General features: G+C 52.5%; 4 protein-coding genes and 1 pseudogene across 7 annotated transcripts; 1 reads left to right on the top strand and 4 right to left on the bottom strand.

The window, feature by feature from the left end:
- Nucleotides 1-3,031: 3,031 nt before the first annotated feature.
- Nucleotides 3,032-5,606, bottom strand: MYOG (myogenin). The gene is made up of 3 exons (XM_019432070.2): nt 5,035-5,606; nt 4,185-4,266; nt 3,032-3,518 (listed from the first exon to the last, which is right to left on the bottom strand). The coding sequence occupies exons 1-3, from the start codon at nt 5,578-5,580 to the stop codon at nt 3,397-3,399; spliced, it is 750 nt and encodes a 249-aa protein (XP_019287615.1). The 5' UTR covers nt 5,581-5,606; the 3' UTR covers nt 3,032-3,396.
- Nucleotides 5,607-29,129: 23,523 nt separating this feature from the next.
- Nucleotides 29,130-29,923, bottom strand: LOC109250718 (60S ribosomal protein L9-like; annotated as a pseudogene).
- Nucleotides 29,924-45,287: 15,364 nt separating this feature from the next.
- Nucleotides 45,288-79,477, top strand: ADORA1 (adenosine A1 receptor). Of its 3 annotated transcripts, none has more exons than XM_019432165.2 (3): nt 45,288-45,517; nt 46,386-46,783; nt 77,520-79,477. In XM_019432165.2, exons 2-3 carry the CDS (start codon nt 46,443-46,445, stop codon nt 78,157-78,159), a joined length of 981 nt encoding a protein of 326 aa, XP_019287710.1. In that variant the 5' UTR covers nt 45,288-45,517; nt 46,386-46,442; the 3' UTR covers nt 78,160-79,477. The 3 variants fall into 3 exon arrangements, with proteins under 3 accessions (XP_019287710.1, XP_019287705.1, XP_053765009.1); XM_019432160.2 differs by lacking the exon at nt 45,288-45,517 and adding an exon at nt 45,727-46,038; XM_053909034.1 differs by lacking the exon at nt 45,288-45,517 and having other exon boundaries at nt 45,727-46,783.
- A 1,069-nt stretch (nt 79,478-80,546) lies between these two features.
- Nucleotides 80,547-88,546, bottom strand: MYBPH (myosin binding protein H). Its single transcript, XM_019421498.2, is given in 13 exon segments — nt 80,547-81,014; nt 81,016-81,129; nt 81,255-81,391; nt 82,631-82,790; nt 83,384-83,523; nt 83,714-83,805; nt 83,807-83,912; nt 84,276-84,368; nt 86,808-86,931; nt 86,933-86,979; nt 87,733-87,867; nt 87,985-88,018; nt 88,021-88,546. Coding segments are annotated over 13 exon segments (1,500 nt in total). The 5' UTR covers nt 88,195-88,546; the 3' UTR covers nt 80,547-80,870.
- A 2,727-nt stretch (nt 88,547-91,273) lies between these two features.
- Nucleotides 91,274-99,867, bottom strand: CHI3L1 (chitinase 3 like 1). 2 transcript variants are annotated; one of them, XM_019432118.2, is made up of 10 exons: nt 99,604-99,867; nt 99,337-99,366; nt 98,201-98,402; nt 97,651-97,707; nt 96,881-97,031; nt 95,675-95,796; nt 94,254-94,377; nt 93,344-93,526; nt 92,170-92,286; nt 91,274-91,928 (listed from the first exon to the last, which is right to left on the bottom strand). In XM_019432118.2, the coding sequence occupies exons 1-10, from the start codon at nt 99,656-99,658 to the stop codon at nt 91,788-91,790; spliced, it is 1,182 nt and encodes a 393-aa protein (XP_019287663.2). In that variant the 5' UTR covers nt 99,659-99,867; the 3' UTR covers nt 91,274-91,787. The 2 variants fall into 2 exon arrangements, with proteins under 2 accessions (XP_019287663.2, XP_019287679.2); XM_019432134.2 differs by having other exon boundaries at nt 99,634-99,863.
- Nucleotides 99,868-105,655: the final 5,788 nt, after the last annotated feature.

The raw sequence follows: 105,655 nt of genomic DNA, 5'->3' as shown, positions 1-105,655 counted from the left end.
AGGGGACTCCTCTCCTTTCACCCTCCATTGTCTGCCCCCCTCCACCTCCCTCTCCAGGTGCAGCATTAAATTTTTTTTTTAATGTTTATTATTTTTGAGAGAGGGAGAGAGAGAGAGAGACCAAGCAGGGAAGGGGCAGAGAGCGAGGGAGGCACAGAATCCGAAGCAGGCTCCAGGCTCTGAGCTGCCAGCACAGAGCCCGATGTGGGGCTGGAACTCACAGACTGCGAGATCATGACCTGAGCCATAGTCGGCCGCCCAACTGACTGAGCCACCCAGGCGCCCCTTCAGGTGCAGCATTTAAAATGTTTTCCACTTTGCGAGATAGATTACCTTGAGAAGTTAGAGATCTAAGCCACAAATAGTACTTGAAGCTCACACTAATTATCTAAACACCCTAAGAAGTTCCTATCTACACTCTCAACAACTGATATGCCAATTCTGAGTAATTCTTCTTTTCGTTCTAGCGCATTCCCTGAAGCCCGTTGTTAGGTAACATTTGATTAACCTGGCTTGATTTATTGCAGGTACTTCCCCTGGAGACCGGATTGAAGCTAATTTCCCAAAAGAACTACCACTCATTATTCATTAATTGGAGTCTTATCTGTACTTTAATTGTGAAGGCTAAGCATTTAGTTTAAGAAAGACCCAGTGCATTGATGACAATTGCTCATTCTGTGCAAATAACGAGTGAGGCTGGCTTCCATTTGGTCATGTCTGCTATTCACACCTGTGAGATTCCAGCAGCTCGTTTCTCTTTCTCCGGTGGAAGGCTTAAGGACGTAAAGACTGAAGAAGAAATAAGTAGACAATGGCCACCACCCCTGACAACGTTCAGGAACTATTAACCCTGATGGCTTTTGCTGAGGACTGTTCATTCTTACCAGGTCATGAACATGAACCTCAGTTTCCAACTGACATGATAGGTAAAGAAGAATAAACTTACCAAATACTTGCAGCCACTCCAGAGCCTATCAGCTCTGTAGAGATGAGCCCCCTTCTTCATGGCCACCCCAAGCCCCCAGTGAGAAGCAAGTCAACTGAAGGTGGTGGGATCGTATCCATTTGGGAGCTTGGGAGGTGCCAGGGGCAGAGGAAATGAACTCGAGGGGAGCAGATCCCCCTTGAATGTGTAGCTCAGCATTTTCAGTGGTTCGTAAGGGAGTGAATGTAAATTTGAGAACCAAGGTGTGGCAATCAGGCTTGTGGCTCTCCTCATCTCCAAGGGCGGTGAGTCAGGGGGAGCTAAGAGCCTTAGAAATGACATCGGTATTCCTCTCCGGCCCTTTCAAGGTGGTACGACTATAAACACAGTGACACAACTCAAGAAGAAAATCCCACAGTGGGGCAGATTAGGCCAGTTTGTGACTCTCAGTTGGCCTGGCCCTGACTGGTTGTTTGGGACAGATACACCCCGAGTGGGGGGCTGCTCCCTTCTGCACCCTCACCTCGGTCTGTGAGCCTACTCTGAGGTTTCCTTCTTCTCTTCCTTAGGCAGAGTTTCTGGAGAAACTCTGGGAGCCAAGAGTTGACCGCCCTCTTCAGGAGCAAGTCAGGAGGGGCAGATGTGGGGGAGATGGCCCAGCTGAACCCAGGGGTACACTGCAGAATGGGTCACAGAGCCTGGTAGGTAAAACAGGGTTACGTCCATTGTCAAGGGCCCTGAAGAATTGGGTGGGGGCTACAGTGTACCACGCTGTGAACCCCCAGGCTTCTGTAATGATTCTGAAATTTATAATTTGCAATACACCAGACAAGTTTAGCCTCAAGCAGTTGGAATTAATCAAAATTTTAGTAGATGTTCACGAGCCATTCACATTCTAGCTCCTGCTATCTCCCCAGCTAGTCCTTATGTAATTTCTGTCCAGAATCTTCTCTATTCTCCACCCACCTTCTCCCCTCAGCTGGCAGTTGGAAGATAGCATCCCTTATGAAGAAAACCCCAGCTTCTCTTCCTGTGATTGTTGGTGAGGCCCTCCCCTCGCCCCCAGCGGAACTGCCGTCATCCTCTGAGCTGTGGGCATGGGCCAGAATCCTCTTTGGCCTGGAGGAACGGAAGGGTTTGGTAAGGGGACATGCTAGTTGGCCTGCCTGCGAGGAAGTGGCAGTGTCTGACCCCAATCATGCTGATTTAATCCCCTCCCACTTTCCTGCAGGGCTCCTGGTAATGTCGCACCAGAGGAGAGGCAGGGAGCAGGGAGAGGGGAAAACCTGCAAATTCCCACCCTACAACCCTGCCTGCAGGCTGTGGGATGAGTGCTGGGCACAGAGCATGCTCATTAGTTGGGATGGACCCCTTGGGGTTTGAGATGGAGCACACAGACCGTTGCGGTGTCCGTGCGTAAGAAAGAGTGACACAGAATGTTTGCCAGGGTTTCCTCCTTGTCCCACAAGGTGTTTGTGGATCTGGCTCTCACCCAGCCTGTGGACCACACCCCGCTCCCTTCAGAATGGTAAAAAGAGTGGGGCTCCCAGTACCTGGTGACCAGCAGCAAGGTAGTGCCCCAGCTGCTTTTGGAGCCCCATCAGCTCCGATCCTTAGCAGGCCTGCCCCCTGAGGTGTGTCTGCACCACTGGAGGGGGAGGGGCAGGAGCGGCGGGCACCCCCTCCCTCCACATCATCACAGACATTCTTCTAGCACCCAGTCTTTATTCGTTTTTTAAAAAAGAAATCCAAATAAGTTAGCAAAAAAAAAAAAAAAAAAATACAAAACAATGGCAAAACCACACAATGCTTAGTTAAGAAAAGAAGTCACCCCCAAGAGCCCCTGCCCCCCTCCCTGCCTGTCCCTGGCCACTTGTGCACAGGAGACCTTGGTCAGATGGCGGCTTTACAAACAACACAAAACATAAAACCACTGGAAGGTTCCCAATATTCACTGCAAAAGCTTGGCCCCCCAGGGACTTGGGAACAGAGGATTGCTCCTCTCCCTTTCCTCTCCCTCGATTCAGGGCAGGCCCAGCCCAGCCCCTGGCATCAGGAAAAGACAAGAACAGAAGATGTACACAGCCTGTCCTGGTCAGGACACTGTCATCGTCTCTCAGACCGTTTCTTTTGAGGGGGTGGAATTGGAGGCTGCACTATGAACAAAGGGAAGCTCCTGAGTTTGCCCCGAGACAGGGCATACACGAGGGGCACTCTGGTCCCCTGCTCTATTTCCCGGGAAACGGCATGCTCCTTGCTGTAAGGAGTCAGCTACACGAGAGCATCCGTTCCCTCTCTGGGTGGCGAGTTAACCTTACATGGATGAGGAAGGGGATAGGCTGGCATTTGATAGCCCCAGCACTGGCCCTCTGGCATCAGGACAGCCTGGCTGAGGAAGCCCCTGCTGCGGGGGCGGTGGCATCTGTGGCCAGCGTGGGGGCTCTCATGGACGCCCGGCCTGGCAGACAATCTCAGTTGGGCATGGTTTCATCTGGGAAGGCCACAGAGACGTCTTCCACTGTGATGCTGTCCACAATGGAGGTGAGAGAGTGCAAGTTGTGGGCGTCCGTGGGGTCGGCCGTGAGCAGGTGATCTGTAAGGAGAAGGGGGGAGGATGTCACCTGTGTGATGAAGGGGGTTTCAAGACCCAGGACAGGGAACAAGGTCTTTGGGGGTGGCACAGGTTTCCCAGGACAGATGAGTGCGCAAAACTCAAGAATCCTACCCACTAGCCCATGCCTTTCCCAGTGCCAAGCATATGTGTGTGTGTGCGCGCGCGTGTGTGTGTGTGTGTGTGTGTGTGCGCGCGTGCGCATGTGTGTGTGAACACTGAACGCATGTGCCTTCTCTCTGAGCTCCCCTAGTGGGGTTAGGATTTGAAAGCAGCTACTCTGAGATGGAGCCAGGACGGTGTATCCTGGGAGACTGGAACTGTCCTTTGCTGGCCCAGTTCTGCAGCACTGACTCGGCACTTCCCAGGGACCCCTGGGGCAGGGACATTCCCCTCTCCGTGGAGAAGGTCAGGCACCAGGCTTTGGTCGGGGAGCTGCAGGAGGCCTAGACCACTCCTTAGCTGGTCAAGGTCTCAGGGAGGCACAGGGCCTCGCGGCCCACCATTTGGAACCCCGGGTTCAGCAGTTCCCTGGAGAAGCCGAAGGCAAGAGGACTGGAGCAAGAAGCAAGGTAAAAGGAGACAAGTGGGCCTAGAGACGGGCTGATGGGGTCAAGCCAAGGTTATGAGGGTCCGGGTCTCACTTACCCCCTGTGTTGGGACCAAACTCCAATGTGCTGCCCCACTCTGGACTGCAGGAGGCGCTGTGGGAGCTGCATTCACTGGGCACCTGCAAGACGGGGTGAAGAAGGCCCAAGGTCAGAGCACAGCCATTCTTGATGGTGTCTCTCTGTCCAGTTCCAATGGGCAAAAGCTCCCCTTGTGGGGCTGGAGGGTGGGCCACAGGCTGCAGCCCTCCAGCCCGGGGCACCCCTGGCCTCAGGGTCTTCCCCATCAGCAACTTTCATGCCCCCGCTCCCTGCCTGGCCACAGAGCCCCTACTTCCAGGCCTTTCTTGTCCTCCATTCTGGGTGGCGATTCTGTCCTCACAGGACACCCGGTTTAAAAGGGTTCCTGGTTTTCCTGACCTTACGATAAGGGTGAAGGATAAGGTGAAGGAAGCAGGTGCAGGCCCGCTGGGGTTCTCGAGAGACCCTGGGTAGGTGTTGCCTCTGCTCAGCCACACTCAAGATGGGGTGGTGGGGCAAAGCGACGCTTGGCCTTGCCTTTTGGACCCCATCCCTAGGCGCTGGGATTAATTCTCACTCCCACCCAGGCTGACTCTGGACTTGCTCTTGGATCCGCCCGTCCTTCTGTTCTCTGCCACCCCCCTCCACCTCTGCTTCTCCCTGTGGCCTTTAGCTTGGCCTGAAAGGACAGAGGGACACAGGAGGTCAACTTGACCGCCCAGCTGTGAGGAAGGAGGGGGTCCTGCAGCCCCCAAGACCCCACCTGCTCCAACCCTCTGACTGAACCCCACACTGGGGTCCCGAAGCCGTCCAGGGGCCTCCTGCGCCCCCTCCCCCTGGGGCGGCTGGTGGGGGGGACGCTCACTTACCCCTGGCTGGGGCCCGCCCCCGCCCCGGTACCGGAGGTCACGCTCTTCCTGGTTGAGGGAGCTGAGCAGGGCCTGTAGGCGCTCGATGTACTGGATGGCGCTGCGTAGGATCTCCACCTTGGGCAGCCGCTGGTTGGGGTTGAGCAGGGTGCTCCTCTTCAGAGCCTCAAAGGCCTCATTCACCTTCTTGAGCCTGCGCTTCTCCCTCAGTGTGGCCGCACGCCGCCGGTCCACGGACACCGACTTCCTCTTACACACCTTGCAGGCCCACGGCAGGCACTGGCCCAGGCAGTGCTCGGGGGTCCCCAGCCCCTTGTCTTCGAGGGGCCCTCGGGCCTCAGGGCTCAGGCTGAGCTCAGTCCGCTCGTAGCCTGGCGGCTCGAAGGCCTGGAGGTGGACGGGCAGGTAGTTCTCCCCGTCATAGAAGTGGGGTTCCTGGTAGAAGTAGGGGGATGTCTCATATAGCTCCATGGGGTCGGAAGAGACTTGTTCCTGCCACTGGCCCCCAAGCTCCTGCAGCCCCTCACGCCAACTGCTGGGTGCCATTTAAACCCTCCCCGCTGGCATGGAACCAGAGATAAATATAGCCAATGCCGCAGAAACCTGAGCCCCCCCTAAGCTGTCGCTGCACATCAAGACGTTTACAGTGGATTAGATGTGATTCCCCTTCCCTCTCCCCCCAGCCCCCACCCCACCCAGCCCGCTTGCCCCAGCCTGGGCCGGCTCCTGTGCACGGGGAGGGAGGCCGTCGGTGTAATTTGATTAGTTTTCATTTCTCAGCAGCCCCCGTGGGGCAGGGGAGGTGGGGGAGGACACACATTCTCCTCTCATCTGCTCCTTTCAATTACTCCTAGCCGGGCGGCCTGCCTGCTGTCTCCTTGCTAGTCCCAAAGATGTGTGTGTGTGTGTGGGGGGGGGGTGGTTGTTGAGGGGAGGGAACAAGGAAAGGCAGGGTTCAGGCTGGAAGAGGCCTTAAGAAATCAAAGTATCCATCCCCCGGCTTCCTGACAGCACCTTAACCAGGCTCCATCAGTCAGAAGCATGAGACTGCTTCAAATTTGGGGCATGTGTGTGGGCTCAGTGTCCAGGGGTAAGAAGGATTGAAACCTGGAGGGTCAAATGGCTTCAACTTCTGGGGTTTCAAAGCAGCCTTGACATCTTATGTCGCTCAGGTCTCCTGTGACGGGGGAAATTGAGGCGAGATGAATTTTTTTGGTCTTTTTGGCAGGGGTCAGTAGAGGTTTTCCTTTTAACTCAGTTGGTCAGGGGCAGAGCAAGAATTAGAACTAATAGGCTACACCTTTCCCTCCGTGACAAGGTCAAGATCTATTAAACCCTTGGTCTCTTCCCTCTCTCTCTCTCTGGATCGTTTATCTGTCCTTCTGTGTCGCCTCTTCAACTCTGTTTCCTGCCCCCTTGGGACCCCAAGCTTTTCCTGAGTGGGTGGAGTGGGAGGGAGAGAAAGCAGAACCCTCCAGACTCACTTTGACTCTCCCTTCTCCTTGACCACCTGGCTCGGTTCCGCATCTTCCTAAGCCATCAGTTTTACACGTAGCATGTAGGTCTCAAATGTCAGGGGGAGGAGGGACTACTTAACCTTCCAGCTTCTCAGTCCATGGTCACCCCTCAGCAGAGTTTGGGGCCTGAGAGGACCAATGCTCCCAATGCTGTGGGCAGGCCTGAGAGACCAGCAGAGAACAAGCTCAGTCTTCGGGCTGAGGGGTTGGTCACAGGGAAGCCCTAGGCAGGGTCTCTGCCCTTGAGGACTTTACCATTCGTAGACCCCTGTGGTCATCTGGTTCCACCCAACCCATGATGCCTCAGTCCCCTTCACAGGTGGCCATTGTCCAGCTGCTACTGACCTCACAAGGCAACCCGTCCCACTGAGGTACAGCTCTGGCCACAGGGAGGCCTTCTGGGTTTTGAACTGCCATCGGTTCCCTCTTTTATTCTTTGGTCCCCATTTTTCCTCTAGGAACCCGTGGACTAAGTCTGATCCATCCTCCACTTGACGTTTGAGATTGGTGTTATAAGTTTCAATCAGTGGCAAGGACAGTAAAAGGAGGAAGTATGGTGCTGGGACTCAGAGAGGGTTTCTCAGGGGAGGTGAGATCCAGCTGGAGCTTGACGGACCTGGATGTCCTGTCGCTCGTGGTCTACGGTGAGGAGCCGGGAAAATGCCGGTGTCTGTCTGGGGTAGGGAACAGAGATGAGGAGGGGTCGTAGCTAGACAAGAAAAAACCCCACACATGTTGAGGAAAGCAATGGGGTCTTAACTGGGTTCTTGGCCTTACCAGTGTGGCAGCCTGGGGGCTATGGGTTCTAAACCCTGCTTTTGACCCCGACCAGCTGGGTTGAGGAAGAATTGCTATTTCTAACCCACATCCTTCCAAGCAAAGAAAAACCTGGCCTCAGTTTACACTTCAGTCCTATGAGCCTTGGGAAAAGAAGGATGTGGAAGTTACCGTGGAAACCAAAAAATTGCATCATTTTGTCCTTTTGGGATCCAATCTGCCTTGCCCCTAAACAGTGTGTTCGCGTCCTCTAAAAATGGAAGCAGGAGAGCTGGGCTTGTTCTGATTTCCAGGATCTTACTATCTGGTTGGCAAACATGGACACTGAAACGTGAATGTTAAATTATAATGTGAGAGAGAGCTATTTTAATTCAGCAGTAAACACAGGGGCCGTGATCGATTGCCAGTGAGTGGGCTCATCAACTGAGTGTTTCAGGAGTTTATAGAAAGTCAGAATCACCAAGTCTGGGTCTCTGTGGAAGGCTTGAGGAGGAGGAGGGTTTGTGCTGGGTCTTGGGGAACAGGTAAGAATTAAATGAGAAGAGAGGAAGGGGGCACCGGGTGGAGGGTTTGTATGGCACGCAGGGTCCAGTAAGTGGGTGATTGGACAAGTGTGTAGAGATGAGAGGAGGCCCAGCTGAGCGTGGAGGGACTTGAAAGCTGAGGCAAAGGGACCGCATAGAAAACCATGGCAGTAACCCAGGAGTGGGGTGCTGGAGGCCTGAGCAATCCACTCAGGCAGGAGGATGGATTCCACCAGGAGAGGATGCATGTTTCGGCTGGCCAAGGTGTGTGTGTGTGTGTGTGTGTGTGTGTGTGAGATAGGAGGATGATGGTTGTATTAATGAAAGGGCACCCGGTACATGGCAACACCCAATCAATGTTAGTCCCTTTCCTTGCTTTGTCCTGTCCTCCACTCCTGGCCCCTCTCTCTCTCTCTCTCTCTCTCTCTCAGTCTATTGCCTTGGCCATTATTGCCTCCAGGGGACCAGAAGAGCAAGAACGGGAGAGGGAAAACCTGGTCTCACCCCAGGTGCCTATATATTTATTCACTCAACTCTTTTGATCAAGAAACCTGTATTGCACGTCTCGCGCTGGGCATTGGGGTCACTGATGTGAAGACGATGCGGTCTTTGTGCCTGCAAATAGACACAGCTGGGTAAGATGAGCGCACAAAGTTATCTAACCAAGGTGGGAAGCGGTAGGTGGTAAAGGAGTACTATCCTGTAATCCAGAGAAAGAATTTATTAAATTCCCCCCTTCATCGGCTGAACCCGGTTCCCTAGGAGCCCACTCTGTGTCAGTCCCTGGGGCTGGGACGGGACCTGGGTGAGGGCACTGAATAGGAGCCTATGGGAGCACCTATGGGATTGATGGGAGTTTGGCTTTGTGCATGTAACGTTTGCTTCTAACCAAATGTGAGGGTGGGGCTGCAGGGCTAGAGTGATCTTGTGCGTCCGGGTCTCAGCGCATCCCTGTCTGTAGTCGTGCTTGCGTACGTCTGCCCAAGTAAGCGCCGAGGACCACGTCAGGGCTCAGCTGTGGGGCACAGACCCTCCCAGGCCCGAGAAGATAGGGTGGCCCAGGTATCTCTGGCCTCAAAACCCTGATGGGGGGTTGGCCCTCTATCCACCCTGCTCCTCTTTCCTAGCCGAGCTGTGGAACAGCCGCATCTAGGGGCTTGGCCTTCCTCCCCTGCACACTCACCCACCCCATGCAGGCTGCCCTCTGATGGATGGGAACACATTGGTGCCAAGCACAGAACAGCCTTTGTGCTCCACCACCAGCGGTGATCCATCACCTCTAACCTGACAGCAGGGCGTCGGGCCCTAATCCCCATCCCTGCTGGCTTGGGCACTCAGGGCCCCCTGCCCCGACTGTAGCCTCCTCTAGCCGTCCCCTGCTCCCTCCGGAGGAAGCCCTTATCCCTGGTGGGGGCTCCAGGGCCAAGCTGTTTGTGTCCCCACCCTGTCTGTCTCAACTCAATTCTGTCTGTTTGCCTGCTGGGCTGATCTCATTTGCATGGTAGTGGTTGGATTTCAAAATGCCCAGAAATCCCCTTCACCTGCCTTGCGGGCCCTTCCTCCCCACTCTGCTCTACATACTCAGCCTTACTCTCTGGCTCCTAGCCTCTTCCAGTCCCTGCTGACCTCGCAGGTGGGCTGACCTGGGCTGCCATGTTGTTTGGCCAACATCAAAGCAAGTTTCCCATTCTGGAGCCTCGATTCTGGAAGTAGAGGAGCAAGAAGGAGAAGAGTCTGGAAGGGCAGGAGCCTCTGGCTTCTCCGTACAAGCCCCCCTCTTTTGTTTTCTTAGCCTGGGTCTCTGGGTGTTATGGATGGGAACTAGGTAGGGCTTGGGTGGCAGAAATGTGTGTACATTTCAAGGACCTAGATGCATGCACGTGGCATCCAAATCAGCTTGATTATTGGGGGAGCAGTAGCCTGGCAAGCAGGGTGAGAACCGATCACAGAATCCTAGAATATCAGAGCTGGGAGGTAGCCTAAGGATTAGCTAGTCCACCTTCTTCCTTCTACACACTGGGAAACTGAGGCCCAGAGGTGGGGATGTGACTTGCCAAGGGTGCACAGAGCACTAGTGTCAGAAGTGTGAAGGGGGCCTGATCTTAGGCCTTGGGGCTGAATCCCAGTGCCTCGTCTCCCTCCCTGAGCCTGACAGGTGAGGAACATGCTTCAAGTGAGTACCTGCTTTCCGGGTAGGAGGCAGTGAAGGGACCGGAGCTGCTTTAGGCTTCAAATGGAGAGTCAGGGAGATGTGGAGAGATGAACAGAAGATAGGAGAGACGGGTGAGAGACACTAGGCTGGAGAGACCGAAGGAAGCCTGAGGGTTTGAGACAAAAGGAGAGGTCTCGAGGCAGATGGGAGCCCCAGCTGAGGGGTGAGGGGTGTCGGGGGTGGGGGGGCGCTAGGCCTCCGGAGGCCACACATTGTTTCCATTGAGGACTGAGCATCAGATAACCACTGGGAAATCCGTCCCTGCCTGGAATCTGGAGCTCAGAGCCAGGCTCATTCATCAAGAATCTCTGGCCTTGGGGTGGGGGAAGGTGTGGGCCTGGAGGCGGAAGGGAATGGGTCCCCAGGGAGTGGGGGTCACGGAGAGGTGATTGGTGGACACAAAGCACAGAGCTAGGTTTAAAAATAACCAGACCAGATTTCAGCAGAGTGTGTGCCAGTGTGAACCTGGGCGCCTTTAGAAATACGGCTGAGGATTTCTTATGCGTATTCCGTGTTCCTGTGTGAGCTGGGCCTTAGCTCTGGATTAAGACAAATACTGTGAGGAAACGAAGGGCATGTGGAAGAAGGAACCCCGGATAAGGAGTCGGGGCACGTTGGTGTTGTTTCTCCTCTCTGGGTCTCATTTTCCCTGTTTGCAAATCAAGATGCTGATATGAATGACCCAAGTAGCCCTTTGAGAGGTAACATTCTTTTTCTGACTCAGCACGTGGGTCTGGAGGAAGTGCTCATAGGGTCAGAGTCGGACTGTTTGGAGACTCGTTTGAAGCGGGCCTGGCCCTAAAGAATGGACCTGTAGGATCGGAGAGGGCAGGTTTCTTTGGATGTTTTGTCCTTTTCCCATCTCCACTTCTGCTCCCATACTCAGTCTCACTGAAGTGCAACCAGATGGTTCTCGGGACTCATTTCGGCCCACCTAGAACCGCCTGGCATGTATTTGTCATACTCGCCCCCGGACTTAGCCCCCCACCCGGTCCCCTTCCTTTCTAACCCCACCCCATTCTGTCTTCCTTGTGGATTCAGAAGCTTCTGCCCTCACTGTGGGTTCAGAAGCTGCCCCACCCCCTTCCACTCCATAGACAGCTTCTATTTCTGCCTCTTTGACAAGTTGTGACATATTTGGGAGCAGCTGCTGCCTGGGTGGAGATGCCTTTGCTTTTCTTCTGGCTCTGTCTTCTCCTCCCCAATACCTCTCCCAACAGCCACCCCTTCCCAGAATGTGCTAGAAGACCCTCCCTGCATTCCCCTCTCTGGAACTCAGACATCCAGCTTTTCCTAGGTTTCCGCAGGAGTGGCCCAGGCTCTAGACTGATAGAAAGGGAGTCTTCTGGGATAGAAAAGTCAGGTGGCTGGGTGTGGGGGATAGGATCTCTTCTGCCAAGTCCCAAGCTGTGTGGTTTGAGGCAAGTCTCTTCCCTGCCCTGGGCTTCATTTTTCTATCTTTTAAGATGGGGGCCATGAATAATGTCTTCCCTGCCAACAGCAAGTTGTTTTGCCACCTGTTAACTGTGGGGACTTGGGAACTCTCCCCGTCGTATTGATCCCATTACTCTTGTCTTCTCTGAAGATTTTATTTCATTGTGACCCACAAACAGAAATCAGTCAATTGAAATAGATTCAGGAATGATAGGGAAGATAGAATTAGCAGGCAGGGCCATTAAAAGAGCTATTATAGATATGCTCAATATGTTTAAGGATTTAAAGAAAAACATGAACATAATGAAGAGAGAATTAGAAGATATAAAAAAGGATTATAGTTCCACTGGATAGGATTATATATTAGTCTGCTTTGTTGCCATGACAAAATACCATAGACAGGAGGGCTTAAACAGCAGACATTTATTTTCTCACAGTTCTGAAGGCTGCACGTCTGAGGTCAGGGTACCGACCAGCACAGTTGGGTTCTGGTGAGAGCTCTCTTCTTGGCTTGGAAATGGCTGCCTTCTTTCTGTGTGTTCACATGGTCTTTCTTCAGTGCATGTGTACACACAGAGAGAGAGATGTCAAGCTCTTTTTATAAGGGCTCCTAATCTCATCAGACCAGGCTCTCACCCTCATGACCTAATTGCCTCCCCAAAGCCCCATCTCCAAATACCACCACACTGGGGGCAAGGACTTCAATATATGAATTTTGGTGGGAATACAAACATTCAGTCCATTGCATATCAATAACAGATTAGACACTGCAGAAAAAAGTTCACTGAATCTGAATACAAAGCAATAGAAATATCCAGAATGAAAGACAGAGAAAATAACGTGAACCACATTTCACTGACCTGTGGGAAAACATCAAGTGGACTAACATATATGTAATTGAAGTCCCAGAAAGGGGCAGAAAAATGTTGGAAGAAATAATGGCTATACATCTCCAAATTTGGGGCACCTGGGTGGCTCAGTTGGTTAAGCACCCGACTCTTGATCTCAGCCCAGGTCTTGATCTCATAGCTGTGAGTTCAAGCCCTGCATTGGGCTAGGCGTGGAGCCTACTTAAAAAGAGATTTCCAGGGGCGCCTGGGTGGCTCAGTTGGCTAAGCGTCCGACTTCGGCTCAGGTCATGATCTCATGATTTGTGAGTTTGAGCCCCACATCGGGCTCTGTGCTGACAGCTCAGAGCCTGGAGCCTGCTTTGGATTCTGTCTCCTTCTCTCTCTGCCCCTCCCCCTGTGTACTCTGTTTCTCTGTCTCTCAAAAAAAAAAAAAAAAAAAAAAAAGAGATTTCCAAATTTGATGAAAACTATAAACCCATAAATATAAATCATTTAATAACCCCCCCAAGAATAAACACAAAAAACCACACCAAGGCATATCATAATCCAATTTCCAAAAACCAGTGGTAAAGAGAAAAATTTAAAAGCAGCCAGAGAAAAAGTGGCATGTTATATATAGGGGAACCAAGTTAAAAAAAAAAAAAGTACTGATTTATCATCAGATACTATGAAGACCAGAAGACAATAGAACAACCTCTTTAAAGTGCTAAAAGAAAAACTATAAACCAAGACTTCTATATCCAACAAAAATATCTTTCAAGAATGAAGGTGAAGTAAAGACTTTTTCAGGTAGGGAATAGCTAGCAGAGTTTATCACCAGGAGATAGTCACTATAATAAATGTGAAAGGAAGGTCTTTAGGCAGAAGGAAAACAATACAAGATGGAAACTTGAATCCGCATAAAGGAATGAAGAGTATCAGAAGTACTGGACATGGGGGTAATAGAAAAAGGATTCCAAATACCCCCGCCCCCCCATTTAAAATTTTATTTAAAAGATAGTTGCCTATTTAAGGCAAAAATAGTAACAATGTGTTGTAGGGTATATAATATAAAAACAGAATTATGAGAACAACAGTACAGAGAATGGGAGGTGGGAAATATACTGTTATAAGGTTTCTGCATTATATGTTAAATAGCATAATATTATTTGAGAGTAGACGGAAAAGTTAAAGATGCATATTGTTAACACTAGAGGAGCTTCTAAAAACTAAAATGAAGCTAAGAAGCGAATACTAGAGATAAATTGGAATGTGAAAAAAATACTCGGTTAATCTAAAAGAAGACAGGAAAAGAGGCAAAGAGGAACAAAGAGCAGATGGGACAAATTGAAAACAATTTATGAAATGGTAGATTTACTCCCAACTGTATCACTGCATTAAATGTAAATAGTATGACTGAATAAACAGCAATATCCAACTATAGGCTGTCTGCAAGAAATTAACTTGACACATAAAGACACAGGTTGAGAGTAAAATGATGGAAACATACCTACCATGCAAACACTAATCATAGGAAATTTGAGGGATCCTGGCTGGCTGAGTTGGTGGAGCATGTGACTCTTGATCTTGGGATTGTGAGTTTGAGCCCCATGTTGGGTGTAGAGATTACTTAAAAAATAAAAAAATCTTAAAAAAAAAAAAGAAATGTGGAGTGGCTATATTAGTATCAGAAAACAAATTTCAGAACAAGAAATATTACTAGGGATAAAGAGAGATACTACATAATGATAAAGGGGTCAATTCATCAATAAGACATATTAATTTTTGAATGTCTATGTACCTAATAATAGACCTTCAAAATAGATGAAGCAAAAATGACAAAACTTAAGGAGAAATAGATAAATCCAAGATTGTAATGTTTTTATTAATTTTGAAGGATGGAGAGAGACAGAACATGAGCAGGGGAAGAGCAGAGAGAGAGGGAGACACAGAATTCGAAGCAGGCTCCAGGCTCTGAGCTGTCAGCACAGAGCCTGATGAGCGGCTCGAACCCACAAACTGTAAGATCATGACCTGAGCCGAAGCCGGACGCTCAACTGACTGAGCCACCCAGGCGCCCCAATACATCCAAGATTTTAGTTAGAGATTTCAAAAATCCTCTCTTGGTAATTCACAGAATAAGTAGGTAAAATCAATGAAGAAACAGAAGACTACTCATTCCATCAGTTTGCCAGCTGATGTTTGTAGGGTTTTTCACCCAACAATAGGTGGCACATGGGACACTGACCAAGGTAGATCATATGCTGAGCTACTAAAAAAAGTCTCAATAGATTTAAAAATACTTATTCCAGAAAGAGCATGTGCTCTGACCACAATGGAATCAAACTGGAAACCAATAACAGAGACCTCTAGAAAATCCCCAAATAATTGGCAATTAAACTTTTAAATGACCCATGGATCATTACTTATTGAGTCCTTTCTGCCAAGATCTGTGCTAAGTGCTAGATAACTGTAACTCATTTAACCCTCACAACAATTTCTGTAAGATAATTACTATCATCAGCATTTTGCAGATGAGCATCCAGAGCCCAGAGAGGGTAGGCAGTTGGTAAACTGTAAAGCTAGGACCACAAACAGAGCTGTCTCATGCCAAAGCCCAACTCATGATTAGTATGTTAGTCAATAATCAACTAGTTAGAGTATTTGAGATGGGTGCACTAAAGAGAGCTGTGCTGGGGAGCCCTGTTGGGCCTGGGGGTGGGGTGGGGGGAGTGCATGGCTGAGCCATTGACAAGCTGCTTGCCTCCTCTCCAACTCCCCATCCCCAGTCTCACCCCCAGGCTTGGTGCTGAAGAACCTTCCCCATGGAAAGTTTCACATCGGATATTTCCTTGTGCTCTTCCCCAAGCAAATTCCTCTCTGCTTTGGGGCTCCTCTGTCCCAGCCAGCTCCCTCCATGGCAGGCTCACTGGCCTTTCGCAGGTGCTTCATCTAAACTCTTCACAAGTGCTCCTGGTCTTCCTCCTCCAGGGGTTCTACATCTACTGCCCCCAGCCTGGCTCTCCCATCCAGATCTCAGCAGGCCTGCTCTCTGCTCCAGGGCTTTCTGGAACCTTATCCCCGGGTCCTCAGTTCCAAGCAAGACCTGAGACACTATGCTCCTCAGGCAGCCTTCTCAGACCATATCCACTATCATCAGTTACCTGGAATCCACGGCAACTGGACTGCTTGCTTTTTCTTGGTCTTTTTGAGAGACCCCTGAGCCAGACTACCTGGGTTTTAATTCTGGCATTGTCACTTTTTAGCTTGGTGATCTTATGTAAGTGGCTTGACCTTTCTGTGCCTCTACTTTTTAAATCTTTTAATAAGGATAAAAATAGGACCTGTCTCATAGAGTTGTTGTATAGATTAAATGAGTTCATATTTATAAAGTGCTTGGCACTTAGTATATACTCAATAAACTTTAGCTCCGTTATCACTATTGAACCTGCCTTCTGTCCATGTCTCCCCCATCAGACTGGGAGCTTCCTGGAAGCAGCAGTAGTGTTTTTTTTTCTTTTGCTCTGTCATCCTGGGAGTTCTCTGGGGAGAGGGCTGCATCTTCCCTAATGAGTGGGGGGCTCCTTGAGGACACAAGAATATGTCTCTCCATCGGACAGGGACTGTGTCTTTGTCCTCAGGCTCTGAATTTCCTTCTTTGCTTGCCCCTCGGTACTCAGGACAGAGATGTGAATATGGCAGACCAGGAGAGCTCCCAGGTGGTGAGGATGTTGCAGGGAGGGGCCCTGTTGAGGGAGCCGTGGAGTCCTAGACAGAGATTCCTACCCAGGGGGGCCCCCAGAGAATGCTGAGCAGCTCCAGGATTGAGGTCACAGAGCAGCCTCCAAGGGCTACTTCTGTCCTCAGGAAGTGGCCAGCCAGAAGTTGTCCCAAGACCTTCTTTCTGTCCATGTCCACCACTGAGGTTATCAGGCCTTGGCACGATCTTAATTCTTTTCTCCTCATCGGAAGACCGGAGATGTGGATGGCATGGGGCAAAGGGCAGACAGATATGGCATTGAGTCCTAACTCTGCTGCTTGCTAATTGCGTGACCTTTTATTCATTTGATATCTTGGAAACTGTTTTCTCATAACAAAATGCTAATTAGAAAACCTGTTACTCTGGGCATGCCATATACTCAATAGATGAATGAATGAATGAATGAATGAGTGAATGCATATTTGTTTCTTTTCTTTTGGAGGCGGGGAGTTAAGGAGGGGTGCAACCAGCCGTGCTCTGGGTAAGTCAAATTCTAGCATCTGCGGGCTGAACAGGTCATTGAGATGACATTTAGTTCACTCCCAGCCTTTAATCCATCCCAAGCACACACTTAAATAAGCTCCCAAAATGGAACCCTTGGTAATACATTCCCATGCTTTGGCCATGAGAAAATCCCTTCTAACATCACTTCACCCCCACCCTACCCCACCCTAATAGCACATTATAGGCATATCTTGTCTTTGACTCTTTCCTTTAGCTGGGATGAGGAATGTGGTGTAACTCATCGAGTGGAGAGTCAGGACATTTGTATTCTAGTCCTAGCTCTGCTGTCGATTCCTATATGACCTTGCGAAATGGAAGCCAACATTTACTGCGTCTCTCCTCTGTGCTGGCCACAGTGCTAAATGGCCTATGTGCATTACCCCACTCATTTCTCCCAAGTATATGGAGTAGCGACAGAATCCCTGTTTTACAAAGGGGAAACTTCTCTGAGGCTCAGAGGAGTTAAGGAACCTGGATCAAACCACACCGTCTTTAAATAATTAGTTCCTGTCTCTCTCCGCAGTTTCTTTCTACTGTGCAATGCTGACTTCTCTGGGGGCCTCAGTTTCCTGATCTGTAAAACAAAGGGATGGATTCAGTGTTCTGGAAGGTCCCTTCCAGCTTTGGCATTTTGTTACCCAGCGCTCAAAGCCTCTGGAAGGGTCTTAGGAAGTTTGTGCTTAGCTTCCTGGCTTGGCTTCCCTGACCTTCCCGACCTTCTTTTTTTGTTTGCCTATCGCCAGGCCCTCCTCACCATCCTCTCCAGCGAGTCGGTGTGAGACAAGGAACCAAATGTTTCCCTGGAGTTGGGGCAGATCCATCTGTTGCATTCCCTGAATTGCGGGCTGTGGGAACACTGCGTTCTGCCCTCTGGCCCTGGTGCCTGGAGCGTTTTCCCTGGGCCATATTGCCTGTCTGCATTCCCCTCTCCGTGGGGGCTTGGGCCAGCCCAAGGCAGGACCCGGTTTGCTTTTCTGCAGCTGAAAGCAGATGGCTTCCGGGTGGTAGGGGTGGGGTTGGGTGGGCTTGGTTCCCAGGCCCAGGGACTTTTCCTCAGCAGGCTGTTTTCATTCCTCAAGTGCCGGCCTTGACCCTCTCAGACCATTGATGGAGTTCCTGTAGCCAGACATTGGCTAACTCACATGTCCTCCCTCCACAGCGGAGACATAGCCCTGACTTCAGATTGCTAGCCACGGCTCCCCTTGGTCTATAGATGATTCATAGATGGGGAAGTTGAGGCCTTGGGACGCGGGTCAGAGGGCCAGACTGGGACAGGAACTCAGGCACCTGCTCTTCCCAGACTGGACTGGACTCCCCACCCCTGTCTTTCAATAAGGCTGCTTTCCCAACTCTGTGTCTGGCTTCCTAAGTCTCCAGTTGCCTGTTCTTCATATTTCTTGACTGTAACCAGATTATCAAAAGAGACTGTTCCCTTCGTTGGCTAGTGAGGCTCTCATACTTCCTGGTCCAGGGGCGAGGGGCAGTGTTTTCTTGGATTCCTGAACCCAGAGGCAGCTGCATTCTCCATCTAGTGCCACCTGGTAGGCGTTGGCTGGTCAGGGGAAGTAATCTGGGTCCAAAGTAGGATTGACTCAAGGGGACAACGTGACTATCCTTACTAGGTCATCATCAACAACTACATCACCATTTAGGACTTTCCTGTTTGTCAGGCACTGTGATAAATGCTTTATACACATGAACTCTTTGGTCCCTACGATAATGCTATGAAGTAGGTATTCCCTCAGTTTTCAGACCAGGAGTCTGAAATTTGTTAAGAATGGTTAAGAAATTCGTTAATAGTACTAATAGAAGGTGGAGGCAGGATTAGAACCTAGCCTGGCCAACTCCAAAGTTGGTGGATGGTCTCCTCCATTAATGTCTACTACCTCAGACTCAAGCCTTGGAAAACCTTGGTGAACAACCCTTCCTTACGGTGGGTATATAGTAGGTATTCAGCAAGTGCACACGTAGCTGTTCATTACCTACTTACTGATTAGCTGAGCTAAACAATGGAGCCCATGTCATCAAAGCAAGTCCCTTCTATGGCACAGAATGAGAGTTCAGGCCATTTTTCTTTCTCTGGGCTGACCTGAACATCATAGCCTCCATGTCATGCTCTGTGACCTGGGGTAAATTCCTGATCCTTTGGATGCTGGTGGTACCCACTGGGATGAGTCAAGATGTCATTCAGGGGGGAACGGAATTGTAAACGAATTGAGACAGGAGGCCGGACACCTTGACCTTCAAAAGGGCTGTTGCAGGAATGGTGAGCTGCATCAAGCCGTCTGGTGGTTTGCTTATTCTGAGGCAGACAGCCTCGCTCTTAGAGGCGTGAATTTAGGAACATTCCATCCACTCGTTGGCGGGCACGCCTGGCACCAGTGCCTATAGCCCTGGGAGTGGGTGTTGGCATGATCATGGCCTTGTTCCCTGCCACATGGAGCCAACAGAGACAAGCCTCCTGACTTGTGTTCTTTTGCTTTGCTCTTGCTGGCTGTCCTTGCCAAGGCTTGGTTCTTGGCTGGGGAGGTTGGTAGCCAAGAGCTTGACTTCTGACCTCTGACAACCTCAACCCTCCCCCTCCCCCACACCTGCTAACTCCAGTGAAGCCATAGATGCATAGACGATCAGAGCTGGGAAGGATCTTAGACCAACTGCCTCATTTTAAAGAGGAGAAACTGAGAAGTAGAGAGAAGGAAGTGACTTGCTTAAGGTGACAGATGGCAGAGTGGAGTAAACCATATTGGACTTCAGCAGCCTGCCTGCCTTGTCTTCGAGAGCCAGGAAATATTCATTTAATATACATGTAATGTCTTCTATGTATAATCACATTGCCTTCAGCTGAGTGATCACCTGGATGCACACACACACACGTGTACACACACATATACACACGCATTGTCCAGAGCCTCCGTCTGTACCTCCCCTGGCTCTGACAGGTCACTGTCCCCTTCTAACCACATCAAATTTCCTGGTCCAGATTTCTACCCCTTGTGATCTTGCCTCTTGAGGTGGCTAAGGGCTGATGTGACAGTGGAAGATGTCTAGATCCTTGATCTTTCGTCCTTTCCATACAAGGCAGGGAGCCAGGCAGAGGGCTTCATCACTTAGAGTTATGAGGCCCTAGGTCGGTTACTTATCCTCACTAAGCCTCAGTTTTCTCATTTGGAGAATGGGCATAATAATACATTTAGCTTAATGCCTGGCACCACATCAGCTAACAATGTGTTAGTTACTATTTATTATTATTAGTGGGACTATTATTATTCTTGAAAGCAGTGGTTCTCTGGGGGATTTCCCACGTAGCCGATAGGATGGGGCTTGGGTTCCATAACCTTTCCATGATGTATCCCCATCCCCCACCACACACATACATACACACACACACACGCGCGCGCATGCACACACATGCATGTGCACAGACACACACATGCATACACACACATACGCACACACAGCTAGCATTCTAGCAGTTTCAGTCCCTACCCTGGCCCCATCCATTGTCAGCCAAGCCCCTGGCATTTCACGGATCTCAGCTCTGCCTGTTGCAAGTTATAAATAACCCCTGGCCATCTGTTCTATGAAACCCCAATACCGAGACCACAAGCAGAAGCTTCCTAGATCCTTGTCTCCATCCTTCCCCATCTTCTTCTGTTTCTGGCAGGATTTTTATTTTCTCCAATTTAGAATTTAAAGCTCTTCCCAAGCCTCTGTGTGGACTCTCCATCATTGCAGATGTCGAGGAAATCTCTGGGGAACAGTTCTTTTGGAAGGAAATGCCCGTTTAAAGAAATTGCCCAGAAGCACTGTTCTCCCTCCGTTGGGGAGGGCTAGCGGCTGTAAGGCGGATGGAATGTGCCCAGAAAACCTGAGGGGACTATGAGGCAGGCACCACCCACAGCAAAGGGGCTCAGAAGCAGTGGCTCTCTGAGTCCCCAGAGCTAAGCAAACCCTTAACCTTGTTGGGGGGGATGAGGTGAGAATCCTTGGTCCCTTCCTTTCTTCTCATTCCTACTCACTAAAAACACATATAAGTCCTGTGTGCCCCTCTCAACCTGCAATAATTAGCTAGTTAATATAATATATTAGCTAATTATAATAACTAGCTCATCTGGGTGGCTACATGCTATGGACTGAATGTTTATTTCCCCCACAAATTCAGATGTTGACGCCCCAACTCCCAGGGAGATGGCATTTGGAGATGGAATCTTTGGGAAGCAATTAGGATTGGATGAGGTCATGAGGGTGGGGACCCCACAGTGGGATCCCCACTTAAAAGGGAAGTGCCCTTTTAAGAAGAGGCACCAGAAAGCTTACTCTCTCTCCAAGTGTATTCACTGAGGAAAGGCCATGTGAGCAGAGCAGGAAGTGGAAGGAAGCCAGTTAGAGGGCCCTCACCAGAACCTGACGGTGCTGACACCCTGGTCTTAGTCTTCCAGCCTCCAGAACAGTGTTTAAGCCACCCTACCTGTGGTATTTTATTATGGCAGCCCAAGCTGACTGATACACTATATAAACATATTGGTCAGGACATTCCCTCTTCTCAGGAAGAGCATTCCAACAGGGCCTTCATGGAGACAATGAAAATGACTGTGGTCTGCTTCTTAGGTGAAACCTAGTATAGGGGCAGCCATGTTTTTTCCATCACAAGCCAATTGACCAGAAATCCATATGTATGTGAAATACATAAAGTTCTAAATGCTGTATCAAATTTAACTAAATAGGGGCCCTGCGTGGCTCAGTTGGTTAAGTGTCTGACTCTTGATTTCAGCTCTGGTCATGTTCGCACAGTTTGTGTGGTTGAGCCCAGTATCGAGCTCTGCACTGTTAGCATTGATCCTGCTTGGGATTCTCTCTACCCCTCTCTCTCTGCCCCTCCCTGCTCTCTCTCTCCCTCAAAAATAAACATTAAAAAATCACTAAATAAGAAGTAACATTTGTAAGTTATAATGTGTGTATAACAATAAAAATTCAACAAACACTCATGGTCCTGCTATCTATTTTAAGGAACGGAACATGGCAACATTGCCTTTGAATGCCTCCCTAATCTTATCCATTCCCTCCTTGATCCGAGTTAACCTTCATCATTAATTCTGTGCTCATGATTCCCTTGCTTCTCTTTACGGTTTTATCACATTTCTATTCCGAAATGACATACTGTTTGATTTCATATATTTTTGAATATTTTCTCAGTGGAAGCAAAGCACACACACATCTTCTTGTGTGACTAGCTTCTTTCATCTGTGTTGCGCGTGTTGTCATTCATTGTTTTTTAATTATAGTGCAGAATTCATTGTGGGAATTACTTCTCAATTCTATTGCTGATGAAAAGTATCCGTCATTCCAGTTTGGGAGTACTGGATGCTAGGCTGCCACGAATATTCTTCTTCTACAGGGAAGACTTGCCCTAGGGTGTATACGTAGAAGTGGAATTGTTGCCTCACAGAGTATATACATCTTCATTAGATAACATAAATCCTGCTTTCCAAGGCGACTACATCAATTTACACTTCCACTAATAGTGAGATTGTCAAACTTAAAAATTTTGTTTGTTTATCTGGAGGGAACAAAATGGCATCTCCTGTGATTAAAATTTGCATATCCCTGATGACTAATAAAGTTGAGCATTTTTTTTCATATATTTATTGGCCATTCATATTTCTTCATTTGTGAATTTCCTGTTCAAGTACTTTGCCCATTTTTCTATTAGATTCTTTATCATTTTCTCATTGATTGTAGGACTTCCTCATGTTTATATTTTTAAAGTTTATTTATTTTGAGAGGGGAGGGGCAGACAGAGAATCCCAAGGAGGCTCTGTGCTGTCAGCACAGAGCCGGACATGTGGCTTGAACTCACGAACCGTTAAGATCATGACCTGAACCGAAGTCAGAGGCTTCACTGACTGAACCACCCAGGTGCCCCCCTCATATTCTTGATAGTAGTCCTTTGTCAGAGAGAAGTATTACAGATATCTTCTCCCTCTCTGGTTTCCTTTTCACTCTCTTAAGATGTCTTTTCACTTACTTTCCTTTAGAGTTAGGGATTTTTGTTCCTGTTTAGGAAATCTTTGCCTATTGCAAGGTCATGAAGATACTTTTTTTCTGTTTTCTTCCAGACATTGTTTTGTTTGAACGTTCACATTTAGGTCTCTGTATCTGAACTGAGTTTTGTATGTGGTGTGAGGCTGTTTGTTACCCTGCTGGCAAAAGCTGCTGGTGTCCCCATGGAGCAGGCCATCAAGGACCCTGATGGCACTGCCATGGGGCCGATACTGACAGCTTCCACCCTTCTTTATTCCTAGCCATCTCCAGACAGCTCAGCTAAGTCAACATCCCTAGCAATCTTTCTTTGTGGTTTTTCTCGATTTTTGCTCTATGGCATTGCTATAGATTCTTAATTGGACGACTGAGCCCTCCCAGGGCTAGTTTTGTTTGTGGATAGAAGTCTGTTGTTTTTTGTGGGAGAACAAAGCCTGCTGTTCCCTACTCCGCCATCTTGCCAATGTCACTCCAAGGTTATTTTTGCTGTTTATAAACTCTGAATCTGAAGTTATGTGTTTTTAGCACTGTAAAGATGTTATTCCATTGTCTTCTGGCTTTCATTGTTTCTGTTGAAAAGTTTGCTAATTGTATTATAGTTGTTCCTTTGCAACACTGTATCTTTTTAGCGCACCTACTTTTAACATTTTCTCTTTGTTTTTGTTCTCTCCAGTTTTACTACGATATAATTATGGGTTTTTTTTTTCTGGGGTGGGGTATGGACATTCTTGAATCTATGGCTTCATTTCTGTTGTTGTTTTTGCCCTTTTGTTGCTTTTCTTCATTTCTTTTTTCCCTCTGTGTGTGTGTGTGTGTGTGTGTGTGTGTGTGTGTATTCAAGTATAATTAACACATAGTGTTATATTGGTTTTATGTGTACAATACAGTGATTCAGCAATTCTGTGTATTAGTGCTCATCACGATAAGTATATTCTTAATCCCCTTCACCTATTTCAACTCCCCCCTCCCCACCTCCTCTATCAGTTTGGGATATTATAGGATTTAGAATGCTTATATTTGAAGGATCTCTTCAAATACAGCATCTGTCTTATCTTTCTTTTCTCCCGTCACACCAATTACACATATGTTGGGATTTTAACTGTATGCTATGTGTCTAACATATTTTCCACCTTTTTGGGAGAGTCATTTTAATTTTAATCTGAATTTTTCTATTGATTCATCTTCCAGTTCACCAATGCTCTAATCTGCTGTTAGACCCATCAAATGAATTATTTGTTGTTAATTATGTTATTGTATTTTTCAGTCCTGGGCTCTCCATTTTGAGATTGTAGCCCTCTGCTGAAATATACCATCCTTTAATGTATTTTCTTGAATACGTTAATCATAGTTATTTTAAAGTCTGTGTCTGGTAAATAAAAAATCTGAATCACCTATGGGTCTGGATTTTCTTCTTCTTGGGGATAAGGGTCTTTCCATTTTTCCCTCTTGGCTTTCAATCTTTTGTGTTGACAATTTTTGATTGATTGTTAGATATCATTTCTGATAAATTGTAGAAGCTCTAGATTATGTTAACTTCCTCCAGATAAGGATTTAATTTTCTTCTGGCAGGCAGATAGATTATGATCAAATTAACTTGATTCAATTGAGACTTGTCTGTTTCCATGTGACCCTTACTTCTAGGATATAGTTCTTCCACTGGCTAAATTGAAAGCCTGAGGCCCTGAACTCTAATTTGTCTTTCCTGAACCATAGCATTGCCAAAATTTCTACTTGGTTTCTTGAAGCATTGCCTTACATGTGCACAATTTAGGCAAATTACTTGATGAAAAATTGTCTTTACAATGTTGGGATTAGCTGAGTACATTTCCCTTTTCTTTGGATCTTGGTCCTTCAAGTCTTGGCTGCCATGGCTTTGTGCCTTCAAACACTTTTATCTAGCTTTTAAAGTTCTCAGTGTGAGGGATAATTCGATGCCAATTATGTTTTTATAGGTAGAAGCAAAAGTCCTCCCTAGACTAAAAACTCAATGAAAGTGGGGACCGCATCTATCTTGTTTTTCACTGTATCTTAGTTTCTAGAGCAATGGCCAGCATAATAGAAGGTGCTTAATAAATGGGGCAGCCCAGGCCTTGGCTTCTACACGGGTCACATTAGTGATGTGATTTGCCTCCTGCATTGAAAATCAGTAGATTTGTGACCCTGTGATAGTTTCTAGTGTCCTTGCCTAGAAATGGGATGATTATAATAATAAAGTCTTTCTTTGATTTGATTATAGGAGTTAGTAGGTTAATAGTTATAAAACATTGGAACCACTTGACATGAAATGAATGGGTTATGCACAACTGTTTGCTACATGAAATAATAATTCCCCTTTAATGTCTTTCAATAAAGTTTTAAATATTTCTTCATAAAAATCTTGCAATCTTTTGTTAGATATATTCCTAGTTACTTTATATTTTGATCTTATTTTGTATGGCTATGGTTTTAAAAGTTATATTCTCTGTTTTTGCTGGTTCATGGAAATAAAATTAAGTGAAATTGATTTCTGTATATTGATATTTTTGGCCAGTAACCCTGCAAAATGCTTCCATTTATTCTAATTATCTGTGGATTCTTTAGGGTTTGTCACACAGATAATCTTATCATCTATGAAAAATAACAATTTTGACTCTTATCAATTCTTGTAACTTTTTTCTCCCTTCCTTTTCTCCTTTCCCACCTTCTGTGTCTTGCTTAGAAGTTCCAGGTCAATGGGAATGATAGTGTATACTCTCTTCTTGTTCCTGAATTTGTAGGGACTCTTTCAAAGATTCACCATTATGTATAGTGTTTCCTGCGAGTTTTTAAAGGCTATCTTTTATCAATTTCCTTCTGCTTCTAGTTTGCTCAAGTTTTTTATCAGGTACAGATATTTAATCAAATGGTTGGGGTTTTTTTTCTTTTTTTTCCTTTTTTTTTTGTAGCAAGGGAGATGATCTATCTCCTTTAATCTGTTAATGTGGTGAATTACATTAATTGATTTTCTTAAAAAAAAATGAGAGAGCAGCTTTCATTCCTAGAACAAACCATTGGTCAAGATGTAGTATATTTCCATATGTTGTTATATGTGATTTGCTAATATTTTGGTTTAGATTTTGCATGTATATTCATGAGAATAAATGGCCTATAAAATTATGTTCTTGTACCTTTTTTTGATCTGGTTTTGGTATCAAAGTTATGCTACTTTTGTAAAATGAGGTGGGGATTTTTCTCGTTTTTATATTTCTAGAAGAGTTTTTGTAAGACTGGAATTATTTATTTCTTGAATTTTTGTAGAACTACTGACTCGATTTCCTTATTGGGTAAAAGACTATTCAGATGTTTTTCCTTGAGTTAGTTTTGGTAAATTATATTTTCCTAGGAATTTTTCCATGTCATCTAAAGTTCCAAAATTTTGCACATAAAATTTTTCTTAATATCATCTTACTATCTTTTCAAAATCCTTGTAGCCCATGTAATTTTGTCCCACTTTTCCTTCTTAATTTTTTGTGTATATTGTATCTTCCCTTTCCTACTTGATTATTCTTGCCATAGGATGATCAGTCTTGGCAGAGAATTTATCACTTTTATTGGGCTTTTCAAAAAAACCCTAACTTTGGGCATTACTGATTCTATTTTCTATTTTATTAATTCTGGTTCTTATCTTTATTTTCTTTTTTCCTCTTTCTTTGAGCTTAATCTATTATTCTTTATTAAATTTCTGAAATTGAATGGTTAACACATTAATTTGCAATCTTTTTATTTTCTGACATAAACATTTAAGATTATGATTTCCCTCTAAAGTACCACTTTAATTATATTTAACAAATTTGACATGTAGTGCTTTGTTTTTAAGCTTTTCTAACTATTTCTAATTTCCATTATAATTTACTCTTTAAGCCATTATTATTACATCTTTTTATGTGTCTTTCTTTCATGGATGATATTTTCACTAAGAATAATAATTCTAGGATGACAGGTTGGTTTTTTTTTTTTTGTATATTAAAAATATAAGTCTGCTGTCCTCTGGCTTTCACTATTGATGAAAAAAAGCAGTCTAATTGTCCTTTACTTGAAGGTTATATATCTTTTCTCTCTGACTGCTTTTAATATATTTTCATTCTTTTGAATTAAAAAAATTAAGACATTCTGAAAATTTCACTGTGCTGTGGTGTAGGTAGGTGTGGATTATTTTTTATTTATACTGTTTGTGATTAGGTGGTCTTCCCCAGTTAGTGGAGAGTTTTCAGTCTTCGGTTCCAAGAAAATTTCAGCCACTAACTCTTCAAATATTACTCTGCACCTTCTTTCTCTCGTGTCTTCCAGAATTCCAATTTAATTTTTCTGTCATACTTTTCATCTCTTTGTGTCTCTGAACTGCTGTTCCGAGTTACTTTAACTGTTACAAAATAACAGTTATTTTAACTGTTATTTTAACTGTTATATTAACTGTTCCGAATAATTTTTTCAGATTTGTCTTCCAGTATGATAATTCTCACTTCAGCTTTGTCCTATTTGCTGTTAAACCTGCCCACTTCATTTTAGAAACTTTTTTTTTTTTACATTTATTTTACTTTTGAGAGACAGAGAGAGCACAAGTGGGGAGGGGCAGAGAGAGAAGGAGACCGAATCCAAAGCAGGCTCCAGGCTCTGAGCTGTCAGCACAGAGCCCGACACGGGGCTCAAACTCACAAACCGTGAGATCATGACCTGAGCCGAAGTCGGACACCCAACCGACTGAGCCACCCAGGTGCCCCTAGAAACATTTTTTTAATTGGGAAAAGGCAACATGGTTCGGAAAAGTGTGAAAAAAATAAATGCACATCTTAGCAATTAATTATAAAACAAATTCCAAGTAATCACCCTACAAATAGAACATTGTCAATAGTCCAGAAGCCCCTTGTGTGTCCTTTCTTGCTCTCTAACCCCTTCTTCCACCAGAGGTAACCACCACCCTGACTTCAATGTAGTTAAAGTCTTTGCTTCTCTTTATGGTTTTATCCGCTCTGTCCGTTTTTGTTTGTCTGTTTTCTTTTAACTTAATAATCTGTACATATTTGGAGGCTTCTTTCATTCAACATGCTGTTTGAAAGTTAATCCATGTTTGTACCTGTGGTTCACTTACTTTCACTGCTGTGAGGTAGTCTGTTGTATGAGTATATTATACATTTTCATTCTTTTTTTGTTGGATATTTCATTCTATCTTGTTGGGTTAGTTCTTCCCCCTTTTTGAGGAGGAACTAACTACTTTCAACAATGCTGGTCTAAATATCGTATATGCATTTGTGTATGTATATATTATTTTACATGTATATTGGAGCACATGTGCGTGAGTTTCTCCAGGTTATATACTAGGAGTGAAATTGTTGGGTCACGGACTATGTATACCTTCAATTTTGCTAGATAATTCAAAGCTGTTTTCTAAAATCGTTCTTCCACTAATTTTTAATTCCAGTTGTTTTATTTAATTCATTTTTAGAATTTTTTTCTGGTTCTTCTTCACATCTGCTTGGTAATACGCTGCCTTGCTCTTTACTCATATGTCAAATTCCTTCTTTTATATTTCTTTAAGTTTGCACCTTTACTTATCGCCTATACTATTTCTGATAATTCCCCAGCAGAAGCTTTGCAGATTTGGTTCTGCTATCTCAGGGCTTCTCGACCTTGACACTGTTGACGTTATGGGCGAGACACGAATCCATATTGTGGGAAGCTGTCCTGTGCATTGTAGGATGTTCAACAGCTTCCCTGGTCTCTACACGCTAGATTCCAGTAGCCTGCATTTTTCTCTTTCCAAGTATGGCAACCATTATGCCTGCAGGGCAAAATTGCCCTGGGCGGTGAGCCACTATGCTCTCTCTCTTTTTTTCCTTGTGGGACCTCACTTATGGTATCCTGTCTCTTTGTGTTGTGTGATTCGTTTTTACTAAGCTCATGTTTTCTTAGAGCCATGCCTGTGGAGATTCTCCGATGCCTGGGGTCGAAGGTGTTTTTCTCCAGGACTGTTTTTCATTTACTACGGGCTCTAGGCTTACAAGTTTATGCTGGGGGTGCAGGCTCCTGTTGGACTCCTCACCGTTGACCAGCCCTCCCATGCCTTGCGAGGTTTGTGAAAATGGAAGCTTTTGTAAGTGCTGACGTCAGTGGGAGGCTTCTCTCTGGGCTCCTGCCTTCACAACTTTAGGCTTCCAAATTCACCTTTCGCTCTTTTCCAGTCAGACTGATGCATTTTAAAAGAGGGTTTTTGGGGTGCCTGGATGGCTCAGTTGGTTAAGCGTCCGACTTCAGCTCAAGTTGTGGTCCTGTGGTTCTTGAGTTTGAGCCCCGCGTGGGGTTCTCTGCTGTCAGCACAGAGCCCACTTCAGATCCTCTGTCTCCCTCTATCTGCCCCTTGTGTGTGTGCTTTCTCTCTCCAAAAGGACTAAATATTAAAAAAAAATTTTTAAGAGGTATTTGTGTGTGTGTGTGTGTGTGTGTGTGTGTGTGTGTGTGTGTGTGTTCTGGCTTGAGGAAAATCCCCAAATCCATACAGCTTTTATTCCATCTTTAAAATTTCACAAATAAGTCTGAAAAATCATTTGGCATCTTGCTCTTTCTGTCGCGGGACAACTTAGATCTTATCCATCAGCCTGCTGAGCCGCTCCTTTTTCAGAAATGTAGCTACCCTCCCCAAATTTTCTGATATCCTTGTTTTTTAACTGTCGTGGCTTGCCAAATCAAAGCAGCTAGTTTGATACAAGTTCAATGTCATTTCCTGCAAGAGTTAACCCATCCTCCTGGGGTTGAGATACTGAATAAGCGACGCTTGGCCTCATCTGAACCCTGCGGATAAATTTTTCACCCACAAAACTTCGGATTTCGACAAGGGAACCATTCTCCTGAACAATGACGTTGATGGGAAAGTGAGCATTCCCAGACCCCATTTTGTAACGGAAACCCAGCGTAATGCCCTTCGTCATGCTCCGTACGTGACGACAGATAGTGTGAACGGTAGCGGTTCTTTTCCATTTCCCCACCTTTTGTCAGCTCGGAGCCTCTTCATTTTCCTTCCGAAGAGACTGAGTTTTGCAGTGATGTGATTGAAGTCCCTTTGCAGGGGTCCTCTGGGGCCTCTCACAGTAACGGCACGTCCCTTCAGAGTGATGTCGATGTTTTCTGGACCGTCAACAGTCTGATTGCTGAGAATGGCCTTCATTCTCACAGTAGATGCAGCAAAAGAGTACAGAGAAGTGTTTAAGATTGTTTTGGCCGGGAGTTTTAGTTGTCTTTAGTGACAGGATCAGTCGGCAAATTCCTCTGGTATACTTTAGAACCTGAAGCCCACCACTTTTAAAAATTAAGAATAGTGAAGCGAGCTGACCAAGTGCACGGATCTTTAACAGCAACACAAGCGCAGTCCAAATCGAATTAACACAGTTTCTACAGAAACACACTCCCAAGGGGCCGGAGCTAGATGTGGGTTTGAGAAGATCGGTGAAGTCCCAGAGGACAGGTGTTTAACAAAGGGAGCAGTGGAGCGTCCTTCGGTCAGGCACGTGTCGACACAGGCTCCAGATATACATCACCAGCGACAGTTCTCAGTGTTTGTCCCAGTTGTTCTATGAAAAGAAAGAAATGGACCCAAACACGCCCGAGTGAGACCACACAACAGGTGCGTTACCCAGTGTGATCTGAAATTCTAGGAAAAGCGCATCCACGTGGTGAGTGTAATTCACGTTCGTCGTAAAAGTTCCGTGGAGACGAAGCCCCATTGGCAGGGCTGAGGCTCCATGATTTGGATCCATCCTCAAGTTTACAAAGAGCGGTCAAGAGCACCGACATCAGACTGCCGGGGTCGGAGTCCAAGGTCTCCCACTTAAAAGTTTGCTTCTTAACCTGTCTGTGTCTCCTTTTTGTTATTGTGCAATGAGAAGAAACTACTCCACAGATTTATTGTGAGGCCAAGGATAGTGCCTGGAACGTATAACCACTCAGCGGATGTTAACCTTGACAAGGTAAAAGCTACAGAAACTTAAAGCGAAATTCCTACTTGTCAAAACCTGAGAATTTCTCCTAAAAGGTGATTTCATGCCCATGAGATAGCACTGCCTTTCTTTACCACCAGTGACTTCATTGTGCTCAGAGTAGTCAAGCGATAAGAAACAAGAGCAGATTCCAGTGGTCAGTCACTGTGTCTATGGGCCCAGCTTAAGTTCAACATGAGCATTTCCTCCGTCCAATGCATCAGCAGTGTTTTACATTCAAGACGAAGAGTGTTTACAAGTCTTGTCACATCAGTAAGACGCGAGCCGCCTGAGGTCTGATGAGTTGGGTCCTTCAAAGCCTTTTAATTCCACGTGGTGGGAAAGCAGTTCAGTAAATCTTTCCGACACGTTTCCATGATGTCATCACCCAACAGCATCAACATAAACAGTGTCTCCACACCCTGCTTCATCTTCTTCCAAACTTCGAACGAAAGCCCAGGAAGAAAGAAAATTCACAATTTTGGTGACTTACTCCATGGTGTCAGGCAATGAATGTGATTTGCAAAGTGCGTGGTCCGTAGTCGTAAAATGATGGATGCCGTTCAAACTCCTTTCAATGGGACTAAACTGCTGAGACCCTTCTGCCCCCATCTTTGCTTTTCTTTGCAGGAGCCAGACCAGCAGTGAACTCTGTTTTTGCGTGTTTCTAGCCACTCTCTCTCTTTCTCTCTTTTTAAGTTTATTTATTTTGAGAGAGAGAGAGGGAGAGAGGGAGAGAGAGAGGAGGGGCAGAGAGATAAGGAGAGAGAGAATCCCAAGCGGGCTCCGTGCTCAGTGCAGAGCCCCACGGGGAACTCGATCTCATGACCATGAGATCATGACCTGAGTCAGAATCAAGAGTCGGACGCTTAACCGACTGAGCCACCCAGGCGTCCCTAGCCACACTCTCTTTTTAACAACCTCTTCTTGGGAGGTTGAGGTCTAGTTTGGCCAAAAGTCTCTGGTGGACTGCCTTTCTGGGCCACAGGGCTACGAGTCTGTCCCCTGGTCTCATGGAGAGAGAGGCAGCCTGTTAAGTGTGAATCTTGCTTTAAGTTTCTGCACGTTTTACTTGTTTCCTTTAAGTTAGCATTTGTTGGGCACTTACTCTGTGCCAGGAACTATTCTAGGTGCTTTCCATGTGATTCATTCAACTGGGATGGCAACAGACAGCCTAAGCCACATTTGGCTCTTCTCAGTGGGGTAGGAGCAAAGTGAGAGTGAGAGGCCCAGGTCACGATCGTCATCTGCCCGCAGACACGCCTTTGTCCTGAACTCCCTGACCCAGTCAATGGGCTCCACTGTCCATATAACATCTGAGGCAGGGACCTAGAAGCACCTCCCTGCCTTCCCACATCCCATCTGCCCCTGACCCCCTCTCCGGTCCCCTCTCACCAGCTTATCCCTATTGTGGCACTTTTCACAGCTATCTAGAACCATCTGTCTCCCTGTCCATCATCCCCTCTTAGGACAGAGACTGTCTTCTGTCTCTGAATGCTCAGTGCCATAGCAGACCCTCAAAGATGTTCGCTGCATGAAAGAATAATGTTCTGTCATTTCTACATAAGAATTTCTTGAGTTAGTCCCTCTGCCCCCATCCCATTAACTGCCCCAGTTTAGGGTCCTATTCCTTCCCACCAGAACTCTTAAAATAGCCTCATAAACGATGTTCCTTTTCTCCACTTTGGCTTACTCCCACCCACCCTCCTCATTGTCTCAAGGGTCATCTCTCCAAGGCACAACTTAGAGTGCAGTACTGCTCTGATCAGACGCCTCAGTGCTTCTCTTTGCTCTCGGATAAATTCAAGACCTCATCACACACGTCTGTTCTTCCTGAGCCCTCTGTTTAGCCATGCTACATGGTGGTGTATGTGTGCTGTGTGTGTTTAGGTCCCAGTGCCTTTGCACGTGTGCCTTCTACCTAGGATAGATGCTACCCCCTTTTCTCTACCTGCCAATCTCCTGCCTCTCTTTGAGACCCAGCTCCTGAAGCCTTCTGGGACCCTATAGCCTCCAGCTTCATAGGATGAGACCTCTGGTTGAGCATTGGTTGATGATCTGTCATTGCTTACGTAGCTATGTCCTCACGTCTCCCTACCCGCTAGACCGAGTCCCTTAAAATCCTGAATGTGGTATCCCTAACTCCTTGGGAGGCTTTAAAAAATTCTGGAGGGCAACAGGAGCGGGAGTGTACATCTTCTGTGTACGGTGCAAAGTGTTTTCAGACCGAAGACCCTGGAGGAGCAGCCTGAGTCAACCCTGGGGCCAACGTGATGGCTAAAGATGGTCCAACCCCCAGAACACAGGCTTTTACTCCAACCTCCCTTCCTCAGTTCTTCATCCATGACCTCCTCCCTCCCTCTCTTCTTCTTTTCTTTTATTCATTTTCCTTCCCTGCCTTCTTCCAATTGCTACGTAGCCTCAGTCATATATTACCCAAAACAACATTATGGCAATGGTAATGGAAGTAAGTGATGACACGATAGTGCACCCCCAATTCTGCTGCCACAACAAAGCCGGCTGTGTTCGTTTGTCTAGTTCCCTTTCCGTCTTTCTATGCGCCCATCATGTTGCAGGGTTGTAATCATGAGGCCGTTTTAATTTTGTAGTCTACTTTTTAACTTAATATCAGAGGCATTTTCCGTGCTCCTACATGGTCTTCGTAATTATCATTTCAATGGCTGCATGATATTCCATAGAATGGATGTGCCAAGTTTCACTTAACTGTTTCCTTTCTGCCAGACAATTCCGGGTTTTCCCTGTTGCAGAGAGGGCTGTAATACGCAGGTTCTTTTACTTCTCTTTCTTGTTCCTCCCTGTTCACTTGCTCCTCTCTTTGCTCTCTCTTGTGTCTCCTTCTGCCTCCTTGACCACAGCTCTCTTTCCCAGAACAGTAATTTGCCCCCAAGTGGATATAGAAATCATCTTAGTGGTGTGGTTTATATATACAATTGGAATACCACTTGGCAATGAGAAAGAATGAAATCTTGCCATTTGCAACAACGTGGATGGAACTGGGGGGTATTATGCTAAGTGAAATATGTCGGTCAGAGAAAGACAGATACGTGTTTTTACTCATATGTGGAATCTGAGAAACTTAACGGAGGACCATGGGGGAAGGGAAGGGGAAAACAACAGTCAAACAGAGAAGGAGGCAAACCATAAAAGACTCTTAATTACAGAGAACAAACTGAGGGTTGATGGGGGAGGCGGGGGGGAGGGGGAAATGGGTGATGGACATCGAAGAGGGCGCCTGTTTGGATGAACACTGGGTGTTGTCTGTAAGCGATGAATCATGGGAATCTACTCCCAAAGCCAAGAGCGCACTGTATATACACTGTATGTCAGCTAAATCAACAATAAGTTATATTAAAAAAAAAAGAAAAAAAGAAAAAAGAAATCATCTCAGTGGGACCCAGGATTTTGAAAAGAATTACAACAAATTGGTATGAAAATGCTCTTAAAGTCACTTTTGCTATTTGTGTATCCTGAAAACAGTGTAAATGATAAACTCTCTTGCCCACAAGGGGTGGGAACATAGGATCAGGCAGGACTATGACAGAAAGCTCAAGCCTATGACAGGGACACAATGTTTGTCATGGAAGAAAAAGAGAGACAACCTGAATGTCTATCAATAGGGAAATAGCTAAGTATACCATTATGTGTCCATACTCAGAATATTATGTAGGGTTTAAAGAGATTGTTGTGGATCTATATGTACCGACTCAGATAAAATCTTTTTTTAAAAGTGAATTTAGTTGCAGAATATTTGTAGTTATAATTTATGTAAAAATTAACAGCAAAACCCAAACCCACAGGATAGTACGCTAGATTTTCTGAGGATATATTATGTCAATATATGGCCAGGCTGATAACAGTGGTCCCCCTTTGTTTAGGAAAAGGGGTCCGGATGTGGGGGACCGGTCAAAGGGAATTTGAGCCTGAACTGCAATGGTTTCATTTTTGTTTTTAATCAAGGAAAATGTATTCACATATTGCTTGTATAACAAAAAATTAATTAAACGAATGTTGCCACTGTTGTGTCTTTCTGTTTACGTTGTGCATTGACCAGCCCAGATTCCGGCGCTGGCCATGAAGGAATAAAACGTAATAAGAGAATGTTACTAAATATCAAATGTCCTTTTGGGAAGAGTGGATTTTTTGCAACCCCCCCTCCCCCCCACGGATATGTAGGTTGTTTCAGACAGTACCGGTGGGCCTGGGGTGGGGGGAAAAAAGGCCTGCTCTTCTAGGAGACAAGGATGCCCCTGATCCAGACCCTTGCCTCTCAGCCAGTCCTCCCCACCCCCATCCTGGCAGGTGGAAGCTGGGGGTTTTGAAGTTTAGTCTCTTGCATTGAATCCTGGATGGAGGACAACAGATGGGGCCACACAGCCCTGCTGCTCAGACCGAGGGGAACAGGTGGAGGCTCTGGGGCCAGAGTGTGAATGCTGGCGATTCATGAGTGGTGCAGGCAGGCGGAGTGCCCAGCTCAGCGCCGGTGACAGCTGGGCAGCACGTGGGTGGGAGAGGGAGTCGGGGCATGGGGGGGTGGGCTGCAGTGGGTGGGTTCGGCCATAGAGAGGAGGCATGAGAGGGCAGAGGATAAAGGAGGGAAAGAGGGAGAATGCCTCCCACCCACCCAACCCCCCGGCCCACCCCCAGGATTAAGGCAGTAGGGAGGTCAGAGGTTCCAGGCTGACCCGAAAGGCTTAGGAGGCAGGAGGGTAAGTGGACATAGAGAGGAGAGTGTTCCTTTTCTGCCCCTTCACCCTCCTCCCCCATCCCCAGCTGTCCTCTACCTAGTCCTAAACCCGAGGCATTTGGGCCAATTCCAGTGGCTGTGCCAGGCCCTTGGCTGGGTCAGGGCCCGGGCAGGGGAGGGAAGCAGCTGCCGCCCCTCCCCCTGCAGATAAGGGTAGGAGTACAAGGAGGTGACAGGACGGGACAGTCCGCACCTTTTTGCCCAGAACTACCTGGTGCCGCACCCCTCACCCTGTTTCTCTTTAGTTAAGTGCAAGAGTAAGAACTATGAAAACAGTGCTAATTATTAGTAGCGCTTACAGAACCCTCGTGATATACACAGCGCTATTGATTTTATAATTTATCACTGAATTCTTCCAACAGCCCTTCCTGAAAGTATAGCTTCCATTTTACAGGTGAGAAAACGGAGTCTTCTTGGTTAAGTAATGTGCTCAAAGCCGGACACTAAGTATCGTTTGACTGCACAGACCAAACCCGGAACCTTCCAGGTGGATGGAATCAACAAAACGCTGGGCTGAGAGCCAGCAGTCCTCCATTTCCCAAAGGAGCAAGAGGTGGATGGGCCTAAATTAGCCTTTTTCATTGGCAAAATTGAGAGCAGCTAGATGAGGTTAGGGTGGAAAGTAAAGGAAGCTAGAAAACTCTTTTCTCCGGAGATTTGTCCAAATAGGAACGATCCCATCGCTTTGGGCTGGTTTAGGAGACTTGGCCTGGAAAAAAAGGGAACCAAGCACTTTGGTTTGGGCGTCAGGAGACAGGCGCCTCTGCATGCCCTCCGAGTGGGCAGATTTGCTGGCATTCCTAGGCCCCCAGCCCTCTTAGTGCTACAGCTTTCCAGATGAAGAAGACGAAGCCTGGGGACGGTCGGGGGGGGGGGGGGGGCGGGGGCAGGGGGCGCTGTCCGTCTCCCACTGGTCTGGTGCACTCTGTTGGTGGAGCAAATAACCTGACACTTGGCGCAGTGCACCTGCGAGTCGCCCATTCCTTGAGCCCAGATATGGCTCCTCCTCCCAGCCTCAGGAACCCAGCCCTGAGTGGGCTGGGGAAGGAGAGGGAGCTCCGGGGAGTGGGGGGCCGGCCCCAGCCAACTATTCACCCCACGCCCAGACTTCCGTCCGGCCAGCAGGGGGAGCCCGAGGCCCAGGCAACGGCCGTGAGCGGGGAGGCTGCCACTGGCTCCGGATGCTACGGCTTCGCCCACCCAGGCCCCTCCCTGAGCCTCAGTTTCCTGGCCTGCGAAATGGGAAAATAATTACACTAAGTAATGCACAGCATTGCTGTGAGAGTTAAATGCGTTCTAAACAATAAGGCGTTGCTAGACTTCCTTCTTGTTCTCTTGTACGATGCTATTCTGAACATTCAGTATTCAATAAATACTTCCTGAGCTCTATTAAGCACTAGAACCCTATTTTCGGCCCTGGATGAAGCCTGTCCAACTTGTGGGCCACGGAAAGCGGTTAAAATAGAAAAGCCTGGCAACTGGATGGTTCGTCTGTGCCTCCCACGCACCTGACCAGCCAGATAGAGTGGGTGGCTCTTTCGGTACAGGTCAACACTTCAGCAAACTCCTGTTTGTTCCTCTGGCCTGGAACTTGGGCCTTTGGGCTGGGCCTGCAGAGGCGACAGGGAGCCCAGGCCACAGCCCACCTGGCCACCCTGACTTCAGGAAAACGCACTTAGTGCAAAGACCTTTCACGCCCAGGGCTCTCTGGTGACAGGGCCTTGGGTTCAGGGCAGAGGGGTGAAGCGGATTTGAATGGAATAATCCCCAATTGGCATTTAGAGTTCTGCTTAAGATCAGCATAAGACTGGAGCTGAGAGAAGGGGCTGAAGCCAGAATCCGTGGCCAAGCCTGAGATTGTCTGTTCTTTTCCCAAGAATGTGGACCAGTTTGGATTCCGCAGTGCGATGGAGTCAGTGCCTAGTCTCCTGGCTCCTGTCCCTGCTGGGTGGGGCTTCCGTCAGACAATCGCTGTGGAAGCCTGTGTGTGGTGGGGTCTGCGACAGACTCCCAGGGGTCCCAGCGGAGGAGAGGGGCCTTCCCACCCGTGAGTTTTTCGCCCCGCTCCTTCTTTCCCAGAAGCCTCGGCTTCCGTTTAAGCCCTCACCCCAGGACAGGGTCCCCAGAGCACCTAATGAGGAGTTCAGTGTGACGAGGTGACTATTCACATTGACTATGTTGCTTTTCAAATTCCAGATGTTTCGTTCCCTCGGGTGGGCGGCCGACTCTCTGAGGGGGGCTCATTGTGATGTGTTCCAAAGAACCCTGGACTGGGAATCGGAGGCCTGAGCTCATGTTTCAGTTCTAGGCTTTGGTGGCCCCAGGCCTCCCTCTGAGCCTCTGCGTTTTGACCCGTTAAAGGGGGTCATCATAGCTTCTGCACCGGGCAGGCTGCCAACACCTGGGGAAGACGTGACGAAGGCCCAGACATGTGGTTCTACCCCTTCCTCTGTCTGCGTCTACCCGAAACAAGTGAAAACGTATGTTCACGCAAAAACTCGTACACGAATTTCACAGCGGGATTATTTATAATAGTCTCAAAGTAGAAACGACCCATATGTCCGTCAACTGATGAATGGATAAACAAAATGTGGTGTAGACACGCGATGGAATATTATGCGGTCCTCAAAAAGAACGAAGCGCTGACACCTGCACAGTATAGATGGACTTTGAAAACATTATGCTAAGTGAAAGAAGCCAGTCACACAGGACCACGTAGGGTCCAGTTTCACTTACACGAGGGGGCCAGAACAGCAAGATCCACAGACACAGCAAGTATATTAGTAACTGCCTGGGTCTGTGTAGGAGTGGGTAGGGGTAGGGAAGTGACTGCTAATGGGTGCAAGGTTTTTTTGGAGGGCGATGAAAATGTTCTAAGATTAAATTACGGTGACGGTTGCACAATTCCGTAATTATACTGAAAAAAAAAAATCACTGAGTTGTACACTTCAAACGGGTGAACTTTATGGTATGTAAATTATATATCAACAGAGCTGTTAAGAAATTTTAACTGGGTGTCCTGAGTTTAATTTAGAAACTCTACTTCGGCCCTTTCTTTCCTCTTTCCCCCAATCTTCATGGCCTTGTTGTCCCTCTCAGAACATACAGAAGGTAGTGGGCATATTTCTCTTTCCTGCGGGGGCAAGGGCACTGTTTGACGCGTGGGAAGGAATAGGGAAGCATTAGGGAGTCCAGATGCCATCCTGCCCAACCTCTCACAGCAGCCACATGAACTCCCCTGCCTTGATTTCCCTTTCTGCCCGCTGTGGGGAGGGACAATAGGGGATCCCTGCCCCTGCATCCCTGGGGGTGGTGTCTGGGGAGTCCAGGAAGACTGGACTGGGAAGGATGCATTGGCCAGGATGGGGTGGCCTGTGCGGGGAGCTCTAATGAGTCTGTTATGTGGCAGGGCCCACTTGGGGTCTTTCTTCTAAGTGCTGGTGGGGTGGCAGGTAGATTGCCCAGAGATACTTCTTTGGCTGCAGTCAAGGCCAGAGAAGCCAAGAAACCCACGGCTGGCGCCCTGTGGACTGGGGTCAGGGATGGAGCTGGGCCATGGGCTGCCAGACGAGGAGCTGCTGGTGCCTGGAGAAGGCTGATTCTTTAATTGGTGTGCTACACGGCAGGGCAAACTGCGGGCCATGTGTCTGGTGGGGGCGGGAGGGGGTGTTCAGGAGAGACAGGCTGGGGCAGAAGGCCTGCGGGTCTCCCCTCAAGACTCAGTGGGGGTGGGGCGAGAGGGGCTTGGAGCCGGCGGCGGAGAGCTCGTACTTCCAGCTCTGCGTGCACCCAGAGCTCTGTGCCCAGCCAGCTGTCATCAACCCCTTAGGATTCTTGACAAGTGGGGTCTGTTCTCAGCTTCTCTTCCCTCTGATTCATCTTTCCTTGCCCCTGCTTCGCTGTCTCAGGCTGTGAGCATGCTCAGATCTCCCCACCTAAAACCAACCTCTTTTTGACCCTACTCTCCTGCAGCTAACAGTCCGTCGTTTCGTCTCTTCTCTGCCAAGTTCTTTCAAAGCCTTGTCTGCATCCACACCCCACCCCCGCTTTCCCTACCTGCTCCAGCATTCACCCCAGAGATGGTGCTCCCAACCCCACTCCTCCCCCTTCTTGTCACCAAATCCTACCACTTCCCCCTCAGATCCTTCGCCACTGCTCTCCAGCCCTGAGCCGCTCAGCTCCCTTCTTCCTGAAATACCTGCTTGTTCCCTCCCCTGCCTGTTCTCCCTCCTGGTGCTGTAGGCACAGCCTACTTCTGTCCAGCTCCTCTCCTGCATCCTCCCTCTGAGTGATCTCAGCTCTCCCAGAGCTTTGGCCGCCACCTCAATTGAGATGACCCAGCTAGAGCTCTGACGGCCCCCTTGGCCATTTCCACAAGCCCGCTGGCCCTTGCTCCTGGATGTCCCCTTAGGTACATCCCACCCAGCCTGTCATCCTTCCCCCAGTCCCCGAAACCTGCCTCGCCTGCCTCACGTTCCACCTCAACAGCTGCCAACACTCCCCGGGAACCCAGGCTGGAAAGCTGAGTCGTTTCCTCTCCATTCTCCCCGGCTGCTCTGCGTGACTGGCCAAGGAGCCTGGGAGTCCCATGTGACATCTCTCTCGTCCATTTTCTCTGTTCCCCACTGCTTCTTCTTGTGTCTGGATTTTAATCTTCTTTGGCCGAGGCAGATCTTTCTGTTTTACCTCTCCTTCCTCCCATCCACGCTGCACAGGGTCACAGAATGGTCTTTCCAAAGCATCGTTCAGATCCTTCAGCCTCCTGCTCAAAAATGCTCAGAGGCCTCCCGTCACCAAGAGTAGACCATGATATATGTCTAGTGATTCACCACCTGAAAAGCACTTTCAAACAAATAGAATGGGTAATGTAATTATTCCTCTTTTACGGATAAAAGGTCGGAGGCTCAGAGACGGTGGTGAGTGGCTGGGGTTCGCCCAGCACTGCAAGGTGGAGCTGTGACTGGGGCCGAGGCCTCCTGGATTTAACTGGGTGCACCGCCCACTCAAGTCTTCTCAGCCTCCTCTGGGAGGCTGCCAGCAGCATGGCCCCCAGCTGTCACCCTGCTGCCCAGCCCGAGGCCAGTGCCCTAGCCAAACCCCTGGTCTTGCCCAGAAACGCCTCCTCCTTGCTACCAGAACTTCTCCACAAACACAGAGCATCCTGTCCCTTCTTCAAGGCCCTTCCCAGCCCCGGGCCGGCCCAGTGAGCTCTCTGCCTTCTCTCTGGCACCTGGAACATACGCCCTGGAACTCTAGCTAATTCTAAGCAGGCATGACACTGGCCCTGCCTTCCAGGACCCACGTTCTGAGCTCTTGGAGGGCGCCTTACAAGAGTTCCCCCTTCCTAGTAGGGCCCTAATAAATACCAGCTGGGCAAGCAAATGAATGAGGCTTCTGGAGAATCTCTTCTCCAGGGACCTCTTCCAGACCAATGGGTTCAATGATTCCAATCACCTCCGATCCCCACACACCCCTCCATGAGTAAAACACGCCACATCTGGGTCAGGCTCCGCTCTGCCAGGTGGCTCTCTCTGTGTGGGTTAGCAGCCTACCTCCCACCCCTGTGACTTAGGGAGGCCGTAAAAGCCAAGACTGCTTTCACCAAGCTCTGGGTTTAAAGGGCTAGTGCTTGAGGGGGTATCCCGAGGACAGGCAGGGCCAGGGCCCAGAGGAGGGCTCACTTCTGGAAGTCTCCTCCTGGCACCAGGCTCTTCCCCATCTCAAGGGTGGGTTTGACCAAGTTTACCACCTCTCTGGGTCTCAGTTTCCTTATCTATACAATAAACAGGTTGGGCTGAAGTTCAGATTTTCAAGCTTTTTAAAGCCACAGAGCTAATAAGATCTTACAGTCAAAGAAAAGCTCATAACAAGGAACCCACACAGGGGATAAGTCAGAGCAGAGTTGCTCTAGCTGAAGCAGGGGGTGGCTCTGTGGGCCTCCCAGACCCGACCCTCCATCCCAGCCTTGGACGTCCTGAGGCTCCCCTGCTGAGTCCTGAAGGGTCCTCAGCTCACAGTACCACCCCACCCACCCCCACTGGTAGGCTCCCAGTGTGGAGCCCAATGCGGGGCTTGATCTCAAGACCCTAAGATCAAGACCTGAGCTGAGATCAAGGGTCTGATGCTTAACCCACTGAACCACCCAGGTGCCCCAGGATAAAAGAAGGAAGGAAGGAAGGAGGGAAGGAAGGAAGGAAGGAAGGAAAGAAGGGAGGGGGGAGGGAAGGAAGGAAGGAAGGAAGGAAGGAAGGAAGGAAGGAGCAATGAGGCCAAGGAAGGGAAGTGCTATCCTCCTTCAGGAACAGTTCTGTGCTGTCTGGAGGGGCTTGGACTGGCTAGCCCCGACCTATCCCAGGCCTCCCCTGCCCTCAAGCACATGCACACGCAGGGGAACACTCAGCCCACGCCGAAGCTCCTTCCCCAACATCTCCCCCACAGGATCCTCTGACCTGGGAGAGGGGAGAAGGAGGCAGAGAGACCTAGATTCCAAATCTGAAGAGGGAGGGAACTGCTAGGAAATCACTGCAGGGGCTTGGAGGTGGGCTCCCGGGACAGGGGAAAGGCCAGGGGCTTTCCAACCATCCAGAAATCCTTCCCTTCCAATCTGCCTGCCCTCGCTCAGCCCTCCTCCCTGCTCTCCTCGGACACATACTGCCCAGAACAATGCTGAGAGACCACACGGGGACCGAAATAACCTCCTGCCTGCTGCAAGGGGCAAGAGGCAAATCTTAAAACCTTGTCCGCTCCCCCAGGCCTCTCTGGCCTCTCTGGGGGCCTAGCTGGCCTTGCTGCCCCCTCCCGGCTGGCAGCTTGAGGGAGGGGTGCTCAGGGATGGCTTCCCTCCTTGGCGAGGCCCCTCCCTGCCCAGTGTGGAGAATTCCAGGAAGGAGGGCATGCAAGGTTGCCCCTCAGGCGTGCTTCCACTTAAGCGCTCCCTCTTCCCCCTACACCCCTGCCCCCAGCACGGAGGCTTCAGGTGTGAGGGGACTGGAGAAACCCGGGATGGGGTCTTGGAAGGAGAGAAGTAGGAACAAGAGGCAAAGGGGAGAGGGGTTGAGGGCTAGGCCCTGGGGTTATTTAGACTCACCGTGACAGAGCCACCTGCCAGATAAAAGTTTTTCATTGTGTACCTGTAAGGGCCCCCAAATCTGGCACCTGTAGGGTGTAGCATGACTGGCTGCACAGAGAGGATTCCAGAATTTTGCACTCCCCTACTCTTTCCCCTGCCGACACTACGGCCTGGTGCTGCCTTCTTGCCTTGCTGAGAAAATTACCTGTGTTAGCCACTCTCCGTAAGTCAGCTCGTTCAGCCCTCACGACTCTGCTGTGAGGTGATGTGTCTACACCCATTTTATGGATGAGGAGGCCAAGACTCAGCTGTTCAAGGCAGGGGGAAGCATGGAGGGTCATGCATCTGCAGAGCATGAGTGGACCCTGGTATGGGGAGGGTCATCTAGTCAGGGGGTCCTGTATATACCTCAAAAGCCAGAGCGTTTTGGGCTCACTGTACATTCTGGATACCTTGTTCTACCTGTCCTGTCTACACCTTCCCACATTGTCTTCCTCCTACTATAGACCTGTGATGCCCCCCTTCCCCCACTACAAACCTCTCCTCCTCTCAGCCCTGGAATCTGCCCTAGACGGGGTAGCCAGGACTCAGAAGGTTTCTAGGTGGACAGGCCCAGCACCCATGGCCTCCATTTTGACCGTCTTTCCCACCTTGGAATGAACTTACCAGCTGTCGGAGCAGGACAGGATGAAAAATGTCAATTGTCTAAGTTGACTGATGGGTAAACTGACGCCAAGAGAGGAGAAGTGGCCTGCCCGGACCACCCACGCAGTGTAAGTCCTGGAAACCAGCTTGCAGCTCTTCTGACTCTTAATCAAGTGCTCTCCTCACTGTACCCAATGGCTTTGCTGTCCGGGAGCACTGTGTTCACCACTGACACCCCCACTGACGCCCCACTCCTCCCTGCCCAGGAGACGCTGAGGAGATGGTTTTTCCAGAGCAGCTCCCTGGGATGGACCCTGACTGGGTCAGCTCTATTCTCAAATAGGCCCGGCTAATCCCCCAGGAGGCCTGGCCCTGGGAACAGGCAAAGGTTGAGGGAGGAAGGGAGGGAGGGAGGGAGGGAGGGAGGGAAGAAGGGAAAAGAGCTTGCGTTTATTTTACCCAGAACTGAGGAAAAAACAAATGATCTGCAGGTATTTTGCAAACGTGTCCACTACATGTCAAGCACCCACAGTAGGAGTTGGGGGTGGCTCAGGTGCCCTCCAGAGCTAAAGATGCCGGAAAGTTAGATAAGGTGACCCAATCACCCACCCCACTCCCTGCCTGGGTCTTCCCGGGTTTTTCTGTCAGCTGCATGAGTGAAAATCAGGGGCCTGAGTGAAAATCAAAAGAAAGCCTTGGTCCCCAAACAACCTGGGCCAAGGCAAGGGTTCAAGGCAGCGGGTGCACGCACAGGCTGGGGTGTTCATGGGCATGGGGAGGATGCAGAAGGTCAGGCTGCCTGTTGGGAGGGTTGAGGAAGTCTGGGGTGGGTGTGTGGAGGGAAAGAGGGGAAAGGAGAGTGGGCACTTCCTAGTTTCTCTAGCTGGGCTCCAGGGCAGGACTGCAACTTTGCTGTCTGAGGCACAGATTCCTTGCTCCGCCCCCCCCCCCCCCCCAGCAGAAATGGAAGTGATCTTGCCCCAAGCTGGGTTTCTTCCTGCTCCCCCGAGGAAGGTTCAACCCCTTCCTCCCTCCCTCCCTTTCAGGTCCCAGCCCACCCCCCACTGTGCCTCTGCACAGACCGCCCCCCCCCCCCCCCATAGAAGCTCTGTGCTCACCCTCCTCAGGGCAGAACCTTTCTCTGGATATCCTGGGATCCTACAGGGGGCAGTGCCCTCAGGGGCCAGTTTCTCTGATTCTCTTTGCTTGCCGGCCTCTCTTTGCCCTCCCAGGCCCTTTTCCAATATCCGTGAACAAGGATTTTTCTCAGGTCAGGATGTCTGCGAGGCACATGTTCTGGTTGAGGGTCTGCCCCCCAGGTGGTCCTTGGTGGGGACCAGTGAGCCACCTCAACTGTAACTGCACCAGGAGGCAGCCAAGGGAGGGATCAGGATGGGGCGAAGTGTGGAGGGCACTGTGTCAGGAGTCAGGGGCCTGGTTTCTTACTCTGGTCCTCTTAGGATTTTGCTGGGTGATCTTGTGGAAGTCCCCTCCTTCTTTATCTATCAGGGCATTTAATTTATCTATGAGGGGATTGGACAGGATACCTTATGGCTTAGGTTCTTAGGTGCTGTGAAGAGGGAGAAGGAGGAAAGAAAAGGGGCACAGAAGGGGTGACACCGGCCAAGATAATCTTAGGAAAGTAGGTCACTCCTCTGAGCCCCAGTGCCCTCATTTGTAAAATGGACATTGCTAATAGACTAACAGGCCGTTCTGAAAGAAAGAGGAGGAAGAAATATAATGACTCAGATAAGAGCCTGCAAAGTGATGTGCTCTGGAAGGATGTTAGTTCCTGAGACTGTGCAGGGGCTGGCTTCATGGGAGAGCAGGGTTTCAGGATTGAAGGGTGGGACAGTGTGTAGAGCTTCCAGCTGACTGTGGGGGGAGGTGGGGGTGGGTGGGGGACATCCCGGAGCCCTGCAGGTGAGAGGTTGTGCGGTGTCGGGTGCAGGGGTGCCGCCGGAGGCCAGACCAGGGCTCCGGGCATCCCACATGGAGAAGGGAACCGGTGAACACACGGAGGCTGCACCTCTGTCCACTCCCGAGACTGGATTCACACACCAGACCCTGCGAAAATCTCACATTTTCCCAGCTTTTCTCACCCAGAATCACTTCCTTTGTTTAGAGGAGGGGGTGGGGGAGGAGACGGAGGGCGAGGAGGGAGGGGCCCGCGGGTGCCGCCGCCGCCCCCGCCCCCTCCCGGTGTGCGGAGCCCGGTTGTCACTCAGCTCCCGCGCCGGGGGCGACGGAGGCGGCGGCGCCCGAGTCGAGTCCCAGCCAGCTACCGTCCCCCTGGACCTCCCAGCTGGCCCCGGATCGCCCAGGCATCCCCGGAGCGAGCGGCTGCCGAAGGCGTCGAGCTGGGAGGGCGCAGAGACACGACCGTGCAGGTAGCTAGGAGCTCTGCCAGCTTTGGTGACCTTGGGTAAGTCTGTGCCTCGGTTCGCCGCTGTGGCTTCCCAATGGGGATGCAGGAGAGTGTTGAGAGGGGCGGCTAGACGTCCCTTGGGACTGGGGTGGGCGAGGGTCCGTGGCCCGGGAGGGTCCCTGGAGCGGAACCAGGGCACTGCTGGGAGGCGGGCGCCAGCAGCGGCTTGGGTGGGTGGCGCCGGGCACGTGTGTGCGCCAGCTGGGCAAAGGCGGGGCCCGCGCCCCGGTCTGCGGCTGGGCTCGGTCCCCCAGACCCACGCCTGCCAGCCCAGTCCCAGGTGCGACACCGGGGCGCTACCTCTTTAAAAGCGCCTGGGGCTGAGCCTCCGCCGCACCATGTGATTGCTGGAAAGGCCGGGCTGGGAGAGCTGCGGCGGGAGCCCCAGGACGATGAGCCGCCGCGCGGGTCCCGGAGCCCAGCCCTGCCCGGCGCGGCCCCGCGGCTCGGCGCGCCCCCAGGTGCCCGCAACTTTGGGCACCGCCTCCGGGACCCCCTGGTGGCCAGCGGGCAGGATGGTGAGCTCCCTGCAGCCTGTTCTGTGGGCATGGGTGGGCAGAGCCAGGCAGAGGGACCCCTGTGGGGTGCGTGTGTGTGCGCCCCGGGAGCTGCCTCACACCTGATAAAGGAGCCAGTGGAGGAGTGAGCGCTGCTATTTTAAGTTGTCGAATGGACCCTCTGGGGAAGATAAGGGGAGGGGACAAAGATCAGGCAGAGAAAGGGCCAGGGTATCCCGCCAGCCTGGGCAGGCACTGGGTGTGCCAAGTGGGGCACAGCTCCAAAGGGCAGCGGGAGTTTCAGAGCTGCCCGGGCTCCCCCTGCACCTGCCGGCAGGCCTCCCCACCCCAGGCTTCCGTGACCACAGGTGCCTGCCTCGTGCCCCTTGGTGCCTGCCTGCTGATGTGCCTCGCCTGTGCCTGTCATGCCGCCCTCCATCTCGGCCTTCCAGGCCGCCTACATTGGCATCGAGGTGCTCATCGCCCTGGTCTCTGTGCCCGGGAACGTGCTGGTGATCTGGGCAGTGAAGGTGAACCAGGCGCTGCGGGATGCCACCTTCTGCTTCATCGTATCGCTGGCGGTGGCTGACGTGGCGGTGGGCGCTCTGGTCATCCCACTAGCCATCCTCATCAACATTGGCCCACGGACCTATTTCCACACCTGCCTCATGGTCGCCTGCCCTGTCCTCATCCTCACCCAGAGTTCCATCCTCGCCCTGCTGGCAATTGCCGTGGACCGCTACCTCCGCGTCAAGATCCCGCTCCGGTGAGTCCAGAGCAGCTGAAGGTACCCCCTGCGCCCCACGCTCGGTGGCTCGAGGGCCATCTAGAGAGGATAAAAGGTAGAGCGTAAGGCCCCACAAAAGCCCGATATTCCGCGGGCCGTTGTGCCCCAGCCCTCACTCTGCCTTCCTGTCCTCTGCTCTACTGAGGGAGGCCGAGCTGCAGTGGAAGCCGTGAGAGCCTGGGTTGCTGGAGGAATGTGAACCTGACAGTGCCCACGACCCCAGAGCTGAAGCTGCGGCTGCTCTCCTGACGTGGCCAGGAATCCCAAGGCTGCCTGTGCAGCCTGGGGTGGGGGGTTTGGAGGGGCAGCCGAGACAGTCGCAGTGAGCTCAGGGTGGGAATAAACAGCTCCGCCCGTTCCGGGGAGGTGGAAGGGGCAGAACAGATTGCTGGAGTGGGGTGAGGATGGACTGAGGGGGACGTACCAGGGGCAGAGGAGTGCTGCTTCTCGAGCCAGACCCGGACAGGCTTCCCGAAAGAACGCAATCTTCGGCTCTCCTGTTCTCTGGCATCTGTGGCCAGCTCCGCCCTCCAGGGCTGTCCTTTGAACCCAAGCAGTCTGATTACTTCTGCCCAGCTCCCACTCATGGGATCCCCGTTGCAGGCAGGAGGAGGGAGAAATTCAGGCACTTGCTTTTACTCTGCCTGTTCTGTCCCTAACCCACGTGTGTCTTTGCCAGTCACAGCGGAGGTGCTTGTGCTGTGCCCAGGCAGCGCCGGGGTGGGTGGCCTGACAGTGGCAGCCCTCGTGCGGGTGTCCAGTCCACGACGGGGCCTGCCAGGCCATAATCTCGTCGCCAGGCAGTGCCTGGGCCACCCAGTGCCAGCGAATGCCTGGGCGCACTGCCAGGGCTGGCCCGGCTGGGATGCTCTTGTGAGGCGGGCTCGCCCCCTCTTTGAGTCTTGTCACCAATAGGTTCCCTTTCTACCAGGGAGCTCTGGCCATCTCTGGCACCTGCCATCCCCAGAGTCACTTCCATATCTGGGACATGGGGCCTCTGGCCTCACTTGGCAGCTTGCCCGGGGAAGGCCTCGGCGCCCACGCTTCTCCTGTTTGCCTTGCATTTGTGCACATTTACCTTTTCAAAGCTTTTCTTCATGCACCACCTTTTCCTATTCCCTCCGTGATCCCCTAAGGGAGGTGGAGTAGGAGCTGGGAAAGGAGAAACTTCAGAAAGACCCAGAGGGTCTCCCCAAGCTGGTGGGGAGCACAGCCTAGATTCCACCGCCCACCTTCCTTCCTGATTCCCCCCCCTCCCCCCCCCCCCACCATCCCAGACTCTGCGCCTTGCTTACGGCCCTCACACTTTCCCAGGGGAGGGGGGTGAAGATGGCTGCTCAGGGGACAGGGAGAGGCACAGGAGGTGGCCCTGGAGCCCCGCAGGCACAGCCGCAGAGGGGCCTTCATGCTGCCATTAGTCCCAGGTCGTGGCCGGGCTGTGCAGAGGAAGCTGGTCGCAGCCCATTAGAGTGGGCTGGGCCTCTGAGCGGGACCATTACAACAACGTATTGCCACATTAGAAAACTCACACAGATACGCAGATGTAGGAAGGCCTGCTCAAGAAATTCTGTCTGCTGAGCGGATGCCAAGGTGAACCAAAGGCCTGATCCTGCTGTGACAGAGGTCACAGGCCTGCCGAATGTGCCCTACTTGCCCTGTGGGGAGGGGGCTGGCTGTGCCAGTAGGGACTGCAGGCTCGTTCTTCCAGGAGGCAGCTGTGGTTGTTCCTTGCTCCAGCTTCCGGGAGCCAGGGGTCTTGAGGAGCCGCTGCCTTCCGAGGGCCGAGGCAGGCGTGTGCACAGAGGCTAAGAATACAGGCTGGGTTCGAATCCTTGCTATGCATTCCAAGCCGTGTGACCTCGGGAAGGTCGCTTGTTAACCTCGTGAGGCTTCAATTTCCTCATCTATAAAAGGGGATATTAATAATAGTACCTTCTTCCAAAAATGATTGGAAGAATATAAAAAACCCCTATATATAAAACACTTAGTGCTATGTAATGCACTCAGTATTATCTGCCAGCCATTCAGTGGTATGTTTATGTTTGTAGCTTTAGTATCATTATTCACGTATGGCTCAAAGTGGGTCTGAATGAGCAAAGCCCTCGCCCCCCACCCCACCGCGCCCTGGTGCTTTCAGACAGCAACACACACGCCCCCACACGCGTGCACATGCGCACGCGCACAAACCGCGCGTTTCCAGGCAGATTTCAAAACACCGTTAAGTTATATTTGTTCATGAACTTGTACTTTTCTTCCTCGGTGGATTGTCACTGTGTCGAGGGCAGTGATCTGAGCAGCAGCAATTGCATTTTGTCCATTTCTGCAAATTCTCCAGAATGCCTCGCCCAGTGTCTGGCACATGGAAGACACTCAGGAAATGTCGACTGAATTGGATGAGTTTTCAGAGCTCACAGGGTTGAGCCTCAGGCAGGCATTCCAGATGTCTAACCTCTAACCTTCTTGCGGGAGACTAGACCGCCCGTGCATTCTTTTTATTTATTTTTTATTTTTTTAATGTTTATTTAATTTTGAGAGAGAGACAGACAGACAGACAGACAGAACACAAGTGGGGGAGGGGCAGAGAGAGAGAGGGAGACAGAATCCGAAGCGGGCTCCAGGCTCTGAGCTGTCAGCACAGAGCCCGAGGCAGGGCTCGAACTCATCATGACCTGAGCCTAAGTCAGACGCTTAACCAGCTGAGCCACCCAGGCACCCCATCTGCCCCCTGCATTCTGCTTCAGGGATCTGACCACGGCTGTCCCAGTAGCTCAGGCAGTTCCTTAAGAGCCGCAACCCCGCAGTAGCTTGGGAGGGCCCTGCCCCATGGAGAGGAGTCTCCTCCGTTAGAGAAAGGCTGCTGTGGTCTAGCTCCTAAAGCCAGGATCCTGGAGGCTGGGCTGACGTGATGGGCCACTCCAGGCCCTTGCCCGTCACTGCCAGGTCCCCCTGCAGGAGGAACAGCATGATGCTCCCTGGGCAGTTACAGTCAGCAGGCTGCTGGGCCTGGGGGACTGTCTGTCAGCCAGAGGCCCCCATGCATTTGACTTGCTGCCCTGACAAGCCAGTCGGAGGTAGATGCCTTGGACGCTGGGGAGTAATACTGAGCAAGCGTTGGTGAGACATCTGTGGGGTAGCCAGGTGACAGAGTGAGCTTGGGCCCCTCCCCAAGCAAAGCATGGTTCGGTCAGTCAACCACAAATTTTATTTCATTCCATTTGGCAGAAAGCCAAGAAAGAAAAGAAGGTTCACATCCCATAGTGTGGTCCAGTGACAAAAAAAAAAAAAAAAAAAAAAAAAAAAAAATTAAAAAGGAAGAAAGAAAAGAAAAAAAGATCTCAAATTGTTGATTCATCAATAACCTGTGGTTATTTACGTGTGTTTTGCATCCTATTTGCATAGCACCTCCACAGGCCTGGTAATCCACACCCCATTACCCCCTGAGCTCGTACTTCTAGGGAATCTGCAGTCTTTATCCACCACTCCCTCACCCTGAGTTTGCTTGGTGGCCCTCGGTGGCCTACTCCAGGGGGCTGGTTATGGGGAGGAGTGCCAACAGGGGGCTCCCCGGCCAAAGCCCTCTCTGTGGGGAGGAGACCTGAGCAAGGGTTACCTGTGGCCAGATAGGCTGGGGTGGGGTTGAAGGGGCGGTGGATGCTTGGGAGTCAGAAAAACTTGAGTCTGAACCTTGCTCTGTTACTTCCTAGCCCTGCATCCTTGGATGAATTATTCAAACTCTCTGAACTTCCCCTCCCCCCCTCCCCCCCCCCCCCCCCGGACTAGATTTGAGGTCTCTGAGCTGCCTTTTAGCTCTAACTCTGTGGTTCTTCCTTATCACGACTCCTGAGAAGGTTGTGTTTTTTAGTTCCTAATGGGTAGGAGCTAGGCACAGTGCTATGTTTTTTTTTTTTACATGCTTCATCTCATTTAATGCTCCTGGCTTCTCGCTAGGAGAGGGCATTGCTGTCCCCGCTCTGTTGACACTCCTGTAAACAGGTCTAAGGGGCAGGGAGGTTCAGTAAGTTGCCCTGACGAAAGTCTTGTCGCCAGCAGAGACAGGATTTGAATCTGGGCCTGTCTCACAGCCGTCTTTAATCAGGGAGCCCCTGTGCCTCTTGAACCGGCCCCTGGAAACTATGGGGATTATGGAGGAGTTTCCTCAAGGCTGTCAGTGCGGTGATTTTGCTCCCCCGGTCTTTGCCAATGGCCCTCGTGCTGTGCCCGTGCTGGGCGCCTCCCTCTGAGTCCTCCTCACCTTCACTCCAGTGCCGCAGCTGAGCCCCAGGCAGCCCTGCCTCTGTCCACAGCTGGAGGCCTGCCCAACTGGGCTGCTGACCCGGGGAGGCACAGCGGGGAGTGTGGGAGGCCAGCATGCTGGGGCCGGGGAGGAATCTGGTAGATGAGGACATGTTTGCTGTTAGGCATAAAGTTAGCGGGCCTGGGTCTTTCCGGACACCCAGCGTGCCTCCTGTGCGCGTACCCCAGCAGGCGACCGTCTGTGTCCCCGGAGGCCCCGAACAGTTGTTCTCTATGGTGACACTGCTTTCACGGGGGGGTAGGCCATCTCCAGCTCCCCTGCGGGGTGGGGTGGTCAGAGGCTGAGAGTGGCTGGGGAGAGGAGAGCTGGCAAGCCCTGAAGCCTGACTTCCTCACACTTGCTGAAGGGGAAAGAGAGGCCCGGGACCCCTGTGTGTTCAAGGTCGGTCAGTCACGAGCTCTTTTCCTCCCCTCCGATCCTGACTCTCGCCCCCAGCGTCTGCTGTAAAAGGCTGGGGCAGGAGGAGCCCTTGGCAATCGCCGCTCCTGCAGGAACAGAACAGAGAACGCAGCCTCCCCAGGGTCAGTCAGCAGATCAGTGGTGGGCTGAGAGGGGGAAAGTGAAGAGAGACGTCCCTCTGAGATTAAAAAGGACATTTCTTTGACCGAGGGCCAGCCTTCAGGTGGCTTATGCTGAAGAGCGTGCTGAGTGAGGGGGGCATAGACTTCAGTTGAGAGAAATCTGGATTCGTTTCCAGGGCGAAAGAAACTTCTCCCAGCTGGCATCAGAACGGCTTCCAGGAGGCCTCTGAGTGCTTTAGGAGTAAGCTTCCCAGGTGTTCGTGCTGCTTAGAAGCAGGGGAATGGCCACGACGTCCTCCCGAGAAGCCCTCTACCAAGGGCCATGGGTGGAACCTTAGAGGCCATGTCCTGACATTTGATACTTATCTCCAAGCATGAAAGCCATCTCTGTTTCCTGTTCAAATGTTGAGACATATAGGAGGGAGTAAAGATGGTAAAGTCACCAGTAATTCTACCACCTACACGTAACTAGTGTTAACATTTTGCTGTTCCAGGGAATTTTTCCATGTGTGTCTATATATATATGTACCTCTAAATATAGATAGATTATAAATATAACTTTCACACAGTTGAGAGCATGGATGGTTTTATGTCCCATCCCATTTTGTTTACTTAATGCATTGTGAGCATTTCCCCATGTCAATAAAAATGATTCTGTAAGAATTTTATGAGGGTAAAAACCGGATTGTCTTTTCGTCCATCTTTTTAGGTCTCGGCTGAAACAGCCCCTCCTCTGGGTGGACTTTTCTGACCTCCTCTCCACCTGGACCAGGCCAATTTCCTCTGTTAGGTGCCTTGCGTCTACTTCTTGCCCATCGCTCGCGGTCCAGCTGGTTTTTCTGGGCTTGGTAAACACCGAAATGGCACGTGTCCCCGTGCCTGGCACGGAGGAGGCAGGCTGGAAGCACTTTCTGAATAAATGAGTTTCATATTTTATTTATTCATGCTTATATTTTGGGCCATTTGGATCCTAACTACAATGATACCCACAATTCACATTGTTGGCAGGGTCAGGGCCAAGCCTAGAACCCTAGGTGAGCACAGCTTCCAGCCGTCAGGGTTTTTTAATTTTTAATTTCTAAAATATTTCCCACCTCCCTTTACTCCACCTCTCCCCACTCCTCCTGCCCAATTTCATGGAAACTGCAGATCCCCAGACGTGCATCGGTTTTCCTCTGCCCGTTTGCCTTTCTGGGCTCAGCAGGGCAGGACCGGCTGGGCTCCGGGCCTAGTCCTCGTTGCCTAGTCTCTATTCCCCGAGGCCTGGACATCCTGTTTCCTTGCCCCTTGGTGAGGACAGCTGTCCCCGAGTGGGAGAGGCTTGGAGTGTGGCACTTGCTAGTTGGCTCCACTTGGCAGGGTAGGCACAGAGCAGAGAGGAAGGAGGACAGATGGTTCCTTGGGCTGCGTGAATTACCCCGTCAGCCTCAGTCTCCTTAACTCAAGCCCAGAGGAGGCTGCCAACTGCTGCAGAACGAGAAAAGGCTGGTGGGTAGCCATGGGACGGGAGAGGAAGAGGAAGCAGGTGGGTGAGTGGACCTCGGTGTTCATGGCCCCTTGGAAATACTGGCGTGGGGGTGGGCAGGGAGGTGGAGACAAGGGCCTTCCCTGACCACAAAGACAAGGAGATGAGGCACCTTTTCCTGCACTGCTCTTCACCCTGGGAGTTTTATCCCCAGCAGGATTAGGGGTATAATGTTAGGGACATGGTGACTTTCATAGATCTATTTCAATTTTTTTTAATGTTGTATTTTATTCTTGAGAGAGAGAGAGAGAGTGTGTGTGTGTGTGTGTGTGTGTGTGAGAGCAGAGAGACAGAGTGTGAGCGGGAGAGGGGCAGAGAGAGAGGGAGACACAGAATCCGAAGCAGGCTCCAGGCCCTGAACCGTCAGCACAGAGCCCAATGCGGGGCTTGAACGCACGGACCGTGAGATCATGACCTGAGCTGAAGTCGGACGCTTAATTGATTGAGCCTCCCAGGTGCCCCCCATAGATCTATTTCACAAACTGACTTGGAGCACCTGCCATGTCCCAGGCACTTTGCAGGGCTACCTGTAGATACAAAGATGGGTGGGCTGGGCTGGTCTCTACCTCCATCTGGGGGCTCTTAGCCACTGTTGAACTTGTGGATTCCTACAGACCAAGGTGGCTGAGGACAAACTCCCAACCTGCCTATGGTGGAAGTGGGGGTGTCAGGAGACTGGCACTTGGCACCTTAAAGTGCTTGGGTGGGGCCGCTGGACCCTTCTCTACATTCAGTCTCTGCAGCCCAGGTCATGTGGCAGAGGCCCTTGAGGGATATCTTCCTGCCACCTGCCTCCAGAACTTCTCTGTCCTTTGAGAGAGTAGGGCAACTGGTTCCTTTTTCTTGTTCTCATGCAGAGCCCTGATCTACTCATTCGTTCATTCATTCATTCATTCATTCATCCATTCAACAAATACTTATTGAGTGCCTCCTATGTGCCAGGTATTGTTATAGATATTCTGGATGCAGGATACGTTCATTAACAAAACAAAGATCCCCCTAGAGTCTGCATTCTAATGGGTTGGAGGACAGATGCTAAGTAATGAACACAGTGCCTAATATGCAGAGCGTTAGAAGGTAGAATGTGCCAATGGGGGAAGGAAAAGAGCAGTCTAAGTGGGATTGGGGATGCCAGGGTGGGGGTGGAGAGAGAGGGTTGCAGTTTTAAATGGGGCAAAACCTTAGAGGTGAGGGACTATGCTGTGCAGATGTTGGGAGAACATTTCACACGGAGGAGATACTTGGAGCAAAGGTCCTAGGGAAGGAATGTACCTGACGTATTTGGGGACTGGCAAGGAGGTCTGTGCAGCAGGGGTGGAGTGATAAAGCTGGAGAGTGGTCAGAGATAGGGCTGGAAAGATGATAAGCTACTGGCTTAGAGGCTGCTGGAAGGACATGGGCTTTTATTCTGAGGGAAATGGGGAGCCACTGCAGGGTTTAGAGCAAAGAAGCAACATGGTTTGATTTAGGTTTTAAAGGTTCACTCTGCTGCTGTATTGAGACTGCACTGTAGGGGCGGGCAGGGGACTAGTTAGGAGCTAATCGCATGAGAGCAGAGGTAGGTACCCTGAATCAGCGTGATGGAGAGATGACAGTGAGAAGTGGTTGATTCTGGATGTGCATGTTCAAAGTTTATTTTTTATTAAGGTAAAATGTTTATATAGGGAGGTGCATACGTCTTAAGCATACAGCTCAATACATTTTTGCATGTTGATATACCTATGTGACCACCACTGTGATCAGTATTTGGAACATTTTCAGCACCCCAGAAGGTTCCCTTGTGTCCCTCCCATGCCCTCTGAAAGGTCGCCACTATTCTGACCTTTATCCCCATGGACTGATTTTCCCTGTTCTTGAACTTTTATAAAGGGAAATCACATAGTGATTTGTGTCTGGCTTCTGAAGCTTAAAATTACGTCTGAGAGTCATCCCTATTATTGAATGAAACAGTAGAATTTTTTTGTGGGTTGGCTGGTTTTTGTTTCTGTTTTTTTTTTCTCATTGCTAGAATTCCACTGTATGAATGTACGGTGACTTGTTAAAATTCTGGATGTATTTTGAAGAAAGGGCCAATGAATTTGCTTATGGATTGGGTGTGGGATATGAGAGAAACAAGATTCCAGCATGACCCAAGCTTTAGTCCGAAGCCACTGGAAAGATGGAGTTGGCATTATCTAAGGCGGGAAAGGCTGTGGACGGTCCAGGTTTTGTGACCAATAGAGTTCAGATTTAGACACCTTGAGTCTGGACTGTTGAGCGGGTGGTTGGATGGATATGTAAGGATGGGGTTCAGGAGAAAGGTCTGGACTGGGGTCATAAATGTGAGAGCCATTGGCACGTGGATGGTGTGTAAATCCCCAAGGGGCCGCCGTGAGGTCTCCAAGAGCGGACGAACAGATAAAGAAGAGACGGGAACTGAGGACCAAGCACTGAGAGGCTGGGGAGAAGAGAAGGCTCAGACGTAGGAGGAAAACTCAGAGCCCCCAGCGCCCTGGGTGTGGTGTCCCAGAAGCGAAGCTTGGAAAGTATGTCAAGGAGAAGTGAGGGATTGGCTGTTTCAGATGCTGCCAGTGGATCGAGTGATGTGAGGACTGAGAATTACTGTTGGATTTAGCAAGAACAATGTCAGCGGAGGGGTGGGAGCAGAAAGCTTGACTGGAGAAAGCTCAAGAGAGAAGAGGAAGGAATTGAAGGCAGTTGGCGTAGATTTCTCTTTTGAAGAATTTTGTTACAAAAGGATCAAAGTAATGGGGCAGAAGCTTTCAGGCGAAGCGGGAACCAGGCATTTTGTTTTGTGTTGTTTTCTAAGATTGGAGGGGGACCTGGGCACACTCGTGTGCCCCTATCTCACGATCCAGGAGAGAGTGCAAAACCGGCGTTGGAGCCAAGGAGAGAATTTCTGGAGTGCAGGCTTCGTTTCGGCAGCCCGGGTGGGGACAGACACTGGTGGGCTGGCTTCGAGGCGCTTGGAGATGGCCTATCAGGCAGGAAGGCAGGGCGTGTGGGCGCGGATGCTGCCAGGTGAAGTTCTCTTCTAGTGTTTCAGCTTTCTCGGTGAAGTGGGAAGCAAGGTCATCAGCTGAAAGGGAGGATGTGGGAGGAGGCAGCGGAGAGAGTAGCAAGCGGGAAATAATTCTCTGGAACTGGGGGAGGGAGTAGACTCGAGACTCTAGTCTAGACTAGACTCTCTATACTCGACTCTAGCGTAATTGGAGGCAGCATTCAGGGCCCACCCGAAGTTCATGGTGATGAATTTGAAGCGAGACTCTGGCGGCGTGGCCTTGTGCTTATCACAGGCCGCGTTCAGCAGCACTGGCTCAGGCATGGAGCGGAGGGAGAGTCCCTTCCCTCATTTAGAAGTGCCAGACTTTGGACCAGACGTTAGGTGTCTAATCGTGGTCAAGAAGTTGGCCCTGGTCCCTGGAGCTTAGGAACTGGTGTAGGGAGAGAGCTAGTCCACAGATAAACAAGCGGGTAGCTACAATGATAACTTCAGGGGAATTCAAGGAAGGAAGCCCTCTTTCTCCTCTCTGTGGCTGGCTCTGGCTTCTCCAAACCCTGAGTGTGTCCAAAGAGACCCACAGGTGTTCGAGGACTTAGGTGGGGGCCTTGTAGCCCTTGTGGTTCCTGGGCAAGGGTTTGGATTTTATTCTGAGTGCGCTATGAAGCCTCTGAGTGCTTTAAGCAGGGAATGACGTCATCTAAATTACATTTTTAAAAGGCCAGAATTAGCCAATGAAATATTAGGAAATCAAATCCGGTGATAGGTAAAAAGGATAATATATCATAACCAAATAGGATTTATTCCATGTGTGCGAGGGGGGTTTAACACCGAAAGAACTCAATCAGGGTTTAACACCGAAAGAAATCAATCAGAACTCATTGACGGAAAAAGGTCACCCTGCCTGCTGTGTGGAGGATGGGCCGGAGGGGGCAAGAGAAGACGATAGGAGGTCATGGCTCTGGGGGGGAGGGCGCGGGTGGGCAGGGAGTCCAGGAGGCAGTAGAGATGGAGAGAACTGGAAAGATTTAGGGTATGTGAGAGTTAGAACCCACTGGTAATGGATTAGGTGTGCAAAATGGGAGAAGGGGTCAAATATGAGTCCCAGATTTATGGTTGAAGCCATTGGGTAGATGGCGGTGCTGGGTCCGTAGAGAAGGAAGAAACCGGGGGTGGGGGTGGGGGCGGGGGCGAGATTCAGACCCTAGTAGATACTCAGGCGGAGGTGATATGATAACGGGTCCTCTGGTGGCCTTCTCTCTCACTCATTCCCCAGCTTCCTGTCCTTTCATGTGGCCCAGCAGGTGGGCCCCTTCTTGCCTCACACAGCCTTGTGGAAGGAGCCCCTTGAATACCCAGCAAGCTTCCTGGGTGCCTCCAGCTGCTCCCTCTTCTCACCTCACTTCTTGGGAGGCTATTGGCTTTCTTAGGCTGGAACCATAGCAATAAGGCTGTATGTCTTTGGGCCCCCTGAAGCTGCCAGAAGGAAACAGCAGACTTGGGGGTTCTTCCTTGCTGCCAGGCTCCATTCAGAATGAGACACAGTGGCTTCTGGGATCGCTAAGGCCCCCAAGTGTCTGTCTGTCCTCAGGCTCCCTTGGGTGCCACTGTCCCTGGAGTCTCTGTGTGCCTCCAGAGCCTCATGTCCCCCCCCTCCCCACCCCCTGCATTGCTGGAACCCACCAGACCTAGCACCATGGATTGTGCTGGTCCCCTGCAGGGTGGTTGTACCTCCCCCTACCCCCCCACAACAGGCTCCTCTGACGGCCACTGTAGGGCACTGAGTGGTGCAGTTTCAGCTACGGCAGCAAAGAGCATGGTAGTCACTAAGCAGTTATCAAGTATCAGCTCTGGCACTCCCCGCCCCCCCCCCCCCCAATGATGGGCAGAGTGGGTGGGATGGGGGAGCCCCATCTGGGTCTTTCTTCCTGGCCTGCTCGGAGAAGCACGGTCTGTCCTTCCCCGAAGAAAGCGGCCACGGTGCAGCCTGATCTCGGAGGCCACTGGTTTCCGATTCTCCCCTCTCCACCCTGACTAAGGGCCCAGACTACCGCGTGGCAAGTGCTGGTTCTCAGTTCTTTTTTTTCTGTCCTGGCGGAACCAGGAGCTCTGATACGTACCCGCCCAGCTGGAACGGGATCTCACCAGGCAATGAACCTCTCGTGGGGGCACAAGAGGGGAAGGTCTGTTGGACAAAAGCCCCTCTACCCTACATATTTGTAATGATCCCCTTTTCGGAGAGGCTTCTCTCTTCCCCTGCTTTAACAGAGCTACATCAGTGGAACAAAGGGTAAAAGCAGTCTCCCCAGGCAGACGGTTCAGCACTTAGAGCTGTGCCATTTTGGAGTGCTTACTTAACCTTTCTGAGCTTCCATTTCCTCCTCTGCACAAGAGGCTGCTTAATACTTCCTTCTAAAGGTTGTTAGGAGGCCTAGTGATGAGATATGTTAAGAGACTGGCACACAGTAGGCACTCAGGAAGTGGGGGCTGTTACTATTGTCAAATAATCCTAACTCATTTTTCATTCACCGCTTGATGTCATGTGGCCCCTGGGGTCCCACCGGGCTCAGATCTGTGTCACATGGGTTGTGTGCCCTGTGAGGGCAGGGTGTAGATCTCTCCATCTGTCTTGCTCGTTGTATCCCAGTACCTAACACATGTCTGGCTGGCACCTAGTAGGTGGCCGAGTCAGTGTCTGTTGGGGGAAGGAATGCGAGAATGCTGTCACGGAGGAAGGAAGGCTTAGGGGGGCAGATGGAGTGGCCACCTGGGGAAGAAGTCGATTGGGTCTTTTGTATTCACTCACAGAGGTACTGGAGCATGAAGGGTTATTTCATTAAAACATTCCCAAGAGATCAGAGGGTGGGGGGCTGGGAGGCAGAGCGGTGAAAGGTCTCACCTGGGCTTACCAAGCAAGTTGGGGAGAGAATCCTGGTCTCTGGACCCCATCTTGGCTCCCTCTGGTCTCCACGCTCCTGCTTCTATGAGGGGAGGGGATGTGAGCAGCCCCTCCCAAGCCCTCCTTGTCCTTCTGAGGGGCCGGCGTCTGAGAGAGCTGAAGCAAGGGCTCCCCTGGGGGCCGCTGGCTCTGTAAACGCTCCCTGGGGAGGAAAACATTCAGCGTGTTTGGGGACTCAGCAGACACACCTGCCAAGGTGGCTCATCCCCTGCAGAGTAAACACAACTCTCCCCAACCCCCACATCATGGGCCTCCTGGGGCTGCCTTGATGACAGTGGCCCCTCGAGGGCTGGGGAGAGACACAGACACCATTCAGAGTGGCTGTGTCCGGCCCCAGGGACTGACAGTCTGAGAGTGAGCCAGGGAGCCAGCTAGGGGTGTGAAGGAAGGCCTGACGCCTCTGCCACCACCACCTGTAATCACGACAGGAGGCCACTGTGGCTTCAGGCTCTTAGTGGGGTATGTGTATTCATATATGCACACCAGGGTTTGTGTGTGTGCGTGTGTGCGTGTGTGTGTGTGTGTGTGTGTAGGGGGTTGTAGCTTTTTATTTTTATCTTTACAAATAAAAAAAAAAATAATATCCTGGGCTTCCAAACCTTTCATTCAACCCTGTTTGCTCCCCCCTGCCCCCCCCCCACCCCAGCTCACACTCTCTGAGGCCCAGACAAGAGTCCCAGCCAAGGCTCTTTCCTGTTTGTGCTCCCCAAGGCCCTCATGCCCCGCCCACCACCATGAATCCTCCCTGACAAAGGAACACAGTTTATGCGGTCAAGTTAACAAGCGTTTTCTGACGACACAGGTCCTGTCCTCAAGGGCACAGACCTATAGTCTGGTGGGTGAGACACGGTTTACCAGTGGCCACGCAGCAAGAAGCCTGAGTAGGCCTGGCCTGCACCCAGGCACACAGAGCCAAGGTCACTCCCCAAGCCTGGGATGCTCAGCCCCACCCCTCCCTGTACCTGTGCTTAAAACTCACTTTCCCTGGCTCCGGGCCAGTTACTTCTTAACCTGTGCGTCCTTGGAGTCTTAACATCTAAGACCATATCTTAGACACACACCCATACACCCCGGAAAGCTGTTTTCTTTTCTCCTCTTGTCTAATTCCTCCTCATTCTTTAATACTCAGCTCAGATGAGACCTCCTCCAGGAAGCCCTCCTTGCCCTACCTTCATGTGCCCACAGTTCTTCTTCAAGGGCTTTAAACACAGCTCTTGCCAAACTGCACGGAGGTAATCTCTGTCACTTGCCTTCGAGCACTTTGCGGGGGTGGGGGTCCAGGTCTATGCATCTCTGTCCCCATGGTGCCCAGCATGCTTTCTGCCCATTTTTTGTTCCCATGACTGGTCCAATGAATCAACGAATGAATGGTAACAGTAGCGAGTGATTCTTGAGCACCTAAAATGTGTGAGGCCCTACGCTGAATACTTTATACGGACTCCCTAATTTCCACATTTTCTGAGAAGCTGAGGCTCAGAGAGGCTGAACAACACACTGTCAGTCACATAGCTGCCAAATGTAACCAGAAGTGTTAAATGAACGGCTGAATGGATGAATGAAAAGATCCGTATTTGAGCCTTGACTCCAACGCTTAAGCTGGGTGATTCGGGATAAATCACTTCCCTCTTTGGGTCTCAGTTTTCACATCCATAAAATGGGCCGAATCCCCATCCCTACCACCAAGAGTTGCCTGCGAGACACCGTTCTTGCAATGGGAGGGGAGAATGGCTCCGTTGTTCAGGGGTATGTTGGCGCGGGGACGAATGGGGGGGAGGGAGGGTTACCCCACCCCACCCCACCCGCACCCCAAATCTGCTCTCTGGCCTGCAGTTCCAGATGCTGCCCAAGGGCTGGCCTGACTGCACAGCGCTGAGGTAGCAGAAGGAGCTGATGTCTCCTGCGGGGCTGGAGGTGCATGAGGGAAGCAGAGACCCAGGAGCCAGATGGAGAGCTGCCGCTAGGAGATGAGGAGGGTCAGGAAGTGGGTGCTGCCCGACGCTTGGCACAGGAGCCAGGTCTGCCTTTGGAGCTGGTGTTGCAAGAGCAAGCCTCTCCCCTCTCGGGTGTCTACCACCTGCTGGAGCTGCCGACAGCTCCTGGCTCCTGCGAGATGGGCTGTGAGATGGGCCCCCGGGCGGTGGCTGGCTGCCGGCAGGCTGGAGGGTGTGCGCCACGAGAGACTCCCGGACCACACCAGGCGGGAGGCGCGCCTCGAGGTTGGCCGGGAAGGAACTAGCAGTGACTGGAGGTGCAGGCTGGCCCGGGCTTTAACTCCCCGGTGATGGGGCAGCCCCTGGCCCTCCAGGGGTCCGCAGAGATGTCTCCTCCCACTGCTGGAGTCAGTGAGGCGAGGAGGGGCCTAGAAAAGGCCTGTCAGAACGTGGCCTGGGTCTGAGCTCCGCCTGCAGGCAAGGCTTGAAGGAAAAATGTTCAAGGAAGACACCTGTGAGGAGAATCAAGGACAGGGGGCCTTCTCCTGAACCGGGGTGGGGGGGTGGGGAGAAGTGATTTCCCAGTCTGGCCAGTCCAGAGGGAGACCGGGGGCTGGGAACCAAGAGGCCGACGGGTCTGCCACTCGGACAAGCCACCCCACCTCGCCCCACCTTCACGGGTAGAAAGGACGCAGGCTTCTCAGGGGTGTTACCAGGATCCGCTGAGTGGTGTCCGTGCGGAGTCTGATGAAGGATAGGGGAGCCGAGGGGCACAGAGGCCCGAGTGCATCGAGAGTCAGGCTGGCCACACTGCCCTCCCAGCCTGGGCTCTGCTACTTACGTGTTCTGACCTTAGGCAAAGTCTCTGAGCCTCAGGTGCTACGTATGAAAATGGAAGTAATAATATTTGGCTCACGCGACTCTTGAGAGGGTGATACGTGAAAACCTAATGGCTCCCTCCAGGGTCATGGGGCTTGTTCTTCCCCTTCCTGCTGTTTGGTGGGAGGGGGGAGGATGGATGGATAATGGTGTGTGTGTGCGCGCGCGCGCGCGCGTCTTCTGTCTCTGGTGCGATTGGGGTGGACAGCTGACACTCCCATCCACCAGTGTGGCTTGAGGGGTTCCTTTACATGCATGCCAAGGCCTGCCGTTGTTGGGGAGCTCAGCCTTGGGGAAGTGGCAGGCCTGGGAGGCGCAGAAAGCCCTGTGCACAGGTAGGGGTGTGTTCCATCACTGCCCTGGAGAGAGTGTTTGGGCACCTCCCTTCCTGCTCCAGGCTCTTCCATGAGTGCAGGGATGAGGGGGTCCCGAGGAAGGAGAGGTGCGGGCTGGTGGGAAGGGAGTGCTCGCCCGGGGAGGATCTCCTCGGTGTCGGGAGCAGCACTGAGCGCCTTCTTTGTCAGCATATTTGATTTTATGTAGTCCTGAAAGGCTGCGATCAGCATCATTTTACACATAAAGAAATAAGGAACCGGGGAGGTAGAGTCCCTTGAAAATTGTGACCCAGCTCCTAAGGAGCAACACTTGGATTGGAGCTTGGCGCCTGCCAGATACCAAAGTGGATGCCACTTGTGAAATACCCACTCCCCACTGCCACTGTGCTCAGGGATTTCCAGACCGGGAACCGCAGCCCCTGTCCTCAGAGAGCTTCTGGGCGGCAATGGACACGGGACACAAGATTTTGCAGACGGCGAGATGGATCGGCACAGCCTGAGCTAAGATGGCTGAGACTTCTGGGGCAGAAATGGCCAGTGGGTGCAGGCCTGGCCTGCCGCCTGGTTTCCTTTAGGCCCTGCCTGCTTTCTCTCAGGCCCCGGGGCCCGCACGTGCTCGTTTGCCCGGCCGCAGGGAAGCTAAATCTGGAGGCGTTGTCAGCATCAGGGCAGCGGAAATGATCCCACGAGGTCCACAGAGGTGAGAGTGGTGGAGACGGGCTAGAGAGGCCTCCCAGCAGGCCCTGGGCTGGGTCCTGGCGGCAGGGGGTGCTGTGAGGGGCTCAGGAGGACCTCTCTGCCACCCACAGGGAGAGTGCATCCTGCAAAGAGCACTGGGCCCAAGTCAGAGGAACCTGGATTCAATTTCAACTCAGACACTAGCCAGCCAAGCTGTGGCCTTGGGCACGCACTGAACCTTCCTGGGCCTCAGTTTTCCAATCTGTAAAATGGCAACAGTCTGTTCTTTTTTAACCTGGCAAGCTGGTTGCAACAAGTAGGATCCCTGGCTGGGAAGCGCTTTGCGATGGTGCTGGGCTGTGTCATTATCATGTTGCCAAGGTGGCGAGCGTCTTTATCCTTTCTTCTCCCATGCTGGCTCTTTTCTGTCTGCACAGTGGGGGGGGAAGCTATCCATTAAGAGGAACAGGTCACACGGGTGGCTTTGCGATGAACCTGGCGGGGACTTGTGTTGCTGTTTCCTGTAGGATACAAGACAATGCCTTTCCTTTTTTTCTGGGCTCCTCAGTCAGCCTCTCCCCAAACAAGGGTGCGGGGGGGGGGGGCTACTCTTGTGCCAGATATTGTGTCGAGTGCCACTGGGTCCTGCCACCCACACATATTATAGTCTGAGAGGCTCAGACAAGAGACACCAAGGGATGAAAGGCTACGGTCCCTATCCTCCCTTCCCTCACAGCCTCACGGGAACACAGATGTGTGAAACACAAAACACCACCTTTGGAGGTGTTCCAAAGGTGTTCCAGTTCCGGTCAGCAGCGCTATGACCTTGGGCAAATCACTCCCGGGATGACTGAGAAAAGAGGGAAGGAGAGACTGTGTGCAAAACTCAATGCCAGACGGTGACAAGGGACACACCGGGAGCTGGGCCTGGCAGATCTCAGCTCCATTTTACAGATGCAGAAGCCAGGATTCTGTGAGGTGATACAATTTGCTGACGCGGCAAGTTTGAATCTGATTCAAAGGCAGGTCCTCTAATGCCTGTTAAGAGCCTGCTAGTGCTGGGTTAACCTGGAAATTCTTGCTCCCCGGCCAACCGATGTGGCTGTCAGGGATGTGAGTACCAGCCGAGGAGGTCTGAGGAAGGGGAGGGGTACGTGGTCGGGCCTCTGCAAGATTTAAATGTTGGGGGCCCGGGGCGCCTGGGTGGCTCAGTCGGTTAAGCGGCCGACTTCGGCTCAGGTCATGATCTCGCGGTCCGTGAGTTCGAGCCCCGCGTCAGGCTCTGTGCTGACAGCTCGGAGCCTGGAGCCTGTTTCAGATTCTGTGTCTCCCTCTCTCTGACCCTCCCCCATTCATGCTCTGTCTCTCTCTGTCTCAAAAATAAATAAACGTTAAAAAAAAATTTTTAAAAATGTTGGGGGCCCCCGAAGGTGGACCTTCTAAGTAGCCCAGATCGTCAGCATTGGTATCAGGAAAGCCACTTCGGTGCCCCCAGCCCCACCTCCCTCACCCCTGTGGCGGCAGTGCGTGTCCTGCCTGATTCTTGCCTGGTTGAGTCCCCAAGGCCCATTACTGCCAGCCCTCTGCATCCTCTTTTTCCAGCTCTGAGCACGACGCTTTGAAGTTTTCGTGAATGGTAGATGGAAAAAAAAAAGGGCTTTGATTTAATAAGCTTCCTCCTCCCCCACACACATCGTAATGTGAGATTCCGCCATCCAGGGTCGTAGCAGATGTGAGTGATTTACAGGGCTTTGCAGAAGTGGGAGTGACTGAAAATGAGTTTATCGATCAGCCCTCAGAGAAGCTGCCTCACCGGGCCCCTGCTCTGGGACGCTGCCAGCCGCTCTGGCTGCTCTGTGCAAAGGACAGGGGTGCAGGGCAGCTCCCTGCAGAGCAGAGAACAGGCTGGGCCCCACCTCCTCCCAGGGCTGGCAGTGAGGAGAAGGGCTGGCCTTGCAGCAGAAGGAAGTGTGGTTAGACTCTTGCTACAACTATCGAATTAAGCTGGCTAAATGTACTGGGCTGGGTGACAGAAGCAGGACCCAAGCATGAAATCCTGAGGATCCCATAGCAGGTGCCTGATCTGTGTGTGCTTGGTGCAGGGTCTTCTGTCTGCTGGGAGGGAGCAGGCTTCCTCTGACCCTCCCTCCGACTTTATCCACACTTCTTTTTTTTTTTTTTATTTTTTTCAATGTTTATTTATTTATTTTGAGAAAAAGAGAGAGGGAGAGAGAAAGAGAGAGAGAGAGGCGGAAACAGAATCCCAAGCAGGCTCTGTGCTGCCAGTGCAGAGACCAAAGCGGGGCTCGAACTCATGAACCGTGAGACCATGACCTGAGCCGCCCGGGCGCCCCTGACTTTATCCACATTAAAAGTGATTATTGACATGGTCGGATTAATATCTACTGTGTTTGTAATTGCTTTCTATTTCATTAGATTTGTTCCTTATTTCTTCCACCTGCCCCCTCTTTTTCAGCCTTCTCTGGTTTTAATTGAGCGTTTTATACGAATCCATTTTCCTTCCCCGAATATTGTTGGGTGCCTACCGTGTGCCAGGCATCGCGGCAGCTGCTAGGACACAACACTGAAGCAGACCTGGGTGCTGCTCTGGGGGTACTTGTGGTTTTATGCTCCAGAGGAGAACAAAGAGTTCAACTTATTGTCCCATGTGGGGAGGAGGAGGGCGTCAGGCTCCAACTGTGACCCAGGAGAGCCAACATCCTACCTCCTGCCACGTGCTGTCCTGGAAAAGGGGATCTGTGCCCTCCCTGAGTCCACCCGGGGGGGTGTGGGTGCAGGTGTCCCCCCTTCCACTGCTTCTGGAGCCCCCCCCCAGCTCATTTCTGTGGCTGGGGCAGAATAGAGGGGGGCCACCTGAGCCAATGCAGGGTGGGGGGCTGGCGGGGCTCAGGGCCAGCGGCTGTTGCCCCGTTCTCCCCCCGTGTGCTGCTGACAGGGAAGGACTGGAGTCTGGGCTGGGCCTGGCCGGGGACTTGGCCGTGTGGGGCTCGGTGAAAATGCACACGTGCAGTGAGATACACGGCAAACAAAGCATCGGGAGATGCCGACCAGCAACCGTGGGAAAGTGCTGGGGTTCTCACTGCTGTTATTTGGGCTCCAAACCCCACTGAGCTGGATGTCCGTGGGGAGAAAGGCCAGGACCTGGGGGGAACACACAGCTCCTTCCAGGTCCTAAGAGCAGTCCCACTTTTGGATGGTGAGGCAGCAGAAGGGACTGGAGTTAGACCTGGGAAGGATTTCCTGATATAAAAGCAGAAGATCTGGAGTGGAGGCCTGATGGTGGGAGTGGACTCTGGAAAGATATCCAAGGTGGAGAATTGCCCCTGCCCTCTCTGTCCTCCCACATCCTGCCATCTGTCACATCTTTTCTAGAGGAGAGGGCTGGAGGCTCTGAACGTTAGGAAGCCCCCTGGGAACAGTTGCCTCCCCAGGACGAGCATCCCCGTCTCCTAGGCTGGGGAGGGTCTGGCAGAGGCATTGCCTGTGACTCCAGGCTCAGCCGCGGCGCAGAAGGCCTGTCTCCTGGGTCCCAGCTGGGCTACTGCCTTTGGGATGCTCTGGAGTCTGCATGGGATCTCCCTGGCAGGGGTTACGTTATGGTCCCTTGATGGACATAGGCTTTTAGGCAGATGCTGACTATCCTGTGGTTTCTAGGCCAGGAGATGCTCAGAAGGGAGGAAGGAGAAAGAACGCGGGCTCCTCCTGAGTCTGCCCTGCTGCTGTCTGCAGTCTCCACACCGGCCACTTCCCCCGAGAGAGCTTTACTGGGCCCAGCTAGGCAGTATGGCTCCTCCAGGGCCCTGTGTGGGGTTTCGTGCGGGGCTGAGCAAGCTCCCATCCTCCCCTGCTCCCTCCCCACCCCAGGCAGATCAGGGAACACAGACTAATTCTGTACCAAGGTTGAGTTAGGTGGGAGAGCTCCTGCAAAGAGAAACTGAAGCCATGTGGCCAGTCTTCCAAAATGAAGCAACTTTTTTTTTTTAGTTTGTTTTTTTTTTAACGTTTATTTATTTTTGAGACAGAGAGAGACAGAGCATGAACGGGGGAGGGGCAGAGAGAGAGGGAGACACAGAATCGGAAGCAGGCTCCAGGCTCCAAGCTGTCAGCACAGAGCCCGACACGGGGCTCAAACTCACGGACCGCGAGATCGTGACCTGAGTCGAAGTCGGACGCTTAACCGACTGAGCCACCCAGGTGCCCCAGCAACTTTTGAATCTGTGTCCCTGCAACCTGCTTTGTATCTCTTTAGGAGCTGACCGTATTTTCCAGTGGAGTCAGGGGTGTCCCCTGGGTGGTGAAGTGATAAGGTGAGGTGACAACGCTAGGCCCCAGCTGCCACTATTGACCCAGGGCCTAGACAAGTTAGCGCACCAGCCCCACGGTCACAGTGAGCCAGCAAAGGGCGTCTTCTCAGGAAGGCCACTGTGCCGAGGACAGAGCTGAGGCTCCAGTCGTTACTTGCTCAAGGCCACGAGCTGTTAACCAGTGGAGCCGCAGCTTGAACTCGTTCAACTCAGTCAACAGAGCGAACTCTGACTCTGCAGCACACTTCCTTCATTCACTTACTCCTTCACTCACCCCCCCCACACGCCTCTTTCTCTTTCTGGCCTTTGTCACTGCCCATCGTCCTGTCTGTGGGGCACATAGCTAGAACACGAAAGCTGAGGGGAGGAACTCCCTTCTGGGAGACTGTGTGTGCCTCACCCCCACGGCCCTCGGGCCCCTCCTCCCCGCACTGGGAGAGGAGTTTGGGTCTCAGGCCACCCCCCCACCCCTCCAGCCCCGCTTTCTGTTAGCGCCAAGCTCAGCTCTCTATATAGGATGATCGAACGCATTCCAGAAGAGGGGGCACACCGTGCAGAGCTTGGGAGACATCTGGCTCAGTCCCACATCATCTCGATTGAGGACACAGATGCCCCAAAGGGGAGGGGTCTCACCCAGACCAGCTCACTCCCAGCAGAGCCTGGACGGGAACCCCTCTCTCCTGACCCACACCACAAGGAAGGACCCCAAGGGAGGACTCTGTCTCTTTGGGGGTCCTGAGGTTGCTGCCACGCGGACAGGCAGCATGGGCCCCTCTGTGCTCTCGAGCCCAGGGAGGTGCTCACGTTCCCATGTCCCTCCAGCCCTGCCCCGCTGACGTGCCAGACACACTGGAAGATTCTTGGCTGCCTCTGGTCAGTGGCCACTGTCTGAAGAGGCCAGAGAGGCCTGTGGAAATGATCCCATCAGGTCCCTCTCCCCAGAGGCAGGTCTTTCCACTTCACTGGAAAAGGAATTTGGCCCTTCACCACCACGGTCGGTCGTCACAGTAAAGGCCTCGCTGCACCAACCACTCACAGGCCATTAAATCCGTATGCAGACAGGGTGGGTTTTTCCGTCCCACCCACCAAATGAGTCAGAAAGTCACCCTCAGCAGGTGGGGCCATTTGGCCTTGGTCTTTTTGCCATCCTGGCCTTACCTGACAGCAGGAGAGAATTAAGTCTCAGAGCAGGAAATGGCCAGGAATGCCGAGGTCTGGGTCCGGTTTCCCCGAGCTGCCTGATCAGGTCAGACCCCCTCCTTCTCCAGGGCCACCCGGTCACTGGGATGTGGGGCCACACCTGGCCTTGGGAGTCAGAGAGCTGCTTCCCATGGTGGGTGGGGAGGAGGTGACTGCGTCTCAAAATCACCCAGGGCATCGTCTGTTCGGGGACATTCCGACTCACCCTGGGCTGGGGGAAAGGACTGAGGATGGCAGGCAGATGTACTTGGAAAATGTGCCTCCTCCGAATCAGAGAACCCTGCTCCCTACGCCCTACCCCCTGCAGCCACCTTTGCAGCTCTGACAAATCCAGATCCCTCTCTGTAGGGATCAGGGAAGACACACCCACAGAGAAGAGGTGCTTCGTGGGGTGGCACGCAGGCCTGGGGCAGGACTGGTGATGCCAGCTACACGTGCAGCCTGTGAGCCTGGGCTTCATGCCGGGAACCTCGGCCTCGTGTGTTTCGGCAGGGGCTGCTCTCTCGTCACCCTGGCCGCTCCCTTTGGGCAGGGGCTGTGCCTACCTGTCAGACAGAGAGTTCCTTTGGGGCAGGAGCTATGTTTTTTTCTGCTCGCTCCCAGATCCAAGGGAGAGGCTCTGAATCTCTAGCGGGGAGGGGTGGGGAGGCGGCTGGTTTCTGAATCACATACGCACACTTGATGGTCTGCCCACCAGGCTGTGGAGTGATCTGTCCTTAGCAAGTGACCAGGAGCTATTTCCAAGGCCCATTTACACTAATGACCTAATCAATTTATCCGCTCTTTTCTTTCAAGTTGCTCAGAGCATCCGCTCCTTCTCTCTGTAGCCTTTGGGCTGGTCCTGGAGGTATCAGACAGATTTCCCTCTTGGGGACTGGTGACACTCGTATCAGACATGGTAGCTGATGCCACAGGGTCTGAAGTGAGCAAAATTCAAGGCAGGGTTACTAGGACCCAGGCATCCTGGCCCCTCCCAATGACCCCTGATCCAGACTCCCCTGGGCAATGTAACTGTTAAATATTTGGCCCCTGGAGTGTGCCCAGCACCTTTGATTGTATCTGGTTTCCTGTTCTCCTTTGGGAGGAAGAATTTCTCTGCAGGAAGTAGTTTAATAGTCTGAAAGCCTTACTTCCCTGGTCTTGGGATCCAAGTTTCCAGTTGCAAGTGGCCAAGATTCTTGATAAGAAGGGAGGCAGGAAGGAGGGGAGCAGAACAATGTAGACTCGCTCCTTCTCAGACACCGAGGAAGAGGGAAGGAGAGGTGGAGGGTTCAGTACCTGACTCTCCAACCCGTAGGGCTGCAGATACACGCTGACAGCTCCCCGCTCCCCTCCCCAGCCCTCGGGCCCAGTGCTCTGGCCACGTGACTGGGAAACAGGGACAGCCAGACCTGAGGACCTTCCCTGGCCTCAACAGTTGACAGGACACTTCATCACCCCTGTCTTCCAACAAGGCCACATTCAGCCCTTTCCAAAACGGCCATGTGGCTTCTCTCCCTCTTTCTTTCTCTCTCTCTCTCTCTCTCTTTTGAGTCAACACATACTTGTGAAGAGTCTGGTCAGTTCTCTCATCCCCCCGGCAGGGAGTTCTCTGTGATGACTGTGTTCAGTTCTTCCTGTTCTGGCTTCACTTCTGAGCCGCTGGGGTCTAACGGGGAACTCAGAGATCATTGAGGTGTTTACGGCTGAGGGCCTTGAATGCCAGGAATTGGTTCCGCAGGTGAGGAAACATCTGAGAGGCCAAACGGGATAGTGAGGTAACCCAGAGATTAGCAGCCACGGGAAGGTAGCCCTGGGCCGAGGGACAAAGGGAGGAGGTGGGTCCCGGGGCCCAGGGGCTGGTGGAAGCTGGGACCACGGTGGGCATGTCTGCTGGGAGGTAAGGCCAAGGAGCCGATGTAACGGCTGCATAAGACTCACAGAGAGGGGTAGAAAGATCCTGGCTTTCCTCTCCTCCCTCGGTGCTCCAGTGCTCACCCGCAGACCCCCACTGACTCAGGAGCTTGGGAAACGCAGCCTGCAGGGCTCAGCCCCTGGTGACACACAGCAGGGCAGAAGGAGGAGGGAGGCTGGGGACAGCCAGCTTCAGGCCCAGGTCTTGTGTGTGCAGTGACAAAGTGCCCTGAACACTTCCTCTGTTTGGCAAGTTCTCCATCCACCAAAGAGAGATCTTTCGGGTCTCCCCCCTTCTCTTTTCTCTGTCAGATTCTTCTTTCCTGCCCCCGTGTTGTGGTCTGTTCATCACCAGGTGACTTTCGGAGCTTTGGCCTGGTTTGAGGAGGGTTTTTGCTCACGTTCTCAGGGTCTACCGAAAAGTCAGTGCCTCGTCATGCGCAGGAAGATCCTCCCTCGGAGGCTCTGGGCAGGGAGAGGCCTCCCCTCTGTGCACAGCTAGGGCCTCTGACTGGAAGTAATCTTATCTGTGAAAAGGAGCCTATTCGTGAGGCACGGGACCCATGAGGAGGGGCACGCCCATGGCTCCCACTAGGATTTCGCTTGAGAAGGAGACATCTTCTCTGGGCTGCGGGCTGGAAGACTGGGGAAGTTAGTTCTGGCCACAGTTCGCAGGGGCAGCGCTGGGCTTTGGGCCACCGTGGAAGTGCTGGGGGCTGGCTGGTGACCTGATGGCCCTTTCTCATACCTCTCGTAAGAGGCCCTCGTCAGAGCGGCCTTACGTCCCAGGACCTAAGCAGGAGACCCGTAGTTACCCAATTCATCAGTGGGCTCCCACAGCTCCCAGGGCAGCGGGGAATGAACCAGGGAATGATTTTTTCTCATCCAGGGCTCTATGATTACTTCCAGGGATCTGGCTACGCCTTTCTTATCTGACCTTCGCCAACTGAGCAGCTACCATTTAATCTTTATTTCTGGTGCCCTGAGATGTACTCCTGTGATAGGTCCTCAACCAATCGTAGATGATTGAATAAATCATTTTTTATTTCTCACTGAATAAATTTTATTTATCATGGGGTAAATCATAAGTGATTGAATAAATGGCCGTGTGGATTCGCTTACCCGTTTCTACACGTATCTATTCATTTGTTCAGCAAATAGTGATTGAACCCTGTTCGAGGTACCGGGGTTGCGGTGGTGAGCCTGCAAAGTAGGGCCCTGTCCTGAGCGGAGCTCACATTCTGCTGGAGAGAAACAGATGATAAATGCATATATGTGTATGCATATGTGAAGACAGAATGAGAGAGAGAGAGACAGGAAGTGATAAGCTCTATCAGGAAAATTAGGGGCGCCTGGGTGGCCCTAATTTTCCTGATAGAGCTTATCACTTCCTGTGTCGGCTGAGTGTCTGACAGATTTTGGCTTGATTTTGGCCCGGGTCATCATCCCAGGGGGGGTGGGATCGAACCCTGCATTGAGCGTGGAGCCTGCTTGAGATTCTCTCTCTCTCTCTCTCTCTCTCTCTCTCTCTCTCTCTCTGCCCCTCTCCCCTACTCTTGCACTCTCTCTCTCTCACTCTCTCTAAAAGAAAGAAGAAAAAAAAAGGAATTAAACAGGGCAAGAGGTACAGGGTGACGGGGGCTGTCTTGCAAAGCGGTCAGGGAAGCTTCTCTGAGGAAGTGACGTCTGTGCTGAGATCTGAATGAGGGGAGATGGACAGAAAGCATCTGCCCCCAGCTGGACAGAAGCGAGGGCCCAGTGATGCGGTGTGGACCTCGTGGGCAAGAGGACTGGGGTTCAGAGTAAGGGGAGGGGCCCCCGGAGGAGCCAGGGGTCGGGGAGACTTAGGAAACGGTATCTCCCTCTGCCCAGTGGTCAGGATCACAACATGAGCATCAGCTTGATGATTCTTCCTCTCACCTGGACGGCCAGACTCAGCAGCAGGTCCCATTGGCTCGGTTCCCAAGTGCGTCTTAAAGCCGTCCATTGTCCCCTGCCCCTGTGCCGACCAGAGAACACCACCTAATCTCTTGCCTGGATGGCTAAAATAGCCTCCCTGTGGTTTTCTTGCTTTCCCGGCCACAACTCATTCTCCACATGGCGGTCCGAGGGAGCTTTTAAAAACAGACGTTGGATGACATTACTCTTCTACGTGCCATGGCTTCCCTGCACTTAGAATACACCCCAGAACCTTTACGGTGGCCCTCCCGGCCCTAGGTGTGTCCCTGACCACAGCTGTGACCGACCCGCCCTGGTCCCTGCCCTCACTGGCCTCCCTTGCTGCTCTCTGTGCCTTGACCTCCGGCCTCAGCACCTGCACCTGCCTTACCTTGTTTTGTTTTGTTTATAATTTTCAAAACCAACTTACTATAGCAGCATGAAGCCCTCCACACTTAAGGCCTATTACTAGTGTGTTTTCAAATTTTTGTAGTTTTCAAGTGGACCGGCCGTGCCTTCTGCCGGAAGGCTCTGCCCACCCCCCGCTGCCACCGCCCCCATCGTCGCCTGGTTGGCTCTTGGTGATCGTTCGGCGCTCAGTTCAGCGTGTCCTCCTCAGAGGGTCCCCTCTGCCCAGCGGCTACTCACTCCCTCGGGGAGTCCTGTTGACTTCACTGTCTGAGCTGATCTGTTTATTTGTTTTTTACGTCCATTTCCTGTCCCCTTGCTTCGAGAAAGTTACTTTCATGAGAGCCCGTTCTCTTCAATATTTCAATGTTTCTGAACCCTAAAGGTGCCCAGTGAGTATCTGTTTAGTGAATCAAAGGGAGGCACCTGCCCGCTGGGTTGCCCCGACACCTGCCGCTAAACATCTAGGCGGCTCATGAACAGACCAGTCTGGGGGCTATGAAGAGGTCAGACCCGGAGGGAGGAGGGAGGCTCCCAGGCAGGTCTAATGGCATCTTCAGAACGGCTCAATCCAAGCAGCTTGTCTGGAGCAGGCAAGGCTCACCATGGCTCCCTTCCACTCTGGGGTTCCACCCTCCAACCCCCCTCAACGCCAACTTACGGGAGTGCCAGAGTTGGGTCCAGCCTGAGCTTTGGACTTGGAACGATCTGAATCTTAGAAGTTCTGTCTCTGCCTCTGTCTGGCTGAGGGACCTTGGACGGGTCTCATCATCGGAGTCTCGGTTCCTGTAGTTGAAAAAAATGGAAATAATAACCATAACAATACCTAACTCATAGGACTGTCTTTAGTCAGTGCCTGGCCCACGAAAAATATCAGTAAGTGTTAGCTCCTATCGGCATTGTTCTTGTCATCTTTACTGATCAATTAGCTGTTATTTTTTCGATGCCCCCCCCCCCTTAGCTTCCGGAACCTCCCCTTCCCGTGTGGCACCCCTGCCAGAGTGTGCAGGGGTGTGGCAACGGCATCCTCTGCCCTGCTCTCTTGAGCGTGGGATTTGTAGACCTTCCCCCTATGTCCGCCTCTGAACCACGCTTGCCCTGGCAGCATCTGTGGTAGGAGATTCTTCCTCATTCAGCCGGGCCGGCGCTCAGGGATGGGAACTCCCCTGCCCCTCTTTCCCGAAGCTCTTCCTCTCCCCCTCGGAGCCTGCCACCCCTCTACTCCAGGTGCACGGTCTTTCCATGTTTTCACTGTCATCAGGAAGGTGTTGGCTCATAAGCGAATTCATACCCTGAGTTAGTGCTGTCTTGCCTTTTAAAAATCATACCCATAGAGGCCAATTCTTAACCCAAAGGGATCTATCTCACCAATGGTGGGATTTTCAGCACTGTGAGGGAGATACTTGAGGTGATGGGGCTGGTGCCTTCAATGACGTCCGGAAGGTGCTGCCTGCCCTGTGTTTTGATGTCTCCAAAGTTTGCTACCCCGCCGCCCCCCCCCATGTCTATCTGAGACTGCACGCTCCTGAGGACAGCCGTCTGTCTGGCTAGTTCCCAACACAGCCGCGGGGGTGGTGTGGCCTCAGGCCCCAACTTGGGAGGGATAGCCCCAAGCATGGGAGAACATTCAACTTGCCCCACCCCATGTGCGCCCCAGGACTTGCAGCCTCTGTTTCTCTTTCCCACGTGTGGGGAGAGGTGAGTTTCTCCCTGGTCCTGGGACACAACCCTTCCTGTGAGAGCCCGCCCCACCTCAGCTAAGGTCCTGGGTCCAGCCCTTTCCCACCATGGAGAAAATAGCAAGAAAAACAGATGAGAACTGATACCCTAAGCTGCAGGTCTGCTGGGACCTGGCCCTGGAGGAGCCCCAGGAAAGCTTTAACCCCGGGGCTCCAGTCAGGAAGGGTGAGGGGAGGAGGGGTGTGGGCGCCTCTCTAGTGAGAAGTTGCCTCCTCCCTCTCTCGCACCTGGGTTACTGTCCGTACCCACCTCCTCTCTCAGTGGGTCATCATTGCCCGGGTGTGGGTCCTGGGTGCCCCCCGCTCCCACCCACCCCCCCATCCCCCCAGTCCCCAGGCTAGATGACAACATGAGGTCACCTTGTCCATCCCCGCATCTCTGGGCAGACCCTCTTTGGACAGGGTCCAGATGTTCCCATTTTAAAGCTCGTAGGAAAGGGGCATTGCCACTCTGCCAGTCAGCCTGTATCTAAGTGACCTGTAGGGAGCCTGGTGCCCCGAAGGAGAACTGGTCTCAGAGTCACGAGACCCTGATAAGTTATCGGCCGTTTCGGGGCCTGGAGTTCCTAATCTGTGAAATGGTAATCCCATTACATGCTGCATTCCCAGGGTGGTTGTGGGGATCACCTGAGACGTGAATGTACAGGGCTCTGTAAACGATAAATGGATATAAATCGGATGTGCGATGGGCCGCGGTGGTGGGGTCAGGAGGGGGGTGCCTGGCCCCCAGCCTTCCACAGCCGCAGCCCCATTTGGTCCTGCTGAGGCCCACCCTGGAAACCCGCTTCCCCCAACCTCGCGGCAGCCATGGCAATGTCAGCCTTCTCTCCCGGCAGAACGGTCCGTGCTCCTTTGGTCTTGCCCCCTAGACTCATCCAGAGCTTCTTCCACCATGGGATGTGTGGGGAGCACTTCCAGATCATCAGTAATGAGCCCGGAGCCAGATATCTGAGAGCCGTTAGGCTGTGTTTTGCTGAACATCTAGAGACACTGGAGGTTTTCCAAGTGGGAGCGTTTCTAGGGGCTTCGAGGGGTAGGAGCTCAGGCACAGGAGCATTGGTGGGGTGTTCACAGACTACTTCCCTTATGTTATTTTTTCTGTCCTTACCCTCTGAAGTGGGGTCCACTGTCTCATTTTACAGAGAAAGGGTTGATCTAGTAGGTTGCAAATTCCAGTCTCTGACTTTCAGTGTGTGCACCAGGCTGGCCATCCTGCTGGTGGTCCAAGAGGTGGGAATGGGCTTCAGTTGCAGCAAGATAGCAAGGATTATGTGTAAGAAAACTTAAGGAGGCACAAGCAAACTGGGTGCCTTCAAGGCGTCTTGGTGCTCCGGGGACACGAGGACCCTATGATCAGAGTAGGGGAGGGGGCACCACACTGAAGGTGTCAGAGTCAGCCAGCGTCCCCATTTCTCCCATTGGAATGATAAGGAGATTGGAAATGAGGTTCCCCAAATCCCTTCTAGTTCTTGCTCTCTAGATGGGGTGAGGGGATCTGGTTTCTCCCTCCCCTCAAATCGTTCCCCTTCCCATCCCTATAAACCTTCACAGAGCAGGGGGCTTTGGTGCTTGGAGAGGTGTCCAGGGTGAGAGGGACCTTAAGTATCATCGCCGTGAAGAAGAAAGCCACGGATTCTGCAGGCACAGGACAGAAGCAAATGGAGTCCTAGGGAGGCCTCCCCTTCCACCCCTGTGGGTCTCAGGAGCTGTTTACATGCTCAAGAGGGCACTCCATCCATCTCAGAGGCTGCATTGGAAAATAACAACTGGGCAAGTTGCTGCGCTGAGCCAGCTCCTCGGCATAGGGCCGGGCGGGCCCCAGCCCCTGGCACTCACTCCAGGGCGGTGTGTGGGCAGAAGACATGCTGGTTACTGGCTGGATTGGTTTAAAGGGAAGTGGGGAGCTCCCAGGACGCTGAAACTCTCTGCCCTCGGTGGGGGCGCCGTCACCGCCCATGGGCAGCCTCGTCCATTTTCCGTGTCATCCAGATGTTCTCATTTTCTCTGTGTGTCATGACACAGAAAAGGCTGGAAAGCTCTATCCCCTGACATAATCTGTTCATTTCCTTCAGAGGACACACGGCAACCTGTAATTGTCTTGTGTATTTATTTCCATGTTGTCTGTCTCTTTGCCCAAAATGTGAGCTGTGGAGAGGCCAGGGTCCTTTACCTAATACCAAGCACAGAGACTGGCGCTTGGCACAGAAAACACCCCATCTGTGCAGCAAGTGCACCCATGCATGCATGCATTCATGTGCCTTGTTTGCAGCGAATGCTCAGTGACCATCAGTTATCTTTCCCGAGAATAATTCTCCATCAGCTTGGGGGACAGAGATGGTGCTTGAACTCAAGCCCTCAGGAGATACGCATGGACAGTGATTGGAAGGGGAAAGGGGAGGTAAGCATGGAAGGGGAGATGGGGGCACCGGTAGGGAGGTAAGGGGCAGGGCCAACAGGAGGGAGGTGTGGAAGGCTTTTTTCGACAGTTGAGTCAGCTGGCCCAAGGGGAAGAGTGGTTCTTCAACCCTCTGGCTGTTTTTGGTCAGTGTAGACGTGTGTGAGGAAGCACAGGAAAGTGCCACCACCTTCCATGTGGCCTTGGGCGGATCACGTGATTGCTTGGAACCTCAGTTTCCTCATCTGTCAGATGGGCACTCATTCGTCCGGTGCTTTCCTACCCCGCGAGGGCTGTCGTGAAACAGTGACGAGAGGTGACCGACGGGGACGTGCCGAGCACACGTGATTGATTTTTACTTTGGTGATTTTATTAAAACTCTTCCGGGAGGTCCTTTGTTGTTTTCTGTCCTGATTTTTAATCTTGATTTTTCGTTTGTTATGATTTTTATGCTAACCAGGCTTCCCACCCTCTGCAGGTGAGATGCACCAGTGCATTGTAAGCTCTGGCCCAAATCTTGGATCCTGGAGACTCGGACCTCTGGCCAAAGACTGGCACCTCCCCACTCACTGGGTCCTGGCTGGGGCGGGAGCCTCCTTTCGGGGCCCCGTAGGGGCTGATGGAGCCTGGTGGGGGTGGGGGGGGACTCACACTCTGCCCTCCCCTTCCCCAGGTACAAGACGGTGGTGACTCCCCGGAGGGCGGCGGTGGCCATCGCCGGCTGCTGGATCCTCTCCTTCGTGGTGGGCCTGACACCCCTGTTTGGCTGGAACAAGCTGGGGGAGGTGGAGCGGGCCTGGGCGGCCAACGGCAGCGAGGGCGAGCCCGTGATTGAGTGCGAGTTTGAGAAGGTCATCAGCATGGAGTACATGGTCTACTTCAACTTCTTCGTCTGGGTGCTGCCCCCCCTGCTGCTCATGGTCCTTATCTACCTGGAGGTCTTCTACCTGATCCGCAAACAGCTCAACAAGAAGGTGTCGGCCTCCTCTGGCGACCCACAGAAGTACTATGGGAAGGAGCTGAAGATCGCCAAGTCGCTGGCCCTCATCCTCTTCCTCTTCGCCCTCAGCTGGCTGCCCCTGCACATCCTTAACTGCATCACCCTCTTCTGCCCTTCCTGCCAGAAGCCCAGCATCCTCATCTACGTCGCCATCTTCCTCACGCATGGCAACTCAGCCATGAACCCCATCGTCTACGCCTTCCGCATCCAGAAGTTCCGGGTCACCTTCCTTAAGATTTGGAATGACCATTTCCGCTGTCGGCCCGCACCCCCTGTTGATGAGGACCCCCCGGAAGAGGGGCCCCACGACTAGACTCCACCTACTGCGTCTGCCTGCCCCCATCAGGGGCATCACAGCCCAGTCCCACCTCCCCACCGGTCCCACTCCCTGAGCCTTTCTGGCGGGGCTGTGGGGTGTGGATGCCCTGCACCTTGGGTTCTGGAGGAGGTTTGGCGGGGGGGCGCCGTTCATGGGGAAGGAGCCAGGTGACCTGAGGGGAGGAGGAAAGTGGCTTGAAACTCCCCACCTGTGTGACCATCCCACAGGCAGCCCGGTGCTTCAGGCTGGACTGACCTGGGGAGACTGAGGCTGCAAAGGGGCCACGTGGGCTGGAGGGCAAGCTTGGGCTCCCATGGCAGTTAGGGGAGCCTGCTTATCTCTGGTGGTGGTCATGCAACCCTGGGACCAAGCCTAAGGAAAGGAGAGGATCCCCTCCAACGTGGATGGAGAGAAAGAAACTGGGCTTCATGGCCCTGCTTTCTCTCCTGTTCTGTAGGAGAAGGTGGCAGAGCCACGGAGGGGCAGGAATCAAGGAGCCTCCGTCCCAGCCTCCCGGAACCCTGAGCTCCCAGCTTTGCTGGGCGTCAGGGTACCTGCCCTCCTTGCCCTGGGGAGCCCAGGTTTATATCTGGGAGAAGCAGAAACGGCGGATCCAGAAATCATCCCCAACCTTTGCTTTATTCTCCACCAACCCCCGGAGGTAGAGGCTCCTGGGTAGAGGAGCCTGGGTATAGAGTTGATGTGCAGGCCTCATGCAGCCACCAGGTGGCAGCACTGAGCCATTGTTCTTGCCCTGAGTGTCCCAAGGTGCAGCCTCGAATGTACCCGTCATCTGGGCCAACCAGCTCCACTAGCCCCTGGTGATGGCCTGGACTCCCCTAAGTGACATCCGTCTCTGCTCTTTCTGGGCCAGATGGAGAGGAGAGCCCCAGACGTGCCAACATGAGGGCGCATTCTGCCTGCCTGGGGAGGAGGGGACCAAGGGAAAGTGCTGAGGTTGGGCACTCCTGGGATGCCATGGACCAGGCTGGAACAGGCCAGGGGAGACCACAGTCCTGAGAGTAAGGGAGGGGAGGTCTTGCTGGCACTTAGATACCCTCGGTATCCCTGGCATCTAGCACAGTTTTCAGGGGCTTGGGGCTCTGTTGCACAGTCTAGGCTTTAGAGCATCTGGGGAAGGGTCCGCCCTCTGCCAAACTCGGGCGCCCCGTGTATGGAGGGAGGGGGGCAGGGTTCTGAGCGTGGACAGCAACTCCAGGCCTTGAGTCCAGGCCCTTCCCTTTCTCAGAGGTAGGATGTTCCCTGGCTCCCAAGGAGGGCCACCTGACTAATAAAAGACTGTGAACCTTGATGGAGAGCACACCTGGCTACCCACCCCACCGCCCAACCATCTGAGGGCAATAGACAACCTCAGCACAGAGGAGCAATGGGGGGGGGGGGGGGAGGTGGGGATGGGGAGGAAGCAGGGAGAGGGGAGATACGGAGGCATTCAGAGCAAGGAGGGTTCCAGAGAAGAGGGTGTCTGTTCGTGTAGTTAGGCTGTAGGCATAGCAAACCCTGACTGTGAAAGCGAGATCCTAAAAAAAGCTCATGTCTGGAACTCCCCACCCTCCCATGACATCCTGAGTCCCCTCCCACTGGAACCTTCCTCAGGATGTCATTCGTGGAGACCCCCTCACGGTGACACATCAACCCCCCCTCACTGGGACACAGCGCCTCCCCCATCACAACGATGCTCGTGGTCACAGAGGCCCCCGCACTTTAACACCACACGCCTTTGAGTGCTTCTCTCCCAGACTGCAGCTCTCTGCAGGGGCACTCCAATCTCTGCACTTTCCAGGCCCCCTCGCATGCCCGGGGAGACTGACCTGGGGCCCGCCAGGCCTACTTCTGGCTCCTGGGCTCCAGCCTCTCGGGGAGGAGGCTAGGCAGGTACCAGGGAGCAAAGCCATCCGCTGTCACAGAAATGGGGGTCTGGGGCATCCGTGGAGCTTGATGCTGAGCCTGGTGGCCCCAACCCCCCCAGGTCTGCAGCACCTGGCGGAGGACACGTGTCATGAGCCCTGCTGTTAGGCAGGGCTGGGCTCCACCTGCCCTCTGAAGAGGAGAGACAGGGCACAGGGACATAGGCCCTCTCTTTCCTTCCCAGGCCTCCTGCCCCAGGGGCCCCATGTCCAGCTCTGAGCTCTGCCTCTGCAGCTCCGGGAAACTTCCCTGCATTCCAGAGCCTCAGAACCCCCTGGGGAGGGAAGGTGAGGCATAGGTCATCGCCCCCACATTGCTGCCAAGGAAGTGCCCTGGTCTAAGGGCACGCAGAGCCAAGGCTAGACCCCTGTCTCGGGTGCACATTGCCTGACGCTGCAGATTTGTACCCAGAGCTGACCACCACCTTCCCCTCTCACCCCACCCCCTGCCTGACCCCAGAGACAGCGGGTCCAGACATTTACCATTCTCATCACAGCCTCCTGTTGCTCTTCAGTGCGTGGCTGAGGCCGGAAGAGATGCCGCAGTTAGAGTGGGGGAGGGGGACAGCTGCAGGGGCCCCGAGTTGGGGGCAGCGGGACAAGAGGGGCTCAGGGCTACACCCCTTCACCCCAGTCAATGGATCAGTCTGAGTGGCAGACTCTATTACCTCCTTTCCCTACACCGGGCCAACCTCCCACTTGGAAAATCCTTCTGACAGCCAGACCTCTCCATCTTTACCACCCCTCTGTCTTGCCTTGATTTCCAGCACCCAGCCTCATCTAGCCCAGCAGGAGAGGTGGTGGCTTCTCCTCTTCTCCTGTCCTTGGGAGGACCCTCCTCATAACCTTACCTTTGACCTCCAGCTGGCAGGCCACAGATGCCTCCCCTAGCACATTGATGGCCTTGCAGGTGTAGAGCCCGGAGATCAAAGGGGCTGGGCTTCCGGATCTCCAGGGTGCAGACACCTTGCTCAGAGAGGGCGTGGTATTTGGGGTCACCCTGGATGTCCATTTTGGTTTTCATCCAGATTATCTTGGGCTAGGGGAGCATCGAGAGCAGAGGAGGGCTGGGATGGGCTTTGAAGGAGCTGCCTGCATGGATTTAAGCTACTGCCCTGCCCGCCCCCACCCCCACCAGGACATAGCAGGGCTTCACCCCTTCACCTTGGGCAGTGCTTGGACCCTGCAGAAGAGCTGAGTGCTGTAGCCCGGGGTGGAGGTGTGGTCAGCCAGGGGCAGGGTAAACGAAGGGGCTTCTGAGAAGTCTTGCTCGACAAACCCTTTAGGCTTGGCAACGATATCTGGGTTCGGGAGAGAAAGGGGGGCAAATTCGAGGTTATAGGAGTAGACCTCTTAGAACTAACCCCATCCATTTTCCTAAAGTAATCATGATAGCTTACACTTAGGTGGCTCATTTAATCTGCATCGTGTCCCTCTGCAAGCGTGAGTGTGTTATCCCCATTTGACAGATGGGAAACTGAGGCCTTCATGGATGCGTGTCTTGCCTGATATCACTTGGTGAGTCTGGGGTTTAAAGGGTAGAAGATTACACGAGGACCATGGCTCTCTGATCAGAGAGCTGCTGGTCTGGAGAAGGATCTTAGCATCACAAGGGCAGGCGACAAGCCATTTCATGGCTGCCGTGGGATGAAGGAGCTCTGTGGCAGGATCCCAGGCTCCTGTGATCTTGGAAGCCAGGGGTGGCCAACGTGTGGGAACGTAGAGACTGAATGTCTCAAAGCGGCAGAGGAAAGCTGGGACCATGGCTGGGCGGGTCAGCGAGGGGACCGAGAGGGGAATGAGCAGGAAGACTGGATAGAGGAGAAGCTCTTGGCTGAGGCTGGGGACCTACAACCCAGAGATACCATATTTCATTTCTGTTGGTCTTGGGAGACCTGACTGGCTTTCCTTTTTTAAACAAAAATTTCTTCCTAATTCTGTGTAGCTCGGGCCGGAGTTGAAAAGAGTGTGCCTTCCCAAGCCCACACAGACTCTGCATGGGGGTGGGGGGAGCTGGAGGTCACAGGGCGACAGGGAGAAAGGGCTTGGCATCTCACATTTGACTCAAGCAGGCCGGGTGCCTGTGTGGAGACAGTAAATACCCCCCTCTTTCTTATCCGTCTCTGTGGTGTTGTATCAGGGTTGCGAGGCTTGTGTTTTAGCAAACTCACTGGACAATACCCGCCCACGCGCACTGCCCTTCAGAGCAGTTCTCTTGGGACACTGCACATTAGCCCCAGTGACTGCTACGATGCCGGCAGCCACCAGCAACGGCAGAATAAGTGCACAGCCTCCCCAGGGGCGCATCTCGTCTGTTCTGATGTGTTTGTTAAAATCAATCAACTGCATGCATTTCTTTACAGCCGCTCGTGGGAATGCGTGAGTGTGTGCGGAGCTGTGGCAGGGGTGAGGAGAGGGAAGCCAACGTCCCGGCTCGCGGCCCCCACCAGAAGCCCGCAGGGAGGGACGCTGACACGCCAGGAAAGGCCAAGCCCGGCAGTCAGTCCTGGCTTGGTGTCTGCTCCCAGGCCCAGACCCACCTGCCTTCCGGATCCGGGCTGGCTCCTTGGTGACGGCGGCCAAGGTGCTGAGTCCACACAGGTTCTCCAAGAAGACCCGAAAGGAGTAGGCGTTTCCCACGATGAGGTCAGAGACGGTGCAGGTGGTCGGGTGGTAGCGCTCCAGCACCGTGAACCATTGCTGCGGGAACCCCAGCCCTGTCGTCCTCCCCTCTGACCCCTGCCCTTGCCCACCTGGCTCACCCTGCGGTCCCTTCCTCCGAGGGGCTCATTCCATGCCCTTTCCCTGGGGGCTGAACCGTCCAGCTTTGGGAGAAGGGGTCCCTGGGTCACTCAGATGATCTCTCTGGGGTCCTCAGAGAATTCTGGATTTTTACCACTCCAGGGGTGGCCTGAGGACCTGCAAACTCACAGTCACCTGGGAACTCCTTGGAAGTGCAGGATCTCAGTCCCCACCCCAGAGCCACTGAGTTAAAATCTGCATTTTAGCGAGATTCCCAGGTGATTCATAGGCGTAATTACATTTCCAGAAGCACTGCTCTAGACCTTGCAGGGCCTCAGAGAGTCACACACACACACACACACACACACACTCCTTGCAGTCTTCAGGAGGAAACTGAGGCCCAAGGAGGACAGGGATCTTGCTAAAAGCCACACAAGGAGTCAGGTTGGCGGCAGTTAGACTAAGACTTGGTCCCTGGACTCTTGGAGGGCTGGGCCTTCCTGGCCACCTTGGCCACTTCCCCCACCCCACTCGGCTCCAACAGGCCTCACCCCTGTCATTTTGTCTGCCTTCTGCACCACGTAGCCCAGGAGCTCTGTGTTGCCTGGGTCCTGGGGCGGTGTCCACTCAAGGGCAACGTCATAGCCCCAGACGTCCAGGAGCCAGACGCTGCTGGGGGGCCCAGGTTTCTCTGCGGGACCAGAGTGTGAAGAGGGAGTGAGGGGGGAAGGCTGGGCTTGCCACAACCCCCCCCCCCCCTCCAGCCAGGATCTGGCTCCTGTCACAGTCTCTGGTCTGATCCCTTCAGCTGTCAGCTCTGGGGTAGGAGGTGGGGTATCTGGACCCCCAGCAAGTCAACCCTGCCTCCCCTGACCCCGTACCAACCACCAGGATGTCGATGGCTGCCCTGGCCTCCGAATCTTCGAGATGCACAGTGAGCTCGTAGCGGCCTGAGTTGGAGCTCTGGGCCGAGGACGGAGTCCTGGTCCCCAGTGCACACGTGCACTCGCTGGCTGTCCAGGGCGTGGCCACTGTGGGTCAAAGAGGCCTGAGGCTTGGGACTCCCCCGGAAGGGAGGAGCTTTCGGGGAGGGTGCAGGAGGCTCCAGCACCCCCATACCCACTCAAGTCCAGGGATCTCTGGAGCCGTGCCCAGGGGAAACGGCTTCATCAGCCCTTCCCAGGAACGGCACCAGAAGTTGGAGACACACGTGCTGCTCACAGCCTCGTTCTCCAGGTGTCCAGCCAGCCCTGGGACCACCCGCCCTGTCCACAGGCTGGAGAGTCGCAAGAGTGCCGTGTACGACAGAGGGAGGGTGAAGCTATCGTGGTGGGTCTTAGGCCAACCTTCATGGGGATCCTGACATCCCCTGGGCTTCTCTGACACATCTCAGGTGGGGGCCCTGATTTCCATCCAGGTCGTTATCCTGGGCAGGAGCCACACCTACCTGGAAGGGGATTTGCAGACTGACGGTCTCTCCCACCTGGCGGATGCAGGTCTGACGACGACGGCAGGGGACGCGGATCTTGGGGGCCTCTGCGTCAAAGCGAGAGTTTAGGCTTAGCCCAGCAATAGGGTTGCTGGTTGGAGGCTACTGTGGCGGGGGTAGGAGACAGCTGGTGAGGGTCACTGGCTGGGCAGGAGGGCTCCGAGGGGTGTTCTGGGGCTGCCTCCTTGGTGGGCAAGGCAAAGCTCACTGCTGGAGATCCATGGGCCCATATTCCCTAAGGTGCTTGGGGAATTGAGAACCAGGAGGTTCCAGGAGGGCAGGGCCTCCATGGTGTGAAACAGTAGGCATCCCGGGCACTCCCTTGGTGCCCTGACCTTGTCAGGCTGGGATTTGCCCTGCAGCCCAGGCATTCCTGGGCTCCAGATGGGTCCTGGCGGGCTCCTTGGCTCCCCCTAGTGGGGAATCAGGTGTGGCACCTGTTGGCCTTCATTCCCAGGAAAGGCGTCAATGCCATCTTCCTCCGAATCCAGCACCTTCCTTCCATTCCACACCAGCCATGGGCCTCCAGAGAAGCCCCTCTGAAATTGATTTGCTCACTTCTCTGTCTCGAGACCACATGGGAGGATTAGGAGCTTTCCCTTCTTAAATGAGGCCGGAGCAGACATACCCCCTTCTTTCTCCGTCACCCCTCTCACTGCCTTTCAGTCTCACAATTGGGAAATCCTTCCTGAAATCTTATTTCAGTCCCATGCCAGGGCAGGGAGCCACCTTCCTGACCGTCACCTAATCAGGTGCAACCGCTAAAGCCACTGGGCATTCCAAGGGAGCCTGCAGCGGCCCCTGCCGTTGTACCCCCTGGGCGGGGCAGCAGTGGTGGTGGCCGGGGCCCCTCAGCAGGAAACAGGTGGCAGCAGTTGGTGGGTGGCACACAGGCTGGAGGGGGAGGAGATGGTGGGAAGGAACACTGTGTCTCCGTGGATTAGCTGTGCAGGCACTTGGCTCTGGGAGCCTAAGGAGCAGAATGCTCCAGGGGCAGCTGCAGGGGGCCAGGAATGCTTGGCAGCTCCAGGTGGCTAAGAAGGGACAGCTGAGCAGCTGAGGATTCTGGACAAGGGCCCCACCCTGCCCTGCCCAGGAGGAGGGCCTGGCTGGTCCCTCTTTGTTCACAGCCTCCCCTCCCTCTTCTCTCCAGGAAATCCCCTCCTCGCCTGCCAGAGGAATGTTAATGGAGTCGTGGGTGCTGAGTGTGGCTGGCTCCTTCAGTGCCGTCCGTGCCTTGGAGCAGAGGGCCCAGGACCCTGCACCCTCTCCGAGTCTGAGCTCCATGGGGCAGGTCCAGGACCCTCCCAGCCAGGAGGGCTTCCTGGCACCTCCAGGCTAGAGTCAACGTGTCCATACTGTGGCTGCTAGGGCAGGGCCATGTCTCACACTCAGAGGATGGGAAGGTCCCAGAGAAGACTCCCTGATGCTTGGTGGCACGTGAACGGTCTTGTGTGGGAGTCAGGCTCTGGGATTGCTGCTATTGGGCTGGGTGACCTCGAGGGAGTCCCTGGGCTCCTTGGGACCTGCTTGGCTTAGATGGACCAGCCGTGACAGTCTAGGATTCTGATCTCACTAGCCCCGTGGCCCCACATCTCTTGGGCCTTGAAGTCGAGAAGTATTTCCTTGAATCCAAACTTGACCCCCCCTGTGGCTATGAAGCTCACTCCTTTTTGGAGGGCTTGTCCAGAACTGTGGGGGAACACTGTCCCCCTGTGGGTGTGGGGGAACAAGAAGGAAGGCCACCTGCTGGCCTGTGTCTCTCTTCACCCTGGGCCCTGGGCTGTCCCCAGAGACCTCGGATCAGACCAAATGACTCACTGCCATTAACAGACTGAAACCTGAGCAGCTCTGGGAGGGGAGCAAGGGTAGGCTTGAGGCTAATGCACCCTGCAAATAGAAATCTTAGCAAGGGGACAGCAGCTGGCCTCCTAGGTCCCCAGTACACCGCTGCCCTCTGGGGATGGAGAAAACTTCCCAGGCCTTCTGCAGGCTCTTGTCTTCCTCCCACTGGGGACATGGTGGGATAAGAGGCAAGCGAAGACTTCTCTCGGTTACAAAACCTTTGGGAAGATCTAGAACCCAGGCCATAGGACAAGAACAGAAAATGGGCAGAAAGTGAGCTTGCGTGGCCGCTGGAGGGGCTCAGATTAGATAGGAGGAAGAACAGGATGGCTCCTAGCATTGGGACCCTGAGGCAGGTGACTTGGGGAACTTGAGCTTTCAGTTCGGGGGGGTCAGGGAGCCCTTCCCCCCCCAACGCTTGGGGGCTGGGCCACTCGGGGAAATAGCGTCTTTGACCTCCAGAGGCTTGCTGCTGAGGAACCTGGAACTTTCATAAGGCAAGCTGGTGATAGCACATGGCTTGTGCTCATGAGGGTGGGATGGGGGTGGGGGGAGAGGACGGTAGGCCTCAGTTTTCCTACCCATTGGATGAGGTGCCTGGGAAGGGCTCGGGGAGCAGGAGACGAAAGGGTGGGCCTTACCGATCATCTTCTGGATGTGGACAGGCTGCTCTAGCACAGCTGGTGGGCCGGCCCCTGCAGAGCTCACTGCAACCACATGCAGGAAGAATTGGTCTCTCGGAGCCAGGTTCCGCACGGTCGGTCGGCTGGGTCACCATCATGGGCCGGGCATTCATGGGCACCCCCTCAGAGGCTGTGGAAAATGGGGAGCAGGCAAGGCCCCTGCTTTATGGCCATGGTCATCCTTCTCAGAGGGGCTTTCCTTTTCCCTGGTGATCTGGGGAAGCTGACCTCCCTCTCTGAGCCTCATTTCTTCCTTGCTCCCCTTCCCTGACTTGTCAAATGGCATCAAACACCCCTGGTGTTCGAGCCCTGGAATGGTGGCCAGAAAAGCCCAGAGAGGGTTGGACACACTTGCCACGTCATGCAGCAATGTAGGGGCAAAGGCAGAAGCCAGGCTGAACTTGGCCACCGTGGAGGTGAACGGCACAGAGGCAGCAGGAATTGGGCCATTGCCCTGGTCCCCATTTCTCCTCACGGTCTCCTGCTCTCAACTGTCCCCTACTCCCAGCTTCTCTGGTCCCCACCTCCTGCTCGCCCTCCCCCAGCAGGGCCCTCTGCGACTCAGCATCTCCTTCCCTTCTCAGCAGAGCAGCAACCAAGGGACCCCTACCCTTCTATCTGATACTTGCTCAGAGGCTCTCTGGAGCTGGACGACAGGGGGTCTCCCGAGGTCATTTGGACAACCCCCCTGCCTCAGAGGTACATGGAGTGAGCACGAAGTGGTAGGTGAGTGGGTTGAGGGGACCACTTGCACTTCATCCTTCTGTATCTAGCCCCCCCCCCCCCACCCCAGACTGGCCCAGCTGCAGGGTCTGGGGGCTTGTCCCTCCTACCCCCCAGCCCACCACCCCTGGGTGTACGCAGGGCTTAGCCCAGAGCTCACCTCCCTCTCGGCAGAGCTCTAGCACATAGCCCTGGAGCCCCAGCCGCCCTAGCCTCTCTGGGGGCTCCCAGCTCACGGTCACTGAGCTGTCGCTCACATCCTCCACGGCCAGCAGCAGCGGGGCACCGGGGATGTCTGGGAGAGAAGTAGGGAGAGATGAAGAGGCCTGTGGCGGAGAGCTCTCCCCGCTCCCCTCCATTCCCTGCCATTCCCTCCCCGCTTCCCTCCTCCACCTGCCCCCTCTCTTGTCACCTTCATCTGGAGGTGCAGGTTTAGTGGCTGCGGGGGTGTGGGGGCCGGTGCCTGAGGGGCAGGCTCCTATGGTGCGGGAGCCTGCTCTTCCCCAGCAGGCTCCGATGCTGCCATTTCTCCAGAAGGCTCTGCGCTGGGTGCCTTGGCAGACTCAGAGGCGGTTTCCTCCGGACCACAGGCGGGGGCCTCCGAGGTGGCTTTTTCTGTCATTGCTGCGCTGGCTGAGGGGTCAGGCTGGAGTGTGCAGGGGTCAGCAGGGGTAGGTCTAGACCTCCAGGATGCCTGGGACACCTAGGCCCAGGCTTATATAGTCAGGGGCTGCCCCACCCCCGGCCAATGATGATTCCCAGCTGTGGGGTCAGGTCAGGTGGGAGGACTGGTGGGGTGGGGAGACGCCTAGGCCAGGAATAGCTCTGGGGGAGGAACTGCAGGGTCCCTTGAGGCGCGCACTACCTCGTCCATCGCTCTGATCGGACCTCGGCGGCCAGGGTGCTGGTGCCCGGATGCCAGGAGGGCACAGATGGGTGAGATGGGACGTTGCCTCTGGAGGTTGTGCCAGGGGTCAGGGCAGTGGGAACAAGAGCTCCCATCTGGAGAAGGAACCCAGATCGGGCATTGTGCTTGGCCTCTGTGGAGCCACTTGTACCCAGGGCTTCTCAACCTGGGTGCTGGGACCCAGACAGCCTGAAACAGCCCTCCCTGGGGAGCCCTGCCAGCTTTGCCCTGGTATTCCACACTCCCCTTGGCCTCACGTTCCCTGGGCCTTCTCACTTGTGCTGTGTGAGGCTGAGGGTTCTAGAGAGGGAAGGAACTGAGATGCCCAAGGTGGGGCTAGTTGGAGGAAAGTCTTCCAGAAATGGGACCCTGGGAAGGGGGTCGAAGGCTTCTGGCCACTGCTTCTGCTGGAGAGGCTGGAGAGGACACCGTCTCCGCGATCTCTGCTCGGGGCCTCAGTTTCCCCATGTAGTACAGAGAGCCCTGTGACAGTCCCCTAGCCCTTGGGAACGAGACAAAGTCACGAGGCAGAGCTGGAAGAGACCCTGGAGGAGGACAGCACTCTGAAACTTCTAGACTCTTGCCAGCAGGGCATGGGCACGGGCATTTGCAGTGGGGGCGATGAGGCAGCTGCAACCAAACGTCTAGTCATTGATTCGTCCAACCAATAAAACATTAAGATTGGTAAACATTTATTTAATAAGCCTGAAAATACCACGTGCCTGGGAGAAGGGAAGCAACAGGAACCGTCATGGCTCGTGGGAGCGGAGATCGAAGAAATCCCTTCGGAAAAAGCGAGACAGTATCTAGTAAAAGTAGACAATGGGCTTATCTGTGACCTGTAGTGACACCCCTGTAGTGACACCTTCACGCACGTACCCCCAGAGACACGCACGAAAACATTCACAGCAATCTTATTTGTAATAGCCTGCGCCTGGTGAAAGCGGCTGTCCCTCAATAGCGGAATGCATGGCTATGACATCATCACACAGCATCACGGGGCTCAGGGGTGCGCCTGTAATCAATCCAAAATACGGAAGGAAATGAACAAACTTCAGCTGCGTGGACGATCTCACAGACACAATGGGGAACGAAAGGAGGAAGGCTCCCGGAACGGGGAGATCCCGTCCGCGTTCAGTTCAAAGGCAGGAAACGCCAGGCTCTCTTTCTCGAGGGGCTTCCGTAGGTGGTGAGGCCGCAGAGGAAAACAGGGGCAGTCAGAACAGGGGCTGCCTCGAGGCAGAGGGCTGGGGAGGTATGTGATGGTGGAGTTTCAGGAGCACTACTGAGGTCTTACTTCCTGTCCTGGGTGGTGGGTACGCAGGTTTTCACTAGTTACTAATTCTTTACATTAAACAAATACATTTTATGCACCCTTTAAAAATATTTTGTTTAATGTTTATTTATTTTTGAGAGAGAGAGAGAGAGGCAGAATGTGAGCAGGGGAGGGGCAGAGAGAGAGGGAGACACAGAATCCGAAGCAGGCTCCAGGCTCTGAGCTGCCAGCACAGAGCCCGATGCGGGGCTTGAACTCAGAGACTGTGAGATCATGACCTGAGCCGAAGTCAGACGCTTAACTGACTGAGCCACCCAGGCACCCCTTATGCACTCTTTAGCATGTACGATATATCCCATAATTTAAAAATAAATACACGTGTCATTTATTTAGGGCCCTCAGCCATATGCGTGCTCTCCCCCTAGCCGGGGCTGGCCACACAGGAGTGGGGCCGCCTTTCACGGCTGGCTGTCTTCTTTGGGGAGTGGCAGCGGAGGGTCTGGAGAGCCTCGGGGTCCAGCCCTGCCTGGGTGCCTGTGACCTCTACCAGGTGACTCAGTGTCCTGCCAGGCAGGGGGCGGGCCCTGGAGACCCGATCCCCATCCCTGGCCTCTGACTCTGCAGCTATAAGTGAACGTGACTAACTCTGCAGGCCCCTGAGTCAGCCCTTCGGAGCCTGTCCCGGACTGGGGGAATGGTGGCTCTAGGAAGGAGGAGGGGGGTTGGCTGCCCTGGAAGGTTTTCAAAGACCCTTGTGTGAGGGGGTGGGCAAGGGGCAAGGATTGAGGGTGCCTGGCCCCCCTCTCCAGCGGTGAAATGCCAGGTAACCCCCTCCCCCCATTAACTCCGGCCAAGTTCTCATTTTCTTTGCCTTTAGCAGGGCTGTGACCTTGGGATCAGTTGCATTGGCCCAGCTCCAGCTCGTTCAGATTTGAAGGTGGCCAGTAGGTACTTCCTTCCCTATACCTCTAACCCGTGTCACAAACCACTAGGCCAAGTCACAAATAATTCCCTCCAAACAGGAGGGAATCCACACATAATTCTCTTTGACTTTGGAGTGTACATCTGGACTCTTGGGTAGAAGGCATGCCTGGGGCCCTGGGAGTGCTGATGAGGGCATTTCTACCTCATAAAGGCTGGAAGACTGGCTTGTCTTCTGAGGCCATCACATCTCATCTATATTCCTATCCCATCTGCCTGCCACCTGCTGTCCCGGGTCAGCCTGAGCAGAGGAACCTTGGTCTCTGCTTGGGTTGAGGGCCGAGTGTGTCCTAAGAGGGGAAGACAATATTTGAACGGCTATCAGCCCTCTTGGGTTAAGTCCACAGCAGATAGATCTGCAGAGGCTGGCCTTCTTTGGGGACCCTCTGAAGCCCAGTGGAGGCCAGGGTAGCCTCACCTCCTACAAGCTCAGGGCCCCCAAGCCTGAAAGAAACGAATCCAGCCAGAAGAGATAGGGGAGGGGAGCCCAGGGAGGGTCCCACCGGGCCACAAAGAGAGACTGAAGCTGTACCAACACACCATTAAACTCTGGTGATTTATTGAGCAGCCGCTGTGCAATTAGGAAAGGGAAGTAGGAGGGGAGACATAACATTCCTGGGTGCAGGTTTCAAGTTGGGCTTCGCTGAGGGTGTAATTACTGTGGCCGCTCCTTTGAGAGTGACGTTTGGCTCCTCGGTGGTAGAGTTGGCCAAAATGGGGTCCTTTGGCAAGGAGGCTTGGGGGTAAGGGAGTTGAAGAAGTCCCCGTGTGTGGGGCTGGGGTCATTGAGCATTTTCATAAAGCAGCAGGTGTGTGCTGTCCCCATGGCTTACACTGTGCTGGCGCCCAGGCCTTACCTGCCCGTGGCCCTGCCTCTACCTGCTTGTCCACTAGAGCTGAGCTCAGATGGCTTCACTGTGGCTCTCTGCGTGGGGTCCAAGGGAGGGAGACTGAGGCTTAGTCGGGGACTCAGAAGGGTGGGCGATCCGGCTCCCGGCCGGCTGGAGCCAAGGGGAGGGGCATCCCTGCCCCACCGTGTGCAGGACAAGGACTAAGCCGCAGCGAGCGCATCCTTGATGGCAGTGGTGAGAGGGAAGGGCAGACCCCGGCCACAGAAGGACCCCCGGAAGTCATCCAGATCCACAGCCCACACCATGGCACCAGCCAGCTGCCTGCTCCTCAGGTACTGAACCTGGAAAGGAAGACCAGAGTGGGCAGAGCTGGGTTCCCTGGGCTAGGGTGTGTATGAAGGGAACGTGCCGCCTAGGCCCCTCCCCAGGGAAGAAAACAGCAGGGGCCTCAGACCTGACCGTCCCCCCCCCCCGCACCTCAATAGCCCAGCTCCACCCTCAGTGCAGGTGACCTGACTCTGGCCGCTTGGAGAAGGGGTTCCCTCTCCCTCTTCATCCCGGGGCACGGCCTTGAGGACCTACCTTGTTTTTGACGCTCTCCTGGTCATCGTACCCCACCCACTGGTTGCCCTTGGTGGCATAGGGGACCTTCTGGACAGAGAGTCTATGGACCGCGGCTCCCTTGAGGAAGTCACAGATCTGAGCAGAAAACGGGGCAGGGGTGGCATGGGGAGCTGTGTGAGACTTCGCAGGTCACCGAGGAGATGCCATTCTCCAAATCTCTTTCAGCCTCTTGCTTCATCCTGCTGACTACATCTGTCCCCAGCACTGCCCGCCCCCCAGCTCAGATTGCAGTCTTCATGCAAATTTATGTAAAGCAGATGCAAATGCCCTATGGTTCTGTGGGTGCTGTAGCCTGAGGGCATTAAAGGGACTCTGGTTTACTTCTGGTATTTTTTTAAATATACTTTATTGTCAAATTGGCGACCACACAGTGAGTACAGTGTGCTCTCGGTTTGGGGAGTAGATTCCCGTGATTCATCGCTTACATGCAACACCCAGTGCTCGTCCCAACAACTGCCCTCCTCGATGCCCATCACCCACTTTCCCCTCTGCCCCCCCCTCCGATCCACCCTCAGTTTGTTCTCTGTATTTGAGTCTCTTATGGTTTGCCTCCCTCCCTCTCTGTTTGTAACTACTTTTTTTCCCCCTTCCTTTCCCCCATGGGATGCAAACTGGTGGAGCCGCTCTGGAAAACAGTGTGGAGGTTCCTCAAAAAATTAAAAATAGATCTACCCTATGACCCAGCAATAGCACTGCTAGGAATTTATCCAAAGGATACAGAAGTGCTGATTCATAAGGGCACATGTACCCCAATGTTTATAGCAGCACTTTCAACGATAGTCAAATGATGGAAAGAGCCTGAATGTCCATCCACTGACGAATGGATAAAGAAGATGTGGTTTATAGATACGATGGGATACTGCTTGGCGATGAGAAAGAATGAAATCCGGCCATTTGCAGCAACGTGGATGGAACCGGAGGGTGTTATGCTGGGTGAAGTAAGTCAGTCAGAGAAAGACAGGTGTCGTATGTTTTCATTCAGATGTGGAACTTGCTTCTGGTATATCTTAAACGGGGATGTGGGAAATGATGGGTTGACACTAAGGACTGGCTCGAGGCGGGTGAGGTGAGAAGCTCACCTTCCCCAGGGCCTCTGGGAGTGTGGAGATCTTACCTTCTCCCTCGTGCATACCTCATAGTAGGCCAGGATCCCTTCCTCCTTGGTGAACTGGCCTGGTAATCCGGGCCCGGAGATTGGGGCTCCCACACCCGTCTTGGAGGAGGCCAGAGTGAAACTCCTCCCGAAGGCGGGGATGCCCATCACCAGCTTATTGGCTGGGGCCCCCAGCCTCAACATGTAGCCCATGGCGTAGTCCTGGCAGGGGGGAGGAGGGGAGGGCATGAGCAGTTAGGGGAACTGGCCGTGCAGGACAGGTAAGATCATACAATTGTTGGTGCCGCCCTGACGGGCCGAGCTCCAGGTCTGCCTTGCATCTGGGATTCCCTTCCTTCCGGGAACTGATAATACCAGTCTAAAATGCATTTTGTAGGGACGCCTGGGTGGCTCGGTCTGCTGGGCACCTGACTCTTGGTTTCGGTTCAGTTCATGATCTCACGGTTCCCGGGAGGGAGCCCCTGGTCAGCACTGCACTGACGTCGCGGAGCCTGCTTGGGACTCTCTCTCCCTCTCTCTGCCTCTCCCCTGCTCATTCTCTCTCTCTCTCTCTCTCTCTCTCTCTCTCTCACACACACACACACACACACAATACATAAACATTGAAAAATGCATTCTGTAGTTTCATTCTCAAAAAAATTGTCTTAGGTATAGGAAGGGATTATTACTATTTGGCAGCCAATCAGATGATCGGCTCAGGTCACACAGCAAGTGAAAGGCTGTTCTAGATTAGACTCCTGCCTCCTCCGTTCCGGAGCCGTGGAGAACTCACAGACTTCGCGCCTTAGTTTCCTCATCTGCAGAGTGGGCCCCATAACGCCTCCCTTGCAGGAATTCCTGAGGTGCACAGGCTTGGTGTGTGAGCCCTGGCAGGTGACAGGTGTCTGTGGTCCCTTCCTGGCTGGCCACCCTCCTTCCAGGCACTCACGACATTGTTGAATCTGTCAGCACTTTTATCCTCCGGGCCTCGGAACAGGGGGCTATGATGTCCTGTGGTCTGACGCCAGGCTCCGTGAAAGTCATAGCTCATAACGCTGATGAAGTCCAGGTGTCTGGGGAAGAGAGGTCAGAGGGCGAGGCAGGAAATTAGAAAGGCATCCATCAGCCCAGCGCGTCGTGAACAAGGGGAGGCAGGAGACAGGCCGTTAACCCAAAGCCCCGTAGGGAACCTGTGATCCACTGTCCAGGCCGTGTGACCACTTCCCCTGGGCCGCGCCCCCGGGGGGTGGGCTCAGAGCCCCAGAAGTGCATTTAAGGCAAGAATGGAACTCTTCTGTTATGCCCCCGGCACACATTTGGGAACTGGCTCTATCCTGCCTCCTGTCCTCCACGTCTGCCACGTTTATCTTAGTGAGAGCAGATTAAAAGTGGCATCGAGGGGCGCCTGGGTGGCTCAGTCGGTTAAGCGTCCGACTTCAGCTCAGGTCACGATCTCGCGGTCCGTGAGTTCGAGCCCCGCGTCAGGCTCTGGGCTGATGGCTCAGAGCCTGGAGCCTGCTTCCGGTTCTGTGTCTCCCTCTCTCTCTGCCCCTCCCCCGTTCACGCTCTGTCTCTCTCTGTCTCAAAAATAAATAAAACTTTAAAAAAAAATTTTTTTTAAAGCGGCACCGACAGACAGCCTGGTGGGGACAGAGCTGGACCAAAGGACGCACTGGGGTGGGGAAGGAGGGTTACACGCACGTGGGTGAGAGGGACCACAGGTAGGTTGTGTGAATATGAGCCTCAGGTGTTCGGGGCAAATGGTTGAGAACCACCTAGTTCCTACCTCCTAAACGATCAATGTAAACACTGCATCTACACCTCCCCAAATTCTACAGATTCTAAAAAGTCATAGTAAAGAACCTTCGTTCTTTATCCCCAGGTTTCTTAAGCTCCATGTCTTTGTTCCACTGCGACATCAGCCCCGCTGGGCAGTGAGCTGCTCATTCTCACATGCATCAGGGGGCAGGGGGAGGAGGAGGGATGCACAGAGCGGGGGTCGCCCGTGTGTGTGTAAGCACACGGAGGCGGTGCAGAAAGGCACAGTTTTCTTGCCGCAGTCCGGCATCTCCAGTGACCAGCACTCTGTGGAGAAAAGCCTGGTGTGGAGGAAACGTCCCTCGGTGGCTGGCCGGTTGGCATATCATTTCCTACTTCCTTTTCCACAAATACCTTCATAGAAACTCTCCCAACTGGTTAGCACAATCCCCCCAGGGACTACTATGCCCCCATTTGACAGATGGGAAGACCGAGGCGCAGAGAGGGGAAGTGACTTGCTCAAGAGCACACATCAAATGTGTGGAGGAACGGGGACTAGAAATCCAGTCTTCTGACTTTATGAGGAGCGCTGGGGCGGCGTGGGGGACTCACGGGGATATCTGGGCGATGTCATAGCCGTTGTCGATGGCAACCTTCCCTGCAGACACGGCTGCGCTGAGCAGGAGCTGTCCTGCTCCCCTCTGGGCTTCCCTTGCAAACTCAGCCTTCATTTCCTGGTTGGGAGAGATGCAGGGGAGTGAAAGGGGCCCCGGCTCTGTGAGAGGGAGCCTGGTGAGAGAGACAGAGGTCCCTGAGCATGTCATTGGCTTTCCCCATCTGCTGGGCTCCCCAACCTGACAGGGCTTCGGTGGAAATGATAAAGCCACCAATTCACCTTGGGCTCCCCCATCCTTCTCCTAAAAAAAAACCTGTTTGGACCAATCACATCCCCACACCCCACACACACCCATCGACACTCAGTCGCTCCCTGTCCTAGAGGGACCATGAGGACAGACGGTGATCCTAGTTGGCCCACACGTCAGGTTGGAAGAAATTTGCTTTGCGGTCTGTTTTGTTCAAGCCAGTACGTGAGATGACAAGATTGAAGTGGTCTTTAAATGTACATTTAGTGGTCTTTAAAATTAAAATTATATCGGTACTGTGGACAATTTATTTAAAAAATTTTTTTGGGTTAATGTTTATTCACTTTTTGAGAGACAGAGACAGAGTGTGAGCAGGGCACGGGGCAGAGAGAGAGGGAGACACAGAATCGGAGGCAGGCTCCGGGCTCCGAGCTGTCAGCACAGAGCCCGATGTGGGGCTTGAACCCATGAACTGTGAGATCATGACCCGAGCCGAAGTCGGACGCTTAACCGACTGAGACACCCAGGCACCCCTTGTGGACAATTTATTTAGGTGATCACTCTGTCCCTGGGGTAGTGGAGATGCTTGGGCTGCTGTCAGATGTGGCCAAGTGTCCCCAGTGTGGGGCATGCTGGGTAACGGGCATCTGGGACCAAACAGTGGATGATGATGCTGCCCCACTAAGTGGGTGCCTGGCCTCCTGCCTCGGAGGACCCCAGCCCACCTCCCATCGTGTTAATAAGACGTCTTCCTTGCTGTGTAAGATCTTGGGGCACAGGCCAGTTCGTCTTTCCCATCCCAGGACCCCGTGGCCAGGAGGTGTCAGGCCCTCTCTGCCTGCCCTCAGGAGGCCAGCAGCTAAAGACCGCTCCTGCCCACCCCCCCCACCCCCCGCCCCCTGGTGCCGGCTCAGGTCCCCAACGTCCCCACCCCTCTCCCCGACCCCACCAGTACCTTGACCAGGGTGGTGAAGTAGGGCTTGTCTCTCCGCCCAGGGTGGAGCCAGGCCAGGTCCAGCCCATCAAAGCCATGGGTTCGCAGAAATGGCGGCACCGACTTGATGAAAGTCCGACGACTCTGGGTCGTGGAGGCTATTTTGGAAAATCTAGGACCCAAATCACCCCAGTAGAGGGCTCAGTACCGACGTGCTGGGAGCCTTGGCCGTCGGGAGGGATTCTGAAGCACGTGCAGCCGCGGGCCTGGGCCCCACAAGCTCTAGAAGGGCATGGCTGGGATGGGATCCCGCTCCAGGCATCTCAGAGACAGCTTCTGTAGTGTCATTTTCGAAAAAATTGTCATACGAGCCAAGCCACTTTGGAAAGGTCATAACCCGCACCTCAGTTTCCTCCTCCGTGAAGTGGGGATCCTGACCCTCTTTCACAGCGCTGCCGCGGGCATTTCCTGTGACTGTGGCTGGATGGGTTGCCCGACATGTAGCGATCACTCTTTACGTGGCAGCCAGTAGGGCCACGTCTCCCCTCCTTTTTAAGCCCTGCTCCAACCCTACCCACCCCAGGGAGTCCTCCCAGGCTGTCAGCACTCCGTGTGACCCTCTGCGGGGCCCTCTCCCTCTCTGGGCTCTGGTTTCTTCGCTATACATGGGGTGGGCGCCTGACAATCATTTAGGCCTAACCGGTCTGGAGCCCCCGTGACCTGGTAGAGTGGGTGGGGAGACCTACGCCTCCTCACCCCCATTCCATCAGCCTTTGGGGGATGGGTCTTACCTTTGAGAACCAAAGCTCCATCCGCCCACAGACAGAAGGGTCTTCAGGTTGGGGTTCCTGTGGGGAGCAGGGAGACGGGGGGGCCGGCGTGGAGTGAGGCTGTCACGACACTGGCTGGCCCCTGTTTGGGAGGCTGTCACAGGCTTCTAGCTTAGGTGGGATGCCTTTCCGACCCTGAGAATCAGGATTCTAAGAGGCATAGACCTTGCGGCGGTCACTCTGAGGTACACTGCCCATTTTTGTTCCCCTGAGTGGGGAAGCCGGGATATGGCAAAATAGAGTCATGAGTATTTTCCGTGCTTCCTGGAGAAGCACCCCCAGTGGGGGAGAGGGCTCCCCTCAGCCCGCCTTCCAGAGCCTGCCTCTGTCGTCGCCAGATATGGCCCAACACGTGCCCTCATCGCCTGCTCCCACGGAAGCCCAGGCCCTCCCACTCCCCACCCCGGGCCCCGGGGGCCCTCATCCATCCTCCCGAGCAGAGGCACCCTGCCCTGGGACCAGCCAGCCCCGCCCTACATCTCCCTCCTTTCCTGGCAGCCTGTGGCCCGACCTGTCCTTGAGCGTGTTCAGCGTGTCGTAGAGCGTGACATCATTCCACTCCCAGGTGTCGATCTCATTGTTGCTGATGTTGGCAAAGCTGTAGATGACGTGGGTGCAGAGGAAGGGGTCGATGGCATCTGGGAAGCAGCTCCCATCACCCTCCCGGTACTGGGACCAGCTGGTGTAGTAGCAGACCAGTTTGTACGCAGAACCTGAAGACGGAGCCCGGGGTGGCGCCCGAGCCAGGACTGAGCCAGGGGGCCTCTGGCTGAGCCCCGCGCCAAGCACCGATGGGGCACTGGGCGCTGGGGCCGAGATGTGAGCAAACTTAGAATTCTAAATGCAAGGGGCTGGTTCGGTTCCCTCTGCCTCTGATGAAAATGAGGCTGATTCTGAAAATGCTTTGAACAGATTAAATGCCGTGGATGAATATCCTGTAGACTTAGGACACGGCGCTGCGTGCACTGAGGGTAGGGGCTGGTGAATAAAGGTAAAATGGGGCTCGGTGCAAGTAAAGAAGGCTTCCTGGAGGCAGTGGCTTTGAAGGAGAGGAGGGACCCAGCCCAAGACGGCAGGTTCAGAAGACCCTGGCCCTCAGGGTGGAGCCTCGCAGATCCTGCAGCGTCGTTGATCGGGGCCACTCTGGCCCGTTTCTTCTCTGCCTTCCTGCGGGAGTGTCCCTAACTTGTCACCCACCCAGAATGGAGGTCCCCAGGCCCCCTCAGCCTGTCCCCCAAACTGGGGCACAATCGCAATGGGCCAGGAAGTTCTTCTCCTCGTTCTAAGTCCTCCTGCTGCAGAGTAGGCCTTTTCCGCCCTCTCGGTTATGGAGGAAGAACCGTGGGCGCCACTCCCCCGTGCTGCTTACCGGGCCCATGGGTGGTGCTCACCAGGCCGTGAGTCCAGGCCTTCATCGGACCCGAGCCTTTGAAGGGTTATTTTGAAAATTTTCCAATACACAGAAAAATACAGAAGAAGAGTGTAATAAACATCCATATGCTTATCACCTTGGTTTAACAAATGCTAATATTCCCGAGCCATTTGAATCACAGAAGACACTGGGAAGGGCTCCCCTCTGCCAAGACTTCATCCACATCACCCTCATCAGACCCCTGTCTCCCGTGACTTGAAAGAGGGGTTACTTACAGCTCTGGAGCAGCACCAGGACCGCAAAGCCTGAAGGGAAATCCAGAGTCAGACCCCCTGTGAGTACATCCTGCCCTTCCTTTCTGCTCACCTCCCCTCCCCCCCTCCAGGCAATCTAGGGGTTAACACCATTTGCCCTGGTGCCTCCTCCTCCTCTTCTTCCTCCTCCTCCTCCTCCTCCTTCCCCCCCGCCCCAGCAGGTAGGAGGCCAGCCTCTCTGTGCAGTGGCTCTGTGGGCTATCTCTGGCTCTCAGCCTGAAAACGCACAAGCAGAACAGCCTTGACCAGCCCAGAGACCTGTCTGAGCCGCCCTCAGAACCATCCTGGCTGCAGCAGAGAGGGGCACGGTGTGGCCAATTCCGGTGCCCTCAGCTCCTGATGTCCAGCTGCTTAGATAGGGCGTCTTCCCCACACCTCGCACTTCCTTTTTATATCTGTCCCACTCCACTCCCACGAGCTCCAAAACGTCTCATTTATGGGAACTGACCCGTGTGGAGGAAGAGGAACTACTGTGGCTGGGACTCGCAGGGGAGGAGCTCTGTGGGCTGCCAGAGGAAGATTGAGAAACCTTGGAGAGTTTTGAAAACTCGGGCCAGGTCTTCAGGAGGCATGTGCCACCCACTGGGGTGATGGTCTGGTGACTCCTGGGTCAGTGACCCAGCCTTATTCCCAGAGACCTGCCTCCCTTGCCTTCTGCCCACCGCACCCCACCCCACCCCCACCTTTCTGCCTGCAGTCTCCCAGCTTTCCTAGCAGCCTCTGCCCCTTTGCATCGCCAGCCCTCCGTCCAGGGCCCTGGCCGGGTGGAAACTGGGCACAGTGAGTTCTGTAACCCGCAGCGCCCCAAACAAGGCTGTAATTTCTTTTCTCCCCAGGTCAGCAGTATCCTGGCTGACCTGCTCCCCACGCAGGCTTTCTGTCTCCAAGCCTGTTTCCCACAGCCTGGCCTGTGAGTCAGGTGAGGCTCAGACAGCCTTTTAGCGATTGATGGGCTAATTTTTTTTTTAACTTTTATTTTAGAAGAGAGAGAGAGAGAACTCCCAAGCCGGGGAGGGGGCAGAAGGAGAGGCAGAGGAGAATCGCAGCAGGGAGCCCAACAACATGCTGATTATTTTCTAATGGAAAGCTGCAGAGGAGTGGGAAATTCCCTGGACTGCCCTCAGGCCTGCTGCTGTTTTGCTTTCCTTTTTGAAATTCCAGTTATAGGATTTGTTGCCAACCTGGGGCTGCAGTGAATTGCCACAGAGTTAATTCCCACAGTTCTGGATTTCCCCCCAGGAGCAGATCATTCCAGAAGATCGATAACCTCCATGATCTCTCTCAGTGATGCTCCTGAAACCCACACCTAATGATGTCACGCCCCACCCCCCCTCCCCCAAGTCCTCCTGTGACTCCTTATTACTCTCAGGGTAAGAACAAAAAACTTCCTTTAAAAATGTTTTTTAATGTTTATTTATTTTCAGAAAGAGAGCACAAGCAGGGGCAGAGAGACAAAGACACAGAATCCAAAGCAGACTCCAGACTCTGAGCTGTCAGCACAGAGCCTGACACGGGGCTTGAACTCACGAACCGTGAGATCATGACCTGAGCCGAAGTCCGATGCTAAACTGACTGAATCACCCAGGCGCCCCCGGAACAAAACTTCCTAAGGAGGCTCTGCATGGTTTGCCCCCTTTGTGGGGATACTTTTTTTGGCCAAAGATCCAGGGCAAGCCCATTCTTTGCAGGCTGTAAATTAATTAATAGGCAGTGAGTGAAATGTCCCAAATTCCAAGAGCCAGAGCAGCTCAGAGGGCTTCTTAACAAAGCCCTATTATTTTTACCACAAAATTAGGTAATAATCTGACGTTAGCCACCCTGGTTTCACAGCCTTCTCTTGGTGAGTGAGGTCTCTCCTTCTTTCCTCTCTTCCTCTCCTCTGTAAAACTGGGACAAGTCCCCTTTATTGTATGAGGAGTGGACAAAAAGGAGTTTGTCCAGGGTCACTCTGTGCATACTAAAAGGGTCACTGCTTTTCCTTTTAAGGCGACTGCCTCCCTTTGGACCCTGGATGGCAGACAGTGGTAACGCCAGTCATTGATAGCTTTTCCTCCTTCATTTGGGCACTGAGAAGCGAACTTCTTCTAAACTTTAGCAGAACTGTTACAAAGTAGCATGCAAGAAAAAGTTTCATTACAGCGGGCAGGAGGTTAAGAAGACCCTTCCCATTTTCACTCTTCCTTTGTTAAAAGTTATCTCATAGGCTCAGATTTGCCCAAGCCTTGTTGTCCTCTGTCCCTCTCCAGACCAGTTTATTAATTCTACACGTTCTGCATGAAAGCGGCAGTGTCACAACAAATGGCAAAGATACTCCTGGGCCTGCCTCATCAGTGTGGCTAAGTGTTCCCTAGCTCAGCGCCTCCCAGCCTCCTCTCACCTCCTGCCCCCTGCATCCCCACCTCCACCCGTCTTTCATATCCTTATATTTGCTCTACTGTCTCCCACCACAGGGCTTTTGCACATGCCATCCACTAGCCTATCAATAACTGAAGGACCTGAGGTTTTATGCTGCTTGCCAGCTAATGAGATAGACAGCCACAGTTTCATGGATTCTGGCAGAAGACATGAGAATCCTAGGTCAGAAGCAAAGGACTTATTATTCATTGCGGGGCAAGAAGCATGGATTTCATATTTGTGTCCTTTCCTGTGATGAGAAAACAGCTATTTTGAATTGCAGCCTCAGCATTTTATAGTATGACAACTCTGCTCACCCTCAGAATCTGAACATTTAGATAAGGACCCGAACTTGGGATTCCTGCTACAAGTTCCTGCTTTTCTTTTCTTTTCCTTAAAAAAAATTTTTTTTAATGTTTATTTATTTTTCACAGAGAGAGAGAGAGAGAGAGAGACAGAGCATGAGCGGGGGAGGGGCAGAGAGAGAGGGAGACACAGAATCGGAAGCAGGCTCCAGGCTCTGAGCTGTCAGCCCAGAGCCCGACACGAGGCTCGAACTCACAGACCGTGAGATCATGACCTGAGCTGAAGTCAGTCGCTCAACCGACTGAGCCACCCAGGCGCCCCTTTGCTTTTCTTGATACACCTTTTAAAATAATCACTTAGAGCTAAGCTGGTGAAAAGTTACTGACCTCTGCCCCAAGCAGCTTATAAGTAATTGGTGCTTTTTCTTTGTCTCTTGCCCGCTGGTGACCTGGAACAGAGGACCGTCCTTCTCTCTAATTACCATTTATCCTCATTTCTGAGATTTGTAAGTGAGAAATCTTGTGGCTTTACTACTCTTGTGTGACTGCACTGAAACTGTGTGGAGGTTTCCCAAAAAAACAAAAACAGAACGACCCTACCAGCAATATAGCACTGCCAGGAATTTACCCAAGGGATACAGGGGTGCTGATGCATAGCCCCAATGTTTATAGTGGCGCTTTCAACAATAGCCAAATTATGGAAAGAGCCCAAATGTCCATCAACTGACGAATGGATAAAGAAGATGTGGTTTATAGACACAGTGGAATACTCCTTGGCGATGAGAAAGAATGAAATCTGGCCATTTGCAGCAACGTGGATGGAACTGGAAGGTATTACGCTAAGTGAAATAAGTCAGTCAGAGAAGGACAGATACCCTACGTTTTCACTCATATGTGGACCTTGAGAAACTTAACAGAAGACCATGGGGAAAGGGAAGGGAAAAAATAGTTACAAACAGAGAATGAGGGAGGCAAACCATAAGAGACTCTTAAATACAGAGAACAAACAGGGTTGATAGGGGTTTGGGGGGGGAGGACAAAGTGGGTGATGGGCACAGAGGAGGGCACCTGCTGGGATGGGCACTGGGGTGTTGTATGGAACCACAGGAATCTGCCCTAAAAACCAAGAGTGCACTTTACACGCTGTATGTTAGCCATTTTGACAATAAGTTCTATTTAAAAAAAAATAAAAAATAAATATTTACTGAGTTAAAAAAAAAAAAGGGGGCCCCAGGGCATTCACTTCCCCAAAGTGGGAGCTTTGATGCTGAGAGAGGTACCTAATGACCGCGTGTGGATGGCTTGTGCCTCTCCATCCAGCATGTCATAATCTGCATATCCTTTTCATTTTTTATTTTATTTTTTAAAATTAATTTATTTTTGTGTGTGAGAGAGAGAGAGAGAGAGAGTGCCTGCGCATGCACACGTGTGAGCTGGGGAGGGGCAGAGACAGAGGGAGAGAACCCCAAGCAGGCTCTACACCCAGTGCAGAGCCCGACGCGGGGCTGATCTGAAGCCATGAGATCATGACCTGAGAGGACATCAAGAGTCGGACGCTTAACTGATTGAGACACCCAGGTGCCCCAATCTGCATACTCTTAATATAACACACCAGCTTTGGGGCCCCCAACACACTTCCCTTGGCCCCAGGTTCCAGGGGTGATGTTGGAACAGCCCAGGTGGATCCTGTGTGTGCAATATCTTGCGTCACGGCAGAGGAACCGAGCTTGAGGGACCCAAATATTTTACAGTGAGCGGTAAGCCTGACTCTCCTTGGACCTTGGGGGAGACAGTATCTTTATTATACTGGACAGTACACAAAGCTGCCTTTTGCTCCAGGGGAAAACACTGTTTCTGTCTTCCAAGGCTGTTTGCTATACAAACATAATCAAAAAGGTAGCCTGGAACAAAGACGGCCTGTTCCTCTGTTCAGAGGCTGTGCAAAGGTGCCGTGGGGACTTGTCTCCCCACACTGCCCTTCTGTGGCCAGTTTACTCCTACTCGTCCTTCACACTGAGGCTCAGCAAGCACCTTCAGAAAAGGCAGACGCCCCGGGGAGGGATACCGCCCGAATGGAGCTGTCAGAGTACTTTGTATCCCTTTTCCTAGTACCTGACTCGGTTGCAAGTTTACATCTTGCGTGTGGATGTGGATGCCTTATTAAGGTCTGCCTCCCTCACTAGGCAACAGGTACAGTAGAGGCAAGGACTGGGCCAGTTATTTTTAAATTTTATGTTTTTCAAGTTCAAGTTCAATGAACATACAGTGTTATGTTGACAACCCTATACATTACTTAGTGCTCATCACAGTAAATGTATTCTTCATCCTCCTTACCTGTTTCGCTCATCCCCCTGGCCCACTTCTCTCCGGTAACCATCAGTTTGTTCTGTATATTTAAGAGTCTGTTCTTTGTTTCTCTCTTTTTTTCTTTGTTTGTTTGTTTTGTAAATTCCACCTATGAGCGAAGTCGTATGGTGTTTGTCTTTCTCTGACTTATTTCATTTAGCATTATACCCTCTAGATAGATCCATGTTGTTGCAAATGGCAAGATTTCTTTCTTCTTTATGGCTGAGTAATATTCCATTGTATATGTAAGTATAAACTTTATCCATTCATCTTTGAATGGACACTTGGGTTGCTTCCATATCTTGACTATTGTAAACAGTGCCGCAGTAAACATAGGGGTACATGTATCTTTTCAAATGAGTGATTTTGTTTTCTTTCAGTAAATACACATTCCTAGGAATTATTAGGTCATATGGCAATTCTGTTTTGAATTTTTTGAGGAACCTCCATACTGTTCTCCACCGTGGCTGTACCGGTTTGCATTCCTGCCAACGGTGCGGTCCTTTTTCTCTACATCCTCGCCAACACTTGCTGTTTCTTGTGTTTTTGACTTTAACCCATTCTGAGAGGGGTGAGGTGACATCTCACTGTGGTTCTGATTTGCATTTCCGTGATGATGAGTGATGTTGGACATCTTTTCATGTCTGTGTTCGCCTTCTGGTGGCTGTCTTCTTTGGAGAAATGTCTGTTTATGTCTTCTGCCCATTATTAATTGGGTTACTTGGGTGTTTTTTGTTTTTTTTTTGGTGTTGAATTGTAGAAGTTCTCTATATATTTGAGTACTAGCCAAGATTGGGTCCATTTTATTCACCGTTGTATCTGTCCCCAGTGCTTGGGGACACATAGTAGATGCTTAGTAAATTTTTTTTTTTAACGTGTATTTATTTTTGAGACAGAGAGAGACAGAGCATGAATGGGGGAGGGGCAGAGAGAGAGGGAGACACAGAATCGGAAGCAGGCTCCAGGCTCTGAACCGTCAGCCCAGAGCCTGACGCGGGGCTCGAACTCAAGGACCATGAGATCGTGACCTGAGCTGAAGTCGGACGCTTAACCGACTGAGCCACCCAGGCACCCCAGTAGATGCTTAGTAAAGAACTCACCGAATGACTGGATAAACGAATGAATGAGTGATGTCAAGATGGCACGTGACTCCAAACTCTTCTATTTTGAGTTTGGAACCTGCTGTTTGTGAAATTTCATCTCACGCAATCATTCTTGTCACTCTGAATAAGACT

The sequence above is a fragment of the Panthera pardus genome, unplaced genomic scaffold (assembly GCF_024362965.1).
Source record: "Panthera pardus isolate Hobbes unplaced genomic scaffold, ASM2436296v1 HiC_scaffold_21, whole genome shotgun sequence".
In the NCBI taxonomy this organism is placed as follows: Eukaryota; Metazoa; Chordata; class Mammalia; order Carnivora; family Felidae; genus Panthera; species Panthera pardus.
Note: the sequence above shows the minus strand (reverse complement) of the source record. Positions and strands in the feature narration are given on the sequence as shown.

Coding starts and splice junctions, on each gene's coding strand:
- ADORA1 (XM_019432165.2), top strand. CDS start 46,443: ATGCCGCCCTCCATCTCGGCCTTCCAGGCCGCCTACATTGGCATCGAG. Junction 46,784..77,519: donor CGCGTCAAGATCCCGCTCCG/GTGAGTCCAGAG, acceptor CCCCTTCCCCAG/GTACAAGACGGTGGTGACTC.
- MYOG (XM_019432070.2), bottom strand. CDS start 5,580: ATGGCACCCAGCAGTTGGCGTGAGGGGCTGCAGGAGCTTGGGGGCCAG. Junction 4,267..5,034: donor GGGGCGGGCCCCAGCCAGGG/GTAAGTGAGCGT, acceptor CCCGTCTTGCAG/GTGCCCAGTGAATGCAGCTC. Junction 3,519..4,184: donor GTTTGGTCCCAACACAGGGG/GTAAGTGAGACC, acceptor TTCTCCTTACAG/ATCACCTGCTCACGGCCGAC.
- CHI3L1 (XM_019432118.2), bottom strand. CDS start 99,658: ATGGTTCTGAGGGCGGCTCAGACAGGTCTCTGGGCTGGTCAAGGCTGT. Junction 98,403..99,336: donor CCTGGTGCTGCTCCAGAGCT/GTAAGTAACCCC, acceptor CTCCGTCTTCAG/GTTCTGCGTACAAACTGGTC. Junction 92,287..93,343: donor GGATCCTGGCCTACTATGAG/GTATGCACGAGG, acceptor TTTTCTGCTCAG/ATCTGTGACTTCCTCAAGGG.